Raw genomic sequence first — 144,179 nt, 5'->3', positions numbered from 1 at the left:
ACATAGGCCTTTGATGTTTGGTAATTTACTATTATATGTTTGCAACATTGTTCCTTGGTTGAAGCACATATACAGACATGTATAACTATGGAAAATGGAAGGGCAGTTTTAGTGTGTTAAAGCAATTCTTCCTCGTTTTATATGTACATTTGTCTTGAACAGTAGAATTCAATAAATTGTTTAAACCAAGTCTTACTTATTCATCCTTTATACACACAACCCTATTATCATTTCATAGAATCGTATCTTCATAACAAGCCTTCAAATAGAGTTATCAGACTGTCTTACTTTAAACCAGAAATTCTTAAATTCTTTTTTACATTTAGAGGGCGTCTACCTAATTCGCATTAATTGACATTGCTCTAGCCAATACGCAAGATTTTTAACAGAACTTTATTTGTACTGACTCGGTATCTTTGAGAAGTAGATCAAATTCACATGACAAGTAATTGATTAGAAACCGATCTTTTTGCTCTTAAAAGACTTTTTTGGAAGTGCTTTGGTAAAAATAAGAAAAATCTACTTTTCTAGAAATATGTCAATGAGCGGTAAATGATTGATTTTATTTAATATTTTTACAAAGAGAAAATTTGTGGAACCTATTACCAAGAGATTTGTATGAAAATATAATTTCTTTTAAAACTATTTTGATAAAACAAGTTCTTCCCATAGACTCTAGGTGAAAAAATTAAGGAGTAATCAAAAAATTTCGTAAATTCCTTTAGTGTATTATTTTTGTTTAATCCTCAAAATGATACCATGATTACAAAAATCCCACCCTCCATCTCTAGATATAAACTACGGTTAAGACGCCAATATAAAAGTGATAAATGTCATTCTCAATAACTGTATTTATCTTAGTGGGATAAATCTGATTACTGAAATTAAATAATTATCCAATATTGACAGGTACGTGTTGTCCTGTGGTTAGAAGCACATGATGAACATGTACTTTTAAAATGTACATGTATATAAATCTCAAAACGTCAGTACAGTTCTTCCTCTCTTGATATGTTAAGTAACAAATCAATTGAGCGGAAAATGCGACCTTGAGAGTGTCTACAAACTTAGGGTGCGCTTGATTTGTCCACACCGTTGTCTACCCAGTGTGGTCGGTTTGCACCTTAATTATGATCAAGTGCAATTCGATGTAGAGTAGTATATTCAATATGGCCGTTCAGCAGCTGAGAAGAGCCTCGTTGGATAATTAACTATTTTACTGCAAATAAAGTACAAAATAAATAAGTACTTTAGTTTAAAGGAAGTGAACATGAAAAAAATATTTGTTGCATAATAAACTTAAAAGACCTCCTGAAACTGAATAGTGTGGCCTAAATCTAATTTGCTTGTTTCTATTACGAGATTTGATCAATTGAACACTCTAAGTTAAAGGTTTATGGAGGTCATCCATTATTTCCCAGTATGCATCTGTGCTCTGACGTAGATGAGACACATTGCTGTTAACTGGGTCACTGTTATACAGCAGAAAATATTTATGGATTCATATTACAATTGATGGATAAGGTTTTGGAGCAAAAAGAATTGAAATCAAATCTAATTACAATGCATTAAGAAAAAGAAGAAAACACTCCCACAAAATATTTCCAGCTCCTCCAACTTCTGAACTTACTAAGTACACTGTATGTTTCAAGTTTCCATATCAATTAATTTTATTAGATTATAAATATTAAGGTGACTGCGTCATAAAAGTATTGCAACATAGGCATGTAACTTATATACTTTATAACAATTTATGTGCATGGACCACAGATAAATTCTGGAGATTCAATTTACAATTATATTCTTTAGTGACATTAAAAAATACTTACTAATATTTAAAATCTGTATCAGAGTCTGATGTTTTTAAAAGAAATCCTACATAATTGCAGTGCTCTTTAGGAAATGCTCCCTTAATTTATGTCACAACAATTAAATGAGGGTAAAACTACTCTGTACTCTGTAAAACTACTCTTTTCATTTATTCTTTACAAAAAAAAAATCTGCAAGTTTTCCGTCTCATCATTTTTCAGTCATTTTCGGTGCAATTATTAACACATACCCTGTACAGGGTGTTGAAGGCGTACATAAAAAATTGTAAACCTTTGCACTTGATTACGGAAATTAAAGGTGTACAGTTTGTGGTCGGTGTAAATAAATCAAGCGCGCCCTCAGCGTTCAACATTCGCACACACTCGCGGTCCTGTTACTATCATTGTCGCTAGCATGGTTACCGAGTCCGGAAGTACCTATCCTACTATTAATGGATCGAGACAATAGGCGTGGCTTGCGACGATATGTAATACTCTATCCCCTCTCGCAATGAATTTGGAGGAGGTAATGAGAGTGGGCGGGGAGAGGTAGACAGGAAGTAAAATGGCTCACATGAAATCCTTCTGTACGCATCCTAATTGAACCTAATCTAACAGCTGTTTAAAGCGGTTGCACTTATAGATAAGGGAAAAGTCACTCTGCAGTGTGAAATGTCACTATTTAATCTCGTGCGAAAAAGTAGAACTTCGTTATCATTGTCGCTCACGCAGTATTCGTAAAGTAAAAGTTTATAAATAGATTTAAATATTTTGAAAGTATATATCAAATACTTAAATAAAATTTTATCTCCGAGATCAAAAACACAGATAAACTTCTGTTACGCACCTAAAAGTACGATATTTGCGTCATGTTGTGTATATGCCATCAGAAGACGTGATCATACTAATTTGCAGTCATTTCGCTTTTTTTTCAATCAAAAGTTAAAATAAATGAAATTAGAAGAAAAAATTGCGTCTCGTGACCTTTGACATCATCAACAAAAACGTGTATTCTAAGACTCATCAAAATTGAAGGGTCATTTGTTCTCTGTCCAACAAGGTCACATGTTGGAGTGGTCCATGAATTCGAAAAGCTACCTTCCCTACGATTGTACACATCAAAAATAAAGCGAGTACCCTATGTAAAGAATATCTACAGAGAATTTACAAAAATTAATAATACTTTTTATAAAGCTGTTCTATTTGTTACTAAATCTCAACAAAATATATTGTAATTGATATACATGTATGATGTACAATATAACATGCATGGCTCGTCGATAGCAAATCGTAAAATTGCTACATAACTCAAAAAGATGTCTTAAAATGGAACATGTTCAAAATTTGGGAAAAAAATAAACAAAATGATACAAAAATTGATATATTTTAAGATTTTAAAAAATCCACTAAGGATTTTGGACTTTGTAGAAAATTTGATGAAAAAAATTGACACAATCAACAAATTACGTCATAACATTTGACCTTTAACCTTAAGCTATGACCTTGACCTTCATTATACTTGAAGACAAATGTGTCCAATATCAGATCTATACTAGCTTCACATAGACAGATAAATCTCACAAAGATTAAATAAATGCATTCAAGATTTAGACTCCCAAACTTTCATTGCATTATATCGGCACACTGATTTCGACGATAGATAACTCCGTTTACCTGATCAAGATATAGGACTCACGGCGGGTGTGACCAGTCGACAGGGGTGTCCAGGGGTCCGTGTTTGCCCAACTATCTATTTTGTATTGCTTACAGGAGTTATGAGATTGATCACTGTTCGTTATCTTCACCTTTCATGTCTCCCATACTTTTCAGAATATGCCAAACACATGTCATGGATTATATCAGTTTGTTAAGAATATCATGGAATATTAGTATCATGGAGATTTCATTATCAGATTAATGAATTTAATAAAATAAAAGTGAAAACTTATTTACTAGTGGTTGGTACTGTAACGGCACTCTATTGTCGTCAATCTAGTATGAGTTCGAAAAGAACTTCTTTGCTTAACTAAAGTATAATTTTCCTCAATCACTGATTGGATATATATATATTTATTTGAATGTCCCTACCTTGGGTTGAAATCAAGTAGTAAATCAATAATAAATGGAAGACTTGAAGAAAGTAAATAGTATGTTTTCTTAATTAAATAGACTAGTACCAGGAACAGGTCGGCTCTATTCGGGCCACTATCCCCAGCACTAGCTATTTTCCCTGACTTACTGTCAGTGCTATGGTCGGTCACAATGGACAACCACTCCAGAAAACAATAAGGCGAGTAAACAACCAAAACAGCTTCAGCTCTATTCGGGCCACTGCGTTGATTGTTTACTTACCTTTCCTTATTCTAAAACCTTTATTTAATCTTACTTCTTTAACCTCCCTCTCTCCTCGATCAGCTTGGAAGAATATGATACAGAATCACAGCATCCCGGGTTTATATACACACAGGCTGTTCTAATTATAAGGGGTGTCAGGTCATTCCATGTTATCATGACAAATGTAGTCATTAAAACGTTTGATTGAATAGAACAAAAACACTACAGTACTATTCGCTCGCTTCGCGGAATATATATATAAAAAGAAGAAGCGTAAACTGACCCAATCCAGGTTATATCGTATAATATGCCCCAAAATTAAATTCATTCCATATGATTTAATGCAAAAACGACAAAAGTGTCAATCTTCGTTTATCAAAATGAATATAAATACTAAAAAATACAATTCACTTGCATCCACGACGAACCGTCGAGCTGTGAAGGCAGCCATCTATTTCTATCAAAATTGTAAACTAGTTGGTTTGTTACCAACTTTATAACAGAAAACATAAAGGCTACGCATGCAATGTATATTTTATTAAGGTAGCTCGTTACATTAAATTTTATTTAATGGCTCGTTAAAACACCTCCTATAATTTTCCTTATGATTTCACCATCGAAAAAGTTATTAATATTTTTTCTTCTAAAAATTAGAATGTCTGAATCTTTTAGGCATGTTTTGTTAGATATTCAGATCATACACCAATCACAGCGAAATCTGGACTCTAGAATGTCTCATTTACAACAACAACAAAAAAAACAATAAAAAAAACAACAAAAAACCCAACCTTTTTTACCATTCCAGAAAAAAAATCGCAAAACAAAAATCACATGCATAAATGAGAGCTTGTATTACTTTTCGATGGTGAAATCATGTTTCCCATGGGGATCTGGTTTAGAATCGGTCCTCAGTACCCCTTTCTTGTCGTAAGAGGCGACTAAATTGGGCGGTTCTTCGGATGAGACCGCAAAAACCGAGGTCCCGTGTCACAGCAGGTGTGACACGATAAAGATCCCTCCCTGCTCAAAGGCCGTGAGCGCCGAGCATAGGCCTAAATTTTGCAGCCCTTCACCGGCAGTGGTGACGTCTCCATTTGAGTGAAAAATTCTCGATGGGACGTTAAACAATATACAACTAACCAACCATACAAGATTGAAAAAGTACGGGAAACTGACACCACACAAAACATGTCTTCAAATATCAGAAAATGCATATAGGCCTAATTTGCGGTTTTTGATTTACCATATTAAAACTTACCCTTGCATGCAACATTGTCGCCAATATTAAATCTGACACAGGAAAATCTATAAGCAAATGTCTAATCGATATTTGAGGTGATGTCATCTAATAAAATATGACGCTTTTTTGGCCTTGAGAGGTGTATCAAACAAAACCCCTCCCCAGTGAGAAATGTATTTCAAAACGAACAGGGCAAAATCTACAAATACTCGATATACCATTAGTTCGAATATGTTGTCTTTGTTTTAATGTATTATTCAAATGCCATACAGATAATATGACGTCATTGGCTTTTTACAACAGTGAGTATATTCTATACGTCTTGCCTTTTCTTGCTTGACATCGAGAAAATAATCTTTGTGAGCAGAAGAATCTTATTGCACACATTAACTTTCTATTTCATTGACGGCCTACAACAGCGCTGTGATGTAATATAAAAAGAAACAAAGAAAAATAGTTCTGGATGCTGGTTGTCAGAAGTGTCCCCCCATACCGAACAATATTATACAAAATAAATTGCATTGCATAGTTTGTATTTGACCAATCAGAGACGAAAATACTATAGCAATTATATTATTTGAACATGAATTAACAGTCCTCTAACTTTTAATTAAAAAGAAATACATGTACTGTGTTAATTAAAATATTTACAGTTCATTTCTTACAACTTCAGGAAAGTGAAACGATGCGCGATGATTGCGCAAAGCGCGATGGTTTACTCGAATTGTACCCGGTCTCGTTGAATAACACAACCCCAAACATAAAAAAAAAACCCTAAATGAATCCATGGAAAAAGAAAAGAAAAAGCTGTAAATATATTATCTTGAGTTCTCCGCTTTGGTTTATATAGATAACAATACAAATTGCTCAGTAGAGCAAGACTTGTAAGTTGAAATTTTGTACGGGCACAAAATATTCTAGAATGTCCTGAAAAAAAAGCCTGTTTTTGGCCCTCGCGAACCAAAGAACGGTGTTTCTAGTTTCGCGAACGTTGAGAACGATTGTGCTCACGAACGTGTTTGGGAGTTGAGGACGACGGCATGGACGGGCCAAATTCAAAATGTTGCGCTTCTGCGCATATATGTCATGAATTAAACAGTTAAACGTATGTACAACGAAATAAAAGAAAATCTACATTTTTTTGTTATTCAAAACACTTTATTTCTAAATGCAATTTATATTATGAATATCCTTGTCGATATTAATCATTACTCTTTTAAAAACAATTGACGATTTACGAATGCACCGGAAGTGCATGTCAAAACAAACGATAAGGTCTGTTCACAACCGACCGCGACAAAAAGATAAATTGATTCATTTAAAATATTTAACTAACGTTTCAAACATTCAGTAAAATCAAAAACACAAGAAAATATTACTAAAATCTTTATCAACAACAACCGAAGAACATTGATTTTGAGCACATTTATTGTAAATCCACTCTAATTCATAAAAATGTTCAAGGAATAAAATTCCAATTTGTTTCTAAGAGTTTTCATCAGACGATGCTATACATGAATAATAACAAAGTACATGTTATATCCTATCTTGAAACTGCCCCATAAGTACATGTACTTGGTCTCTTATAAATATAGAATATGCATGCATTTATTGAGATGTTCGAATTTTTAATTTGTTTAGAAATGGTAAACAATGTGAAAATGAAAAAAGTGCACTTTACATAAAACAAATCCGTCGTCTCAAGCTCCAAATATACTGAGCTCTATATCGGGATCTTTGGATTTGTGAAGTTTACATTATATATCTGGACACCACCCCTGGGTTATTATACAGTAATCCAATACTTATATATGATTAATTAAAGAATCCGCCTGATAGATAAAACCAAAAAAACTGGCTGTAACAACAGTCCATGACTCATTGCAGTGAATAACAGACACAAGTAACGTTTACCAATTTATTCATATAACAGCAATGACACATTCGGGATATACTGAAATGGACAATATCGGCCGCATGTGAAAATTTTGTGGGGTAACTGGGGAGTCACCCAGTGAGCCAGTTTAACTTAACTTGTAAGGGGTACAATGGGGGGGGGGGGGGGGCCGAGTAAAACATTCAGTGCCCAGACCTGAACGGACGCCAGCGTTCTAAGGAGGTAAGCGAGACCCGCCCTTCTCACCCTGTCTCCTGCAGTGCTACCTGGTATGTACATTATCATGTTGGACATAAGCCCCAAACATGCATCAGACTGTAGAATCCCCTCACTGAAGTGAGGTGGATGTGGGCCCAACCATCCCCGGTGGTGGCCCCACTATTAGTTTACTTGCTTTAACTTGTACGACTTTTAGTACTGTAAATTGCCCCCTGCTTTAGAAGCAGGTGGGGGAACAACCAGGTTTTGGAGCAGAAACAGTCATCACATACCATTACCGACTCCCCAGTTCGGCCACAGACATTGGAACAATGTCCCCCACAAAAAACTTGTAGGATTAAAAACTTAGTGAAACTCAAAATACAATAAAGAATTACATGGATAAGAATAAGTCATTTGACCAAACCACAGTACTTGAAATTGGAGTTGCACAAAAATTACAGTAAACGCACAATTGGCAAACAGCAACAAGCACGAAATGATAAATTACTTGTGTGGTGGGTAAGAAAAACCTTGACATTTGAAGGGAAAAAAAATAAATTCCAAGGCCGATTGAATATTGTTGAGAAATAATTGATTTCCCAGGACCGACATACAGATGAGTGCCATCTGTTCGGAACAACTCAATCTCAGTAGCCTTGATGACATGGTTGTGTCCAATGTACAAACCTCTAACCTGGTTAGCCATGAATTTTTATCATGCAACTATGGGCAACATGCCAATATCTTCTAGGTACTGAAAACGTGTCGTAGGAGTGCCATCCGCATGAAAAGAGCAATATATAAGTAATGGGAGGAGGGCTATAAATATGCCTTAATTGGTGGGGTTGGGCGGATAATTTGACAAACTAGGGGTTTGCCGGTTTGGTTGGTCTTGGACCTATGTGAAAATACCAACACTTGACCTAGCTGGTTTTGAGAAACTTGTGGAATCGACGATGACAAAAATTACTGACTGCACAAACCGTAAAAATGCCAATAAAAAGGCTGCTGAAAAAATAAGACATGATTAAAAAAAGGCGAGCGACATAATGGTGTTAAAGCACGAAAGATTTTAACAAATGATTGGTACGATATAGGAAGTCTTGATATATTGAGACACCTATAAACCGCTTGACACCTTCTAGGGATGAGAGAAATTTGATTGGTTGTTTACGTACATCAACCAGAATTCGCTGTGAATTTTGCCCCAAGACATAGCAGGGTTGGAGGCCTTACGGAGTTGGAATTGCTCGTCATACTTTGCCAATTTTGTGAACGATTAGCTGCAAGCCTTATATCTCGCATGTACTTAAGCATTTCTTGGGCCGTTTGACTATGTTGAAGTACAATGCTCATGTAAATCATGAAGGCTGATGTCCACTTTTCTATGCTCAAAAAGGAGTTAAGATGGCGCTTGACTACGCATAGCTTGCCATTGACAAGTTGTAAATCCCCGTGGGACTCAAATTGCTCCAATTCCGTAGTCGATTTGAGTAGGACAGACAGATCAATAAATCCCCCCTCCCATATTTTTTGCTTGAGTTTAAGCGGGACATGACTGCCGATATCATCGCATGTAGATGTAATTTGACAAGGGTAAATATGCCGCTTGGTCCAACAAAAAATTGCAAGACTCACCCGGGTTATCCGGTGTATTATCGATTGGGAATCGAGGGACCTCCTCAGGAGGCTGTGGCTGCCTCTGCAGGGGCTAATCGATCCGTCCAAGGTGTGGCCGTGTGATTTGGACTTCGTTCCCGGAGTTGAGCTGTTGTCCGACGATTACGTTTCATCCCGACCCCCGGCCGGGGATCTCTGCTCGTTTTTTAGGTGGCATTCCTAGTGCAGGAAAAAATTGTCAAAAAACTATGTGTAGGGAATAAATCAAAAAAAGGGGAGAAAAAACTTCGGCCACGTGCTTGGTTTCCGCCTCAAATACAAGAACCACGTTGCTGCTTCGGTTGGAAAAAGTGTAATGAATGGGTTCGATCACAGGGAGTACCGAGTGTGACGTAGTGCATACAAGTTAACTTGTACCATCTAGCCGCTAAAGTCACGTAGATCCGACCTACAGGGTGTATCAAAATTAATACGGACTATTTGATATAAACTCAAATAATCTCGATTAATGAACCTTTTCCAAATACATATGATCATTTAGTATAAAGGAAAGGTATGAAATCACAAGTAAAACAACTATTTCTTTTTTATTTCCTTGAAAATTGGTCAAAAATAGCCTTTTGGCATGCCCCCCCCCCCAAAAAAAATCTTGGTTAATGACCTGTATAATTTCTCTCAAAATTTGTAATTTTTTGTTTTCTTACTGTCATACTTCGTGTAGAATTATTTGAATTTTAACTTTTGTATTGTACGGGGAATTTCCCATTATTTCCTTTACAATTAAGAATTTTTTAAAGCTTACTTTTGAACCTCTACCCCAAAACCCATCCCAACGCAGCGGAAAATCAAAGTTGATGGCTATATGTTTTCCTCCTTGATTTTAACATACTAATGCATACTCTCCCTTACATTAAAATTTAAATAAAATCTCTATTGTAGAAATAGATTAGGTTCACCGTTCTTAATTCTCAAATGCAAAGTTAACACCAATATATATATATATATATAGATAGATAGATAGATAGATAGAATAACACTATATGCGTAAAATATATAGGCCTTAATAATAATTTATTTCATCTACCAGGCTATGTACGAAAGTGGAGTTCTTAATTACTAATAAATGATTAAGAAAAGGTAGAATGTTAATTATATCTTACTTTATACGTAAAACACGTTTGAAACCTTTGTAGCCATCTTGTTCTCTGCCTATTGAGGCGGTGTTGTGTTCTCGAGTCTCAAATATTTTCCTGTGCTGTATTTTCGTTCTATGTACCTGTGTGAAGATGGTGGGGTTCCGGAAGTATTTCACATGGTTTTAAGATATTCAATGTATAACGAAAGGATACTGAACAATTTTGAAGGATCTGAATCAAAATAAACGTTTATTGTTAAACAATGATGAAATTGAAGTAGATGAATTTCACATGACTGGTAAATGATTAGGATCTGACCTTTTTGCACTCGGGACTTTGTTGAAAAGTTATCTGCCCTTTGTAAAAATAAGAAAAATCTAATTTTCTAGAATTATGTGCGGTAAATGATTATTTTCATTTCATATTTTCATAATTGAAAGTGTATGCAACTTTCTACTAAGAGATTTGTATGAAAATAAAATTTCTTTTAAAAATATTTTATTAAAACATGCCCTTCCCAGATACTTCAATGTAAAATTCTAGGTGAAACAAATCAAGCAGTAAACAAAATTTTGAAAATTCCTATGGTTGATTTTTCTTAATTGATGAACCCTTCAAACTGATACCATGATTACAAAAAATCCGACTATCCATTTACTAGATATGAAATAAAGTCTTTATACACTAAATACCTAGCTAAAAAAAAAAAAGCTTTACAGAGATTTGCGTTTATACAGAATGACGAAAAAAGCATTCATATTCACTTTTCAAGTGCATAGACCGCCGGAAAAATCTGTTTGCACTTTTAGCTACTTAGAGCACGTCAACCCGAACCTATGTCGAAATTTACAGTGCAAAGAAGTTCACCTTTGCATTATCTAACCTACCTGACCCTTGACGCATGATTCTCTGGAGATAGAGAAACCTTGGTCAGAATATCTCGGGAACTCTGTGAACAAAGAAGCCGGTGCCATGATTCGCGTTTTCGGTCAACTTTTGCTGTATATTTCATACTGTTTTTGCCAATCAACGTATGCACCAGATCCTTACGGATACAGAATCCATCAATTTGACGGCCACTGTAATCCCGATGGTACTTGTACCTATACGCTGCAAATACCGGTCACAGATGCTCTTGTTAACCCCCACGTAATGGACAACAGCACTGCGGCTTCTATGATTGCACATCTTGCCAATCATGACCAACAAATTGATCAGATTCTCGGCTTATTTGGCCACAATACATCCAGTAATGTCAACCTCATAGAGGAGGTGACCAAACTGAAGAATCAGGAGGAGAATCTGAATAACTTGGTTAAAATATTAACAGATGAAGTTCACAATCTGTTGTCCGAGAACGGAGTTTTGAAAACCCAGCTGAGTTATGTTAACCAAACAATCCTCGGCAGACTTTCAGGTAGGATAAAAACTTTCGAAGTTTGGAATTTTGAATAATCCGTTTAGTAAGATAAGGGGAAAATTGCATCTAATGTCTAGAAACACTGACCAATGAAGAATTTGACTCGAACTCACTATGGATGACAGTGTTCGATAGGACATCCTTGGAACACCCATTTGAAATTGTTTCTCCTTGGTGTTTCCAAAATTTCAACATTTATTTAAGAGTTATTCGTATATACAGTTTACTAGTATTTTCATCAGGATATAATGTTAAACCAAAATAACGTGTAACAAGATATATCTACCGTTGAAATTCCTGATGTTAAATAATATTCTAACTCTTAAAACATTACTCGTTGAATCACTTGAAATAGGTTTTTTTTCTTCGATCCAGATCCTTGTTTGGTACGTCCATGTGCACATAGTGCCAAATGCACAGCCTTGCCAAACGGAAATTATACCTGCGACTGCCCAGTCGGATATACTGGCCATGACTGTGAAGACGGTATTTAAATGTTGTTTTCTGGAATATCTGTTCTGAGTTATAATAAAAATTGTATATTGTAATATACAATATAATGTACCATGTATGTAAATGTAATACACAATATAATTTACCAGTCCAGCCTAGATAATAAACAGATTAATAATTCGTGTATATCGGTTGCTCTTTGTCTGTGTTTGCTTGCTTCTAATCTAATCGCCTTTACTTGTGTAACTTCGTGGAATAATCATTACAATATCTCTTTCTTCTTAAACTCTTTCCCATACTTACAGACATCAACGAATGCCACACAACAAATATCTGTAACAATGGAAGCTGTACAAATACCTACGGAGACTACATATGTAACTGCCTACCAGGATACACCGGTCCCAGCTGCACAATCAGTGAGTCACAACTGTTGGATAAAAGTGAAAAGATCTCCTATAAAATCGTCCTGTCTAGACTTGTGTAACATACAGACTGTGCTTTTTAAATCTAATGGCGCAAGTTTAAGTGTTTAAAATAGAATATAGAATTCCACGCGGTTAACTTACGTAGCACATGTACTTCCAAGGACCCCCTTTTAGTAATTACAACTGTTAAATTTCATGAATTTGTTAAAATGAAGTTTCAGTAATTCAACAATTTGCGCCATATGGACAAGAATAACTAGCATTGTTAGCTTTTGCTCCAAAGGAAGAGTTTTACTTCTATAATGTCCTTTTTTCCTTTCCTGTCAATGAAATTCCTCAGGTAAATGTATAGACTCTGTACCACCGCTGTAAAATATCACAGATCCCGGTACTCTCAATCATAAGCTTCCTAGATCATGGAAATAGTATTTCATAGTAGACTACAAAAAAGATGAATGCATTTTGCAGTTGCTGGGTTTTTTGTGTTTATTTGTTTTGTTTGCATTTTGTTTTATGTCCCATTCTAAAAAAAACAAACATCACTCATAAAAAAGGCATCACCAGAATTGAATGAAGTACCACAAATTTTGATCCATGTATGGGGCTCAGTGCCGTAGCAATAAGATTTCTTTATCATGCCAACGTCCACAGCGATACGAGACAGTCGTTTTGAAGGTCATATCCGAAAGACCCGTGATTTTCATTTTTAATGCCGGATGCTTGGCGAAGGAACAGACACTACCCAAGTCAGAAGTCTTAAGTTTGACTTGGCGCTGGGATCGAGAAGAATTGTTTTAAATGTTAATTTTGATATATTTTGTAGACTGCTGATCTTAAGATTTTAAGACAGAAATGTGTTTTCAATACTTCTAAATACAATATTCCAGACATTGACGAATGCGCATCTAACCCGTGTACAAATGGTGGTAGCTGTGAAGACTTGATCAACATGTACCTCTGCCACTGTCCCCAGGGATTGTCAGGAAGCGAGTGTCAGATAAGTAGGTAGTATGTAGTGGACCTACGTCCTATCTAAGCGTCACATAAATAACATCGATTTCTCGTTCTATTTTCGATTTTTTTTTTTAATTAATTTCATAAACTATGATACTGTTGATTGTAATGCACAGCAAATGCTGATTATGATAGTCAATGCTGCAAATGATAGGGAGATCCTAGACAAAGAAAAAGTCTTATTGAGCAAGTGTTAACACACAGGATCTCCCGACAATTTAAGACAGGCGAGATTACATAAGAACGTGCATATGTAGTAAATCATATTATTGAAGATCTCAAAGATGGAATATCACTAGTAGGTAACATAATATACAGAATATTCTACATCAATGGCAAGGGGATCTCCTAGCCTAGGTCACGCAAGCCGTTTGACTTCCCACTTGTCTAGTAGAATACTGCATTCACAAACGTGTGGGTGACCTAGACTAGGGGATCTCCCTGTGATATGAAAACCAGAATCATGTAAAAAAAAATAAAATAATAAAAAAAAAAATTAATAAGGTGGCATATTCAAAATTCCGCCACAAATCAATTGGATTCTGCCACATGATTTATACATATATGTACATATGTGGCATTTTTAAAAAGAAAGACGAATTTAGCTTGGACAGTAATGAAGATTACTACATAGACAAGTTCTGTCAATCATATATTATTTCAGTACTTTGATCTTGGATATAAAATTTACTTGTACTATGTAGACAATGATGAATGTGAGAGCGACCCTTGCTTAAATGGCGGATTTTGTTTGGATGACATCAACGACTATTATTGTGTGTGCGCTCCTGGATGGAATGGAAAAGATTGTGAAAATGGTGAGTATATCAGCGCCAAGGTATCTCTGGTATCAACTGTGTTTAAAAAGAAAACCAGCAATCAAACTCATTCAAATTTTGGTTTGTGGCCATTGCCCTTAATGCAAAGATTAAAATTTGTCTATTAATTACAGACTTCGACGAATGCCAGAACAATCCATGTGTGCACGGTAAATGTGTGAATGAGAATGGTACCTTCCACTGTGAGTGCAACTCTCCTCTCATCACGGGAAAAATGTGCGAAAATGGTAAGACTTTACGGGATGCATATCGGGGGAAATTGAAAAAAAGAAGATATTTCAGAAGGATCAATACTGTTTTTTTAAATAAAACAATATAAAACTGTTGTATCAGAGCGTGCAAGTTTGCTGACTACCTTCAGGGTACTAGCATATGATAAAACCCCTTAGTTAAGCGAGGACATGGCTGCGTTCAATAACGTAGCGCTATGAAACTGAACGAACATCTACGCTAGCCGTACGTAGAGATAACAAACGTTAATTCATACCGTGCGTTTTGTTTGACATGAGAATGGAACTGTTGCCCTTGGCCTCGGGCAACAAATCCGTTCTTGGGTCAATCAAAACAGCTGTTGTCCAAGAACATAGTCTATAATTGTATTGTTATACACCTTCATTTTTTATGTTGCTTTTAGTAGGTGCCCATAGTTTGTTGACTTTTAACGTATATTTATCAACGTATCCACTAGTTTAGAAGAAACCATACCCAATATCCTAATTGATAATTAATAATTACATTTTTCCTGTCTATGCTGTGCGTTTTATCTAATAAATTCTGTATTTCATCATCAACCAAATCAATGAACCTCGCTAAGTTACGTCAACGAGAATCACGTAACTTGCATAGCCAATAGAAATAGGGCAGACTAGTGCCTGTATACAGTTGACCAGTCAACAGACCACGAGTGTGAGAGTTGGTTAACAGTCAAAACGTCGGTTCTAAATCGTATTGGTTTTATATAGGAAAAACTTAAGGTGTATAATTAAAAAACCCACTGTATTTCATACCCTCTTTCTAAAATGTTCTTTCTTTCTGAAATAAAAGATTTCGATTACCATTTTTAACGACAATGGCATATTCACGTTTTAAAAAACTCGGTGTTTTAAAAAAAAACAACTCGTGGATATTGGAAAAGTAAGGGCAAATGACTACTTACGACTTTGGTTTGTAGCCCCCAACAGAGACTGTGCCGACTTGAAAGCCTTCTGGAACATGAACAGAGACGCTGTGTATACCGTGAGAGAGCCCAACCGCATGCTGACTCTGGCTGTGTGCGACATGAAGACTGATGGCGGCGGATGGACTGTATTCCAGAGGTGTGTTGGATATCTTAATATGATTATATTTCCAATGTGTTTATCTTTAATATCGCTACAAATTGTAATGATAGCCCTTTCCTCAGGAATGTACGTGTTGCAGTTGTGAACAATGCGCGTATGAATTCGGATAAATATAGTACGTCTATTTTAACGACTGGGAATTCAGATAGAAATAGACGTAAGATTTAGAATGTCAATACAAATGTATCAGAAATAAACTTCATTTTTTAAAATGCATGAGGGTATGAACTGCAACGCTTCACACCAGCATATTTTTCATGAAACTCTACCACGTCCTGAGGTATGTCGGTGTTGTATAGTAGCCTAACCTCCTAGCCACCACCACCATCCCCATCCCCCGGAAAATGTCTATATAGTAGTCCCCCCCTGAAAAATGGCTATATAGTAAATCTCTCCCTGGAAATGTGGCTGTACAGTAGGATTACCCCCTTTTTATAGCCAGATGACCCCCTCGAAACCCTCTATATAGATCCTCCCTTTTCCTATTCCGGTTACGTTTACGGCAGACCATTCCCACACATTCTTTCCATTCTAAAATTAATCCTTTTCTGGCTAAGTACTAAGTTCTTTCATATCCTAAATGGAGAGTCAATTTCTGAATCCCTTTGATTGAACATTTTGGAAATAATTATTATTCAACAAAAATCTTTTCATTCAGTCGGATGTAATGTAAAACAATCATATATTTAGAATGTAAAATCAGATAATATTTTCTGCTTGTAAAACAACACCTATTTAGGCAACTCAGAATTTGCTTGTTAAACAGATACGATGAATCAAAATTGTCTCCTTCCATTTGATTAACACAATTTTTTTTATACAAATAGTGGAGTAAAACTTAAATTCTACAACTCTGTTGATTGCCTACCAAATTACCGCTACTAAGTTCGCTAATGATATAAATATATCATTAAAGGTCAGGATCCTGACCACAAATGCAACTTTATATCAGTAGTGAATATTGTATCATTAATGGTTGCTACATCGCTCTCTCGCTAGACATAACTCTTAACAGCTCATCAGGAGAAAGTGGGATTTTTCAATTGAATTAGCAGTTTTTGAGAGGAAACGTTCCCTCTAACTATTTTCGGGTCATCGGTGGATTAATAGATGTGAACATGTTATCGATATAATCGTAAATATTCCAGGCGGTACAACTCCGAGCTGTACTGTCAGTCTATAAAAGTGTTTTGTTCACAAATTATACAGTGTACATGTTAAAGGCAAGTACAGTTTGTCTCCTTCACTGCCAAGAATATGAATTAAGATCTCAAGGCCCTTGAAAATAGAGATTACCAAGTTAAAGACGGAATTTTTAGATGCCAAATTACGTTTTTAGTTGAATATTGATGTTTCCAATTCAAAACTATTATCTTTGATTTCCAGACGTGTCGGAAGTGTTGTAAATTTCAACCGAAATTGGAATGACTACAAGGAAGGGTTTGGAAACCTTGCAGCCAGCTACTGGTGGGGAACAGAGAGGCTGTACAATGTGACACAGAACAGAACCAACTTGGTGCTGAGAATCGACATGATGGATTGGGACAACAATACCGCTTATGCAGAATACGAAAATTTCAATATTGACTCTGAGGACGATGGGTTTAAGTTGCATGTTGGTGGGTATAGGGGAAACGCTGGAGACGCCCTCAACTTTTACTGGTAAGACCCTCTGGCATCAGTGTCCTTAAATCGCAAGTACAGAGAATTTGCCGCCAAATTCCCAGTGTGTAAAAGCTGGAGATTAGAAAGTGGCGGATCCTCCTAATACTGAGAAAATCGACATGCTAATAAAAGATATTTTAGAAACCAGTAAACCACTTAATGATATATCGTTACAATGCTTAGTTTAACCTCATCTGATTTTAGGAATGTATTCTCCCACAATGGAATGAAGTTTTCCACCAAGGACCGTGATAATGACAATTTCCGGACAAACTGCGCTCAGGTCTATCACGGAGGTTTCTGGTACAATGGCTGCTGGGCGGCAAATTTGAATGGAGTGTATTACCACACACCGGATTACAATAGCACTGTACGTAAATCATACATATGTTGTTGGGTAAAAATGACAAGGGGCGAAACTCCCGATGACTTTTAGCTTAACTTAGACAAAGGCAGAAGATAATTTTTCTTATATAATTTTTTCCATTCGTCTGTTTATTTGAGGGTTGCACCTTAAAAGTCTCTTTCCTCCACTGCTCTCCGTCTTTTGCCTTCTTTAATTCCCTACAAGTTAGGCCCATCTCCTTCATCTCGGCTTCCATGGTCCTTCTCCAAGTGGTCTTTGGACGGCCTTGCTTCCTCTTGCCTTCTGGTGTCCATCTTAAGGATACCCTGGTGATGTTGTCGATCTGTTTCTGAGGACATGTCCAATCCATCGCCACCGGTAGTTTTTAAGAATAGCATGCATGTCTGAGGTTTGTGCTCCCTCATGTAGATCTTTGTTGGAGATTTTGGTAGGCCATAATATCTTCCAGATTTTTCTCAAGCAACCATTGTGGAAACTTGAGAGTTAGTGGATATCCCTCTCTATCATCCTCCAACATTCCGCACCATACAACTGTATTGACAGGATACAACTGTTATACTGCCTCATCTTTGTGTTCCTGCTTACGCTGTTAGACTTTTAGATGTTCTTAAGATTTATGAAGGCGCCTCTTGCTTTAGATAGTTTTGCCTTGATGTCTTCTTCAGCTCCACCATCTGTTGTCGCAGTGCTCTTGCACTTGTCGGGGCTTTGCCATCTAGTTGTATCTTGTTTTGATGCTTTATGTTCAGTGACATTACCTAAACGTTCTTCACATTTATCTTTAAGCCGATTTTGCTTGCATTGGATTGTAACTTCGAAGTCTTGCTCTGCATATGGGTTTCAAGATACGACGGTAGCGCAAGTTCATCTGCATAGTCAGGATCTTCAACATTGAAAAAGAGAGTCCATCTGATGCATGTGTTGTTTCCACTCAAGGTTGATCTCATTACCCAATCCACGGCTATTGTAAATAATAGGGATGACATGATACAACCTTGTCTAACTCCATATTTCACAGGGAAGCTGGTATCTGACGTTTTGCCAACTGTGCATTTGAATTGGGAATAGAAAGCTTTAATCAGATCTACGATCTTGGCTGGTATTCTGTAGTGTCGTAAAATCTTCCATAAGCTTTCTCAAAATCTATGAAGTTAATGATTAACTGCCTCTGCCATTCTGTGCATTGCTCATAAGTGACAAAGTGTTAAAAAAGGGGTCAATTTCATTTCAAATATGCACGGAAAATGTACGTTACTGTCGCTGTGTCACCAAAATAAGTATTTTTTGACTCTTGAAATAATGGTAAATTATCGTCCAGATAAGAAGAAATATTTTTTCAATAATATGTATATACAGTATGACCGTTGGACCAAGCGAAGCATGAAATGGTCATTGGCATATCCCAAGTGATAACCATAATTCCGTTAAGCACGGTAAATTATAGTTCATTTTAAAATATATATTATTTATGAATTTCCCTTTGCGCTAAACGCAAATGGCCAGTAACATCTAAATATTAAAGGGGAATATATTAAAATAGCTTCAGGATTCATTTAACGCGGGGAGTATAACGTCAGGCGACGTAAAGCGTGTATTGTGACGTCATATTTAACCTCGACCCTTTTCTCTCTTTCAAAAACTGGGCTCCACCATATAACTGAAAAATTGTTGAGTGTGGCGGAAAACATCAATCAATCAAATCGAACAATTATGAACAACAATACATCCCGTTTGCAATTTAAAGACAGTTAAAACTAAACAAAACTATGCAACAAATTCAAAGTGGTGAAAAAGTAAGCGTAAATATATCGTATATTTTTATTTAAAGAAACTCATAAACTCGTTCATCTGTTTAGGCGTATTACTCGTATTATTGTAAATGATGATTGGTTAAAAACTTTAACAATAATAATCATATCATTCATTTTTAACAGACTGAGTGTTTAAATTCCAAAGTGCACGTCAGTCTTGTATTTTTGGCATTCAAAATTAACACACGAATAACTGTAGAAGCAACTAATAAACAAAACAAGATGGCGGCACCCATACCGCAATCTTAAACTGGTTCCCCGCTGATTGGTGCTACACCAATCGTAACTACTCGGCTATTTCCGTAACCGCAAATGAACCTGGTATGTGGATCGACGCCATCAGAGTTGGTTGCTACGTATACGTAAACGTAACTATGACGTCACAGTCGTACGTTGCACTTTCAAACGATATTATACACATCTAAGGTATTGTACCACTATCAATTTCCACTTACATGTTTATGTATTAGAGTGAATAAGACGTTAATGATACCAAATCTGAATCTGTGGTGAAAATATAAATAACACATTATTCAGGGATTCGGTTCTGGTCTATTAACCCCATCCACGGGCGCGTTTCCGGCGAAGAAATGCATCGATTTGATGCAATTCTTGCTCCGATCCACGTCCGAGTCTTCTTACCGGTTACGGAAAAGGACGAGCGCGTGATCCGATTGGTGCTACACATGAGAGGAGCGAGGTCAATAGGGTACCAGTTTAACCGCAATCTCTGCCCAGGGTTGTCGTTCCTTGCTCTCACTTACACCTCTATCAACGTCTCAAGGGTTTTACAAGATTTTTGTAAAATGGCACGTATGCTTAAATAAAGTATGGTTTTGACTTCAGTTACAAAAATATACGTAAATAAATAAATACTGAGCAGATAGCAAGTCTTTTTGTGACACAAGAAGCATTGATTTGGGTTGAAACGTGGATATTGGGTTGTTCTATTACACCAGGCCAAAACATAGGTACATGAAGAATATATACATGTAGTTATGCAAAAAATCTACAAATAGTTTCTTGTCCTACATTTTCCCAATATATGATAAAGTAGTTCTTAGTTTTATTAGCCGTAAAAAAAAAAAGTGGGTTTACATGTGGAATAACATTGCTTATTTTGAGACGTTAACAGAGGTAAATGTGAGTGTAAGGAACGATAACTCTGGGTAGAGATTGCCCATACCGATCACAAAATTTAGAGCCTTGCTTCGCGGACGGGCTCTCGGTCCATCCGAGCTTTGCTCGGTATAATACAATAAATGTACTTTTATCAATTCTTTTCATTGTGTTTGTATTGATCAGTTTGAAATGCATCAGTCTTTTTTTTTAAATGCTAGTACTTAACTTCTACATAATTAGCTTTTCTTTGGTGATCATTAACAACTTTTACAACATATATTTTGGTAATCTAGATATCTGATATAAATGTAACGTACAACATGTACATTTCATGATTTTTGCCAATAAGAAAAGCTCAAAACATCATTCATTTTTGTTTCAATATATTTGTAAGCACTATTTTAATGAAAGGAAAGGTTCAAATTTATAGCAAACACTAAAGAGTATTATTTAAAGGGTACCTGTAAAGTGCGAAACGAAATCGAAACGAAACGAAACGAAATCTACCGAAACGAAACGAAATCTACCGAAACGAAACAGATTGTATAACCGAACTTTTTAAATTAAAATAATTAAAAATGGTATCTTAGGCCCCTGTGAAATTTACCACAGATAAATAGAATTCGCCTCCCCTTTGATGTAGGCTTTGAGCTTGACTGATACAAAGTTTTAAAAGTTGAAAGGGGGATGAGTAAGGACAAAGTACATATCCGAAGTTGATTAAACACCATGTGAAATTAGTTTCGGATCAGTAAATTTCAGAACGGAGGGTTACAGTCACAGAGGTCTGGGGAAACACACTAAACGAGGGGTGGGGGACCCGGCGTTGGATCCGCCTTTGGGTATAGATACATTGTTTGAAGAAGCTGGTGTCTGAGAAAGTTGAAAGCAGGTAGAGCTCTTAACCTCTTATTTTATCTCTAACTGCTGAGGTGCGAGTACTTTCAATAATGAAATAAATTAAATAGTATACCATATTATATGAATGCAATTCGGTAAGATATATATACATGTATTATTAAAAGTTATTATTGATATGTAGGGAGTCTAAAGATAACTCTATACATTTGGGGTGTTGCTAAGACGTGAAATTGAAAACGGGACGGAAAACGGAAATTGTTTTATGCAATAATATCAGGAGGAGGTCAGCATTTTGTAAAATCAAAAGACTTATGAACAAGGGAAGCATAAATTACAAAGAGAACGGGAAGACATACTCAGAATCCACTGTTTGATATACTACATACAAATACACATTATCCACATGTATACATAGATTTGTCTTTAGAGCAAAAAACACTGAAACATGTATTTATGCCCAAACGCTGATCCAGCGCCGGCGACCCCACCCCTCGTTAAGACCTCTGACCTGTGAGACTGTAACCCTCCGTTCTGAAGTGTATGGATCTGAAACTAATTGCACATGTTATTTAATCAACTTCGGATATGTACGTTTTGCTTACTCACCCCCCTCCCCCCCCCCCCCCTTCCATTTTTTAAAACTTTGTATCAGTCAAACCCAAAGCCTACATCAAAAGGGAGGCGAATTTTATTTGTATGTGGTAACTTTCACAAGGGCCTAAAATACTATTTTTAATTACTATAATTAAAAGAGTTCGGTTGTACAATCTGTTTCGTTTCGTTTCAGTGGGTTTCGTTTCGTTGGGATTCGTTTCGTTTCGATTTCGTTTCGCACTTTACAGGTACCCTTATTTAAACGTGAAATGTGATTTGGTAACGTACATTTCCAACTTTCAATGTAGTGACGCAGATCCTCCGATTTTAAAACCATATGCGAAAGACCCATGACTTTCATTTCCAATACCGCGCGCTTGACAAAAGAACAGGTACTACCTACGTTAACATGTTAAGTAATAGGATCGGGAATTGAACCTAAGGCCCCCCCCCCCCCCCCCCCCCCCCGGTTGTGAAACAAACTCTTTACTCACTAGTAAGTTACCGCTATCTGTCACATATACGTTAATAGCTTTACCATGACGTTAGACTGAGTGAAATATGAAACTCCTATTTCCTACCATTTTATGGAGAATGGTGTCCAACAAAAAGTTTTTTAAAGACAATATAATATAACCTTTAACATCGAGGCCAAGGTAATAATATTTGGTTGGAATTTGAAAGTCCTAAGGTACATATGATGCTTATATGACATACAAATGTATAAAACCCTAATCATTTTCTACTTGCAGATTCACGATGGATTAGAATATTTCACGTGGAAAAGAACTAAATACTCTCTTAAGATGGTTGAGATGAAGTACCGAGCTGTTGATGTAGTCCCATCTAACAACACAGCTGCATTCACATAAAACATATCAATGTGTTGTACACGATGCTTGATATTAAATTGTTTCCACCCATATCGTTGACCAAATTTATAGTACATGTATATATTTATTGGCATAAAGTAATATTCTATCCCATGCGACGGTCCGTCTGCAAGTTCAAGGTTGTTAGGGTTTTTTGTGGAGGAGGGATTGCTTACTAACTAGTTTAAACACTATGTGGTCGATTGAAGTATATCAGAAACAGTATAATACCATAACTGTTCCAGTGCCTTCTACATAAATTACAAACAGAAACTTTAAAACTGGGATGAGCTCTGATTATCTTGGTCTCGCTTATACAATGAAATTTGAGATATAAAGCCGAGTTTAAATTATTCTAGATTTATGGCTGGATTAATGGATACAAAGTAATATATGCTATAAATTGAACCCAAAACAAACGCAGTACAAGTATAATGTTTATTACAGTTTTAGTCTATGGTGGCAGGGGACAGCTTCTTTATGAAAAAAAGTAGGGGGTATACATCAAAGTCAGATTATGACAGACTAATGAAAAATCATATTTTCCTTTTATGTCAATACTTGTATCTCTTATTGGTGTTATTAAATCATTACCCTAAATTACATGAAATCCGTACATACTGGTAATGGTGAACAAAACATGCTCTGAACAGGTACCCTTTCTCTTTTGATTTTCTCTCATTTGGACTAAATCCGCACCACCCAAACCCCATCAGAGTACCGTGTAAGGGGATTTAGACAATGTGTACAATCAAACACTTAAAAATCTACCTTTCATCTTAAGCTTGGGCAATCCACCTTCCCTCTCAGCTACAAACCTTTCGCTGGACCATGCAAGTTTTCATCTGAATTTCATTAGCAACTGACAATGTGTCTTAGTTTCGTATCTGAACCCATCTACATGTATATGCTAGTAACCATGGTGAAACCTACATGTACATACAGTGTATCAACGTTTTCATTAAGCACTCGGCTATGCTTGATATGTATCCTTAAATTATTTTTACACTTAAGGTAGCTCAATACTCGCACTATCATCTGATAAAAGTTTAAAATGTGAATTTATTTCAATTTATTAGAGTAAAAACTAATATACTATCAAATAAGATATATAGGTCATCACACTTTTTTAAGATGCGAGACGTATATATACAAAATCAGATATCAACGTCAGAAAATTGCAATTTTCCTTTAACAGCAACATGAAATTTTTACAAAAACTGGTTAAAACAATGCAATAGTATTCATAATCATTCCATGAAACTGTTTCTTTACAAAACTATTCAAAATTTCTGTAAAGAATAAAGAAAATCTATCGCATAATGAACTTGATAAAGGATTCAATGAAAACAGAGTTATTGCCCTTGGATTCAATATTTTGAAACATATTATTGATTATTTATATATAACTTAGACTTTTGAATTATTTTATGTTTAACAAGATTTTGTACAATAACCATTGGAAAGGACTTCAATAAAATGTATGGTAATATCAATCATACATTTTGTAAAATCTTATGATGTCACAGGAGGGTGGAATTACTTTAATATCACTTTAATTAAATTTGGGGTACTTCCATTATTTAAAGAAATTTTTCATAAAGAGATACTACAGCCCATTTTCCACATTTTAATGATTCAGAAGTGTTTTTAAAAACACACATTGATAAAATGATAAAAATCATATCGATACTGACAATTTTGAACAATTTGGATCCATCGATTTGCTCTCAACTGCACTTTGAAGATCATCCGGAATTCAAAAGTTTCTTAGTGCTGACTCGGACTTTTGAATGCTTATATACATTACATGATTTTAATGACAGCAAAGGTATTGTGTAGAAAATTATTAATGACCTTAGGGGTGCACACTCGCCTTTCAAGTATGAAATTACCCCCTGCTTCTTATAAATTAATAAGCATAAATAATTATTTTAACAGAATCCCTTCCATGTTCCTATTGACCTATGTTTTTACAACTAACACGCGTCGTCTTCAGATAAATATAACACTTGCTTTAAAGCACGTGTTCGCGGCTAGACCCAATGGCAGATTCAGAGGGGGCCAGGACCCCATAACTTTTTTCGCCACAAATTGTGAGTAAGAAAATCTGGATTTGGCGCCCAAACATGGCATTTTCTATGAAGCAATCTATATGTAAACAAAAACATGGCACGAGCGTTATTTATATAACAAAGAACTGCGAGTGCTGTAATTCACTTGTAACTCAATAATCGACTTTCAAATTTTTGCTATTAGAAATACCGTAGTTAATCATTGTGAACATTAAAAATATGGAAAATAAAATTTGAAAATTTTCTATGCAAATCGTGTCCATGCCCATTTAAATCAATTGTGCGAACATAAAGACATATTACTTATATTTCCAATATTTTTGTGTTTGATATCTGTACAAATTATGATGACAGCCATTTCCTCGTGTGAATACAGATATATACAGTACGTCTATTTTAACGCTTGCAATTCTGACAGAAATGACGCCTGAGGGGCTTCATGAAGTTTGCCGGAGTGAAGCGTCGCAGTTCATACCCTCGTGTAGTCTCGTTCAACCAGACATTCGGCTGTCTCCGTAAATCTCCGACGAGCAGCTCTTCAGATATTTACGGAAAAAGCAGAGCATCTGGTTGCACAAGACTAACCCTCATGAATCTTTAAACATGAAGTGAACAAATAATCCATGACGCATCGATAAGCTCCTCCTACCATAGTTACGTCTGAGCAACGCTTCCAGATCGGACATTAAGAAGTAAACATGGCGGGCAAAATCATTTTAGCTTCGATCCCGCCTGACACTTCTCTAGATGTATAGGTCAATGAGTCACTCAGATGACCTATTGCTATTGGTCTGTGTTCGTCATCGTGCATGAACAAATGAACATTTTGAAGTTCTTTTTGATAACTATCATTCCAATCTTTTAACATCTATGAGACAAGGGGTATGTAAATTGTAATTTTAGAACTCCTGCTTAAGGGCCTTAGAAGCAGGTAAAACTGCAACAAAAACATTTGACCAATTTCCAAAACTTTTCTTCTCTACAACTGCACATCTGTTAGGAAAACCAAATGCATAGTCATGTAAAGCAGGAAGGGTTCTACCAAAAGTGTAAATTCGGTATATAGTGTTATGTGTAAGACATTTAAATATAAACATATTCTTAATGCCATTGAAACTAAATGGATATTTACAAATACCAGGAAACCTTTATCAAAATTATAGATATTGTGATGCCAGGGGTATGGGGTTTGATACCAGGGTGGGGACAAAATGGTCATGCTTTTTTACGTGTTTCATACAATTGTTAAGCCGTTTTTTACACTCTAATTTTGACTACGGTTTACTCCGTTTACCTGATCAAGATATAGGGCTCACAGTGGGTGTGACCGGTCGACAGGGGATACTTACTCCTTCTGGGCACCTGATCCCACCTCTGGCATGTACAGGGATCCGTGTTTGCCCTACTCTTAATTTTGTATTCTTTATAGGAGATTTGAGATTGATCACTGTTCGTTATCTTCACCTTTTCATTGTGGCCTCATCCTACCCCCCGGGACTGTTGAATTCAACAAACTTAAGTTTGAACTACCTGAATATGTTTGCATATTAGTGTGACTAATCACAACCCTGCTGTTATTGAGAAGATGTTTTTCTATATAACCTGTTGTGGACCAACACTAGCCACGAAGGCCTCAATTAGACCAAAATTGAATTCGCACTACTTGTATTATAATATCACTCATAATCGCTCTGTTCTTGAGATTTTTAAAGATATATCCTATGTATCCCCATGTAAAACTTTAATCCACTATTGTGGCCCCATCCTACCCCCGTGGGCCATGTGATTTGAACAAACTTGAATCTATACTATGTCAAGAAGCTTTGATGTAAATTTTAACTTTTCTGGCCCAGTGGTTCTTGAGATTTTTGAATGACCCCCACCCTATTTTGTCTTTTCTATTATCTTCCCTTCTATGAAGGAATGACCCTTCATTTTAATAAACTTGAATGCCATTCACCCAAGGATGATTTGTGTCATGTTTGATTAAAATTGGCTCAATGTTTCTGGAGATGAAAATGTGAAAAACTAACAGCGCCGACGACAACAATGTCGACAGCAGACTCCGGACAAAGACTTCAGCTCAGGTGAGCTAAAAATAAATCAAAACAATTTATTTTTCCCATTGGATCAAATATTAAATATGTAGATAATTCAATTTATTTAAATAGCATCTTTTGATACTTATTAAATTTGGACTTTTCATGACACAGTATTATTTACTCTTTCGTGCATTGTAATGAATTGTTAATGGTGGTTGTTTAGTAATGACTATCGTTACATGGTGATAAATCTTGCTATTGGTCTTCTTTGATCTGTCCCACCTTTATGATAATTTGGATATGACACGTAGGCGTAATCAAATGCTGAATTTGTGCATTGTGTTTCTCGTAATCTCTTTCAAGGACATGTAGTGATATTTTAAGAACGATGGGCTTGTTATCTAACCGCCAATGTTTAGGCTAGAATACACTATCACATGGTCGTTATTCCACAGTGCTAACTATGGAGTTTTCCACTAAATGTCTCATACTCAACTTCAATTTTCACAGGGTACATGTACATTGTCCTTTGTAGTCATTCCCAATGCTTTAGCAATACTGTTTTAATTTGTCCCTTGATATACATTTTGCATCTGTTTGCAACACTTCCACTTTGATAACAAAATCCTTATGATTTTGATTCCGTTCGGTATGAGAAGCTTAGAGCCAATCATGCGACAACATATCTATCTATCTTAAAACATCGTATATCCTCAGTATCCGTGTATTTTGATTGCGTTAGAAATAAACTCTCTCCATCTGATGATGACATGTTCACTATGACAGTTTGCATGGGAAGTAGTCAGAAATCAAGTGAGCTACCATCTAAAGATAAATTTACCTGACACTGTCCATCAAGTTCAACAATACACTTTTGTTTTTACCCTTTTGTGGTTGTGCTTTGAAATGCCACTCAGTTTCCAGAAAATCAATTGAGCGTTACATAATAACCATCACCTGGAACAGTCTTTTGAGTTAACAATAGAGAAAATGTTTTCAGTAGGATAAAGTCATTCTGTGAGAGAAAAGAACTATTCTCGGCCCTTCGGGCCTCGAACAGTTCTTTCTCTCACAGAATGGACAGTTTGAGAACGTTCTCCTTAACTTAGAGCCAATCAAGCGGGAAAAAAAAGTCTATCAATGAAGACTGATGAAGCATCCACAGAAACTCCTGTATCATTGTCGACAACTTAGCTTCAATTCTTTATTCTCCTTACCAATAATACAAAGGTATTGAGAAAATACATACAAGTATTCATACAAGTATACAATATGATGTGTTCACAATATATACATATGTACAAACTGCAGCAATATAAACAAAGCCATTATAGAGGGGACAGAGTATGATGGATAGCTTTTAAGAATTTACTTAATTTTGTTGACGTGACAATATTATCAGGATTAAAAATAGAATTTGTTGTTAATACATTTGGTGGCGACCTTTTTCTCCATTTTTAAAATACATTGATTTCTAATTGTAGCAAGTCTACTACAATTAAACAAATAATGGTATTCCTCGCCAATTTCATTGTCATCACACAAGGTACATTTTCTTTGGGATCTTTCTATGCCATAGCGTCTGCCAACTTCAATAGGTAATCGATTATTATATGCAAACATTCTGGTCAACAAAGATTGATTTTTGGATTTGCTAAATGAGGAGAAAACTCGTATCATTCTGGATTCCGCCAAAATTCTGAAACATTATTTCACACCTATATATGACACTACCAATTACGTTCAAAACGATGATTAGGCTACTGTGTAAAGCGTAAGAGGAATTCTGTGAACCAGTGTTTTGTAGAAAAATGTCGTTTTTGATCCCCATTTGGCCTCTAGGGTGAAAATGAAAATTCTGATATTGCACATCTATAGGACACTACATGTATCTATCATCTTCCAAAAGATGATCTGACTAATGCGTAAAATGTAAAAATAGAACCACCAGAATGGACACCACCTATCATCTTCCAAAAGATGATCTGACTAATGCGTAAAATGTAAAAATAGAACCACCGGAATGAACACCACCTATCATCTTCCAAAAGATGATCTGACTAATGCGTAAAATGTAAAAATAGAACCACCAGAATGGACACCACCTATCATCTTCCAAAAGATGATCTGATCAATGCGTAAAATGTAAAAATAGAACCACCGGAATGGACACCACCCATTATATTCCAAAAGATCAATAGGTTACTGCTTAAAATGAAAGAGCAGTTTGAGGGGGCGGAAAGTGTGACAGACGGACGGATCAGGGTAACAACAATATACCTCAACTTTCTTTAGATTGGTGGATTGATTTTATATTGTTTAACGTCCCTTTTGAGAATTTTTCACTCATATGAAGACGTTACAATTTCCGGTGAAGGACTGCAAAATTTAGGCCTATGCTTGGCGCTTACGGCCTTTGAGCAGGGAGTGATCTTTATCGTGTCACACCTGCTGTGACACAGGACCTCGGTTTTTGCGGTCTTATCCGAAGGACCACCCCATTTAGTCGCCTTCTACGACAAGCAAGGGTACTGAGGACCTATTCTAACCCGGATCCCCACGTGAACGAACTTTCTTTAGAAAGTGAATATTGATAATCTATATTGTTAACAAGAATGATACACTGACGTACTGAATAGAGATATTCTCATCCCGACCAAACGATGGTACAAACTCTCTACACCATTGTCTGTAGACACGCTTGCAACGAAGACAACTATTTTTCTCAATTCAGTATTCAACTGAGTATTTTGTGGTATTTACAGTATTATTTTACTTTTATTAGCTAAAGTGTTCGCCGAACGCAGTTGTATAGATTTACATGTATGCATTATGCTTGAATATCATAGGTAATGCTATAGTATAATATAACTACGTTTAATTTCATTCATTCGTGTAGAGGTGAATTTATGTCTTGTTAATGTTATGTTTATTTTAGGGCTGAAACGATTCACCGAAATATCGATACTGTTTAATATAAACACTCAATTCAATGTTCAATTCATTGCCTTGATTTTCGATTCGTAGTAGTTATCCCATATGACATTGTTGGTTATGTACAGATAACCCACACTTTTAACAAAAGAAAGCACGCCAAACTATGGTACCAGATACGTTTATTACATACGGGTTCAGTAAAATGTATCAGGCTTAACCTGTCCTTTAATATTATCTAACATACCTGCATAAGAGACCAAATAGAGTCCAATAACGTTCAGATTATTGTTTGCCTTGATGCTGACGAAAACGATAATGAAAGGTTTAAATAAACTACAGAGTACAGAGCCAACAGGCATCTCGCTGTTAGGCAGTTTGTAAACATTTTGCTTTTAAAATTATTAGTGTGAGTGTTCGTAATAATTTTTTCTTCAATGTTATGATTGGTTTCTTCTGTACATTGTATCGTATTGAAAGTATTGAATCGCTGCATAAGCATTGCAATACGTATCGTATTGTGAAGGGGGCGTGTCGTTTCAGCCCTAGTGTATTTAGGCTTTATTTAAACACTATAGATACACACCTGTTACTTTGACGTCCGATAAGAGATACGTAGATATGTAAATTCACACTATGCCTATATTCACATACATGTATGATTGGTGACTGTGCATTGTACATGTATAACAAAATTTTCTGTTCTGGGGGAAACGTTTCAATGTTTTCAATTTTGTCCGATCTCAACAAGATGTGGTATGTAGCCGGTAGTTGAGGGTGATAAATAAAATGGCGAACTTTCCATTTTTTTTAATGGTGTACTCGCCACTTTCAAAGTGGCCGTCAAAAATGCGTCAAATACCCGAGAGCCGATTCCATTTTGCTGAATGTGCCGGTTGACCTTTGATAACCCGGAGAGACACTTCACTTGCTTGGTTTTGGCCCGACAGCGTACGAATTCAGTCTAATTAGCTTAGTGAGTGATTGATTGATTGTTTTATGTCCAGTCCAGAATTTTCACTCATATAGAGACGTCACCAGCTGTAGGTGAAGAACCTTGAATTTAGACCTATGCTTAGCGCTCAGGGCCGTAGCAGTAAGGGCTCTTTAACGTTCCAAAGCCGGCCACAAGACCGGACCTGTTTTCAAGGTCATATCAGAAAGACCAGGGCTGCGTTCAAGATCATAGCGGCTAGCCTAAGGACTAGGTATGGTGGCTGATTTGTTTCATTTCACACTTTATCGTCTTTTTGTTATTTCAAAGCGAAAAGACAACAAAACGATATTTAGCTACTTTTCGTCCCGAAAAGACGACAACATGATAATATCTGCTACTTTTCGCCACAAAGTAACGAAAAGACAACACATTGTAAACTGGCAGAAATCAGCCACCTTACATAGCCCCTAGTCTAGCCGCTACGATCTTGAATGCAGCCCTGTGATTCTCACTTCTAAATGCCGAGCGTTGAAAACGCTTTATAAAAATGGCGGATACCACAAGTAAATGCGATTTTCAGTATGCAGAGATGCAGTACCATTACCATGCAAATGTTTGATAACGTCAAACCATAATAATAACAATTGCATACCTGAATCACCCTGGCCCATAGATTTTCCTTATATATTCGCATATAAGATTTTGATCCCCTATTGTGGAACCACTTTACCCCTGGGGGCCATGATTTTAACAAACGTGAATTTGCACTATGTCAGAAAGCTTCCACGTGAATTTGAACTTGTCAGGACCTGTGGTTATTGAAAGGAAGGTTTTGGAAGATTCCCCCTATTTAAACGCATGTAAAACTTGGATCCCCTATTGTTGCCCACCCTACCCCTGGGGGCCATAATTTGAAGGGAAAAAAGAACTTGAATCTGCACTATGTCAAAATGCTGCCATGTAAATTTAAACTTGTCTAGTCCAGTTGATCCTGAGAAGAAGATTTTTAAATGACCCCATCCTATTTTTGCATTTTCGTGATTATCTCCCTTTTGAAGGAGGCATAACCCTTCATTTGAACAGACTTGAATCCCCATCATCCAAGGATGATTTGTAGCAAGTTTGATTGAAATTGTCCCTCTGGTTCTAGAGAAGAAGATTTTTAAGATTTGTCAGTGTATTTTCACTATTTCGTTATTATCTCCTCTTGGAGAGGGGCTTTGTTCCTCATTTGATCCAACCTGAATCCCCTTCACCCAAGAATAACTTGAATTAAGTTTGAATGAAATTGGCCCTCTGGTTCTAGAGAAGACGATTTTTAAAAATTTGTAAGTGTATTTTCACTATTTCGTTATTATCTCCCCTTGGAGAAGGGCTTCGTCCCTCATTTGTACAAACCTGAATCCCCTTTACCCAAGGATGAGTTATGCCTAGTTTAGTGGAAATTAGCTCAGCGGTTCTAAAGATAAAAATGAGAAAAGTTTAAGACAACGACGCCAACAACAGACAAAGGAGTTTTAATCAGAAAAGCTCACTTGAGCCTTCGGCTCAGGTGAGCTAAAAAGTGCGAATGATTGGATTTTTATTGTGTTGAAATAGAATCCACCTTTATTTTGTATACATCTATCGTATTCATGCTTTAGTGGGATTTTCGTGGTCAAGGATTTGGACGACTTGAATATATTTTAAAAAGTGGCAAGAACGACGATAACAATGGGTTCCGCCATATTCATTTTTTCACCGTTTTATTTCATTTGTCAGTGCACCGCTTTACGCCGGTCGCATGACCGTCGCAATGCGGCGTACGCCGATATTGGACCTGGAAAAAACCCCACATTGTATATGGGAACCCCTGCCCAATTTTGTTTAGGTTTTACATATCGTAGGGGGGGGATACAATAAACTTGCAGCAACAGCCACTGGCCCATGCATTCCAGAACCAAGACTGGAGGATGTTTAAGTCCAGTCTGTTCACAATCTAGGTATGCACATTAATCAATCCCTTCAACAAAAAGATATTGAAGGTAGTTTTGTTTTGAATTACATTTACTCCTTCCTCCAAAACAGAGTGGACATGCTAAAACCCTGACTATCAGTCCTACAGGGAAAATTGTTACAAAAGAAAATATTTCTGAAATAATGGACTGATGTTATGTTAATGTGTGCATCTATCTACACAACAGTTCATCCAGACAAAGCTGTTGAAATGTTTAAGTATATTTATACTGTCCATCTTGGGGTGTCAAGGAGAGCTACTGGGTGGCACGAACATGATACACAGTATCGTCCTCGCAAATCCATGATCCCTGGTAGGTCTTGGAATATGGTCTGTCCAGAGTTGTGGTTGTTATACATGGCTACAAATTCTCATCTGAACCTCCCTCAAGCTCAACAAACACAAGTTAAGAAATGTTGCTTTGATTTCCACTTAAGGGGCTCTGTATGCGAACTCCTTGTCAGTATATGCACACATGTACACGCTGTGCAGGCAAGCACCCAGCCATGCACTGCACTTGGCAACAATCAAAGCCAAGTCCTAGCACTGCATTTAGGAACCCCACAAGTTCCTTTCGTCTCCAGTCCAGGCCTCTTTCCTCTCAGTACTACAGAACACCAAACACTACACCCCAACAAAACTATCTCGGCTCCCCAACCCAGACCCCTAACTACAAGGGAAATGCACAAAAGCATTTGGACACTAGGAAAAACGACAATTAAAATCCCTGTATTGCGCAAATATCTTGTCAATTATCTCAACAAACCACTAGCTCATAAACTTATTCTGTTTTTCTGAAGGTTTCAATTTATGTTATTCTGGTCCACGCATAGACCTAGAAAATCACAACTTAGTTTCGGCATATGAACACCCATCAGAAATCCAAGAAAATGTAACAACGAGGTGGAATTGGGTAGGGTGGGGGACTTTACAAGAGTCTGTCTATTTCTAATCTTCGGATATCTCCTCTAGGAGTTGTTCCAAAATGTGACAACACTGGTTGTCGTCCAATAACCCACTTATCATACCCTGGAGATAACAGTGTTAATTCTTACATAGACCCCCTTGAGTTCACAATTCATTACACGTCATTTGATACAGTGATAACAATGTTAGTCAAGATTGAGAAGGGTGCTTTCATTGGAAAAATGGATACAAAGTCTGCATTTCATTTATTGCCAAGTTCTCCTGGGGAGAGGTTTCAAGGTCAATGGTCTGTACTACATTGACAAATGCCTAAAATGGACTGTTCATTGTCATGTAAAGTTTTTGAAGAATATGCCACATTCTTACATTGGGCATCTTCACTAACCAAGGGTTTACTATCCGCTCCACTTCTCTACAACCCTTGGCTGCGTTAGCACAATTTTCGTAGCTTTTAGCGGCGTCCTCTAGCGGATGGAGAAAACAAACTGTTTGGTTTACATCATGTTCAACCAATGAAAATGCGTTTTCCAACTACACCTTGTGTGTTGCTAATATGAAAATGACTGTAACCAGTGAGTTATACTGTTTAATATGTAAACATTTAAAATCAATTAACTTTTTTCATGGGCAAAGCCTCATTGCACAGTCTACACACCACCATGCTGTAAGGAGACTATAAAAATCTGATTAAATGGAAGCGTTTTAAGACAATAACTAACTGTTTACATCTTCCTTCGTCTTGCACGTGTTCTGACGTAGCACGCTCTCTGCAGGGGACTTGGCCTGCATCCAATCATATGCAGGAAATTGTTGTCACGTAAATAGTGCTAAGTGGTTTAATACCTTAGATCATTATTTGGATGATTTAATTTTCGCAGGAAAAGATCAAGTATCTTGTTACAAACTGATGCAAACATTTCAAACAGTGTGTAGTGAACTCGGGGTCCTACTTGCAAAGGAAAAACAGTTTTTACTACACATTGTCTTGTTTTCCTTGGTCTAGAAATTGACACTATGTTCGAATATCTCAATCAAATTGCGATGAGTTGTTGGCATTATTTCAGGAACATCTAAGTAAAAAAAACGGGGTAAATGCATTTATGTGTAAAACACTTCAAGTAATTCCACCCTCCTGTGATGTCATCAGATTTTACAAAACCAATGATTTATTTAGATTTATGCATGATCGGAACATAAATTTTGTTGGAGTCTTTTACGATAGTTATTGTAAAAAAAATCTTGTTAAAAATATACTTCTTTAAAAGTTTAAGTTATAGATGAATAATCAACGATAAGTTTCAAAATATTGAATCCAAGGGCAATATCTATGTTTTTATTGATTTCTATATCAAGTCTATTATGCGATAGATTTCCTTTATTTTTTTTTTACAGACATTTTGTATATTTTTGTGAAGAAACAGTTTTATGAAATGGTTATGAATGCTATTATATTGTCATAACCAGTTTTAAGGAAATTTTGGTAACACTGTTTAAGGAAAATTGCAATTTTCTGACGGTGATATATGATTCTGTATATGTATGTCTCACATCTTAAAAAGTGTGATGACCTATATATTTTACATGATTATTTGTTAGTTTTAACTCTAATGAATGGAAATAAATACACTTTTAAAACTTTTATCAGATAAAACTGCGAGTATGGAGTTACCATAAATAACATCTTCTTTAGTGCTATTGGTATTATATCAAAACCAAATAGATATTTAGAAAGAACAGGTAGTCCTTTATCAGAAATGTAAATTTTATGCATTTCCATATGGATGCAATGATAATGTGTATAATGTGGGAAATTTGACTAGTCCACAAGGAAATAACGTGAATGTGATGGGACTCTTTCGCAATCACCAAAGACGAAAACGCAGTCATGGCATCGTTCATATAAAAGACCAAGTATAATTGATGTCACGTTTGATTCACTTTTGCCTTACGTCAACAGACAATTAGGACCACATCATATTCGTACAAAACTTTACTCTGTTCCATTGAGAGTTTTACACACGTTATTTGAAGAAACTATGACTAGTCTATACTTTTTCAACACCTGAATATAGACTGAACTCTATGTTACCCACCACAGGGTCTTTAAACCAGCACGGACCATGGATGATATTCCTTCCAAATCATGCCGCCAGTTCCTTAAGCTCCAATTTACAAACAAAGGAATAGATGCCGTCAACATAAGCAACATTCTTCGCCATAAAAAAGTTCAGTCGTGTATTCCAACTTATTTCAAGTTCAAGTCTACACCCTGCTATACGTCTACTATTGCATCCAAACTTTTTAATTATAAACAAACTTTGCAGTGCCTACCGGTAGATATAGACCATCTTATACTTAATCCACCTACGTGTTCTTCTTCTTCATCTTCTTTCAACTATAGTCCAGCTGGACATGTCATTACTGGTAATGTTGATATAGTTGAAAATGAGGACTTCAAATCACTTATTCTAAAAGGTCCTAAATACAGAGAACCTCGGTCTTTTAATTGGCGAAAGAACTTCATCTCTATTATGAATTCTGTCAAAGATTACGCCAGACGATGGGCTAAATATGAAAAAGAACTTGATACATTGTCAGAATAGGTTAAAAGCATAAGAGGAATATTAGAATCCCGCATTCGACATATGAAAACAAAACTACGTACCATCTATCTTTCTGTGTTTAGAAAACCAGAAGTGATAAAAGAATTAGATGGGTTACATGAGGAATATGTTTTGGTTCCAGCTGACAAAGCTAGTAACAACATTGTCTTTGTTTGTAAGGCTCATTATTACAATTGTATTTTCAACGAACTTGGCATTAATTCCACTTTTGGTAATCGTACTTATACTCCAACTGCCCTTTCAAAAAATGAAATTCTTCAAAACCATGCTTCAGTTTTAGACACATTTAATATCCCAGTCAATGGGTCGATTGAATATGAGTTACCGAACCTATACTGGATTCCTAAACTACATAAAAACCCTTACAAATATACATTGCTGGATCCAGTAAGTGCTCTACCAAGCCCCTATCTTTGCTCCTCACGAAATTATTAACAGCTGTGAAGGAGAAACTTCAAACTTACTGTGCGACTACATATGCTAGAAGTGGTGTTAATCAAATATGGATTATAAAAAAATCTAAAGAACTTTTAGTAAACTTGAAATCGCAGAATTTTTCCCAAATAAATAACATTAAAACCTTTTGACTTTTCAACACTATACACGACCATTCCTCACGATAAATTAAAGACTAGACTTTTTGATATCATAGACAGTTGCTTCTTCAACAAAAATGTAAAACGGAAATATTCATATCTAGTGATCAGTCATTCAAAAACTTACTTTTTTAAACACCTCTCTGATTCCACGCACAAGTACTCTGAAGTTGAAATAAAAAATATGCTAGAGTTCCTCATTGACAATATCTTCGTGGTCTTTGGTGATCAGATCTTCCAACAGTCTGTTGGAATTCCCATGGGCACGAATTGCGCTCCTTTGTTAGCTGATCTGTTTCTATATTCATATGAAGCAGAATTTATTCAAAAACTTCTACGTGAGAATTCGACATTTCGATATATCGATGACGTTTTGTCTATTAACAATAACAACTTTCATTCATATGTCGATTTGATATATCCATGTGAGCTCGAAATAAAGGACACCACAGAGTCATCCACTTCTGCTTCATACTTAGACATTTTATTGAAAGTAGACATTAACGGCAAACTGACAACTCAACTGTACGACAAATAGGATGATTTCAGCTTCTCCATCGTCAACTTCCCATATTTATGTAGCAATATTCCATCATCACCTGCATATGGTGTTTAAATATCTCAACTGATTCGATATGCAAGAGCTTGTTCTGCGTGTAGTCAGTTTTTAAATCGAGGTAAGCTACTGACAAACAAGTTGATGGTACTGGGGTTTCGACAGTCTCGATTGAAGTCAGCATTTCGCAAATTCTATGGTCGTTATAGCGATCTAGTTCGTCAATACAACCTATCATTGGGTCAAATGCTGTCTGACGTGTTTCATACCGACTGTTAAGCCGTTCTTGGCACACTGATTTTGACTGCGGATAACTCCGTTTATGGGATCAGGACATAGGATTCACGGCGGGTGTGGCCGGTCAACAGGGGATGCATACTCCCAGGGCCGTAACTGCCGATGAGGCAGACGAGGCAACTGCCTCGTCTGATTTTTTGGCAAAAAAGAAAATAAAATTATATAAATGTTATATTATAGGATATATGTTTAAAATGAAGACAAGCACCTTTGTCTTTGACACCATATTACGATTCTTTACATAGTACAAATGAAACACAAACATGATAAATTGGGATTTAAAAAGTGTCATTTTCAGTCGTAAAGTCAATCGGCGGCCCCCAATCCCCTGCCTCCCCTGATTTAGAACCCTACTTACGGCCCTGACTCCTCCTAGGCACCTGATCCCACCTCTGGTGTGTCCAGGGGTCCGTGTTTGCCCAACTATCAATTTTGTATTGCTTGTAGGAGTTATGAGATTGATCACTGTTTTGTTATCTTGTAAATTTGAGGATCCCAGTGGTAGGGGTTTTGGTATTAAGGTGAAGCCAAAATGGTCAGTTATGAAATGTGTGAACAATAGACATTTTTAACTTTTTCTTGATAACTACTTTACAAATTCTTTTCAAATTTAGTATGAAGCGTCTTTGGAACAAGGAGGGCATAAATTGTAAATTTCAGGATTTCCGCATCTCTGGGACCTTAGAGGTGAGGCAAAAACTGCCCAAAATTGACAAATTTTCAAAATTTGTTTTCTCTAGAACCGCACATGTTTAAGAAAAACTAAATTCATTAAGATGTAAAGCATGAAGGCCTCTACCAAAATTGTAAATTTCATGATCCCCAGGATAGGGTTTCTGACCCCAAGGTGGGACCAAACTTAGTATATAGTGTTTATGTGTAATTTTGCTGATACTGTATAAAATCTAAATGTATTCTAAGGAATAACAGAAAAAGATGTACAAAAAATGGTGAATTTCACAACCCAGGAATTTGATTCTATAGGATGAGACCAAATTAGTCGTATCTATTGATGTTTCAATGTTAATACACCTATTATATTATGTGAAGCCTTTCATCAATGTATGCACTTATGAGGGCATTGAAGTTGTAAGAACACATCTTGTTTTATACTTTTGCTGAATGTTCAAATTTAGCTTAGATATTCGGAACAGGAATTTTTTTTCTAGATTTCATAGCCCTTGGGATTAATGATACTTTTCACTAGTACTCAGGTCACTTATAAGGCCTGTGGGCCTCTTGTTTCATGATTATGTTGTTAGAAATGCATCGGGTTCATTGTGCGAAATTCCTTTTTTCATTGCTACGCGCATGTCATAGTCCCCCCCCCTTCAATTTGTATTTCCCTTAGAATCTCTCATTTTTGTATTGCTGTGTGTTCTTCGGTTGTCGTTTCCGGTTTGTTAATTTCTCGATTCAGCGCCATGGCGTGGATCGATGCAGATTGAGGTTTATTGACTATGGATGTGCATTGAAGACTTCCAAATATTCCTGTCCTGAATAATTGTTGACTTATAGGCATAATTTGCGTAGAATGCTGTCTCGGGGGTGGGGGTGTTATTGTTTTTTCCAGGCTCTCTTCGATCAAGATGATATTTATATTTTAGTATCTATATTCATTTATCTTTTGCTGCCATATTATCATCATCGGTGCATACATTGTATTATATTTGTACTTTCTCCAACGTATTCTTAGATGGTCATGACAAGCACGCCAAATCGTATGAAAGACTTGTGTTTGATTGGATGGTTTTTAGAAATTTAAAAAAAAAACTTTTTAACGGACTTTCTGGTCAAGTTTGTATTTGTTGTCCATATCAAGACAGTCACAGAATAATGGATAAATGGTAATGTCTGAATAGATCATTTTACTTTGGAATTATAAAATAAAGACGAGATTCCTTCTCCCATACGACTCCTTCGAGAACAACAAGATTGTTACCTCTGCAACAACAGACAACCTACCAGATCTCATAGCCACTTACCTTTTTCTGTGACGGTACATTCTATGCACCAGCCTATTTTACTATATATTCAGAATACAAGATGCCACATTAAGAATGATGTGACTCTCGCTGTTTATGCCTAGTTACCCGTCAAGTCAACTGCAGATAGAATCAATGACCTAGACCTCCAATTTTCGCCTGTGAGTGTTTTAGCTGACTTCGAGGCCGCCATCCACAACTCAGTTCGAGAAATGTTCCCTGGCATCAACACCAAGGGTTGCTTCCTCCATTTCACCCAGGCAGTCTGGCGTAAAGCTCAACAGGCAGAACTACAGATTCCTAACAAAGATAACAACCTCAAGACACTGATAAGAAGAGCAGCGATCCTCCCCCTTGTCCGTTCGATTGCATAGAGGATGTGTGTTCAGAGCACGATGCGGCATATCTTGCAGACTTGACACAAACTTTCACAGACCAGTGGGTTAATGGAGACAAACTTTTGTTGAACCACTTCGGCGCGGATGGAAAACGAACCAAGAACATTCTGGGAAGATGACTCAGCAAACTGAAGAGGGTGGTACAACACGCCCATTAAAACACCTTCACCGTCATCAAGCTCTTAAAAGACACCCAGAATGTAAACGAAATCTAGAGATTCACAGATAAGTCAGCTGCACCATAAGATCACCAACGAAGAAAGAAGCAACGATCAACAGAGGCCTGCGAATTCTGAGAAATATTTCAGAACGGCATCAACGACCTGATTACATCCTCATCGGAGCTTCTTCACCTGGGATTGTGAAAAAAAACACCATGAAACAGATCCGTGTTTGCCCGACTATCTATTTTGTATTGCTTGTAGGAGTTATGAGATTGATCACTGTTCGTTATCTTCACCTTGCATAGGCCTAAAATTTTAGCCCTTCACCGGTATTAATGATGTCTCCATATGAGTGAAAGATTCTCTCGAGGGACGTTAAACAAGATACAATCAATCAATCTAATAAAATCGTGTTGATTTAACTGCTTCGTTAAATCACGATAGACACAGTAAACTATATCTGTGCCCTCTTAATAGACTTGAATAATTATATGTTGAATTTGACGAGTAGCTATTCCGGGAATAAACCGTACGTTTAACGTATTAATATTGTATTTGTTAAAAATGCATGCATCACTGAAGAGACATTATTTGTCGAAATGCGCATCTGGTACATCAAAATTGGTACCGTATAAGTTTTACATGTATTGGTATTTTAGACACATGCATTTTGAACAAAATACAATACTAGCGCTATAGAAGTACTATCGTGTATAGAAGTATAATAGCTTGTATAGAAGTACTATGTTGTATAGAAGTACTGTTTTGTATAGAAGTACAATCTTGTATAGAAGTACTATGTTGTATAGAAGTAATATCGTGTATAGAAGTACTATTTTGTATAGAAGTACTATCGTGTATAAAAGTACTATCGTGTATAGAAGTACTATTTTGTATCGAAGTACTATATTGTTTAGAAGTATATTACGAGCACGAGTTAATAACCAGCCTATCCCATTTTCGATTGATTGACCGAGACGGTCACAATTTCCATGCCTTGTTTTAATATTTGTCGTATACCTGGGTACAAAATTGCACGCGTATCGAGTCATTCTTTAATAAGATATTGAATGTCAAACATGGGTAGTGATGCAAAGGCATGCTTTTCATCTAAAGTTGAGTACCGTGCTATAATTCGGTACTTGTATTTAAAAAGTAAAACAGGCAGGGAAATACACGGCGATTTTGCCGATGTTTATGGGTCTTCTCCACCATTTTATACTCAGGTTAAATTCTGGGATGGGGAATTCAAACGCGGTAGAACGTCTTTAGAAGATGAAGCTAGGTCTGGATGCTACCGGCGAAAAAATGTGTAAAAACGTTCGGGATCTGGTATACTCTAATAGGCGAATTCAGGTGGAAGAAATAGTGCAGGCATTAGGCATTCCACATGGTAGCGTTTCAACAATCTCACATGATCGTTTAGGTATGCGCAAGCCAATAGCCCGTTGGGTCCAGGCATGGGGTAATCGTAATCGAGTAATCGTAATCGATTGTAATCATTACTTCTTTTTTTTTTTTCAAGCCATCGGCAGTAATCTGTAATGGAAGTTATTTTCAGTTATTTGTAATCGTAATTTAACCGATTACAACTAAATTTTGTGGTGTAATTCTAATTACTTTTTCAATTACTAAACACAAAAATAGTGTACCATAGTTTGGCGTGCTTTCTTTTGTTAAAAGTGTGGGTTATCTGTACATAACCAACAATATTATATGGGGTAACTACTACATGTCATTTTGTCAAGTTGGAAATATAGTTAAAGTTCCTTGCAAGGCTGTTTAAATTAGTGAATCAATGTTGATAACCCTTTAAGGATATGCACAGGTTCAAATAGTTGAATTCTGTTAACCATGTTTCCACTATATATAAATAGTTAATTACAACTGAAGGAGTTTTATATTCAGTATGAAACTATGTCTTGGACAAATCCCTTCATACTGCCTGATGATTGGCCACCATTGGGAAATGGTTATTAATCGATTACATCCTCCTAAGTAATTGATTACAGAAGAAAAATGACTGTAATCGATTAATAATCGATTACACAAAACCCCTCCAAGTAATCAATTATTAATCGATTACATTTTTGAGTAATCGTGCCATCCCTGATTGTGTCCCCAAATCCCTTAGCGATGAGCAAATGGCAATCAGAGCATCAGTATGCAGCGCCTTGTCGAAGCGTTTTAGGTCAAAAGATGATTTTCTTCTGCGTCTAGTGATTGTAGATGAGACTTGGGTTCATTATTATAAGCCAGAGAATAAAGCTCAGAGTCGTCAGTGGGTAGGGCCTGGGTCCCCGGGGCCAAAGAAGTTGAAGACGCAACCATCTGCTGGCAAGGTGGTGGCCACAGTATTTTGGGACGCAAAAGTGGACTTTTTACTCAAGAGGAGTACACTAACTGGAGTGTAGTATGCAAACTTGCTAGACCAGCTGAGAACCGCCATCCGTGAAAAACGCCGAGGTAAACTCTCTAAAAGTGTTTTGCTGCAACAGGACAACGCGAGAGTCCACACTTGCAAAGTATATATAGGATATGGATATAGGATATGAAGTAATACCACATCCTGCTTATTCGCCTCACGCTTGGCGACTTCTTCTTATTCCCAAACTTGAAAAAGGTTATCCGTGGACGTCATTTCCGGTCTGACGAAGAAGTCGTGACGGCAGTTTAGGAGTGGGTCAATGGAAAGGACTCTGACTTTTTTCAGTTCTGGGCTGATGGCACTTGAACACCGTTGGTCTAAGTGTATCACACTAGAGGGCAATTGCATCGAAAAAGAAAAGGTGGATCTCAACCAGAAATATATTAAGCTGGTTACTTATTCACTCGCCCTCGTATCTTGTATAGAAGTACAATCAATCTGTTCAATAGGGCTTTCCTGATCAGTCTGACATTCACCGTTTACAAAATCCTCAAGAATAGCAAAGCTACAATTTGTCAAAAGTGTTTAAGCATCCTGACACGTGCAGCTTCTTTTGTCATGCCTGTACGTCAATATAATATGAGAGCATCAATTGAGTCAAACCAGTGTTCCACCTTAAAGGGACTGGTTCACGTTTTTTGACTTTTTTCTTTCATTTGTTATGTTAAAAATTAAAAATATAAATATAACTCATTTAATGTTGACCACCAAAATTTGGACCTTCTGAATACAAGGATAAGAGCAATATTTTATCTTTAATTCTGTGTTATGTAAACAAAGACTCGAGTCTTTTTATGTATACAAACCAGTGAAATGTTAATTTTGTAATTTAAAGCATCTTAATTTTGGACAGTTACAAATTTTAACTTCTAAATGACATATTTTACCTCAAGTATACTTGAAATGTGATATATATATATATATATATATATATATATATAATAAACTTGGATCAATATCCATTTATTTTGAAAACGTCGTAAATAATAACACACATCAATCTTTGTTTTCAAAACAATAATAAACTTGATAATGAACTTCTGTCATGATGTATCACCGTGACTTTTTTGTAAAACCTTCTAAACACATTAGACATTTTGCTCATTTAAAACAAAATTGGGGGGGGGGGGGTCGTGAAGCTAGCTGTCCGTCCACCCGAGCCCGACAAATAATTGGGTGGGTAACTTAAAACATAGTTCTGTAACAAGAATCATAGGTTATGAAAAATGAGACCTTGAACCATGCCAACCTTGATTCCGAAAAAGTCCTGACACTCGTTCAGATGATCTTATCAAATCTGCGCGAACCTAAAAATACAAGCAATGCCAAAGGTGATATTTTGGGCAAACTGATTTACATTTTACTCATGAAAAAAAGGAAAATATATCAAATCAGATGGAATGACTTAAGCCCCCATTTTCCAGGTGCTGTGTACGGTGATACCATTTCTAAATTGTCAGTTCTTCTATTTCGGGAAGAATTTGACGGAAATGGCTTTGTATGATTGGTTGACCCATGTGATCCCACGACCCGACGTGGGCACTCCAACTCTTATCAGCTTACACAAAGAGACTTAGGCCGAGAAAAGAAATATTCGTTGCCAATGTCATTCTCAATAGTTATTGCCGTTCAAGTATTTGTAAACTAACTTTTTCTCGACACTGTTCATTGTGCCACTCTTTTACGTCCTCCAGTTATTTAGGGTTTTAAGCTTTTAAAAAGCGTTAAACTCTTATTTTTGTTTTACCTTATCCTAAAAAAACCCATTGGTCTGGCCTTACACACGGCGCCCATTCATGAGATAGTCGTATATATGCAAAGTTCTCTTTCAGATTCACTATTTCGTTTCGTACAACTAAAGGATGATAACCTTCATTCTTTGGTTAGTCGCCGTTTCTCCCGCGGCGGCGCTTTCGAGAGGTCAGTATTCCGCTTTTTTACGTTACGTAATATATTTTCTTCTTTTTATTTTTTAAAATTATAAATGTATTCCAAGGAACACAATTTTATCATTCTTCATCATGTTTGAATTTTATAAATATGTTGTTGGATATGGCGATATATGCAATGCATAAGCAAATAAAAAATCCAAATCATCACTTTGAAATACGCCATGTCGATGGTGACCATCAGATTTAAGTTCAAGAAATGGTACCGCGTAACTTGATGTTTAGTTTGGATCATCAAAACTTTATATATTTTATTCATTGTAACTGATCAAACCTAATTGGATAGGTTGATGAAGTGATATGAGGAATAAAACAGAATGTGCCTTTAATAAACACTTACTTTGAAAAGTTAAACGTATGATGAATTTCGTAACGCTGAGTCACATCAAAATATGGAGTAGATCATGCAAGTTATATTCCATTTAGAAGTCTATGAATATTCTGAGTTTCTAAAGCACCATTTATCCATCTAGATCAGTGAATTCTTATGTGGACAAAAATTATGAGACTATCATGACTTGTAAAAAGTATGTATATGTAATTATAAAGTATGACCTTTATTGACGTCAATTCATTTGATTAATGGAGTTATCGATAAAAATCATGTATTGTGAGATTCAGTTTTAAACTGCGCCAACATTAGAAATAATATGCGAGGACTTGCAATCAGAAAGTTTCATTTATCAGAACTACGCTATTGACTATAGACCAGATGCCACTTCCCAGACCTGCAGTGAACAATCCCAAACTTGAGTTTGATAAGAATTGTATTGTAATTGTGGTATAGACAATATGTCTTGTTATGTGGACATTTAGTCAATCGAATAGGTCATAGAATCACTTCAAATACCCGAATGCTACAATAACTATATGAAATTTGTTATGCACTTACACATGTACATGTAGTTATTTTGAAACATTTCATGTAAATTACATTTTGACCTGTTTGGTGGTCCAAAAATGTCAAGAAAGAAGTTCAAAACAAGATTTGTTCACAACTTGAACACATTCAAATGCATTTTATATTTTCAGGGTGCAACACGAGAGCTGATGTGACGTTCTTGGTAGACTCTTCGGATACCGTAGGACAAATAAACTTTAATAAACAATTAGATTTCCTTAAGGATGTGACAAACAAATTAAATGTAGGACGAGATCAGGTTCACGTTAGTGCCCTGACCTTCAGTTCCGGAGTTCACAACAAGTTCTACCTCAATGATTACGTGACTAAGAGTGACGTTTTGCATGCGATCACTGGTATTCAGTATTTCCCGGGTAACACCGATACTGCTGATGCCATTAAGTTTATGTCGCAGCAAAGCTTCAGTCCGGCACATGGAGCCCGGGGAGATGTACCACACATCGCCGTTCTTCTGACGGACGGGCCCTCTACCACGAAAGCTATCACCAAACTGCAGGCTCAAACTGCGAAGGACAACAATGCCGTCATTTATACGGTTGGTGTGGGAAGCGGCGTGGACGTTGACGAACTGACGTCCGTGTCCAGCAACCCAGACCTCAGATACTCCATGTTTGCCGATAACTATGGCACCTTGAACAGTTTGTCGGACATGCTCGCTACCAAAATCTGTAATGGTAGGTAGATCACACATCTTAATCAATTTTTCGCTTTCTTCTCTCCTTTCTTAAAAGTAAAAAAATCTGGGTCCAAGATAACAGACGTTCCCCTTGCGATAAAGTATGATGTTAAAACATTTACACACAAATGAAACACGATATTATTACGTACCGGATTTCTTCTATCTTGTAGAGTTGCCACCTGACACTTCCACCCTCCCAGCTCCAACAGGCAAGTGTGCCAATTCTCAACAAAGAAAATAAAACTCTGAATGTTTTTACACCTGATCATATCTTACCGATTGCATGTTTTGTTTTTCCTTCACAGGTTGTCTTCACAAGGCCGATGTTGTATTCATGGTGGATTCATCCACAAGTGTGGGAAGCGAAGACTTTCAGAAAACCCAAAATTTCCTGAAGAACGTCATTACAAACATGGATGTAGGCCACGACAAGGTGCAGGTCGGCGTGATGCAGTACAGCAGCTACCCAACCATGGGATTCCCTCTCAAACTTTATGGTAACCGTGGTGACGTCCTGCACGCCGTGGAGAATCTGCACATGACCAGTGGAGGAACAAACACAGCCGATGCGATCAAATTCACCACAGACGAAATGTTTTCTGCCACAAGTGGAGCCAGAAGCAACGTTCCTAGAATCGCCATTTTGCTTACCAACGGCGGAACTGTTGACAGCCAAGCCGCTATCAATGCTGCAAATGTGGCGAGACAAGCAGGGATTGGAATTAATGTTGTGGGCGTTGGAAACAGCATCAACCAACAAGAGATCCAGGGCATTGCCAACCAGCCAGCCGGAAGCCACGTGATCACTGTTAATAATTTCGACCAACTCGAACAACAAGCAACCCAGATCCTCAACCAAGCATGTGGCGGTAAGTTTTTTTGGGGGGGGGGGGGGGGGGGGTTATGTGGTGTTCGAAAAAAGTCATTGTGGACCGCCATAGAGAAGTAAAATTTCAAGAACTGGTCCTCGCAGTTTTATCAGTTTGTTGTCGAAATATCGCCAACTAGGCGTAAATTATAAATATAATCGATTTGCATAAAGTATTTATGAAACATAAATGTATGATGTTTTTAAACAGTCACAAACACCTACAACTTTGCCTCTTCTTCTACCGTAATCTGTGGTGACAAAATCACGAACTGCAGGGAATACGGAAGTAACGTGTGCAGAGACTATCCAAACTGGGCCGAAGCCAACTGTAAAAAGACTTGCGGACGTTGCTCATGTAAGTGCATGAATTCTTTGCTGCTCAGTCAGTGCTATATTTTAGGTGTTGTACATGTCCAATCTGATTATCACATACTCGCGCTATAATTACCTGTGAATTATGTGTCGGAAACAAGGACCTCTCATCAAAATGAGTAGTTAAATTAAAAAAAAAATAATTAAAAATTGAACGCCCTAGTCACGTAATCGCCTGGTGCTACTAATTATTTCGGATAATATCCATCTGTACAAACCGGAAGATTTTTAATTTTTATGTCGTATTTCCGGTGTGAGGAGATAGCGCCAAACTACGAAAATGATAATGATTATCATGATGGGGGTATTTTATAAAACAATGTAAAACTAACATAAATTGATATGGGTACTTCAAACCATGCAGCTTAAGATTTAGTAATTACAAGGAATTTGACAAATCAGTTGACAAAATATCGCGAATATTGTCAATGTGATCTGAGTCAGTGGATGAAGGCTCACTTTCCAAATCTGAGAACAGCCTGGTTTAGAAAATCACAACTTGTATTTATGTCCTTTTTGTGCTTTTAAATTTGTCTTAATTTTCTTATGGGTATTTTGCTGGAAAGGGAATGTCCTGGCCTCAATATTGCTTCTTAATCTTAAGCCTGTCACTATTTGTAGTGCTTAACATTTCTTGATGCTTTACAATTATGCCTATTTTTGTGTCGTCTATTACTCCACGGTACATAGAATTACCGAAATCCCCTCAGAAAACACTGAAATACCCCACCCCCAACCTACCGAAATACCTACTTTTTAGCTCACCTGAGATGAAAGCTCACCTGTCGTCCGTCGGTAAACTTTTTATATTTTTGACATCTTCTCCAGAACTACTGGGCCAATTATAACCAAACTTAGCCAAAAGCATCCTTGGGTGAAGGGCTTTCAAGCTTGTTCAAATGAAGGGCCATGCCCCCTTTAAAGGGGAGATAATCACAAAAATGCAAAAATAGGGTGGGGTTATTAACACTCTTTGAAGGTTGAAGCATAAGATAGTACATACATATACTTTGAAATTGTATTCTTTTACTTGAAAATATGATTTCAAACCAAATTTTAACATTTATAGTTGAAAATTTATCTTTGCTCTTTTTACATATAAAGAAAAATTCTCTTTGTTAAAAATGAAAACTTAAAGGTTAAAAACTAAAGAGACTTTCATATTTTCAAGCATATATTGTGATATTGTATTGCAGTGCAGTTTGAAATATCGCAGTATATCACAATACAAAAATTGGTGGCAATACCCAACACTATATCATGTATCATAACAAAAATGATTAAACTTTTAACAGTTACTGTTTGTGATTTAAGATATATTTCATTATTTTCTACCATAGACCAGTATATTATGAAATTCCCAACATGCACCAACAAACTTACAAACTGTGAAAGCTATGGTAGAGATGTATGTACCTCCCACGGAAGCTGGGCTACGGACAACTGCAGGCTGTTCTGTGGATTCTGTGGTTAGTAAATATATGAAAAATTGTTGACTTATGTGCAGTTAAAAACAGGAATTGTAAAGATGAAAAGTTTGAATGTAAACATGGCTTGATTTTGTTTAGTTTATTTTTTTCATTTTTGATTTCAGATGCTGCAGCCAGCTCCAATGGATTCTGTGAGTTTGAGGATTTTAAATATAATGATAACAGAATAAAAACAAAAATTATATTGAACTCAGAAATCAAATACAGACTTTACAGCAGATCGTGAAATTTTTTGCAAGACTTTTAAGCGTACATTTATGATTCACATCTGATGAAAATTTTGTGAGCTATTAATTCTATATATATAGATATACATGTATAGGCACACGAAAATGTTTCTAGAACTGAATCGCTTACAGAAGAACACGCTTACAGCAAAGTGCTGGGGACAAACAATTTTTATTTCTTATAAACACAATTCATTATATCCATTAAGTTTGTAATATGTTTTAAACCTACAGGAAATGAAAATCGTTTTGCTGTAAGCATGAATTCATTATAAGGTTGCTCTCTATAACCATGTTTTACTGTACTTGAATAGTACAAGCAGAATTACAGTGGTTGTCATGTTTTATTATGTGTACAGATGGAATGTGTAACTACAAGGGAAAGATGTACCAGACTGGTGAGAAATGGGTTGATGGATGTGATTACGAATGTGTGTGCAATGATGGAAACAAGGGAGACTACAAGTGTTACAACAGGTGTGACTCTCTACATATCAATCTTCCAAGAGTTGTTTTTGTGTACCGGGTATTTTAATTTTTGCAAGAATTTCATTAGTATTGTTTTATTTATAAATCTAGCAAGTTTTGAAACACGTAGATATTTATATAAAGTGCAAAGTTTATGTGAAAACAAAAGCAGGGAAGACTAGTACAGTTTTATTTCCCAGGTTGACTGAATTTACATCTAATGGAACATCTTGATCATGTTGATTAAGAATCGATAGTATATTTTAATGATGAAGAATAAAAAATGGTTTGACAGTTGAAAGACATCAGATATAATTATCTGATGCAATATTTCATTGTAGATGTCCTCTGTACTACAATCTACCATCCATGTGCACGTTGGTGAAGAAGGAGGGCGAGTGCTGTCTGCAGCCAGTATGCAACTTTAATCCATCAGTTAGCCAATTCAACAACACAGCCATGGCAACCACATCCACCGGAATACGTAAGTTAATCTTCAGCTCTATAAAATTTACACTGGTGGGAGAAATTTCAATATGAAGTGTTTCAAAAAAGAAGAGGAGCTCTTTACCACCTCCATCCTTAAACAGAGTACTTAAACTGTTTATTTAATATCATTGAAAGGTTCCATACTACAAATGATGTACTTATTGAAGTATAGGTACTTGTTGGATGTGAAAATTGGCTCACAAGTTCGCAAATTTTTCAAACCGAACTTGCCTAATATTCACCATTATAAGTTCAATAACCCTATACTATTGAATTCATTTGGCATTTAAGCAGTATTGCCAGATCATAGAACTTAGTATTTGATTGTAGAGGATTTCTATGGAATTCTAATACATGCACCATATTTTTTTCTCTACATTTTTCATCAATTTCATTCAGATGATAATGAAAGTTTCATTTTTTTGTAATGATTTCCTCCCATTTATTTCAGCTGTGTGCAGTTACAAATCCAAGATGTATTTCCAAGGGCAGACTTGGAAAGATGGCTGCCAGTACCAGTGCACTTGTACTGATGCCTCTAAGGGTTTCTATTCTTGTGAACAACTGTAAGTTGGAATGCCTTTATAAAAAGAAAAAGAAAAGAAAGAAATCTGCTTTAATACATGCATTTTATTTTAGTCTTTAGTTTTTGATCACACTTTCAAATACTCTATTTTCCCATAACTTCTCTAGATAAAATCAAATTCATTACTACATTATAAAGTCGCCAAGCATAACATTGGTTTTATTATTGTCAGCATTATTCTTTGTTCTCTAGACTTTTATGTCCCAATTGTTCAAAGAAACTACCAAGGGTATTAAGTATACAAATGTAAAAACCTTTTAGGGTGATAGTATACTATTTGTAGATGTGTGGAATATTTCTGATAATACTTATAAACATCGCTAGCTCTCCCATAAATGAAGGAAATAAAGTGAAATTGTTTAGATTTTTAAGTGCATCTTGAAAGGGATGCAGTATTACTGGACAATGGACAACTTCTTGATGTCAAGTAATGTATATTTGTAAACCATGAACATTGGCTTGGTAGCTCAATGCTTAGACCACAACAACTTTCTCTATTTGTGGATTTTGACTGACATTATTTAATAACCTTGACTTACAAATGTCCTTTGTAAATACAACTCTATAACCTTTGCCTTTGAGCAGCTGATTGGTAGAGCAGCCATAACTTCCTTTTTTGTGGATGGTGGGATTAGTAAATGTATTTGATTTCTAGTTTCAGTTTAATTCTTGGTGATTTCATTCTGCAGGTGCCCCACCTACTCAATTCTCCCTGCTGGCTGTCACTTACATACGACCCCTGGTTCATGTTGTCAAACTCCACAGTGTGAATTTGATCAACAGCAGGGTAGCTACACAGGCTATGGTTTTACCAGTGGTTCTGGAACAGGTTTGTAGTTTAATAAAATGAATTTAACAATTGAATTTGTTATCAGATATGATTGATTACTATAATAATCACTGAAATTCATGGACTTGAAATACTCGCATCCATCCCACTATAATCCTAGTTAGATCAAATTTTTGACCACTCCAAAACCGAGTGTGAACCTGCTTGACCATGTAGACAATTTGAAAATCTTGCTGTTGGTGCTGAATTGATTTTTCACAAACTGTTACTGATGCATGCTTTATGATATGGAATTTATTTCTATATGTGGAAAAGTTATAATGTGTATAACATTTACACAGCTCAAAATGTGGTGCCACCTCAACCCTGTGTAGACGTTGCCACCAACTGTAAAGTGTATGGAAAATCTGTGTGCACTACCTATACACAGTGGGCCTCAAACAACTGCCGAAAGTACTGTGGCATCTGTCGTAAGTTTACAACATTTTTACCATCTCTTAAGTACAGTTTGGTCTAATTGATATTTGTATGAAAGGAAAGCATTTGCCTTGGCCGGGTAGTTGTTAAAGTTGTAGTAAACGAATTTGGTCCTTTGAATATAATTCTGTTACACATTAATTTAACATTCTAATAATCTACTATGATAGCAATGTAACATGAAAAAGGAAATTTTGTGTGTACTTGCAATGTTGAAATGTACAAAAATGGTACACTACATGTCATATTGTATAATTTATTTCAGAGAACTCTGTCATCCAACCAGCTGCTGGAGGTAGGTGAAGAGAGATTTCCTGTAATATTTTTCTATAATTTCTCTGTTGCTACATACTACTAATATTTTCATTGATGGTAGTACTTACTTATAGTTGATATACTGTAAATATATATGTTGATTTTTTACTTGATTGTAGATGTGTGCATATACAAGGGTCAGACCTATCTACAGGGACAGTCCTGGGAACCAGACTGTAGCACTAAGTGTACTTGTGAAAATGCCCACTATGGCTACTACAGATGTAATGATGCGTGAGTAGATATTGTATTTTATAAAGCAACCCATCAAGAGCACAACTTGTAATAAGTTGTCACTGGAATACCTCTCTGTATAGTAAACCTGTCTCCCAAGATCTGAACCGTGTAATAAGTTGTCACCAGAATACCTCTGTAGTACATGTATAACTGTCTCCCAAGATCTGAACCGTGTAATAAGTTGTCACCGGAATACCTCTGTAGTTTAACTGTCTCCCAAGATCTGAACCGTGTAATAAGTTGTCACCAGAATACCTCTATAGTATAACTGTCTCACAAGATCTGAACTGTGTAATAAGTTGTCACCGGAATACCTCTGTAGTTTAACTGTCTCACAAGATCTGAACCGTGTAATAAGTTGTCACCAGAATACCTCTGTAGTACATGTATAACTGTCTCCCAAGATCTGAACCGTGTAATAAGTTGTCACCGGAATACCTCTGTAGTTTAACTGTCTCCCAAGATCTGAACCGTGTAATAAGTTGTCACCAGAATACCTCTATAGTATAACTGTCTCACAAGATCTGAACCGTGTAATAAGTTGTCACCGGAATACCTCTGTAGTTTAACTGTCTCCCAAGATCTGAACCGTGTAATAAGTTGTCACCGGAATACCTCTATAGTATAACTGTCTCACAAGATCTGAACCGTGTAATAAGTTGTCACCGGAATACCTCTGTAGTTTAACTGTCTCCCAAGATCTGAACCGTGTAATAAGTTGTCACCAGAATACCTCTATAGTATAACTGTCTCACAAGATCTGAACTGTGTAATAAGTTGTCACCGGAATACCTCTGTAGTTTAACTGTCTCACAAGATCTGAACCGTGTAATAAGTTGTCACCAGAATACCTCTGTAGTACATGTATAACTGTCTCCCAAGATCTGAACCGTGTAATAAGTTGTCACCGGAATACCTCTGTAGTTTAACTGTCTCCCAAGATCTGAACCGTGTAATAAGTTGTCACCAGAATACCTCTATAGTATAACTGTCTCACAAGATCTGAACCGTGTAATAAGTTGTCACCGGAATACCTCTGTAGTTTAACTGTCTCCCAAGATCTGAACCGTGTAATAAGTTGTCACCGGAATACCTCTATAGTATAACTGTCTCACAAGATCTGAACCGTGTAATAAGTTGTCACCGGAATACCTCTGTAGTTTAACTGTCTCCCAAGATCTGAACCGTGTAATAAGTTGTCACCGGAATACCTCTATAGTATAACTGTCTCACAAGATCTGAACCGTGTAATAAGTTGTCACCGGAATACCTCTGTAGTTTAACTGTCTCCCAAGATCTGAACCGTGTAATAAGTTGTCACCAGAATACCTCTATAGTATAACTGTCTCACAAGATCTGAACTGTGTAATAAGTTGTCACCGGAATACCTCTGTAGTTTAACTGTCTCACAAGATCTGAACCGTGTAATAAGTTGTCACCAGAATACCTCTGTAGTACATGTATAACTGTCTCCCAAGATCTGAACCGTGTAATAAGTTGTCACCGGAATACCTCTGTAGTTTAACTGTCTCCCAAGATCTGAACCGTGTAATAAGTTGTCACCAGAATACCTCTATAGTATAACTGTCTCACAAGATCTGAACCGTGTAATAAGTTGTCACCGGAATACCTCTGTAGTTTAACTGTCTCCCAAGATCTGAACCGTGTAATAAGTTGTCACCGGAATACCTCTATAGTATAACTGTCTCACAAGATCTGAACCGTGTAATAAGTTGTCACCGGAATACCTCTGTAGTTTAACTGTCTCCCAAGATCTGAACCGTGTAATAAGTTGTCACCGGAATACCTCTGTAGTTTAACTGTCTCACAAGATCTGAACCGTGTAATAAGTTGTCACCAGAATACCTCTATAGTATAACTGTCTCACAAGATCTGAACCGTGTAATAAGTTGTCACCGGAATACCTCTATAGTATAACTGTCTCACAAGATCTGAACCGTGTAATAAGTTGTCACCGGAATACCTCTATAGTTTAACTGTCTCACAAGATCTGAACCGTGTAATAAGTTGTCACCAGAATACCTCTATAGTATAACTGTCTCACAAGATCTGAACCGTGTCCTGGCTCACAAGTAGTTGTTTACTGCATCCCATTAATATTTTTTCGAAAATTTCTACAGTTTTGTGGTCCATGTACCATTATACGGTGTATTGAATAGGTATTGTTTGTTTTTTTCAGGTGCCCAAGGTATAACAACCTTCCAGCTGGATGCAATACGGTGAACAAGAGAGGTGAATGCTGCCCTGTTGTGAATTGCCAGGCTGGAGTTTTCTATACTTCCAGTCAAAACGTAAACTCCATTGGAAATGGAGGACTGATCACTGTACAACATCCTCCTACCAACCAAATCCAGAATCCACCCTATGGGCAAACCCAGATAGGATCCGGAGGAACTGGATTCTTGGCCCCTACACTGAGTATATTAAAATTGTTGTTTTTTAGTACAACAATACTGAAAATATGAATAATTTTGACAATTGATAAGATTTTTAAAAATATGTTAATGTGTACATTGTAATACATGTTCATTGATATCTGAATGAATGTTTGGTAGTAAATTCAAATCAAAAACTCTTTTGCAGGAGGCTGTTTGTACAATGGTCAGATCTATGGACAAGGACAAATGTGGGATGATGGTTGCAAGTACACTTGCACCTGTTTGAATGCTGCCACTGGTGACTACAGATGTCGTGAAAAGTATGTCTGTATATGTGTTAAACTTTGTTGAGTTTCACTGACACAAAAGGGATGGGAGAGGGTGTAGGTTGAAAGCTCTTAGTTTTTGACAAGATTTAGAATTAATTAGGCCATGGTATTCAAAAGTTTAGGACTATAAGGGAAATGATTATGATTAAATTTATGCTTTTGGAAGACACATCTTTCCAATCTTAAGTTCCAAGTGGGTTTTTCTTTTAAAGTACATACAAATGTAAATAACTGTAAGTTGAGGTTACTTCAAGTCACCCGTGATAATCTTTTTTGTAGATGCCCGTCCTACCAAAACATGGCCTCTACATGTGTTATGGTCACAGACACCAATGACCCATGCTGTATGGTCCCCAAATGTGGATTTGATGTTGCTACCGGCCAAATTCCCGTACCGGTACCCTCCTACAGCCAGGCCACTACTGGAGTGGGAATTGTAAAGCCTCCTGTACCTACCCTGTACCCAACTGTTTATCCTGATGGACCCTGGGTAATTTTGAACACAACTGGAGGGCAACCTCTTGCACCAACTGCCCCAACTAATGTCAAACAAGGTAAGTTTTCCCATTTTTATCAAAGCATCATTTGCAGTTTTTGAAACACTTTAAATTTTAAGATGTCTTATTTGGCATTCAACTTTTCCAAATTTTTTATTGACATAAGACTTTGTTTAATTGGAGATTACCAGATATGATTTTAGTTAAAGTTTCCTTCTGTTTCATTTTCACATGGTCTTCCAGGTTTCTGTATCTACAAGGGCCAGCGTTACAATGCGGGACAGACCTGGGAAGACGGATGTGACTACAACTGTGTCTGTGATGATGGTGTTCGGGGACACTACAAGTGTATTGACAAGTGAGTAACCACTGTTACATGGATGCCAAAATATTATGTTGTAATCTCTGAAAGTTAAAGTTGCATCAGTACTCTTCACAAACAATGGAAACACCATGTCTGACTATCTGTCTGTTGATTTATCTCTATGTTCAATTTTTTTTGACTGAATTAGAAAATATAGAAATTTGAGTATATGTTGCTATTGATAAGAGGATGGGTTATGGCCAAAACCAAGGTCAGATGGAAATGTCATGTCCCTGTGGAGTCTTGCCTGGTTGTGACTTTGTAATTGAGTTATGCAGGGTTTCAGAAGTTCTTATTTGATACAAGGATATGTTTGATATGAACAGAAGGTGTGACATGACCCAAACCAAGGTCATTTGGACAAGGTGAAGGACATGGGATTAGCAGTACAAAATGCATATCTGGGTCATAACATTTTAAAACAGAGACGTTAGAAAGTCATACTTGATTGAAAGGTTGCTTATAGGCTGAGATTGTGTTATAACTTAGAATAAAGGTCACATTATTAGACTAAAACCTTGTTACAATAACTTTTTCATGAAAGAATTTTTAAAAGTACATATATGATAAAGATTATTTTACAGAGGTTTGATATATTCGTATTTTTTTATGGGAAAATATGGCCATTTATATCCTTTTAAGTATTTTGTTTTAATGTACATGTAGATGCCGCACATTTGATTATGTACCACAGCCATACTGTCGACTTACACAGGATCCCAATAATCCATGCTGCAAAGTCCCAGAATGTAAATTTATCCCCCACAATCCAGAGATTGAGGGTCAGAGAACAACCCCAAGTGTGCAAGGAAGTAAGTGTACTATAATGACATCAAAGTAACTTATTTCTACTAACAAGGAAGTAAGTGTACTATAATGACATCAAAGTAACTTATTTCTACTAACAAGGAAGTAAGTGTACTATAATGACATCAAAGTAACTTATTTCTACTAACAAGGAAGTAAGTGTACTATAATGACATCAAAGTAACTTATTTCTACTAACAAGGAAGTAAGTGTACTATAATGACATCAAAGTAACTTATTTCTACTAACAAGGAAGTAAGTGTACTATAATGACATCAAAGTAACTTATTTCTACTAACAGAATTACGGCACGTACTTGTTTGTACATGACGTCTGTAGCATCTGAATGGCACATACTTGTTTGTACTTGACGTCTGTAGCCTCTGAATGACATGTACTTGTTTGTACTTGACGTCTGTAGCCTCTGAATGACACGTACTTGTTTGTACTTGACGTCTGTAGTCTCTGAATGACACATACTTGTTTGTACTTGACGTCTGTAGCCTCTGAATGACACGTACTTGTTTGTACTTGACGTCTGTAGTCTCTGAATGACACATACTTGTTTGTACTTGACGTCTGTAGCCTCTGAATGACACATACTTGTTTGTACTTGACGTCTGTATTGTCTGAATGAAATGCATGTCTATGGTATTATTATTATGAATAAAATTGATCAGTGCAAAGTGGTAAAATGAGAAACAGCTGTTAGATATTGCAGATGTGATACATTGTATATGTAAAATAAATATTTCATCACAACTAAAGCTATCAATGAAATTTATGACAGATTTTTGTGTGTACAATGGCAAACAGTATCAGCAAGGACAGTCTTGGTATGATGGTTGCAGCTATAAGTGTACCTGTGAGGATGCTGAAAAAGGAATTTACAGATGTCTCAGCAGGTCACAGACATTTCTATTGTTTGAAGAATTTTTTAAATTCATTTTCCTACTGAAATTTGTTTCCTTTGATAGGGGAAATTAGGTGTTATTAGGTAATATGTTTTGCTCTTCAGTTCTCTTCTTTTGCTAATCCAGATATAGATGAATTTATGCGAGGCCAAAAACTAATTAATTACTTGGTTCTCATGGCAATTTTGTCATAAATAGATGAGGAAGGTAGTTTTTTTTCTTTTTATCTAACAAAAAATAGAGGAGGGATTTTTTTTTTAAATTCAAAACTCGCCTTCTTTTAATAGAATGAAACAGTTCCAGCATAGAGAAAGCATTGGAAAAATCTCCCACAATGTGCCATGGGAGAATAACTGTTGTGACTCTTTGTATCTATACAGATAGATATTAATGACATCACAGTGAAATATTTGAAACTACATGTACATAACCTTGCTGGCCATTTGCAAAATTTTCGCTGTTTATGCAAACGTTGGGATGACCCAAACTTAGTCAAACATTTTACTGACTGGAGTATCTAAATTGCAGTCAGAGATTCAGATCTTTTTGTTTGCATTAGAAGAGAACATGTGAGAAATGTTGTTTTATTCATTAATTTTAGGATAAAAATGGTTAATGCACATTGTTTAAACAGATGCAGGCAGGCTTCAGAACCTAGTAATTAATTTTTTAGGTCCAACTTAATATTTGCTTCATTTAGTCCCTTAACACAGTCTTTTCATAGTAAGTATAATTAGGTTTGCAAAATGGTGCATACTATGATTTATGAATTATTTTTACTATATATTTCATTACAGATGTCCAGAAATCTTGAATGCCGAGCCTGGCTGTAACTACATCACAGATCCCCGTGACCCTACATGCTGCAGAATCCCTGACTGTACTCCTGTCAACATAACCAATCCTCAACCCCACCCTATTCCCCCAAAGACCTATCAAGGACAAATTGTAGGAACACCTGGTATGCAGAGCATTTGAGTGCATGTATTATCACGAAGGCCCAAATAAAAAATATGGGGGCTTTATAGGAATGACATTTTCTGTCTGACATATAATCATCACTAATCATCACGATATCTTGAATAGTGTTTTCAACTTGCCTAACACCTCTGCTTTTATATTTCAAAGCAACATTTTTCTACCTCGGAGGTTATCCTGCAACATCTGCTAAAACATGTACTTTATTTTTTAAATTATCTCAATCAGTTTGGAAAATAGACACTTTGTGTTGGTTTTCAACAAACAGAGCTTTCATATTTTACAGAGAGGTAGTTTATTGAAGGAGGACATATATATATCATGGGCATTTGTCTGTCTCTTGCATGTCTGTTAATTTATCATCACTTTCTAACTGACTCAATATCTTGAACAGTTTTTCAACAAAAAGTTATCATTTTTCATACAAAGTTACAGTAGATGATCAGTAATAGAAACTATTTATAGATTTTTTAGTCATAAGGTCAAAATCTTAGCTTAATTTTTCAAGATAAGCATTTGTCCTTTGGATCTCATAGTAGACCTGATAAAGATGGTTCAGCACATCCATAAAAGAGCAGTGGTTTCAAATGAGTTTGAAAACTTCGAATTAGCATCAAAGTTCTATTCATACATGTACTGTATAATTATATATGATATTCCTTGTGAAGGATTTTGAAAAGATGTAGTTTTAGATTAAAAAGCTTTTGTAAATTTAGCTGTACAAAAGATTTGATATTTCAGAATTGCAGATTAATCCATGTATTAAAAAAACTCTTTTGGGAGGAGGGGCTTAAATGCATAATTGATGGGCATGGTATCCAGCGCCTTAAACACTGAGTCATTCTATTGGACTTTCCAAGAAAATGTGTTTTTCAGGAAAATGTGTATACAAGGGAGTTGAGCATCAGGCAGGTGAGAGATGGGAAGATGGCTGTGACTTCACCTGCACCTGTACCGACGCCCTCAGGGGACACTACGAGTGTGTGGACAGGTGGGTATCTTCAAACCTCACTGGTTTCAAATTCAATAGGTTGGGTTTTCCTCTTACCAAAGGTGATTTTTTAGAATATATTTTTCAAAGAATTTTAGATAATGAAATAATAATTACTGAAACAGATGCCCAGTGTACACCAATTTGCCAGACACCTGTCGAATGGTCAATGATTTTGCTAACCCCTGCTGTAAGAAGCCTGAATGTAACATCCCAAGTCACCCGGGAGGAATTCAGGGCACGAAAACAACCACACCAAATCCCGCTCTCCCACAAACACTCCCACCAAAACAACGTAAGTATACCATTAACAAAAAAGTACAGGCAAACTTGCGGATAGGAAATTCATGAGGACATCTACATTTGATTCCTTATAAATGAGATTTTTTATATCCAAGTACTTTCTCAAAAGCATATTCTGTATTTGTTAATTCAAAGAATAAAGTGATATTCGCGGAGAAAAACAATTGACATGTATGTCAGCTGGACTTCTCTGAATGAATATGGGAAGGAACATCATTTAATTAATCGATTGCATTGATGATATTTTTAAGATATTAGTTTTCAAAGGAATCAACAAATCTTTAGATATTTCTTCATTTTCAATTGTCACAAAGAATATCAGTCAATTGAGTTGTTTTTATTTCTTTATGGTAATTTGTAGAGTACTGTGTGTACAAGAATGCACAGTACCTGCAGGGACAAACTTGGGAGGATGGATGCAACTACAAATGTCGCTGTGATGACTCCAGTCGTGGAATCTACACATGCAACCAGAGGTTAGCTGTGTGAAAAAAACTGGGAAAATTGAAAAAGTTCATTTGTGACATATTTTCATAAGATTATATGTACAAAGCTATAAATATGAATTTTTAAAAGGAATAGTAAAAGTAGTAGATATCACATTCCAAATGCTATTAAAAATAGATTTCCAAAATTTTGAGGCTAAATAACAACCAGTAACAAATTGCTATAACAATGTAATTTGAGGCTCATAATTCTCTTTGAGTGAAACATATGAGTATTAGAAGAAAAAAAACCCACTATAGCCTATTTATAAGTAGCAGGAATATTGACAAATAAACCGAATTAGGATCGGGACTATAGCAAGGAAAATTTCTTGGTTCCTGTAATAAAATTTTAAGTTCCTAAATTTAAATTTGTAGGAGAAGCGTTTACTTATTTTGATTTTGCCTTCAGATGTCCCACATTCTCAAGTCTGACCCCAGGATGCACAATGAAGACTGACCCAAGAGACTCGTGCTGTTTGATTGAAGTTTGCCCACAACCCACACCAGGCCCACACCAGACTAACCCTATACCGACTATTCCACCAAATCCCTTCACAGGAAAGGTGAACCTGCCCATGCCAAGCCAAGTTCCTGGACAACCCCAACCTTCACCAAAACCAATTGGTAAGTCTTGCACTTTCTTAACTCTTTCACCTGGACAAAAGCAAAATTGGATTTTTTGTTTGAAAATGGTTCATATTTTATTTGTTTGCCTGACAGACATACACGACAAATGTTTTACGTTTTCAAATTCATGTCATTAACAGAAAAAATCACATTGTTATATCAAGTTTCTTTAGTTATTTTCTGTTTCACATATATATCGATTTTTCATATTTTCATTTTGAACATAATTCATTAAATACAATGTTGAAATTAACCTTCAAAGTTGGCCTAAACAGCATCTTCCCCATTTAAGCACTGATTTTGGCTTGAATTTTGACTTCGAAGTTCTTGAATCAATGCGGGCCTGCTCCTAAAATTTTGATTTCGATAGGTTACCAATCTGAAGATTAATTTACAATAGTATTTTTTTCGGGGCACCCTTGCCTTAGATTGGAGTTGAAATTGATGATAAACGGACAAAAAGTTAGGGGGACTGTTTTTGAATACCTGGTTTATATCTACATGGGTATTACTTGTGCATAGAATAGCTCAGTCAGCTGCACTGCTCGCAGTATACACTGTGATTATCTCAGTAAGCTGCACCGCTCGCAGTATACGCTGTGATTATCTCAGTAAGCTGCACCGCTCGCAGTATACACTGTGATTATCTCAGTAAGCTGCACCACTCGCAGTATACGCTGTGATTATCTCAGTAAGCTGCACCGCTCGCTGTATACGCTGTGATTATCTCAGTAAGCTGCACCGCTCGCAGTATATGTTGTTATTATTTTTTTAACCATTGTTCGAATCCTCCTCATGTCATAGTTTTTTTTTTTATTATCATATATAATTATGCATACATTTTCCTTCAATAATCTAGTTTGAATGGATATCCATTCTTTGTATACAAGGCACTAAAAGAGAATGCTTGTAAATTCTGTTTACAAATGCAGTCAAGTGGAACTATCCTCACCTTAGTCGATTTTATTCCAAGGACAATATTCATTCATTTTGCGATGGAAGCACATGTGCGACCAAAAAAAAAAAGCATGCCTTACAAGAATTGTTGTATTTGTACATATATCAAATAGGGAGTTAGCCCGAAAGAATTAAGACCAGATATATACCATTACAAAAATATGAAATATCATATAAAGCTCAAAACGTGAAAACAATACATGCGTCATGCTAATACATCATTGTAAGAGGTCAGTTTCTATGTCCACTTACTACAGGCATTAAAAACAATCAATTACATTTACTCAGCCCTAGGTGACTGTCCAGAATGATTAGGCAAGCTTTTTGTAAAGACTAAAACCAGATCTGAACTTTCTAGGTTCTAGAGAGGCATATTGCCGGTATGTGAGCTGTAATATGTGAGTATCCATGATTTGTTTTAGGTTTCTGTGTGTACAAGAGTGTCACTTACATGCAAGGACAGAAATGGGATGATGGATGTGACTACACTTGTAATTGTTATGATGCTGAGCATGGAAAATACAGATGTACTCCCAAGTAAGCAACATAAAGCACAATATAGTTGCTTCTTAGGGACAATGCATGGCATATTTAAATGCAATACATGTATCAGATATCTTCAAATGTAGCATCAGATATCAGTAAATAGTGTCCTCCATTTAAACCACTATTACAGAGATTCTGTTTTGGCAAAGGACAGATCCAATGATTGTTACTTTTTTGTATTTTTAAAAAAAAAAAAGCTTTTTTTTTTATCTCGTGTGATTGTGGACAGCACACGACTGAAATGATTATACATTGCAGATGCCCTCGCTACATGGACTTGCCAGAAGGTTGCAGACTTCATAAAGACCCTGCTAACCCCTGTTGTGATATCGTGGAGTGTGCCGAGCCAACACCTGCCCCCACTCCTGCTCAGACCATACAGCCTGGTCCTAATCCAACAAACCAGACTCCAAATCCAAATCCAAATCCTCAGCCCACCACACCACAGCCAACCCCACAATCTAGATGTAAGTCAGCAGCTGACAATTTCATAGATTCTGTCAACAACAAAAATATGAGTTCTGTTCATCTAAACTAAAATGTCTTAACATTGAGCCATTTCCACCTTCTAAAGGCATTGGTATTTGCATTCATGTTCTATTTGCATTTTTAAGAACTTTGTCACACGTACACATATGCGCCCGTCACATTACCCACAGTTATTACAAGTATTTTTAATGTGTTGCTATGATACTAGGTACTTGTGAGTACAAGGGACAGCAGTACCTACAGGGTCAGCAGTGGTATGATGGCTGTGACTTCTCTTGTGTCTGTGAGGACTGTGTTACTGGTGTCTACAGGTGCAACCAAAGGTAAGTCTCTCCGTGATAAAACCAATAGGCTTGAAGCTTATGCTTTAACCATACATGATAGCAAAATAGCTCTTGTATTGAATACAGTTTGAAATATCTTGGGCATTTGATTTTGATAGGTGCCCAACATTTCAAGCTCCACCTGCAGAATGCACTCTGGTTGCTGATCCGAAAGATCCACTTTGTTGTAAGATTCCTGAGTGTCCCACCACTGGAAATTACAACACTGCTCCTCCTCTGGTCATTCAAGGAGGAAAAGCAACTCCAAGCCCCACTCTGAGACCCATTTACACACCTAATCCTACTCCACCCACACCTTTCTATGGAGGATTTACAGGTGGCCCTGTGTACACAACACCACGACCCACTCCAGCAATCCTGATCCCAGGACAAACTTATCCAACAGGTACACCATATCCAGGAGGTACTTATCCACCAGGAACTGTTCCCACACAGCCTCCTCGAACCTACACACCTTATCCCAGTGGAACATACCCACCAAACTACTCTCCAAATCCATCCAATATTCCAACATTCAGACCAGGACAACCCTACCCATCTAATATGACTCCATATCCCAGTGGCACCTATCCACCCAGAGAAACCTATCCCCTGCCAACTATTTATCCTGGAGGTGGAACTTATCCTCCAGGTTTTAGCCCAGTAACAACCCCTGTTCCTTATAGTCCTGTAGTGGTTTACTTCACTAATCCCCCACTGATCCCAGGAGGTACCTATCCTCCAGGACGTACCCCTTATGTTGGTGGAACCTATCCAACAGGTACTGTTCCTCCTAGAACCTATACTCCATACCCAAGTGGAACATATCCACCAAGATATACTTTTGGTCCCTATTTCACACAACCAACATTCAAACCATACCAAACTTACCCCACAAACAAAACACCATACCCCAGTGGAACATACCCAACTGGAACTGTGCCACCTCCCACTCCATTTATAGGTGGAACTTATCCTCCAGGTTACACACCACAACCAACACCAACTCCCAAGCCACAAGTCCCCATCCTGATCCCTGGAGCAACTTACCCACCCAGAGAGACTCCCTACCCATATGGAACATATCCAACAGGCACAGTACCACATCAGTACACTCCATATATTGGTGGAACATATCCTCCATCTTTCACCTTCAGACCAGGACAAACACCTCCAACATTTGTTCCAGGACAAACGTACCCCACCAATCAAACTCCTTATCCAGGTGAAACATTCCCAACACGTGTCACTGTGCCTCAATATACACCTTTTGTTGGTGGAACATACCCACCAAGCTACACTCCACCGCCATATTACAAACCATCCACATATAGACCAGGTGGCACCTATCCAACTAATCGAACACCATATCCCTATGGTACCTTCCCATCTGGAACTGTACCAATGGGAACACCCTATGTAGGTGGAACATATCCTCCTGGCTTCACATTCAAGCAACCCCAACCTACCACACAGAACCCATTCATTCCAGGCAAGACCTACCCTACCAACATTACACCATATCCAGGTGGAACATACCCACCTAAACAAACTGTACCACCGCTGACACCATATCCACAAGGAACATTCCCAACTGGATACACTCCATTTTACCTGGTCACCAACTATCCTCATTACAATGGTGGCACCATTTATCCACCAGGAGCTACACCATATCCAGGAGGCCCCACTTATCCACCAAATCTCACTTACCCTACCTACACCCCATATCCACAAGGTACATATCCACCAATTAAACCATCATCTGGTTACTTCACTGGTGCTGCACCAATCACATTCAAACCCTACCAAACCTATCCACCAAATCAAACTCCATACCCAGGTGGATCCTATCCGACTGGCACTGTGCCTCCACAGCAACCATACCCAAGTGGAACATACCCCCCAGGTTATACAGGTGGAAATCCAAATCAGCCATACCTTATCCCAGGACGAACCTATCCACCATACTTGACACCCTACCCATCTGCGACATACCCACCTGGTGTGACTGTTCCATACACACCTTACCCACAAGGAACATACCCACCAAACTACACATTGCCACCACAGTTCACTACCCGCCAGCCAACACCAACACCACCACCAATTTACGTTCGTAAGTCTCATATTTATGATTATCTCGAACTTTTATTCAAAACATCCCACTTAAAGTAATTGAGGAAAAAAAATCTTGAAATTTCTTCTCTGAAAAAAAAAAATACAAAGGGAAAACAAGGAACTTTTTCTAGTGATTGTAATAGTGTCTTAAATGATTTTGTAATTTTTGTAAGTCCAGCTTAATGCTTTGTGAATGCTTAAAATTCACGGGAAGGGCCAGAGTCATAACCCTGGGCTCCCAGTGAGTGACCGTCTTCAAGTTCCATCAGTCTCTAACTATAATGTAGTCACAAGCAAGATTAATCCCTGATCACAGCAAATGTTTTTTTTAAAAAAAATTTGGCACTTGCTTCATCTATTTTTTAAAAGGATTTTTGAAAGAAATGAAAATGGTTTTCTGTGTGGTATACATGTATGTTATGGACAACTTGTAAATCTTGTGTACCCTGAAACTTAAAGACTGCCATACAGAGAGCCAGTCAATAATATCATTATAGTATGTGACCAACATTAAATATGCTGCATTTTTTTCTGCAGCCAACACATGTATCTACAAGGGAAAATCATACACGCAAGGACAAAGATGGCAAGATGGCTGTGACTATGACTGTGTGTGTGAGGATCAAATGACCGGTGTCTACAAATGTACTGAAAAGTAAGACTGGATGTTTGGTTATTTTGAGCTTTCCTTGCAGACATCACCAAGTGATTGCTAATAAAATTTTAACAGATCGTTTTTGTTTATGTTCACGATAGTTAGGAAGATGTTTACAAAGGGAGAAGGAAGTATGACAAATTTATGTAGATATATCATAGTTAAAATTCATCAAACAGTTCGTACTATTACAAATGCCAGTAATACATATTTTCACATACAATGTTGATTTGTGCTTGTATAAATGATTTTACATCTTAATGATTTTTTGAAATCTTGAAATACTATTTTGTAACAAGTGATTCATTAAGTTTGCAACAGTTTGTCATATTTGGATTTCTTGTTATATACAGGTGCCCAAGAATCACAGATCTGAACCCTGGCTGTCAGTTAGTCCAAGACATTAATGATCCTTGTTGCAAGAAACCATATTGTCCCCCCAATGTATCACCAATTGTGATCAGGCCTCCAACACCCACAACCATTAATGGGCGACCAGGTGAGTTTCAGAGCCCAGCATCATCATTATAAAATAGTCACAGCTATCTTTTTGTGCTTCAGAGTATAAATTCAAATACTTTGACATAGTTTTGTGTAGTGGTCAAAGTTAAAGAAATAAAATATCGGAGTTTAATGTGATATTAAGCCTAAATGAATTTGAATAATTATATTTTGTGTGTTTAGGTAGCATTAAGTTTGATACAGTGTATATGTCCTGAAACTTTTTGAATAACCAAGTAAGTTTAGGCCTCTCACATGGTTAAGTGGCTATGCTTTATTCTCAAAACAAGAACTGAATGATGTTAATTTGTTTCTTGTCAGCTGTCTGCATGTACAAGGGCGTGGCCTTCAAACAAGGTGAAACTTGGAAAGATGGCTGTGACTTGGTTTGCATCTGTGAGAATGGAACAACAGGGTTCTACAGATGTGATGACAGGTAACCAGACAATTCTTCAGTCTGATTATTATTAGTTTTGACAGTGGACGACTTTAATTGAACAGTCAGGTAGTAAATGCTTACACACATAAGATTCCTTGCATTTGGTAATATTCACATACCCGTTACCATTCCTGATGCCAACTAGACAACAAGAGTATTATAGTTACGAGAGCGTCTGCTATGTTTCAGTGCTAATCTGCTCGTGTCTGGGACGGAAAAGGAAGTGCTATCTGCACATTAACTCGTACTATGATGGCTTTCGGTTTTGATTAATTCGTTCGATTTTTAGATCGGCCAACATTGGAAAACAGTTGTTCCGTCAATTAAATGAGATTAATCTGGCATGAAGGCAAATTAATCTGTAATAATGTCACCTAAATTATTTTCATGCATTGATCCCAGGTTTGAAAGTTTTGTTTACAAAATCATTTTGGAGTTATCATTCCTAAACAACTTTCTAATGTATTTCATAAATTTTACAATTTTTTGTCATTAGATATTCCTCCTGTTCATGTTCCATATTTCTTTTGCATTGATTTCTTTAAATAGTGTGACCCCTACCTTTGATATTTTGATTTATCTCTCAACAGATGTCCAGTATACCAGCTCACTGATGGATGTACCATGGAAGCAGACCCTGCTGATTCTTGCTGCAAGAAACCTGTCTGCCATCCAGAACAAATGACACCCCCAACAGTTGCCCCTACTCCCAAACCCAAACCAGGGGAGGTCCCTATCCCAACTCCATCCCCTACCCCTTACACGCTGCCAATGCCCACGGCTGTGAACTATGGATCAGGACCAAATGGAGGACGTGAGTAGAGAAATATCTTTTGAATTGTTTCTTCCTTGTGTGTCTCTAACTTTACATATTCTTTATTTTATACGGGGCTTGGGAAAAAATCTTTCTGACGAGAATATATGAATTAAGAATATAGAAAAAGCATTTATGCTTAAGTGCAAGTCAGCTTTGCAAGCCTTAGTTTTTAGAACTGCCTGAATAGGTGTTGCCATACCATGTGCAAGTGAAACACATGGATTCCTGGTATGAACAAAGGCAAAATCTGTTAACTATGACATCTGAATGAACAGGCATGTACTTGTAAATCTTCAACTTCCTAGTATGTTTTTTTTTACATGTAGCACCAAGTGCTTTTAAAATACAATTCAAATTACTTTGTGCCATTTCTTTATGACTGCTTTAAGTACATGTAACAGTTATGGTGTAATGATTTCTATGAGTGATAAGAAGGCTGGAATTAGAATGTGTAATGTGTCAATGAATTGATTTTTACTTGTATTTTCTAGGTGGGTGTCTGTACAAGGGAGTTTCCTACAATGCTGGGCAAACTTGGAAGGATGGATGCTTTTACACATGTGAATGCCTGGACATGCAGACTGGCAGATATAGATGCAAGGACAGGTCTGTCTAACATTTATTTTAGGACCATTAAAAACTGCTTTATCTTGAAATATTTAAAAGCATGTCTTATGTGTACTGTAAAAGAAAGCTAGGATTTGAAACCATATCCCTTGAGTAGTTGTTTGTTATCTTGCAAGGAGAAATTTACATGATACACACACACATATACATGTCTATACACTATCTGTCCTTTCAGTTTCGTTCAGTCTTGTAATGTAAGATTCAAATTTTACAATTTTTTTTTTACAATACATGTACATGAATATGTGTACCATATTTACTGTACCCTACAACATTATCTATATTCCTCAGATGTCCAGCTCTAGATGGAGTGGTACCACCCCCTAACTGCCAGATTGTCTCAGACCCATCTGATCCTTGCTGCAAGATGTTGCAATGCCAGCAACCCACACCAGCCCCAGTCCCAACATTCAACATTGGCACTGGAACTCGCCCACCTGTCACAGGCAGCAACAACTTCACACCTTTACCTGTTAACACCCCCGTACCAAACCCATTGCAGACCACTCCAGGATACACTAATAGGCCAACACCCAAAAGTGAGTACATGTAGACGCAAGAGGCAAAAACCTAAAGAGAATTCAGGAGCAGACTGTTCAGTAATTATTCAGGAGCAGACTGTTCAGTAATTATTCAGGAGCAGACTGTTCAGTGATTATTAGTTGGGAATTGAACACCTTTGAAATATAGATAACAAGATAATGATGGAGCATAGTGTTGGTAAATTGTTATTTGCATATGACATACCGAGTTGATTTTCACCAGTATGGAATCCGTCTCCTGCTTAGGGATGCGATTATTGTACCCCAAAAATCTTTTCATGAATGGAAAGTTAGGTGATCTAACTTTGGTATGATATAGGACATCATGGAAAATGATGAACTAAGAGATTCTGAAACCTTTAGAAATTATTGCTAGATTTATTCAAATGGAATTCCATGAAAAATATGCAATTTTTGCAAACAGTGAAAAGGAAAAAAAAAACCCAGTCATTTTGAACAAAAGCTTCAAGTAAAATGGTACACAAAACTATTAAAATCCTACCCCTACCAAATGTACATGTATACTGGTCACCAGGCAAAATCTGATATAATTTAATTATATTTTTCAGTTTAATGTAGGGTGGATTATTCTTTTAAAAAACAATCACTCAAATTTGAGTTGGTAGAACTGAAGTAGCATTATCTGATTTTATAATCAATATACATTGAAATGGTCTAAAACAAATAGAAAATATTGGCTATACACTGAATGCCATAAATATTCCATATATTTTCCATTTACTGCTTTAAAAATGACTTAACCTCGAGTATTTTATGCATTTTTTTAATTGTAGATATTTGTATCATGAATGGCAAGACTTATAGTCAGGGACAGACATGGTATGATGGCTGTGCCAGAGTGTGTGTGTGTGAAGATGGAGCAACAGGATACTACAGATGCAGTGAAAGGTCAGTGTTCACAAGTGGACATGGATATTGTTACAAATAGAAAAATTATAACACCCAGGTGTAGATTCACCCTTAAGTCAGTTATTGCTACTTGATGTAATGAACAAATTTACATTTTTCACCCAGTTTTAAATTCACCCATTTAAGAAAAGGACATTTTTGGGTGAAAATGAAATAAGAGAAGACATTTTCCCTGTTTACAGCTATTGTTTAGACACATTAGTTTGATAATTAGCACTATTCTTGGAATATGCACCCTTTTCTTATTTCTCAAATTAAAGGAATTTGTAAAATATGCCTGTAAATATGAACTTGAAGAAAACTGATAGTGCTGCTGCCTGTGTTGGTGTTTTTGTAACTACCACTTGCATGATGTTTAGAGACATTTTAAGTATATGAAAACATTTGATTAAATGATTTTCTTTGAAAAAATGGTTTAGTTTTACTTTTCAGGTGATCATTTTACTGATGTGACATAACACACAGGGATCTCTTCTTTATAATGAATGCAAAACATGGTAAATGTAGTATTTGTAAGTTAATGTAAGAAGTGCTGCTTTGTTTCAGATGTAATACATACGACAGCTTGCCGTCATCTTGCACATTAATTCCGGATCCTAAGGATCCCACTTGTTGCCAGATACCAAAGTGTGCCACCCCCACCCCTGGTCCTAACCAGCCTGTCACCATCAAAGGACAGCCTGGGTCCTTTACAGGATTTGGAATTACGGAAACACAACCTCCCACTCCCCCTACAACAATTAACCCCTTCTTACCTACTCAGCAGCCAACTCCATCCCCTCAACCAAGCACTGTTAGACCAAATGGTGAGCTTATTTTCGTGTTGTGGTTTACCAATACGACATCTATAATCTAGTAATCAAACCATTTAGCTGGCAATCTCCATTCATTTGTCTGTCTGGTGAAAAGTTTCTTTTTTATTAATCACTCACATCTTAAAAGTGAGATAAGACTTCAAAGCTGTTAAAATACAGCAAAACATGCTTACACGAGCACGCTTAAAATGATTTCATGCTCTTTGCGAAGTGATATTTATTCCCCTATGAAAGGAAAAGAACAAATTTTATTGGATATAACAAAGTTTGGTTATAATGAAATGCTTTTTGCTGGCGCTGGAGGTTCGCTATAACCATGTTTTACAGTATTTGTCCATCTAGTGGAAAATCTTTTTGTTTTGTTTTAAAATCACTTAAACTTCAACGTCTTTGAAGGAGATAAGACTTTAACTTTATGCAATGTATATGATGAAACTTTATAAGTTCTATATTGGGCATATTTATTTGGCTTATGGAGCAAGAAATAGTCAGGGGGGAAAAGCCCCAGTAAGATCTGTATTGTTTTAGAATTAGCTGAACTTCATATTTGAAAAAGTGAAGGATGGACTGAAATGAGATCAATTCAAGAAGTGTGATATAAAGTATGGGTATATGTGCACACTCGTGTCATTTTGCTATGACATTGTACACCTGTGAGAATAATTTTTTTATTATTATTTACAGTGTGCATTTACAATGGTTTGGCCTATAAGACCGGGGAAAGGTGGCAAGATGGATGCAAGTACAACTGTGTTTGTGAAGATGGAAACATGGGACGGTACAAGTGTACTGAAAGGTGTGCAAATGACTTAGAGTTGATTTGCTTTTGAAGGGGTTTATATGCTATGATGATTAGATGTTGTTATCTCTAACTTTGACATCTGTAGTAAAACATCGTTCAATGCTTTTGAAAATAATTTCTACATGTCTGACATTTCTGGGATTTTCTAGTAGTCAGCAATTGTACTTGTGTTTCTAACTTTACAATACACATGTAATGGGTGTAATTGTAATTGTTTTTTATTGACAGGTGCCCTGCTGTTCCTCGGCTGACACCTGGCTGTACCCTCCAGACAGATCCCAGTGACTACTGCTGTAAGGTTACAGTATGCCGTCAGGTCACAACTCCTGCCCCTGGACAGCCAACACCACCTCCCACCAAACCACCAAGTATGTTCGCCTGAGGTTCACACAATGCTCCAAGATTGGAATTAAGTTCCAGCTTCAAAAAATGTTAAATTAACTAGGATTCTAATGTAAATGATCAAATTAAGATTTTATGCAATCCAAAATGTTGCTCTGCACATATATTTTGGCACCAAATTTTAAATATGTCATGTTCTCCATATGTTGTCTGAATATACAAAATATTGTTTGATTTCAAATGAATTGTAAATTGTTTGGACATGCATGTACATGTACATGTGTTTTTGTATTGTAGCTTTCTGTGTGTACAAGGGAGTTGCCTACACCCAGGGACAGACTTGGCAGGATGGCTGTTCCACAACTTGTCGATGTGATGATGCTGACAACAATCTCTACAACTGCTTTGATAGGTAAAATACAACTCTCTACCAAATGTACAATTGTATTGGTGCATGTTCAGTGTTTAAGAATGCTTCTCGGGGAAAGCAATGAGCATTCTAAACTGTGAAGTACTTTACAAACCAAAGACTTAAATGGAAAGCAATGAGCATTCTAAACTGTGAAGTACTTTACAAACCAAAGAAATGAGCATTCTAAACTGTGACGTACTTTACAAACCAAAGAAATGAGCATTCTAAACTGTGACGTACTTTACAAACCAAAGAAATGAGCATTCTAAACTGTGAAGTACTTTACAAACCAAAGAAATGAGCATTCTAAACTGTGAAGTACTTTACAAACCAAAGAAATGAGCATTCTAAACTGTGAAGTACTTTACAAACCAAAGAAATGAGCATTCTAAACTGTGAAGTACTTTACAAACCAAAGAAATGAGCATTCTAAACTGTGAAGTACTTTACAAACCAAAGAAATGAGCATTCTAAACTGTGAAGTACTTTACAAACCAAAGAAATGAGCATTCTAAACTGTGAAGTACTTTACAAACCAAAGACTTGAATGCTACATATGCAGTGTGATTGGAAACATGTTTTTAAGTCTGAAAGTAAATTTCACACTTCTTGCTCCATTTTCCATATTATTTGAAATAGTTTCCAGCACTTAATTTCTTGACTTTTTCTAGATGTCCACAGTATCCTGACTTGCCAGCAGGCTGCACTAAGACCGCTGACCCCAATGACCCATGTTGTCTGGTTCCTGTGTGTAGTACACCCAGACCCACCCCTTACAACCCACTGTACCCAACAACAACACCCAATCCAAACCAGCCCACCACACCCTACAATCCGTATGTTACACCACTGCCTAAAGGAGAGATCGTGGGATACAATCCTACAACACAGAATCCTTACAATCCGTCGCCCAAACCAAGTGAGTAGTCACTGTGTATTCAAGATACCGTAATCTCACATTATCACCAGTGTGAGATCGACTTTACCCATGTGAGACAGCCATGTGAGATTTTTCTGTCTCACACTGCTGCGACGTCATTTGATTGTGACGTCATATATTTTCTATGATTTACGTTACACGGTGAAGATTTACGTTACACGGTGAAGCAAAAATATTTTGCATTGTTATCTTTAAATTTTAATGTATATAGCTTTCTGTTGGACAACCTGGGGTTTTTTAGTTTACACTTACAGTGTAAACCATTTTCGGATACGCTCTTTCTGCCTATCTAATTAGTTTTTGCATCGAGGTTCAAATGAGGATTTTGATAATTTAGAATTTTCTCAAAGCTCCTAAATTTATGCACTAAACTGTAGGTAAAATGTGAGAAAAATAATCCTTCATTATTAACTCGTGTGGGGTAGGGAAATTCCACCTCTGGAACAAGATTCGCTGTCTAGGACTCGGCAAAGCCTCGTCCTAGACTGCGAATCTTGTCCCCTCGGTGGAATTTCCCTATCCCACACTCGTACTAATGAAAGATTCTATTAATCTCACATTATCACCAGTGTGTGATCAACCTACCCATGTGAGACAGCTACATTGTAGATACCGTAATCTCTACCTGTTTCCAAACCAAGAGATTGTAACAATATTGATTTATAGTCAAATTAGATGAGTAAGACTGTTTTTAATTAGTGTTTAAAGTTTATCAATCTCTTAAAATCAGTTGCACATTATTGTGAATAGTGTCTCTGAGAGGACAGTAAAAATCTGTAGAAAGAAAACTCCAGGAAATGAACAAAATTAAAAAGTTAGAGAATCGAGATCTTACCATTTGACAGAACATTGGCAGGATTTTTATGGCAAAGAAATATTAACCAAGCTTCTGAGGTAAAACTTCCTATTTATGCAACCCTTTTGTAGCATACTGTGTATACAAGGGAAAACAATACACCAACGGACAAACTTGGCAAGATGGTTGTGACTACAACTGTGAATGTGTTGACCAAGCAACTGGACGCTACAAGTGTACTGAGAGGTAAAAGGATATTATCTTTGTTACTGTTAATGTCTCTCTGGAGATGCCCTTTATCTTGGAACAGACAGGATCATTTTTGAGATACTTGCTGAAAATTGAGGGAGAAGAAATATAGTTGACAGCTACAACTCACTTCTCAATGAATGTAGCTTAACATCTCTGTTCAATTTTATAAAGAGTATAAGCCACATGCTTTTCTACAGATTTTATCAAGTTAGAAAAATTAGGTTAATAGAAAAGCTGATGGGCATTTCATTACAAGAATGACTCCTTTAAAAAAATTTATGTCACAGAAGAGGATGTTTATACATTAATTTGTGTGTTCACTTGAATCTAATTTTTTTTTAAATACTATACATTGACCAATTTCTCTTTCACACACATTCCAATTGGATGTTGTTTATATGACAGATGTCCAACTTTCCCAGTACAACCCAACTGTTTCATGGTGCCAAGCCAGACAGACAACTGCTGTCGAGTGCAGTATTGTCCACCCCCAACACCTGGTACCACTCCAGTACCCCCACAACAAATTACCACCGCTAAGGGTGATACTCCTGGACCAAACATAGGAACTACCTTGGTACCACCACAGCAGTTCACCACAGCCCCACTTATTCCCATTCCTCAGCCTGGAGGTCAGACTTCAACACATAAACTACAATTTTTTCTGGTCCAAAGAAAATAAAACAACCAACAACACAAAAACAAAAACAAAAAAACTTATATTACTTGCCTTTTTCAGCTATTTTGATACATGTATTTTAAGAGGTTTTGGTTGTTGTTTTAAACTGTAGTTTTCAATGAAATAATTATAATTTTGATCAAAGCCATAAGAATTATTAATTTCATTGTTATTGTTAAACACGTAAAAATGGTCTTTGCAAAATAAGGAACATGTTTTGTTGATTATTGATGGTCTTGTATTTGGTTACAGAGGTCTGTATATACAATGGTAAAACATACACCCAAGGACAGGCTTGGTATGATGGCTGCGACCAGAAATGTATCTGTGATAATGGAAAAACAGGCCACTACACATGTTCCCCAAGGTAATGTATTTATTCTGATCCTGGTTTACATGTTTGGTGCTGAAGAACTCATTCGAAAAGGAGTGTGTTTGCCTTTAGGAAGATTTCAGGGAATCTGGATTCTAGATACAAACTCATTTCTGTTTTGCCCATTTTGAAAAAAATATATCTAGACCATTAAACAGTATTTCTATGACAACTGCTCTGAATTTTGACTAACCACTTCAATGGGTTTTTTCCGACTGCTATTGTTTCTACAGACAAAGTCAACATTTAAATTTAAATTGCTTTGCATGTATTTCTGTCTGAAATTTTAATTGCATTCACATTATTCTGTGTTAAAGATGTCCTCAATATCAAGCTGGCTCTCAGTGCATTATGGTGCCTGATCCCCAGGATCCTGCCTGTTGTAAGGTGCCTCAGTGCCCCCAGGGTAACACTGTGCCCCCAGTTATCATAGGAACACAGTCTCCAACCCCTGCCCAGACTACACCAATCAAGATAATTGTCAATCCTAATGGACCAATTATTTTTGGTACTCCTGCACCAACAACACCCATCCCTCGTAAGTTAATAATTGATAGTAATTGAAATTCATGCTCAATTTTATTGAAAACTAAGATATGAAATAAAGTTACTACACAGTACAATGTGAGTGTAAAGCAACTACATGTACTTTAATGTGAATTTGGGATTATACCATTAAATAAACTGTATTTATTAGTAACTTGTAACTATGTGATACTAGAAATCTATAAATAGGAAGTATGATTTTTATAAGAACATCCAGTGTGTTCAGGACAGGTTGTCCAGGGTAAAGTGCTACTGTGTACTTGGTTGACAGTGAGAAGATTTTATCTTTATTTGAAGATATGTGTGTATACAAGGGACAGATGTATCAACAAGGTCAGAAATGGCAGGATGGTTGTAATTATGTGTGTGAGTGTGTTGACTCCACCAGCGGACGGTACCGGTGTACAGAAAGGTAAGATGATCATGCAAACTAAGGTTCAGGTTGAAAGTATCGCCCCCCCAATTCTGTGTAGAGATGTATGTGCCTCATGTGGAAACTCCTGTAAAATTCATTTGAAATTTTAATATAATCAATAATAATAATGAAATATATTTATATAGCACCTTGTATAAAAAGTACTCTAAAGCGCTTTATATCTTAGGAACTTTTTTTTATGAAAGACACTTTGATCTGACGTGTAAGTGTGACCTGTTCAGGTTTTGAAATGAAATATTACTAAATGAAGCGCAATGGATGGTGGTGTATTCAGAGTATGATTTGTATTATTAGATGTCCCAACTCAAACCAGATACCACTGACCTGTAAACTCAAGTACAACCCAGATGACCCCTGCTGCCCTCTGCCTGACTGCCCATCCATTATCGCCCCTACCCCTGGACCTGGTTCCACTCTCGCCCCCACCGCTCAGCCTCCACCAACACCAGGTAAGAATAGTTTTTTTTTACTAACACCCCCCCTCCAAGGACTGATTTATTCAATATTCATGTAATGTACAATCCAATATTCATGTAGAATTACCCTGGTTATAACATTTAATTTTGAAAATTATTTCTATGACAGCATTCTGTGTATACAATGGGGTACCATACAAACAGGGAGAAAGCTGGAAGGTCGGCTGTGAGAAGATTTGCAGATGTGATGACGCTGTGAATGGTCAGATCAACTGTGATGAGAGGTTTGTATTTAACAGAATGTACAGGATGTAGTTTAAACTGTTACATATACACGTACAAAGTTATTTAGACTGTTACATATACATGTACAAAGTTATTTAGACTGTTACATATACACGTACAAAGTTATTTAGACTGTTACATATACACGTACACAGTTATTTAGACTGTTACATATACACGTACAAAGTTATTTAGACTGTTACATATACACGTACAAAGTTATTTAGACTGTTACATATACACATACAAAGTTATTTAGACTGTTACATATACACATACAAAGTTACAGTATCTAGACTGTTACATATACACGTACAAAGTTATTTAGACTGTTACATATACACATACAAAGTTACAGTATCTAGACTGTTACATATACACGTACAAAGTTATTTAGACTGTTACATATACACATACAAAGTTATGTAGACATGTTTAGATATTGATATGCTTCGAAGCCTTATATGTGCTCAAACACGCCTTTTGCTGATCATCATACAAACTGTGTTAAGAATTTCAAGACTCCGTAAGGAGTAGATATTTGGATGATTTTGTTGTGTTTATAATACATGTACAGTTTAAAGATCATAAGAAATTTGAACAGAATGAAGATTTTGATTGAATCTAATTTTCTTTACCAGTTTTTACAATGCAACTAGGTCATTGTATGGATCAGTGTTAAAACTTTAAAAAAGCATAAACTGCCTTAAACCAAATTATGTGTGCATGTATATCATATAAACTACCAATAGTGGGAAATTAGATTAAACCCATAAATAAACACGTTTCATTTTTGTCCCATCATTGTTCACAGATGTCCAAGCTACCCACCACCCAAGCCAGGATGTCGACTGGTGACTGATCCAAATGACCAGTGCTGTCAGGCTCCAATCTGCATTGATGTCAACTCCACCAACCCCTTCACTGTTGTCTCTGGAAACAAAGGAACCTTTACCGGAACACCACAGAAGCCAGCCTCTGGACAACCCAGCATTCCCCAGATTTATGGCACTAGTAAGTTTACCTTCTGAAAATTAGTTGTCTAGCAAAGCAGGTTTCTGAATAAAAGCCAGTGTTGGATTGTTTTGTTTGAGTTTTGTTGTTGTTGTTGTTGTTGAAATGTAAGAGCAAGTCAAATGAATTTTTTGAGATATCTGTAGTTTGAAATCTTTGGAATCATATTAATGTTGTGCAACTTAATGAATTTAAGTTTGTTTCATATGGATATAAAGAGTCATATGTACTGAAGCCAAACAGGTACAATGATAATGCATAAATAACACCCTGTAACAAAGTCTGTAGAACTTAAAGATAGAGATAGAACCAAATCTCTAGAAATGTAACCACTGTAAAAATGATTACAGAGTAAACATTGTAAACAAAGTGGTAGTTGTGACAGTTGTTTCACTTCTTGGAACTTACTTTAAAATCTTCTGTTTGTATTGCAGTGATGTGTGTATACCGGGGCAAGGCTTACTCCCAGGGACAGAAATGGGATGATGGATGCCAGTTCCAATGTGAATGTATTGACCAGCAGGCTGGAAGATACAAATGTACTGAGAGGTGTGTGTATTTTTATTCTGGAACCTGTAGTCTCATAAATGTGTTGATGTTCGTACTCCCTTATTGATTGGCATTTCATACACAATTATTGAGTTCTCAGCTTGTCTGTGATGGAGTGAAATTCAGTGATCTTTTGTATGAGACAGAGTAAACTTGTCACCAATGAAAAATTATGTGCAGTTTAAATCTAACAAGAGGAAACATTACCACCGAAATGAATTACAATTAATAAACAAGAAAATATTGTTTTACAATCCCCCCCCCCTCCCTTTAAAAATATTTCTAATTATTTGTGATACAAGGAAAGATTTAGCACCATAGAATGAAGTTGAAATTTATGTTTTCTGACTGTTGAATTTACTTAATTACTGGTTTGTGTTTCAATGAAATTCAGATGTTTAAACAGAGTATATCAGACTCATGAAAATACATACATTTACATATGTATTGAGAAACAAATGTCCCATTATATGGATAAATGATTTATTGAAGTAAATACTGTGTACTTTGACACTTGGATATTGGAGTGTACTGATGAAAATGTCTTTTCTTCCTTTAAGTTTTAATGATGGAAATATCCTTTAAATGATTTTAATTGTACATTACACATGTAGCTACATGTAAGCTATGATTATTGTTACATTCAAATATACTAATATTATATGGTCTTCAGTGCAGTTGTCTTATATTGTATATCAGGGTTATTCTTTCGCGATGTATACAATGTGGTATGATATCTGAGTTATAAAAGATTTTGATGTTGTATTCTGTTATCTTTACAGATGTGCTAGACACCCACAGGTTCCATCGTACTGTACCCTGACACAGGATCCAAATGATGCATGCTGTCAGTCCGTGTACTGCCCCATCCAACCAACTGCTGCCCCTACAAAGCCTGGACAGGTTACACCCGGCCCAGGCATGCCAAACCCTTACACACCACCTGCTCCTCTTGGTGAGTGTGTTAATCAAGTGATTCTAAATCAAAAATATATTGGGGGGGTGTTGGGTGTTTAAAATTATGCATGCATGTTCGTGACTACATAAAGTTTTGAATTTTGATATACCCCTCTACACATTGTGTGTGTATTGTCAGTGTCATTCTATCTATGTTCAGGGGCCCTGTATTTTTCATGCCTGATGCTAATTAATTGAACTCATCATTGAGTTTTACTGTTCTCCTTACAGAAGTTTGTGTGTACAATGGACAGGCCTACAGACAGGGCCAGGAATGGTTTGATGGTTGTGACAAGAAGTGTGTATGTGTGGATGCCAAATCTGGTTACTACAGTTGTCAGCAAAGGTAATCTTACCCCCACCCTCCTTCCCAGGTCCTTGAAGTACAGACTCCGAATTGCAATTCCAAATAATCTGGTGTGCATGTTGTTACTTGTATGTGATGAAAGTTAATGTATTCAAGAGAATGTGTTTACATGTACAATTTAATATGGAGTAGAAGACGCTCAGTTATACTTGTAGATACATGTACAAAAAGTTGTTAATGACTTTACTGAAGTATTAAAGCAATTGATGATTAAAAGACCAAACATAATTTTTCTTCACAACAGATGCAATGTTTACCCACGTGTACCATCTGGATGTACTCTGGTTCCCGACCCCAATGACCCAACTTGCTGTAAGGCCCCCAGCTGCCCTGTGGTTCAACCAGGTGCTTCCCCAACTCCTGGTGTAGTCAAACCACCCCAACCAGCCTATGGAACCATCACAGGAAATGGCACCCCACCACCTGAACCAGTGCCAACCATTATGGTCAATGGCAAACCTCAGCCAGCTACCAGTGGATCCAATGTCACCCCTACTCCAAGGAAAGGTGAGGACTCGAAAAGGCTAATATAAATCCAGAGATGTTTATTGAATTTTATTTTATTTTTTTGTATTGACCTTGTCCGTATGTACTGAAGATGTAATTTTAAAAATGCAATTCTTATAGCAGTAAATGTAATAAGCAGCAAAATTAACACAAGAAATAAATGATGTCAGTCTGTATTCTCTCAAAATTTGGTTTAATAGAATCAAAGCCTTTTGAATAAAATTTAATCGACTATGTAGCAATACAAAAATAGTTTTAATCGTTTTCGTAAGTCAGGATGATATACTTTTAAATTCACGTATCAAAAACAGGATCTGTTTTTCTGAAAAGGAATTAAATGACTGTATGTGATTATGACAGGATGCTACTACAAGGGCACAATTCACAGAAAAGGAGACAGGTGGCAAGATGGCTGCGAATACATCTGTGAATGTATGGATGACATGACTGGTCGCTACAAATGTACAGAAAGGTAAAAATGAGTCCTAACTGCCACTAGACCAGGGGCCCGTTATACAATACAACTTCCGACAAAGTCGCAAGTCTTAAATTGTATTGCACAGATATTAGTTTGAATGAAGGAATTATAACATTTCTTAAACTTAATTTTCAACATTATTTCCTCACTATTTTACATATCTTACAATAAGCCGAAGAATTCCAATATGCAAAGTTGGTCGTAAGTCGCAAGTTCTTTTGTAAAATGCACCCCAGTATCACGGGTACACGATTACTGTATATAAAATGCAGTGACAGACTGACAGAGAAATTCAGGAATCATACAAGTGCTGGGATACATTCTTCTTTATGAAATATGTCAATAACGATTCCCAGTGTTTGTATTTGTAAACAACATTTATGTAACGGTGTCTTTAGTAGAATTAGGTGTAGATATTCATAATGATTGTATTTGGTTTTGAAGTATTTTCCATGTGGATTGAGTGTAATGGGGATGGGAGGTTACTTGGTAAGCAATTGGTTTCCGTTGAGTTAAGATTTATTTTTGTTTTCTCAGATGCCAGAAATTCCCTAACCTGCCTAACTACTGTGTACTTGTACAAGACAAGAATGACCAGTGTTGTGGAGTTCCTTACTGCGGTAATCCAAACAACCCAACACCACTTGGTAATATTCCCACACAGTACCAGACCATGCCTCAAACCACCCCCACTTATATCAACCCCAACCAGCCCGGGCCCATCAGTGGCACTAATCCACCCACTCAAACCAATGGTGAGTATGGGATTCAGTACACAGAGTGATATGTTAACCTGAATGTCATAAATGGCAGACAAACTTTATTCTATCACCTGCTGGATCAACAACAAAAAAAAAGAAGAAGAAAAAAGAAAAAACATATGATGGGTGGATATTCAGCAATATTTATATCTCCATTGTTTTGCCTTCAATATCTATTTCAATTGTATTGAAAAACATTTCATTATGAATGTGAAGCAGTTGTGAACAATGTGCTTTTGTATCTTGTTTGATATAGTGCATCTATTTTAACGGCTGTGAATTCCAACAGAAATGAAAGTAGAATGTAAATTATATATAAAAAATCAGATTTCATTTAAAAAAAAAACAAAACATGAGGGTATGAACTGCAACTCTTCATGCCAGCATATGTTCTTTTAATGAAGTATGCTGGCTTGAGCATCACACTTCATGCCATCATGTTTCAATAATGAAATTTATTTCTGAAGTGTATTACAGTATCTTATTTAATAGGATATGTTCATTCAGGATTGGTGGAATTCAATTTTTGAGGTACACTGAAAACCAGGTGTTGCTTTATCCTGACCATGTGATCTGTTTTCAGGTTACTGTGTGTATAAGGGTGTGTACTACAGACAAGGACAAACTTGGCAGGATGGATGTGACAAGACCTGCACATGTGATGATGTCAACAACAATCTCTACAGCTGCAGAGCTAGGTCAGTTGGCATCAGACTGTTGGGTTTTTACATATTTAGTACTTTGAAGTGGAAATTTGTTTCCAAATTCAAAATGGCTTAGGTTTGATGAATTTTTTTGTGCTTCATCAACAGATGTCCACAGTTCAATCAGATCCCAGACACTTGCCGATTGGTTGCCGACCAGAATGATCCTTGCTGTGTGGTTCCAGATTGTAACACTGCTCCTTCTTACCCACCTGGATTCACTGGCTCCACTACACCTCGGCCTGAGTACTACGCCAAACCAGTCGTGAATCCAGGCTTCAGCGGTCAGAGCAATGTCGGACCCAACAATCCACTCAGCACTCTGATTAATGGCACAACTGGTAGTTGTTTTTGTCACTTTATTTTCCTTCCTGTTGTGCATGTGTTCTTTATTTTCCCCCCTAATATACAATGTATATCCTGGTTTCTGTATTGATACTAAGTATGGAATTTTTAAAATCTTAACACTGTATTTATCAAAAACTATTTTCCATTCAAAGGAGTTTGACAGGAATATATAAAAAAAAATATTAAATGTCCATTAAATTTGATCGATTCATGAATATGATAGTGTTTTAAAGAGCAAGTTCAAGTTTGTTATTAGTAATGTAATACAATGAATAAGTGAAGAGAACAACCAGTTATCAATCTCATAAATCCTATAAAGAATACAAAAAATGAGAATAGGGCAAACATTGACCCCCTGATAACGCCAGTGTCTGATAAGCATTTCCTGTTGACTGGTCACACTTGCTGTATGCTCTATACAGGAAAACATGGTTCAGGGCCAGCAAAAAAGTTCATATTAACCAAACTTCACTATATCCAATAAAAATCTTATTTTCCTTCAATAGAGGAATAAATATCAATTTTGCAATAAGCATGAATTTTTTTTAAGTGTGTTCATTGTAAGCATGTTTTACTGTATCTTAAACATGTAATTGGAGTAATCTGTAGTCAAAATCAGCATGTAAAGAACAGCCCAACAATTACTATGATCGACACACGCTGGACAGAATTTGATCTAATGGCAGTTTGTATTTGCAAATACAGAATATCATAACTATTCATCGGTTCAACCTTGCATTTCCACTGCTCTTTACCACTACTATAAAAAGTGATCAGTTGTTATATTGGCTCGAGAAAATCTAACAAACAGTGGAGGAAATATAAGATACTTGAATTATTCTTGTGTCGCCTTCCATTACCAAACATCAGAAATTCATGTTTTTGGAGCTTGCAATATTCTGAAAGTAATCTTCAAATCAGCAGATATATTCTACTCTTCTTTGTCATCTACAAGAATTGCCCAAGTGAAGCATAATTTTTGTAACTTCTTTTTCTGAAGAGTTCCAAAATTTTTTAGTTCCGATGTCCTGCATTAAATCCCTATAATGGCTTTAGAATTTACAAAATGCTGACTTTAAATAAGACTGTTGAAATCTCTGTAACATCAACTTATTTGTCGTTAGCTTGACTCATTTTAAAAATTTATCGTATGCAGAACATGTTCTCTTGTATCGAATCAGTTGAGAGACATAAACACAATTTGCAGGTGATTATGGAATATTGCTATATAACTATCATGTAGATCAATAGAAATTATGATCTTGTTCACAGGTGCTTGTGTATACAAGGGAAAAATATACCAGCAGAATCAGAAATGGCAAGATGGCTGCAAGCTCACATGTCAGTGCTTGGATGCTCTGAGAGGACAGTACAAGTGTACTTACACGTAAGCAATTATATCAACATTAATTTTATACATTTGGTATTTAATGCAATATTGCATTTCATGCAGCTCCACGGGAATAAGGGGTTGGGAAACCTTACATTTCAAGTTTTGAACTACCTTTCTTATCTATCCTCTTCCAAGTCCCTCCATTTTTCATCTTTCAGATGCCCACAATATTACAATCTGCCTTGGTACTGCACATATGAACAGGATCCAAATAACGCTTGCTGTCAGAGAGCACGATGTGATGAAAGCAAGACTACACCTAGACCACAACCAGTAACCACTCCCAAACCAGTGGTCATTACCTATCCCACAGTGCCACAGGGAACCACAAGACCTCCAGGTACAAATAGCAGAGGGGGGAAAAAAGCTTCTTTAGATAAGTCAAATTGAGTGTGCTTCACTGTGAAAGTCTGGTGACAATCACCGAAATCAGGTAAAGCACATTTCCTATGATGACTGAAGATATTTTACATTGAGCAAACAATTTACTTATTTGTGATAAATGTACATGCATATATTTTGCTATCCATTCAGTATGAGTATTGATAGCAACTAGTTTGTTACATTCAAATTCATTGCACCCGATTTATTGATTTTTGGTGATTGGTGCCTTAAATGGAAATTTTCATCTCACTATATGATGCTGATTAAATATTTGACAGTACATCTGCTACTGTGGTGAACTATATGATGCTGATTAAATATTTGACAGTACATCTGCTACTGTGGTGAACTATATGATGCTGATTAAATATTTGACAGTACATCTGCTACTGTGGTGAACTATATGATGCTGATTAAATATTTGACAGTACATCTGCTACTGTGGTGAACTATATGATGCTGATTAAATATTTGACAGTACATCTGCTACTGTGGTGAACTATATGATGCTGATTAAATATTTGACAGTACATCTGCTACTGTGGTGAACTATATGATGCTGATTAAATATTTGACAGTACATCTGCTACTGTGGTGAACTATATGATGCTGATTAAATATTTGACAGTACATCTGCTACTGTGGTGTCAGATTGGGAATCTGGTATATTACACATATGTATAATTATGTATTTTTCAGATATGTGCCGTTACACTGACAATACAGTACATGTACAGGGGGCTACCTGGGATGATGGATGCAACTACAGATGTATCTGTATTGATGCGAAGGTCAACAATTACAGATGTGATGCAAGGTAACTCAGTCTCAGTTCTTTGAATCTTCAATATTATCACTTTTCCAGAAAGAATAACTGTTTTTTATCCCCTTGAATAGATGCCGCGTGTATTCGGGTCTTCCATCTTACTGCACCCTCAAACAGGACCCATCTGATACCTGTTGCAAAGTTCCAGAGTGCCAGAGTGGACCCATCAACTACCAGCCAGTGTATAACAACATGGCGGGAGCCTCTACTCCACCCCCTAATGCATTCAATGTAGTCCCCATTGGATCCCATAACACTGTTTATGGATCGAATGAAGTCAAACCAGGTGCAGTCAATCCATTCACCTCTGCTGGAGGTAAGTCACACATTTCTCTGAACTGTTTGTTCCATTTAAGACATTGAAATAGAAGTCTGTGTATAAATTACAGTATTCATGAAAAAAGGGGAGAAAAATTCAATATTTCAAAAATATGATACAATAACATGCAAGTTTTTTGAGGAAGGGGGGGGGGGGGGGCAAAGAATTTAAAAGATGTATGTTCGAGTTTCAGTGATATCAAATGACAGTTTATTCCTGTATGTTAGAGTTTCAGTGATATCAAATGACAGCTTATTCCTGTATGTTAGAGTCTCAGTGATATCAAATGACAGCTTATTCCTGTACATGTATGTTAGAGTTTCAGTGATATCAAATGACAGCTTATTCCTGTATGTTAGAGTCTCAGTGATATCAAATGACAGCTTATTCCTGTATGTTAGAGTTTCAGTGATATCAAATGACAGCTTATTCCTGTATGTTAGAGTTTCAGTGATATCAAATGACAGCTTATTCCTGTATGTTAGAGTCTCAGTGATATCAAATGACAGCTTATTCCTGTATGTTAGAGTTTCAGTGATATCAAATGACAGCTTATTCCTGTATGTTAGAGTTTCAGTGATATCAAATGACAGCTTATTCCTGTATGTTAGAGTTTCAGTGATATCAAATGACTGTTTATTCCCTCTCTATAAACCCCTGTACCTGTTATGAACATTACAAAATATGAAATAGGCTTGACATAGTACTAAAACAGAATGGTGTTCTCTCCTGTAAGGTTACCATGCTTGCATCTACAAGGGGTCTGTGTACAAACAAGGAGATTCATGGCAGGATGGCTGTGACTATGTGTGCACTTGTGAGAATGCCCAGAAGGGAGAATACAAATGTGTATCCAAGTAAGGGTTTATTTTGCCATTCATTTTTTGGACATCAGTATGAATATAATTGATTGTTCATATCAATTCATGTCTTTTCTGTTTATCATTGCTAACATACATCATGTCAGTAACCAGCTGTATATCCTAATGAAATTCCTGTTTGTAGATGTCCAATTTATCCACCCACCCTCCCAACATACTGTAGAAAGGTAACAATCCCAGGACAATGCTGTCCTAAACTTAGTTGTGACATCCCTGGAACCAATGGCTCCTATGTACCACCATCTGAAGTACAGGTATATTGCTTCCTCTATTGTACAAGGCATTTTTACTCATTATTTGATTATGATATAAATGGTAATAAAGGCAGTTTTGTGAAAAAAAAAAAAAAAAAAAATTGCAAGGAAATTTTGCAGCTACATATGTGAATAATATGATCAGAGCAGATGAACACACATAAGACATAACAAATTTGCCTTTAAGATTATTCAGCTCACACTTCTTTTGATGTAGTATTTCTTTATCATATATCCATCGTGTTCCCGTGTTTAGATACTGTTAATTTTACAGCCGTGTCAATGCTGTTGGTTTTACAGCAGTGTGTTTATACTAATGATTTCACAGCCATGTGCCGATACTGTCGATTTTACTGGTTGTGATTCAACTTTTGGATCACTGCACTGTTTTCTAAATCCATATCACCAACCCCTGAAATTGATGACATAACAGCACAAGTGCACATTTTTTAAGAAATTGATCAACTGTGTCATAAATGAGACTATTTGCACGAAATATGATTTAGCTATAATTTTCACTAATTAGGAATTTAAAATTTGTTACCATCTGATACAGGCATTATGGTAGATAGTAGATTTATCATTGCAACAGTAACTTGATTCATAATTGGATAACATCTCATTGACAACCACAGATCATGGGATCAAACTTGACATTCGCATCTTTGATTTGATGATCCATGTCTGTCAACTCGACAAGATCCAACTTTGGATAAGTTCCTATAGTAAAGATATTATGTATTTTCAAAATAGATCACCCCAGCTCCCACTTATGCTGGAGGACTGGTAGTCACTCCTGCACCAGGAGGCCTCTCCGGACAGGGGTCATACACAATGCCAACCAATCCCCCCCAGACCACCGTGGCAGCCTTCCCTGGGCAGGGCTTCCCCATCTCTCAGAGTCAGATCACAAGTGTCAGAGGTAAACTCACAGGTCCCACTAAACCTACCATCAGCTGATCCGGTCTCAGTTAGGGTTGTTAGCTTATTACATTTTCAGTTTGTTATCCAGAACCACTAGCTTTATGCAGAATCTTGCCCCTTATGAAGGAAGACGATTGGAAAACATAATCAAAACAGGGTTTGGTTGATAATGATTCTGTAGAAATTCATATGAATTGAGAAAACCTTGGTGAAAAAATCATTTATAGGGTAGAATTAAACTCTAGAGTCATATTTTATCGTTTAAGGCCAAAGTATATTTATTATCTGTTGAAGTCTAAAGTTTTACTTAGAAAGAATATTTTGCTGTATACAGGGAAAAGTTTTGCTCAACTTGCCCTCGTCCCAAAGAAATGAATTTAAAACAGGGTGAATATATATGTGTAATCATTCAATTAGATTTGTAGAGTAGGGAAATTTTTAGTATGGGGTAAAAAAAAATTCCCCTTCACACCAGTATTCATATCGTTAGTTTTAAACCATTTGTTAATAAACTAAATGAATAAAACTTAAAATATGCAAACATCAATTAGCGGCTCTTAGGACTTGACAGGCCATAGACATTGTCAGTGACGGTAAGCATGCTGTGGCACATTCATTTGATAAATTTTTGTAGGTTTATTTTTGACTAATTACAGTACACTTCAACATTTGCTTTAATAACACTGCTAACTATACCTGTATATCTGTGTGTGTAATAATGTGTCTATTTATATCTGTGTGTGTAATCGTGCGTCTATTTATATCTGCGTGTGTAATCATGTGTCTATATCTGCGTGTGTAATCATGTGTCTATTTATATTCAATAGCTCAGTGTATTTTCCCAACCAAAAATGGCCAGCAGTATCTGATATACAATGAAGGGGAAAAGTGGAATGATGGCTGTGACTATACCTGTACCTGTAAGGACGGTGCCTCTGGATACTATGAGTGTATCTCATCGTAAGTTCTATGACCAGTGCATTGGATAGCAATCTTGGAAAAACAGTTGTTGAAAGTTTTGCAAAGTAGAAAAATTGATGATAAGATCTGGTATGTTTAAGTCCATGATGATGTTCATTGAATATTGTGCAGTATTGCTCATATTTTTAATATCAATGTGTTATATTCAATGTACCTAATTATCAGATGCCCCACCTACAATAACTTGGAATCTAGCCGATGTTATATGGTACGTGTAGATGGTAAATGCTGCTCTGAACCACGATGTACCCTTGCTAATGGACAGGTTGTAGATCCCACGAAAGTACAGACCTCCTTCCCCATTGTTCCTTCCCTCAGCGGAGGATACGTCAACTTCAGACCCGATACGGATTATTCTGCAATAGGATCTGGAGGTTACGCTAACACAAGTGGAAGCAGAAATGGTATCAAGCTTTTATTTCCTGGCAATGTTTACATACTGAATACTTGGTGCAAGTCTCATTGTGTGTTACTTCAAATATCTTACTAGCATTTTAAGTAAATTTTTGTTCCTGCTGTATATTACGCATCCTGGATATCTAGTCATATTAGTAGAAAAGTAAAGTTAGCCAACACTACCTACCTAGCTTCATTTACATGTAGTTCTAGGGATGTTTTATCATTTACATGTAGTTCTAGGGATGTTTTATCATTTACATGTAGTTCTAGGGATGTTTTATCATTTTTAACATACTCCAAGAAATCTCACTAGTATTGACAAACCCATGAATACAGATCTCCATGAAATCTCACTAGTATTGACAAACCCATGGATACAGATCTCCATGTCTGTTACACTGTTAGAGTAACAGACATGGAGATCTGTATTCATGGGTTTGTCAATACTAGTGAGATTTCATGGAGATCTGTATTCATGGGTTTGTCAATACTAGTGAGATTTCTTGAGGGATGACATGTACTTATGTTAGATAAGTTTTTTGGTTGTATTGTATCCATGAAATTTAATCATCATTGAATAATAGTCATCCACATTGCAATGAAATTTAAGATGTTAAGATTGCGTATTGGTACTTGCTTCTTCTCTGTTTAATTCTGTAATGTTCATGTACTTATCACTACTTGTCATTGTCCTTGCATAGTCTGCATCTACAAGGGACGCCAGTACCAACAAGGTCAGTCTTGGAGCGATGGATGCGACTTTGACTGCAGATGCGATGATGCATCCACTGGACAATTCTCCTGCACACCTCGGTAAATCTTTATGTTAATCATGACTTTCCACATGCACATGTAGATATTCTGCTTCAAAGATTAACATCTGAACACTTGGTTTGCCAGATGCCCTGTATACACGGAGCTTCCCTCTTTCTGCACACTGGACACTGTACCTGGAGACTGCTGCAAGAAACTGAACTGTCCTCATGTAGTACCAGCTGGCACCACCACAACTCCCAAACCCACAAAGCCATCATGTGACTGGTGTAAAGACACCCTGTCAACCTGCGAGTCGTATGGACAGCAGGCCTGTGTTGCTCCATATGATGCATGGGCCAGGAGAAACTGTGCCAACTATTGCAACCTCTGCCGTATGTTTCTTTCAGGGATCCTTTTTAGAGTCATGTTTGCAGCTACGTTGCAAGTTTAGCTATTAACAAACATGTTTTCCTTAGCAAGGACATTTCCCGAAAATGGGTTTGTTGGGCCAATGTCCCATAAAGACCAAATATTATAGCCTGGTAAAATGGAGGCTGTCTTAGGCTTTGATGGTTGAATTTAGGGAGTGGCGGGGCAAAGTGCTAACAACATCCCTAACCCCCACACTGCTCAAAAAAATATTATTTTTAGATATTTTAAGGAGAATTTTATGACCATTTTTTGAGGGTTACGATAAACAAATTACATTCGAAATAATAATTGAAAATTCCAACGCATCCCCCAAAGTACAATGTATATCAACTTAGAATGAAAGTCAAGTTTCAAACTTGTTTATTTCATTCATCTAATGAAATTAAAATCCTGATATCCATGACTTTCTGAAGTACGAAGTGGATTGATGATGATGATGATGTGTTAGGGTAATTTAAAGGTATAAATGGAATTTGTAAAAAAAGAATATTATGAATAAAGAATTTATATCTAAATAAAACATCGATATGAATTAAAATTCCCTTTCAATGTTTGAACTTTAAAAAATGCAGTCTTAAACACACCAACTGTCAATCAAATCTATCGGCTTTTCCTGGTCAATGTATGCCTTCAGATGTAAAGTGATTTTCTGTTTTGCATTGGAGAAACAACTAACTGGTTTGAAATATTTATGACTTTATGCAAGCATGGATTCATCACAAGTGATAGTGCTGTGTCAAAAATTAGTTGTTCATACTGGACCATTTGTGTGAGCATGTTCTGAGATTTAAAGAACAATCAGAAATCAGTATGTGTGTTACAGATTCATTTTTCAGTGAACAGTGAATTATATCTCTGTCAGGCGTTAAATGGTTATGACCAATCTAGACTTCTTAGATCCGCGCTATATACTCTGCGTAAGTAGATCTGACATAACCCAATTAGGGGTCATGTTCAGATGAACTTTATGTCAGCCAATCAGGGCGTCGGCTTTGAAATCGCCGATGTTTACAATTCAAGGAAAATGGCTGTGATTGTTTGGTTTGAAAGAAAACATATCGCAGCTAGATGCGACGTCACAATGCACCGTTTACATCGACTGGCGTTATATTCTTCGCGTTATTTAAGTAAACCATCTTGAAAATTATTTAAATCGTACCCATCCCTATTCATACATAAATCGGAATTCACAATTGATTTAATTTGGGTTTATTTCATATTGTACGTTTTGTTGTTTGTATGAACGGAATAGATTAGGCATTATTGCGAAAGTTTAAAATTCGTTATGCGGAATAAACTGAGTGGGAGAGAGATTACAGCAATTTGTTTACGAATTGCCAGGAACTGCCTAAATAGCCATCATTGTCTGTATGGCGCAATCTGACAGGCTGATAGTTCTCATGAATATTCCAAGCGAAAGGTCATACGGACATGACCCCCTATGGGGTTATGTTAGATCCTATTGTAGCGATTGTGAGCGTATTCTAGGATCTGATTTTAATTGAATTGGGTTATGACCAGATGATAGGGTAGGTTGAGCAGCAAAATTCATTCAGCCAAGGCACTTATTTTCTTGCATCTTTTAATTAAAACGTGTGCCAAAATCGCTATGGTGCAGCTCAGATCAATCCTGCTTATTAGATAAAAATTGTATGCAATTTACATGACAGCAGTAGGTAAATTTGTTGGTCTTTATATCTTGAACTGCAGTCATTGATAATTTTGCGTATTGTAGAGTATGATTGTTCCCACCCACCACCTACCACCACACCACTGCCAGATGGCTGCAGCAACAAATTGAACAATTGTGAGGATTATGGCAAGGACTCCTGCACAGGAATCTTTGAACCATGGGCAAGAGAAAACTGCCAAGGCTTCTGTGGCTACTGTAAGTTGCAATATATAGGCATGAATCTGTCACCAAGAAGTTGTACTAATAAGAAACCGTGTAATGAGTAGTTTAGTAACTCTTATGAATGATTTACTTACTTGTATCGTCTAGTAATGAGTAGTTTAGTAACTCTTATGAATGATTTACTTACTTGTATCGTCTAGTAATGAGTAGTTTAGTAACTCTTATGAATGATTTACTTACTTGTATTGTCTAGTAACTGTGCCCTTATGTCTGTTTTGCCTCATCGCTCTGTACTGTTTGATTTTTTAAAAAAACAACACAATTACAAGAAAATCTTTGAAGAAAAGGATGTTAAACTTATGTAATTTGTGAGTAAGAGGGATTTGGTTTTCCTGATTGGTTCAAGGGAAGTGGAGAGTCCTGGACCAGACGTCATTATTATGAAAATGTATAGTTTCCTTAATTAAATTAATGCTGTGTTTGATCATGGTCAACAATGTTTTTTGTCTTAAATCTTCAAAGTTGCAGTACATCTTTTCTAAAGACACCATCAAATTTTTTTTTTTGAACAGATTTGTAGTTGAGATTGTTTCTTTGAGATGTAGAGGAATCATGATTTCATTATAAAAACAAATTCTGGAGTAAACAAAGCATCACATTTCATATGAAGTTTAATTTGGTTGTTAAGATACATGACAAGGTAACTGATTCACCATCTTTGTTATATGTAGGTTCCAGTGGAAGTACACAGTCTCTCTGTCATGATGAATCCTCAGTGTGTGTTCAAATGGATATAAGTATCTGCACATCGATTGCATACAAATCATGGGCCCAAGCAAACTGCAAAAAGACCTGTAACCTGTGTTCGGGTGGATCAGGATTAACAACACCTGCACGTAAGTTTCCCTTGACTGGTTCTTATATCTGGTTAATGTTGGGTTTGTCATATAACGCAGTAATCTACAGTGGGGTGGAACAGGCTAGAATTATCCCCTACAACTATTTGAGGAAAGAACTAATTACTGTTTTGTTAGTTGTGTAAAGGTAAAAATAATTAAGAATTCATGTGGCCGATGCCAATATTGGGTTGGATAAAAGCTGCTGAAATTTGACAATTAAAGGCAGTGTATGGGTTTTTAAGTTTTGGGTATGCCAGCAGTTACAAAAATGACATTTCATTTTATGTAATGTTTGTTGAGATTTTCTAATTTTGCTGAAAGTAGGGAACAATTTATCATTTAAAATTTTTCACCACAAGCTAGTCTTTTACCAAGTTAAAGATTATGTGATTTTAAACTTCATTTTTTTTATAGCAAAGGGTTGTCGTTACACGGATGGTGTTAATCATGCACATGGCTCATGGTGGCAGGATGGCTGCAGTGCTGATGCTAAGAACTGTACCTGTAACGATGGTATTGTCAAGTGCTTAAGACTGTAAGTTAATTTCTTGTTCAAATTCCGTTTGAAGGCTTATAAATACTGTTTAAGCTTATTTACTACTTTCATAGATAAAAATTAAAAATCCAATATAGTAAAAAGCAAAATTCATTTATAGATTTTACATTTTATTTTTCTTAAATGTTTGGAATTAAATGAAAACAATACTGAAAAGTATAAAAAGTAAAACATCTAGCCCATCTATCCAGCAGTGTGTCCTACTTGCTTCTCATGTCCCCATGATCACATGTCACAAAGTGCTGCCCCTTTCTTTTCTTTCCTACTTCAGTTTCCAGACTTTTTCGGATATTGAAGCTTGCCCTGTAGCTTTCTTAAGAAGAACTATAGATCAATTTTTGTGACAAAGACCCATATTGCAAGGACTATTATTACAACCCTTAGCATAAAATTTGTTTTCTGCATATGGATGGGGGGTGGAGGGGCTGTAGGAGGACATTTATGGCTTTTGCAGTATTTAGAATGCTTAATTTTTAATTCGGGTGTGGCTGATATATATTTAAACATTCATTTGAATGATATTTTTTTTTAGATCTATTGTGCTAGTAATATATGTAACAGTCTGTAGCAAATTTGTTTACGTCAATTTTAACAAGTCAGAAGACATTATTAGTGTTCTCTATTGATAAGAAACTTCATGGTGAAATAGTGAACCAATCACTTCATCAAAACAAAAAATTCCTAATCTAATTGATTTCCTTGAAAATCACTTTTCTTTCAAAGATTTATGAAAAATATAACATATGGTTTTACAAAGAAGTACATGCATTAAACGAGATTCATTTATGTAAAACCATTTTCTAAAGTTTGTGTCTTTTGCTAGACTGTCTTTGGATCTTGAACTGAAGAAGTGATGTAATGGAAATTATGTCACAGAATAGCTCAGAAATTCATCAGGGTGCCCCCCCCCCCCCCCCCCCCCCCCTGTAAAACAGACACCATTCTAATTAATGTATTTTTAATTTTGCTTAATGCCTGCTTTAATGCTATAGCATTGTACACTGAATACTTTTTCAATTGTCTTGATTGCATTTTGATGAATGTAGCAATTTTCGGTTATTTGCTGCGAGTCAATTTTGAATGAGGATGCTTTTACTGCTTGACTGCTGTGAATGCTTGGTGCAGAAGATTGTGCTTCAAAGATAAGTACTTTGGCTTACTTCAAAGTTTTCTTTTATTCTTTATACACTGTACATGCATACATACAAGGGATAATCAGAAAAGTTTGAGACTAGTGCTGAAAATCATTTGAGATCCATAACATGATAAAAGCATCAGTTCCTTCAAATATTGTCCACTGAAATCAATTCTGGTAACAATGAACCAATAAAAGCCCAGTCTAACAAGGACATTTTCAATTCGTTATGAACCTGTGGAAAATATATAATATGGTGCAGTACTAGTAATATGCATTGGCCAAATCTGAGGACAGTATTTTTGCTGTCGGTCATACTGACCTCCGAGGCTGACGTATCTAAAACACAAATGATCATAGCATGTTTATCACAACCATACTGATTTTTTACCATGAATAAACATTCAATGCATAACTTTTGTATTTCTCCTGCATTCTCACACATATTTTACATCTTTCTTGGCATTTTCTGATTTACTTTAACTACAACTCTGTTTAACATTTACTTCAAAATATTGTGAACATTCTTGATACATATACTATGAAGAACTTCTAGAATTGACAACTTGAAAATGACCTGCTGTTTTTCAGAACTTTTGGAACAATCATAGGATGTTGTAAGAATAAAGATTTGTGAAATGTTTTTAAAAAATTTTGTTTTTTAACATCCAACATGGTGAAATTTCTTAGATTCTGCATCAGATATTCACAAGATGTATTGATTCATTGTTTGATATTTTATCAAATATTTGGAATTTAGTTTCCATAATTTTCTGTGCATTCATTGAAAGTCATGAATAGTTTGACATATGTAGTAAAAATGGTGTTTTTGTGATGGCGCTAGTCCCTGACCTTTTTGATCACCCTTCATACATTCATAACATTTAAGGAATAAATGTCTTGGTTTTTTTGTATCATTGGGTATGGAAGTATAGGTAATGTGTATAACCAGCTAAGTCAATATTACCCCATGCCTCTATCATTTTCATATCCTCCATAGTACAATATGAGTGGTTATTCTAGCAAGATGCAAAATTAGCAGTTTTGTTTTAAAATGGGGTATTCATTTATAAAGAGGGGATATTTTAGCAAAGCTCTGATTCTGAACCTTACAATTTCATATTTATTATTGATTGTCATAAGTACAATTGGTAGGAGTGAAGGAAATGGTAATTACAACATTAAACACACCGTTTGTTGGAGGTCCAGTACTTACACCTGAAGAGCAATGGTCCCAACGTTTAACATATAATTCTTTTGTGCTGATGCATAATTCTCAGTACCTGCCTTTGTGTACCTGTAATTCACTATAATGCATGTAAAGTAAGTTGGGGGCAGTTTATGCATATAGTGTTAATTGTCCCAACTTACTTTATATTGTATGAAATGAGGAAAAATTTTCTTTAAATTCTTATAATTTAATTTAGTAAATTGCATTTTGATAGTATTTGATGAAAAATTAAAAATTGAATTTTATATGACGTGGACCAATATTGCAATGGAAAAAGAACAGCCAAACATATTGTGACATCATTCCTAGAACATCAAATAGTCAGACAAAATGGCAACTTTCTTAAATGCAATATAAAGAATGGTGATAAAGTCAAATGAACCAATCAAATTGCCTGTTACACATGTACCAGTAAAATTCAATTATTCAGAAATGAACCTGTTCAGTCCTCAGATTTGTCATACCTAAATTATTCTGTGGTTTTCCAATCTAATTAAAATTAGATGTTGGATCCACTCACATACTCGCTACACAAACATCTAAAAACATCCCATAGAGGGTCACGTCAGAGGTCAAATTCGGTATCACTCTAGACTTATCGGCTTCAACAAACATTCAATGATTTTGCCAGCGGTGATTTCATTGGTCAATCGAATTTGACCTCTGACGTGACCCTCTACGGAATGTTGTTAGATGTTTGTGTAGCGAATATGCAAGCGGATCTAACATCTAATTTCAATTAGATTGTGGTTTTTCAAAACTCTGATCAAATTATAATGTAATAAACACAAGGTCTAAATTTTGATGATATTAATACTAGTCAGTAAATATCAGTCACCCAAGCTAAATATAGAGGGACCATCAGGTTATGACAGCTAAGGAAGATAAATCTAATTTTACAGTATCCATTTTAAGCAATTTCAACATCCTTATAGTGATGCCAAAATTGAACCCTCACTTCAGAATTCAGATATGCATGGTGCTAGTTGCAGAACTGTATTTCTCCAGGGGGAAAATGACACATACATGTACCAGAGACTAAAAAAAAAATTTAACCCAGAGAGCTGCAGCTTTTATGATACAAACAAATGGACATTTATTCTTTAATATGTGTATGTTTTGTGATACAACTTACTTTGTAGATTAAGTACATGTATAGGCTTATATGTCAAGTTGATGTGTCACATCACCTATATTGAAAAATGAAAACAATGAACCTGCAAAATATTATTTCAGACAAAACATTGGTGTAAAATATGAATATCTTGAAATGATGTGAATCACTTTAGTGCATTGAATGTTGTTTCAGGTGTCCACAGTATGATGCACTCCCAGCTGGCTCTGTATTAAGTGAAAAACCAGGCCAGTGCTGTCCCATTGTGGATCTCAATGTGTCAAGTATAGGTATATGCATAACCATTATGTTAATCTCAGTGGAAACTTGTGCTATACAAATTGAGGAAATTCTGTGCTAATAACCCAAAGTTTCTTGGGTTTGCACAATAATTTCTCGACAGGGATATTCAATTGGCTATAAGATGCAAAAGTTGCAGATTTGAAGCATTGATCTATATTATATTTATAAACAGTACAATCTCCAATTATTAGCTCCACCTTTACATGTATGTGACTAAAACTATTAATTTCCACTTAATATTTAATTTAATAAATAACCCAAGGAAATGTATATATTGCCACCTTTTTTAAAGATGCCAGAAATGCATAAACATAATTATGTCAACTTCTGAAAATCACATATTTTCTCTATACAGCATAATAAATATACCTAAAATCTAGTAAAAATGACTAGATTTTAATTTCAACAGTTTCAAAACTTATTTATATATATAGACATTTATAATTATGTATAGATAAATTCTGGGTATCTGGGAAATCATTGTATGATATACACAATAGAAAACAAAGAGTTATTGCCCTTCACAGCATTTTAAAAATTGATAATACATGTAAATCCTAATAAGAATAATAGCATGATAAAGACACATAAAAACTGGTATTAAAAAATGACTAAATTTTTATTTCATCAGTTTTAAAAAAAACCTAGTAGCAAGTACTTTATAAACATATGTAAATTGATAGTAATTATCAGGGAAATCATAATTTCATTTCCAATGTCTTTATCTCAAATTGATATCTCTACTAATTGTGATGATAGTCATTTCTTCATGCAGTTGTGAACAATGCTTGCATGAATCTTGATACATATACTGCGTCTATTCCAATGGTTGGGAATTTCAACAGAAATGAAAGTAAAATGTGTAAATATATATGATATAAATTTCATTTTTGAAATATATGAAGAAATGAACTGCAATTCTTCATGCCCTCACCTATTTCAAAAAATGAAATTTATTTATTAAATATACTTAACAATAGAGAAAATACCAGCATAGGAGTTATTGCCCTTGAAAGCATTTTTTTTACTTTTTAAATATAGATAATTGATTATTTATAGAAAATGCAAACTTTTTCAAATAGTTTCTCAATTTTTTTTCATACCCAGTGAATAAAATTCCCCCAAAAGATATATTTCTATAATGCACAAAGTTTTTTGCAAAAATCTGTGACATGACATAAGGGTGAAGCTACCTTAATTCTTTATCTTTCAGATGTTTGTCACTATAAGGGTGAAGCTACCTTAATTCTCTATCTTTCAGATGTTTGTCACTATAAGGGTGAAGCTACCTTAATTCTCTATCTTTCAGATCTTTGTCACTATAAGGGTTTTTTATACAAACAAGATGCCACCTGGAATGATGGATGTAAACTATCATGTGTTTGTACAGATGCAAAACAAGGATTTTATCAGTGTCGGGAAAAGTAAGTGAAACCTGGGATTCAAAATTCTTTTCAGAGTAAGGGCTATCCCAGCAAACAATATATGGGAGCCAGAGGGAATGTTGTTATTTTGAGGGACCAGTCTCACTTTTCATGCTATTGAATCTTCACCTTCCATAAAAATGAAATCTAAACAATCTAATACTATTTATGTTTTTTACTGAGCATGTTGTAGTTGAGGATTGTTTTTATCGAAAAATGAAACTTTTTCCTAACATCAGATTAATCATTTATGCATAAAAAACGTTTTTTATGCATCAAATTTGGTGTGAATTTTGTAGATTTTAGGGTTTTTTTAGCAATAGAGTGTGTGAAACCATCAATTTTTCTTTTTCAGATGCCCTGCGCTAGTGTTCCCTCCAGGATACGATTGTTACTGGGAAGATCCTTTACCCGGCAAATGCTGCCGCCAGCCCAAATGTCCACCTCCGGTTGTCATAACTGGATACCCTAATGATTGAGTTGACTGATTGTTTTGTTGTCCTCTCTGTGTGTGCACTTCTAAAGAGAATAAAATCTTACTGATATCATTGTTTGTTCTCATGATGTTTTCTTTATGTGTACTGTTAAGTATTCTTATCCAGGGTTATTCTTGTACATAGCATTTTAATGTGTATATTTTCTCATTTTCATCTTATGTTTATCAGATTTCTGCTCTGTGGGGAAAATTAAAGCTGAACATTTCAATGAAATATATTTCTCAGTGACCGATTGATAACTAAACCTTTTACACTTAATCAGTAAAAATTTGCTACTTTTGGCATTTCTAATTTGGTGTGATTTTATGCAGCATCAAGAATCTCGTGTGAAATACATTTGTTAGTTGGGGGTTTTTTTTCCTGTGCTTTTGTGCTATTGATTACTGGTATAATCATAGATATTTCAGAACTATAATTTTTTAAAGTTTGATAAGTATAGGTGGTGTAATTTAAAATTTAATCATTATTTGGATTGCTTTGTGAATTTTCATTTGAACAATTGCATTTATGAACTAGGAAAATCAAATTTCATGTGATATTTGAATATTCATGATTGAACTCTTCAGAAATCATTTTTTTAAAATGACAAATAATATAGAATGAGACGTGGTGAGTATCTTATACTGTGGAATTATAGCATGTATGAATGATATTCCCAGTATTGTAAAGATATTCTTCTGCTTTAGTATAAAAGTGGGTTTTTTAGAATATGAATTAACTCTTGTGTACTTTGTTTTCAGTTGTCCCTCAATTGAAAATCTACCGAGCGGTTGGCAGGTTGAACATGTTGATGGCCAGTGCTGTCCTAGAGTCGTAGTGGTATCACGTAGTAAGTGTATAATTATAATACCATATTTATATAGCATCCTTTTCATTCACTATGTACGTTCAAAGGTGCCTTATAATGCATATATACCTTACTACAAAATGTAATAAACATAAAACATAGATAAAACATTAAAAAGCAATGATATAAAAGGTGTTATCACATGTAAACAGTATGGATTGGGCAGTTTTGAAGTTAAAACAGCTGTATTTATGTCTCCCATCTTTCAAGGGGAGAAATCGTTTTTGTACTTTCCCTCCGTCTGTCTGCCGCAAAATCTTGTGAACGCTTCTCCTATATGGCTGATTGGATAGACTTGAAACTTTGCACAGTGCTTCATTGCCATTTGTAGATGTGCATATTGTTGGGACAGGAGGATCCAATTATTTTCCTAAAAATTATAGTGGATCTAAGAGGTGTGGAGGATGTAAAATAGCTTGTGAACACTTCTCCTGTATGGCTTATTGGATAGACTTGAAACTGTACAATGCTTCATTGCCATTTGTAGATTTGCATATTGTCGGGACAAGAGGATCCAATTATTTCCTAAAAGTTATAGTGGATCTTAGAGGGATGGAGGATGTAAAATAGTTTGTGAACACTTCTCCGATATGGCTTATTGGATAGATTTTAAACTTGTACAGTGCTTCATTGCCATTTGTAGATGTGCATATTGTCAGGATAGGAGGATCCAATTATTTTCCTAAAAGTTATAGTTGATCTAAAAGGGTTGGAGGATGTTAAAATAGCTTGTGAATGCTTCTCCTATGGCTAATCCGATATACTTCAAATTTTGTACAATACTTCAATGCCAAATGGGCATTTTCGCAGGGACAGGAGGATCCGATTGTTGTCCTTAAAGTTATAGTGATTCTGAGGGGTGGAGGGTGTAAAATAGTTTGTGAACACTTCTCCTATGTGGCTTATCGGAGTTCATATTGTTCATGTTCCTGCTCATGCTTTCTCCTCCATACCATGCAGTATATTAATGGGAGGTTTCTTTTGGAGCACTTCCATTTGGGGTGCTGGAGAGACAATTGTTTTTTCATAAAAACAATATCTAGTCCTTATTGTTATGCACCAAATCTTTGCAACAAAAAGTAATTTACATTTGAAATCTTTCAGGTTCTTGTTACTACAATGGAAATACTTATGGACAAGATGAAACATGGAGTGAGGGCTGCAAACTGAATTGTAAATGTACAGATGCACAACGAGGGTTCTACCAGTGCAACGAATTGTAAGTTAATCTTCTATATCAATGTGTCAATAGAAAGAGATACATGTAGGTGGTGAACCTTAATACGGTTTCTGTATTGTGCACTACAATGCATCATAACTGTTAAATTATGCACTACAATATACCATATGTTAGATTACATATACAACAGCATCTGAACAGTATGGGAGGGTTTTTTCTGACTGCTTATCTTTTCATAAAATAGGTGTCCACAACTAAATCTGCCCAGTGTTTGTCACTGGGAAGATGCACCTGCTGGCAAGTGTTGCAGAAGACCAATTTGTCCATCCTACATAGTGATCCAAGGATATCCTGATATATAGGCACCAAAGCAGTCTTTAATATCTGTTTATTTAAAATTCTGTTTTGTACAAATAAATATTGATTGTGGTTTTTGAAAGAGACTTTTGTTTCAATTATTTTCCAATTATCACTAGAAGTTGGAAGCAATACATTTGTGTTAAAAAATGAAATACCTTTTGATAATTTTACAAAACCATGAATGGTATCACAGATCCCCCTGAAAATCTTACTGAAGAGTTTGATTTCCCCCTGAAAGAAATTGCATCCCTATATACTCTGTAGCCAAATTTCCCCATGTTAAGATTTCCTTTTATGTGAAAAACTTCATACAGTCAAACCTCATTATCTCAAACTCGATGGGACCGAGAAAAAACTTCGAAATATCGAAGGATTCGAGATATCGAGAATAAATTATTTAAATAATAAGTGATTGGGACTTCCAAATCACTTCGACATATCCATGGTATTCAAGATATCGGTGTTAGAGATACTGAAGTTCAATTGTATTTACATTTATGTAGCAATTAATATTCCGATATCACCTTCATATGATGTAATTTAAAATGTGAAAGCATGTTTTGCCTTTGATCAATTTTAGCTCACATGAGTTGAAAGCTCAAGTGAGCTATTCTGATCACCTGTTGTTCACTGTCAGTCTGTAAACTTTTTACATTTTCATCTTCTCCAGAACCACTGGACCAATTTCATTTCAACTTTGTACACATCATCTATAGGTAAAAGGGATTCAAGTTGGACCATGCCCCCTTCAAGGGGGAGATAATCACGAAAGGGCAAAAATAGGATTGGGTCATTTAAAACTCTTCTCAAGAACCACTTGGCCAGAAAAGTTGACATTTACGTGAAAGCTTCCCGACATAGAGCAGATTCAAGTTTTTCATAATATGACCCCCGTGGCTAGGGTGGGGCCACAATAGGAGATTAAAGTTTCAAATACAATTAAATCAGAAAAAGAGGTCCACAGGCCTTATCAATCACCTGAGTCAGGGGCGGATCCAGGAATTGCAGTTACGGGGGGCGCCACTTTATGAGGCAGTGGGTCCAGGGTGAAGCCCCCAGAAGCTCCTGGATTTTACAGATTTTATGGGGCTTGAAATATTTCTCCTATTTAGTCATTTGTACTATTTTCTATCATTTTTATTAAATTAATAAAATGATCCAAATTTTAAGGGTTTTTTGGGGGGAAAATTAAGTTCTTCCATTAAAGTAATTCAAGAAATCAAAAGATTTTGTAATTTATTTCTCCGGGAGTGGAAGAAATTATAGCTTCTTTTATCATTTAGTACATTTTCCGAAACAAGATAGCACGATTTACCTTAAATTTGACAATTTTAGGGGGGGGAGCGCCGGCTGCGCCCCCCTCTAAATCCACCACTGTGAGTATTAGTTATAAGTATCATTCGGCCTATGAAATCTAGAAAAAATATCCTGTTTTGAAAAATAATATTCATTATAAGTACAATTATAAGTTTTAAGAATACATCTTATAAATGCCTCGAAAGTGCCTTGGTTGGATGAAGGGCTTTACATGACATATGTAACATTAACACAATATGACTAATTTGGACCCATCCTAGAATTGTTTTTAGGTCACCTGAGTAAACTCGAGTGACCTATTGCAATTGGTTGTCGTCCGTTAACAATTGAACATTTTTAACTTCTTAATAACTACCAGTCCGATTCTTTTCTTTGATATGAAGCATCATTGGGACAAGGGGGACATAAATTGTAATATTCAGGACTCCAGCACCCAAGGGGCGGGGCAAAAACTGCCCAAAATTGACCAATTTTCAAAAATCTTCTTGAGAACCACACACATGTAAGAAAAACTAAATGCATAGTGGTGTAGAACAGGAAGGCCTCTACCAAAATTGTAAATTTCATGATCCCTGGGGTAGGACTCTGACCCCAGGGTGGGCCCAAACTTGTTATATAGTGTTTGTGTGTAAAACAATTAAATTACATCTCCTTTAATGCTGTTGATACTAAATTGAAAGTAAATAAATATTTATGAAGAACAGGTAGTCCTTTACCAAAATTGTAAATTTGATTATTCCAGGGGTAGGGGTTTTGGTATCAGGATGGGGGCAAAAGGTCAGTTATTAAATGTGTGAACAATAGACATTTTTAACTTCTTCTTGATAACTATCATTCCAATTCTTTTCAAATTTGGTATGAAACATATTTGGAACAAAGGGAACATAAATTGTAAATTTCAGGATTCCTGAGGCCTTAGGGGTAGGGCAAAAATTACAAATTTTCAAAAATCTTTATCTCAAGAACCACACACATGTAAGAAAAACTAAATGCATAGTGATGTAGAGCAGGAAGGGCTCTACCAAAATTTTAATTTCATGATCACCGGGGTAAGGGTTCTGACCCCAGGGTGGGGCCAAACTTGTTATATAGTGTTTATGTGTAAAACACTTAAATAATATTTTCTTTAGTGCTTTTGATACTAAATGCATAGAGCAGGTAGTCTTTTACCAAACTTGTAAATTTGATTTTCCCCAGAGTAAGGGTTTTGACCCTAGGGTGGGGCCAAACTTTATATATAGTATTTATGCGCAAGATTGCTGATACTGTATAAAATCTAAATGCACACTTAGGATTAGCATAAAAGGATGTACAAAAAATGGTGAATTTCACAACCCAAGGTTATGACTTTAGGAAGAGTCCAAATTAGTCATATATTTTGATGTTTTAATGTTAATACACCTGTTATTTAAAATCTTTCATCAGTGTATGCACTTTTTTAGGGCAGTGAAGTTTTAAGAACACATATTTTTTTATACTGTTGCTGAACATTACAATTTAGCATAGATATTCAGAACAGGAAATTTTTTCTAGATTTCATAGCCCATGGAAGTAGTGATACTTTAATTTTCACTAGTATTCAGGTGACCGATAAGGCCTGTGGAAGTAGTGATACTTTAATTTTCACTAGTATTCAGGTGACCGATAAGGCCTGTGGAAGTAGTGATACTTTAATTTTCACTAGTATTCAGGTAACCGATAAGGCCTGTGGAAGTAGTGATACTTTAATTTTCACTAGTATTCAGGTGACCGATAAGGCCTGTGGAAGTAGTGTTACTTTAATTTTCACTAGTATTCAGGTGACCGATAAGGCCTGTGGAAGTAGTGATACTTTAATTTTCACTAGTATTCAGGTAACCGATAAGGCCTGTGGAAGTAGTGATACTTTAATTTTCACTAGTATTCAGGTAACCGATAAGGCCTGTGGAAGTAGTGATACTTTAATTTTCACTAGTATTCAGGTAACCGATAAGGCCTGTGGAAGTAGTGATACTTTAATTTTCACTAGTATTCAGGTAACCGATAAGGCCTGTGGAAGTAGTGATACTTTAATTTTCACTAGTATTCAGGTAACCGATAAGGCCTGTGGAAGTAGTGATACTTTAATTTTCACTAGTATTCAGGTAACCGATAAGGCCTGTGGAAACCAAACTGTTTTCTCATTCACTACATTATGGAATCCTAAAACAATCAGTTTCCGAGACACTTTGAATTTGAAGATTTCACCAACAATATTCCATACCCTTTGAACATTTTGACATTCATGTAGTGTTTGTTTGTTTGAATACATTCCTTACAGTGAGGATACAAATCAGATACGTCCTTCCTCTACTAAGATAATTTCTATTCTTTTGAGTAAATTGTTCAGTATTCCATAGTTAAAATCTGAAAGTTTTTTTTTATCGTAAGCCTTGATAATTTTTGAGAAATATATTTTTGAAAAACATGGTTCTTGAATATTGAGTTCTTGTTTCAACCTATGAATGTAGCATGGCTTCACAATTTGTTTGTTCTTAAAAATTTCATAGTAGAATTTGCATTTTTATATCTTGAATGCAGTAATAATGGTTGCCATGTAAAAGAAAATGTAGACCATATATAATATTTGTATGTTTGGATAAACTAAAATCAAACTTTTTTTTATATTTACTGAACTCGTTTTTTAATATGAAGTATTCACAAATTATGTTGTTGTTTTTTAAGTAAGCATATTTGAAAAATATTCTATTGGTTTAATACCATTTTCATCCACATGTACATATAGAATCCCAGCATCATACCAGTTTGCTTTGTTTTTAAACTGAAAAGTCTTGTTTCCCCATAAAGATTGTTTCAAGAAGTCAGGTGTAGTCATTGTTAACCTTTATTCCGTGTAAATTATGGGTTGTATCTTTCAGATTGCCTAATACATGTATGCATTCAGTTTTGTTAACGTTAAGAATTAATCCAGATATATCTCCAAAGTTCTTTATTCAGGTGACTGCTCGTTCTAATGATTTTTAGCGTGAAGTGCTAGCGTAATATCATCAAAGTGTTGTATCAATTTTATGTCATTTGACATTTTAGTAGTTTTAAATCCCATGATGTCACGGTCAGACATTATTTTAATTGATAAGATTTCTGCAGCAAACATGAAAATCATGGAAGATAAAGGGCAGCCTTGTCTTATGCCCCGTTGCATATTACACGTTTTAGAAATCCACCTATTGTTTTTTAGTTTAAAAATGGGTTCTTGATAGAGAATTGAAATTCACTGCAGAAAGTTTTCCCCAAAGTTGAATCGTTTTAGGGTTTCAAAGACCAAATTCCATTCAACTGAATCAAATGCTTTTTGAAAAGCCGTCGTAATTTTTATTTTCGCAATATTCAATTATATCGAGAATAGTTCTTGTATTTGTTCCTATATATATTCACTTTATGTATGCTGCTAATCAGCATACATAAAGTGAATATATAAGTGCTTACTTATTAATTGATCTATTATCTTTTGAAATCTGTTAGCTAATACAATGGCTATTATTTTATAATCAGTGTTTGTGAGACTTATAGGGCGATTGTTTACTAGGTTTGATTTATCTCCCTTTTTATGGATAAGCGTGATTAAAGCTAAACGCTGAGAAAATGTCATGCGTTTATGATTAAAAATTTGTGTTAAACTATTGTAAAATTTAATAGTAATCATTACATTTAATGTAATTCATACCAGAAAGTTTAATAGAACTCGCCTGGTAAACCATCCAAGCCTGGCGATTTATTATGTTTTAAAGCTGTATGGTCCGAATTACAATATTTTTTTCCATCTCGTAAAAACGCTATTAAATCATCGCACGTGTGTAGTTATGAGGCTGTACGACATATCATAAATTATTTCACCTGTTTTAAAATTATTTGATTTTAAATCGATGTTTATAAATAACCGCGTCACTCTGCCATTTCAAGTGACAGTCACGTGATCAGTTCAAACTTTCAGATCATCGGTGGTCTTATCTGTGTAAAGTTGTGTATTTTGTTATAACAGTACCGTGCCATAAGTTTAAAAGAAATAAAAATATCAAATACCTCTTAGTAATTCGTTGTTTTACGCTCTTTCAGCCTTAAAACTAGACAGTTACGTATGAGTTAATTCATCATGTTGGGATTCCCCTGACGCGCGTGGGTCTATTTTTAGACGTCTGTTATGATTTATATATGTACCACACTATATTTACTTTCTAAATAATATTCGCATTGTTTTCTTTTACATGCAGATGTTTTCAAGCATGTAATTAAGGGAAAGTTAATAATTTTATAAAGTGATTAATCTGCTTTAAAGTAATTATGTACACAAATAATACATGAACATCGGGTCATACAGCTTTAACATTTTGACAGCTTCATCACATTCCTTCATTGACGGAAATTCATCTAATTTTTGTTTGTCGTTAACTATATTTGATATAGTGGTACTATCTAAGTAGGATTTAATGTTATTGTCGTCAATGTTTGATTATTTATATAGTTTTGTGTAGAAATCACACATTTTACCTAAAATATCATTACAATTGGTGGCAAAATTATCTTCATATTTGATACGTTTAATAATATTTTCTTGGTGAGAAGATTCAAGTTCGAGAAAAAAGGAAGAAATCGTTTCTCCTTCATCTATCCATTTCGTGCGGGATCTAATCTGTGCACCTTTGGCTTTTTTATTTATCAATTCTTTTAATTCTCTTTTTATTCATATCAATGTTATTTGAATTTGATTTTTCCATTGTAGTTATTTAATTTTCTAGATAAATGATTCGCCGTTTACATGATTTACTTACACTTTTACTGTATTGTTGAGAGTAGTTTTTAAAAGTGATTCCCATAATAATTGTGCATTTTCATTTGAATCAAATTCTTTAATAATTTGTTTCATTTCCGTGACAAAAACATTATCTTCTAAAATTGAGATTTCCAATATCCTGGTCCCCGTAAATGGATTAATATCAAAAATAACTTTAATGCATTTGTGATCGGACATTCTTGTCCCCCCTGAATGTAACCCAGGTATTTCTCCGAGAAGAATATTTTGAGATTGATAGATAAAATATTTAGATACAAGAATGTAGTCGATTCTACTTGTCGGTATGTTTGCACCATGTATATCCCAAATCCTGTGGTCTTAAGTCAAGCCACAAGTCTGTTAAATTACTACTTTTTAAAAGTTTTTGAAAATCTTTTAACACTGGGATCATCAGTCTTTTCGAGATCACAATTGAAGTCTCCTGCTAAAATGATATTGTCAGGGTCTTGAGAATATTTTGTTATCCATGTATTGATTTTCATGAAAAAAAGATTTTCGCTAACCACTCCATTTCTGTTGTGAATATCGCTGAGTGTGAACATTATATACTTGTCACAAATCGGCGTTTTTAAAAAATATTTGACCTGGTTCTTGGTATAGATATTATGATACTTGCAGTCAATAAAGCTGTTGGCCCAGATTGCATCTTCGCCGCTAGCCAAGGGTGACGATCCACGATGTTTCTAGAGAAACACCGTGGATCGTCACCCTTGGCTAGCGATGATGAGACTATTAGTCATAAAATGTTGAAATCAACTAAATCCACCATTGCTAAACCACTTATATTGTTATTTAAAGGTCATTGTCAGAAAATATGTTTCCATCTTTTTGGAAAATTGCTCACGTCATTCCTCTTTTTAAAAAGGAAGACCCGTCAATAGTATCTAACTATAGGCCTGCCTCGCTATATTATCATGTGGTAGTAAAATTTAGGAAAGAATCATTTTCAAACATGTATATAATTATTTTCATGGTAATGATTTATTTTATAGATATCAACCTGGATTTTTACCGGGACATTCCGCAGTTTATCAATTATTAGAAAGATATAGTATCGTCCAAAGTATTGACGAAGAGAAATCATGTTACATTTTGTGACCTTTCAAAAGCTTTCGATAGAGTATCGGCTTAATGGTCTCATTTTAAACTTCAAACTTATAGTACATGTATATCTGGCAATCTTTTACAATGGTTTAGAAGTTATTTATGTCATAGATTACAAACGGTAATATATAAGAACCTTTTATTGTCAAAACTTGATATATGTATTTGCTGGTGCACCCCAAGATTCTGTTTCAGGAGCTCTATTTTTAATTTATGTTGATGATGTTGCTGTAAATATGCTATCGATGTGTAGACTATTTGCTGATGACAATTCACTCCAGAAATCTTCATTTAATATGCTAGATATTAAATTTAATTCTTAATCATGATTAACATATATTAGAAACATGGGCAAATAAGTGGTTATTCAAATTCAATCCATCCAAGAGGCCTCCGTGGCCGAGTGGTTAGAGCATCGCGCTCCAAATCACACGGCCTCCCATCTCTGGTCGGCGCGGGTTCGAATCCCGTTAAGTGAGAGAGTTTTCCCAGTTTACTTTCGGAAGGTCGGTGGTCTCTTCCCAGGTACATTGTATCTGGGTTCTCTCTCCCACCAATAAAAAACTGGGCGATTGTTGAGTGTGGCGGAAAACATCAATCAATCCATCCAAGAATAAAGTGGTCAGGTGTGAATGACACGGGTCTTCGGAGATGACCTTAAAAACAGATTTCCCGTGTCACAGTAGGTGTGGCATAAAGTACCCTCACTGCTCAATGACCAAAAGCACCGAGGAAAGGCCTTAATTTGAAACCCTTCACCGGTCTTAGTGACGTCTCCATATGAGTGAAACAATTCTCGAGAGAGGTGTTAAACAAAATACAATCAATCAAAGAAAGACAATCCTGTTCTACCAAAACTATTTAGGCTTATATTGTCACACAACCTCAGTTGGTCTGTGTATATTGATTCCATAGTAGACAAATGCTTCAACTGTTTGGGATGGCTGTTCTGTTCACGATACTGACAAACTTGAAAAAGTACAATTATCTGCAGCTAGAATTGTCACTGGTCTTCCTATCGTTGCATCTAGAGAATCTCTTTATTCAGAAACAGGCTGGCAAACCTTACTAAGTAGACGTTATACCGCAAAAATGACTCCATGTTCAAAATTGCAATTGTAGCGCCTCACATTACATGTACTTAACACATAGTCATTAAAACCGTGCAATTGAGGGTTTCAAAATCATGGTTTATCGACCATTCAAAAATATATATGGTAACATGCGTTTATTAATGGTAAATATCTGTTGAACACTCACCTCAAATTGTTTGAAGTTAAGTATGACAGATTGTTTATACAGAAGGTCAAAGTATAATATATTTTTCGAGATTTTTCTCACATGTATCCTTCGTTACTGATTCCTTGACATGATAATATGTAAGATAAACATTAATTATACCCCCCGCAACAAGTTGGGGGGGGGGGGTATACTGGAATCGGGTTGTCCGTCTGTCTGTCCGTCCGTCCGTCTGTAGACGCAATGGTTTCCGGGCTCTAAAGCATTATCCTTTCCACCTACCGTCACCATATCATATATATGGACTACCATGGGATGAAGATGTTCCCTATCGATTTTGGGGTCCAAAGGTCACGCGCACTGGACATCGAAGTAGCAGTATGGTTCGGTTTGTCATGCCATTTGTTTTTTACACTCAGAAAAGAGGTAGTTTATACCTATTACCAACACCCTTTGGGAGATTGGGGTAAGCGGGGGGTATTCTTAGTGAGCATTGCTCACAGTACCTCTTGTTTTCCATGTATTATTCCATAACTTGTATTGGAATTGACTGAGCATATATTTTTCTAATTTGCGAAAGACAATACATACAGGTTTTCAAAGAAAATATTTAATCAACACAACAAGAAATTATCCGCTGTAAATGTCAGCAATAAGATTTTCAGAGCGCAAAATAAACGACTAGATATCACTTTCAATATCTTTGAAATGGAAGAAAATAAAATTGATTAACAAATATTCTCGAACAGTTCAATATGTATGAAACATGAAAACTAATAATTATGTAACGTATGTTAATTCTCAAAGTTTAACACGTATTGACTTTCAAACTCAAATGTTCATAGTAGACGTTCATGTCGTATACCACATCATGCAGACAGAGAGCAAAAATACGCGGGAAATTGTTATATCATTCCCTTTAATTAATATTTCGGTAACGAATGTTACATCTTGACACGTTTGTCAAATTTCAGACCAGCCAATGACTTCTGCAAAAGAAATGTTTATATTTTCATTCTCTGTACACTACGAGATTTTCATAAACGGGATAACATTTGCTCTGCAAATACGTTTTGATAAAAAAGTTTATTGTATCGTATGTTACATTTCTTAAATCGAAATGCAAAATTTTGAGAATAATGATAACTTCTTCTCAATGCCACATCCAAATATCGCTTGATGAATATTTTCCCAAAGTTTTTGAATATTTTAGCGCCAAAATAGATCAAAAACATAAAGATAATACGAAATCATTGTCCATACATTGGGTTTAATTGACCCTATGATCACAGAATATAATCTGGCGACATGGAGTAATATATACACCACTGCTTAAAAGCATACGCAAAAGGTGTTCAACTTTTATTGAATGAAAATTTAGGTAATATAAATGATATTAACGCAAAGAAAATTAATAAAAAAAACACGCTCTCAGATTTTTATATTTGCTTGTTCAATTTTTAAAAATTGTGTCGGCGACAGTCACGATGTTACAAAATTAGGGTATCTACGCTTCCTACCAAGTTTATAAGTAAAGGGAAAATAAAAAGTATACCACGCCTAGGGAGGCTATGGGTCCATGAATGTATAGCATGCACACAATATATATGATTTGATATAGCTTATTTTCTAATATAGTGCCGGCGACATCGATTGCACGCTTTTATTGACTTTGAGTGTTAAATGATATTTATCCAAATAAACATGAAAATTTGTCCCGTTACAAAGGTGAATATAACGAACAATGATCAATCTCATAACTCCTACAAAGGTGAATATAACGAACAGTGATCAATCTCATAACTCCTATAAACGTGAAGATAACGAACAATGATCAATCTCATAACTCCTACAAAGGTGAATATAACGAACAGTGATCAATCTCATAACTCCTATAAAGGTGAATATAACGAACAGTGATCAATCTCATAACTCCTATAAAGGTGAATTAGATAACGAACAGTGATCAATCTCATAACTCCTATAAAGGTGAATATAACGAACAGTGATCAATCTCATAACTCCTACAAAGGTGAATATAATGAACAATGATCAATCTCATAACTCATATAAAGGTGAATATAACGAACAGTGATCAATCTCATAACTCCTATAAAGGTGAATTAGATAACGAACAGTGATCAATCTCATAACTCCTATAAAGGTGAATATAACGAACAGTGATCAATCTCATAACTCCTATAAAGGTGAATATAACGAACAGTGATTAATCTCATAACTCCTATAAAGGTGAATATAACGAACAGTGATTAATCTCATAACTCCTACAAAGGTGAATATAATGAACAATGATCAATCTCATAACTCATATAAAGGTGAATATAACGAACAGTGATCAATCTCATAACTCCTATAAAGGTGAATTAGATAACGAACAGTGATCAATCTCATAACTCCTATAAAGGTGAATATAACGAACAGTGATTAATCTCATAACTCCTATAAAGGTGAATTAGATAACGAACAGTGATCAATCTCATAACTCCTATAAAGGTGAATATAACGAACAGTGATCAATCTCATAACTCCTATAAAGGTGAATATAACGAACAGTGATCAATCTCATAACTCCTATAAAGGTGAATATAACGAACAGTGATCAATCTTACAACTCCTAAAAGCAATACAAAATAGATAGTTGGGCAAACACGGACCCCTGGATATACCAGATGTGGGATCAGATGCCAAGGAGTAATAAGCATCCCCTTTCGATCGGTTACACCCGCCCCATATCTTGATCAGGTAACCGGAGTTATCTGTAGTCAAAATCAGTGTGCCAAGAACGGCCTAACAATTGATACATGAATCAAGTCAGACAGCATTTGACCCAATGATAGGTTGTGTTGGGAAACTTAGATTGTTATAACAACCATAGAATTTGCGAAATGCAAACAAAAATCAGTTCTTTCTTCCAAGATGCAGATTAGAGTTATTCAAAAAATCAGTTGTACCTGATTCAATAAAACATTGGAATTTATTAAATGTCGAAGCCAGAGAAGCCATCTCTATCAACTCATTACGCAAAAATATAATAACAGAAATCACAAACCCACCATATTTTTCTTTTGGGAAACCATTCATCAACGTTATTCATACAAAGCGTATTAGTGTGCATGTGATATTACAAATTCTCGAGTTTGCTCATGTGAACATTACGGAAGCGTATTGCTGCCAATTGATATAATTTTTTGCTACGTCGTACGTACGAGATACTAAGTCCTACGTACGAGATAAGTCGTTATTACGAGATAATATGTCTTACGTACGAGATACTAAGTCGTACGAACGACATACTAAGTCGTAATTACGAGATAATAAGTCGTATAAACGACACATACAAAGTCGTACGAACGACATAATAAGTCGTCATAACGAGATAAGTTGTATATACGAGATGATAAGTCATACGAACGACATAATAAGTCGTCATAACGAGATAATAAGTTGTATTTACGACATAATAAGTCATACGAACGACATAATAAGACGTTATAACGAGATAAGTTGTATATACGAGATGATAAGTCATACGAACGACATAATAAGTCGTCATAACGAGATGATAAGTTGTATTTACGACATAATAAGTCATACGAACGACATAATAAGTCGTTATAATGAGATAATAAGTTGTATTTACGAGATAATAAGTCACACGAACGACATAATAAGTCGTTATAACGAGATAATAAGTTGTATTTACGACATAATAAGTCATACGAACGACATAATAAGTCGTTATAACGAGATAATAAGTTGTATTTACGACATAATAAGTCATACGAACGACATAATAAGTCGTAATAACGAGATACTAAGGTGTGATAACGAGATAATAACTCGCACGAACGAGATAATTTCTCGTACGTACGAGAAACACTAAGTCGTACGAACGACATAACAAGTCGTTATTACGAGATACTAAGTCGTACGAACGACATAACAAGTCGTAATAACGAGATACTAAGTTGTACGTACGACATAACAAGTCGTAATAACGAGATACTAAGTCGTAATTACAGGATGATAAGTCGTACGAACGAGATACTAAGTCGTAATTTACGAGATAATAAGTCGTTATTATGACATAATTAAGCCGTATGAATGACATAATTTCAACAAACAACAAATATGGACCGCGTAGAAACAGTTGATGTGCTTGTGAAGTTTTATTTCAAGTTAGAATTAGCCACAAAGAAATTTTGCAGTCGCTAGCTTTTTATAATGGGATCGTGATAAGTATTAGAAGCTTGAGACGTCTTTTGACAAAAATGGGTTTGTTTCGCCGCAAGTGTTATTCAAATATTCTTGCCGTGGCTATGTTTAGAACGGAACAAGTTGACAAATCAGGTCAGTTACAAGGATATAAACTGTTACACTGAAAGTGTATCAAGAATGGTTTTGTTGTGAATCATGAAAGTGTTCGACTGTTGCTTCAAGTTATTGATCCAGAGGGCGTTGGAACAAGACAGCGAACCAGACTTCAGAGGCGAAAATGGACCAGATTTTGTATAGCACGTAGACTCGTATGATAAATTGAAGCCATACGGATTTTGCATAAACGGGTGATATTGATAATTTTAGTTGAAAATCACCGGAAGTTTACATGAATTAACATAAACCTTCAAGTTATCTGTAACCTGCATGTACTCATTTATCTTTTGCGGCATTGGGCACAAATATGCAGAGAAATTTGACAGTTCATTGCCTGAAATTGAACAATTAATGCCTAGGGGGTCTTTTAGCATTCCAAATATTTCTATTAATTTTGTCAGAAATGAAATAAATGCTATGTCAAATTCGAAGGCTACGGGGTTAGATGCTATTTCTGTAAAGCTGTTGAAAATTAGCTCGGGTGTGATTGGTGAAATTTTAACATATCTGTTAAGGTAGTACTCTACATCGTCATAATGGCTGACTTCCTTTAAAAACATGGATGAAAAAATCTATATCAGCAATATTTGACTTTTCCTTTTCCATTTAAATACCTAGTCGAGTAGCGCAGTAGGTTAGGATACCGACTGCTGAACTGTAGGTCGCAGGTTCGAGTCCAGTAGGGGTTTTATTTTTTTTCAGATTACCTTCTACTAAAACTGTATTTTTTGACAAAATAAAGTAAATTTGAAAATTTTCAACTTCAAAATATTGTTGTACATATCCTCCACTTTTCATCTACATCAAATTTCTCTGGTGTAGCATACCTCCTTAAACATGTCTATAAAAAGTGGTGTGGTTGCATCCGAATGGAAAAAAGCTAGAGTTACCCCTCTTTTTAAATCTGGTGACAATTTTATGGTGAACAATTATCGACCCGTGTCAGTTTTAGCAATCGTGAACAAAATTATAGAAAGGCATGTTTTTAACTCATTTTACGAGTATTTGGATAAAAACAATCTTTTAACGGAACATCAATCCGGTTTTAGACCAGAGAATTCTTGCGGAACAGTACTTTATAACATTATTGATAAATGGTTAAGTAATATAGATAGTGGCAAATTAACAGGTGTTCTTTTAATTAATCTTAGTAAAGCCTTTGACACTGTAAACCACCAGGTATTGTTACACAAGCTTTCATCATTTGGTATTTGTCAAAATTCTTTTAAATGGTTTCAGTCTTATCTTAGCGGGATATCACAATGTGTTAGATGGAAAGGTGTTTTGTCAGATGAAAAAGATGTTACAATAGGAGTGCCTCAGGGGTCCATATTGGGTCCATTGTTCTTCATTTTATTTGTTAACGATTATCCTAAATGCCTAAAGCACTCAAATGTCTCTATATATGCAGATGATACATCTCAGGATGTTTCACATCAATCTATTGATGTTATTGAGCAAAGGTTGCATGATGATCTTTTAAACTCTATGAAATGGATGGAAAGTAATAGACTTACGATGAATTTAGCGAAAACACAATGTATGTTGATTGGCACTGCACAAAAACTCTCAAAGTGTAGAAAAATGTGTGTCAAAGTAGGAGATATTGTTTTAGATACTGTTAAACGGCCAAACTTCTTGGTGTACAAATAGATGAATGTCTAACCTGGTCTGTACACATTGATTCTTTATGCAAGAAACTTTCACAGAAAATAGGCATTTTACGTCGTCTGCAAACTTTTATGTCAAATGCAGCATTATTGAAAATTTATAACACTGTTATATTTCCTCATTTTAACTATTGTTGCACAGTTTGGTGCTCAGCCAAAAACAGGGTTTTTATTGACAGACTTTTTAAGTTACAGAAAAGGGCAGCCAGAATTATATTGAAGGTGAAAGTAACTCAGACTTCTACAGCTGATATTTTTAGTGTTCTTAAATGGATGCCTGTTCATGATTATTTTGTATATAGAAAACTAGTGCTTGCTTTTAAGGTTCTTAATAACATGACACCAGAATATATGAACGTTTTTAATTTTGTCAGCCAAGTTAGCTCCAGAACAACAAGAAGTAGAGATAGTGGCATTTTATATTTACCAAAAGTTCGAACTGAATATTATAAACGGTCTTTTAAGGTATCCTCCACAATTTTATGGAATCAGTTGCCCGAGTCTGTCAGAAGCTGTGGTTCTATTACATCTTTTAAATCAGCATATTTGCAGCATTAATTCTCAAATAAGTGATATATAAATATGATGTATATATCGTGTGTGTATTTTATGTATATATTTTATATTATGTTATCTATTTTTCTATTCTCTCATTTATCTGTCTGTGAATATGTTTTATACAGGACCACAATGTAAACTAGTCATTTGTACTAATTGTGCTATCCTGTCTAAATAAAAGAATTTTTTATTATTATTATTATCTCTCGTCCAGGTTTTTTCACATTGTAAACAATGAAACAATGTAACAAAAGTGTTTACTAGTACTAGTACATGTATATGTAATGAAGAATGTGTGTCTTCTGGTTCGGTTGCATGCATACATTATAGCAGATCGGTAAAGCTGGCTACTAGTAACCAGCTACTAGTAACTGGCTACTTAAAAAGAGAAAAGTTGGCTACTAGTAGCCAGCTACTTGAACCAGGAAAAGTTAGTTACTAGTAGCCAGCTACTAAAAGTAAGAAAAGTTAGCTACTCGTAGCCAGCTACTACAAAATATAAAAGTTATAATTACTGATAGCTCGCTACCAGATAAAGGTTAATGAGTTTGAAAATTATTATCAATCAGATTTATTTCTAAAGAGGACGAGGAGTCCTATGAAATTTCATGCTCAATTATCCACAATTACATAACGTTGCAATGAAAAATACGAATAAACTTTTTCAACTGAGTGTTCACTTTAAAAGTGATACGGATTGAATTCAGACCTTCAATCATCTGATATACCATCCATTTTGAGATATTTGCTACTTTTACAATTTGATTCGAGTTACCCTGAAATTTCAACATAAGTGTGAATACCGTAAGAAACTTTATGTTTAACTTTATGTTTGTATTAGATATCTGACGAATTTACGACTATACATATGGCAAGAAGTGATAGATGGTGTTTTGGTACGCCATGAATTTTCTGATATCGCTCTTTAGGAAATCAGTTACTTATACATTTTGATTATCGGTATAATGAAATTTCAAGATCCGTGTGAATACCTTAAGGAACTCCGTGTTTATATCAAATATTTAATTCATTTTCAAACTCATTAACCTTTATCTGGTAGCGAGCTATCAGTAATTATAACTTTTATATTTTGTAGTAGCTGGCTACGAGTAGCTAACTTTTCTTACTTTTAGTAGCTGGCTACTAGTAGCTAACTTTTCCTGGTTCAAGTAGCTGGATACTAGTAGCCAACTTTTCTCTTTTTATGTAGCCAGTTACTAGTAGCTGGTTACTAGTAGCCAACTTTTCTCTTTTTATGTAGCCAGTTACTAGTAGCTGGTTACTAGTAGCCAACTTTTCTCTTTTTATGTAGCCAGTTACTAGTAGCTGGTTACTAGTAGCCAACTTTTCTCTTTTTATGTAGCCAGTTACTAGTAGCTGGTTACTAGTAGCCAACTTTTCTCTTTTTATGTAGCCAGTTACTAGTAGCTGGTTACTAGTAGCCAACTTTTCTCTTTTTATGTAGCCAGTTACTAGTAGCTGGTTACTAGTAGCCAACTTTACCGATCTCATTACAGCTCCTAATCCTATAAAGTATACATGAAATATTTTGGGAACTGTATATAGCGAATTCACTTCTTGCACACTACGATGCCTCAGCAGCCATGTTTATAAAAATTCCTAAAAGTTCCTAGGATATACCTGAAATCTATGGAAATATTAAGGTCATTTTTAGACAAACTTTGGATGTAAATCAAAGCTGTCTTAGGAATATCCTACACTACTTTAAGACGTCTTAAGTAATTAAGACATAATATACGCAATGTTTTAAAACGAGGCGTAAAATGATAGTGCGTGTCATAATTATACACTGAAGTTATGATAATTAAAAGAAAAATGATTTCTATGCGCAAAAAAAAAAAAAAAAATCAAAGTACTGAAAGTACTGAAAAGCGCTAAGCTGACTTCAAGAATTCTGTCTGTAATATTAATAAGCAGGAACAACAGTAAAAAAAAAAAAAAAAAAAAAACCAGTTCATGCGTTATTCTTTATTTTCGCACAACTAAATAATACATTTCTTGTAAGGAAATAAGAAATATGGATTGGAAACAATGCCCTGAAACTTTTCAACATGTTCAAATATAAACTTTATATGATGTTGTAAAAATTAATGGTCACCATAATAATTTTGATCCCACCCGGAACTAAAACCCTGTCCTAGGATCATGAAATTGCAATTTTGGTAAAGGACACCTGCTCTTTTTTTTAAATATCCATAATCAGAATTTAGTATCAAAAGCATTACCACCGCTGTGGTGGTCTAGAGGTAGAGTGTTCGCCCTGTATGCGGACGGTCGGGGTTCGAATCCCGGCCGCGACAGACCTAGGTCGTTAAAACAGGTAGTGACAATTCCATCGCCAAAACCTCGGCATCAGGTGTGAATGTCAAGGGTCCTCGGAGATGGCCTTAAAAACAGATGTCCTGTGTCACAGTAGGTGTGACACACTAAAGAACCCTCACTGCTCAATGGCCGTATGCGTCGAACAAAGACCTAAATTGTGCAACCCTTCACCGGTCTTGGTTACGTCTCCATATGAAATAAAAATGATCGAGAGGGACGTTAAACGAGATACAATCAATCAATAGCATTAAGGGCTATGCTATTCAAATATTTTACACATAAACACTTTATACCCAGTTTGGCCCCCACCCATCTTCCCAAGTCAAGGGTTTCTGATCCGCTACGCTCCGGCCACCACCCTAGATCATGAAATGCTCTACATGACTATGCAATTGTTGTTCTTACAGATGTGATATTGTAGAGAAGAATGTTTTTGGAAATGTCAAGTTTTGGTAGAAAATGTGAAAACAGTTGTAATGGTAGTTTTCGGTAAAAAGTGTTCAATTGTTATTACGCAACTAACTTACTGTTGTGTTCCAGTTTATAAGTGTATGAAATATTTTTAGAATACAACTAAAATGAAACAAATCAATAGTTTGATACATACATGTATGTCAAATAATAATAGAAAGGGACAAACAACTGGACAGAAAAGAAAAATACACATAACCACATACACTAACGTACAAGTGTCACAGATATTCATGTCAAAACACACCAATAATGCAGGTCTATGAAACACTTTACATCCATTTCATCACCTCACCAGAAATCATTTAAATACATACATAAACATGCATCTGTATGACTTGTACTACAGAATCAAGTATATGATTATCTGTATATAGCAATCAAACCATGAAAATGGAATTAGTTTTTGTAATCAATAATGAAGTTGATTTCAATTCAAAATCAGGTTGGAGAGAATGTGAATCCAAATAAGTCGGATAAATACACGTATAACTGAAAACAAAATTTAGGAAGTTATTCAAAAAAGATGTTCATCATACATGTGCAATATTACATGTAATAACTTTGAAACTGAATGCTGTGTTATCAACAAGAGTGGAAAGAGCTCATTTTTAACATGAAAGTTAATACAAGAGGATATACTAAATCGAATATGATAAATTAGACTAACATATATGCATGGATTTACATTTAAGCATTGTAGTGATTGTTATATGTATATTTAAAAAAAAAACCTCCAAGAGTTTGTACACAGGTACATTAAACACTGTAGTCATTAACATGTCTGTATTACACTCCTTGTGTAAAAGCTCATATTCATATTGCTATTGTTTGAATTTTATAAAACAGTTCCTTTTATGAAAATGCAAATAACCTTAGCAAACAAGAGGCCCATGAGCCACATCGCTTACCTGAGTCACCTTGGCACATATTTGAAGATTTTCCCTATATATTCGCATGTAAAACTTTTATCCCTATTGTGGCCCCAACCTACTCTCGAGGGCCATGATTTTTACAAAATTCAATCTGCACTATGTCACGAAGCTTTCATATAAATATAAACTTTTCTGGCCAGTGATTTTTTAGAAGAAGATTTTTAATGATTTTCCCTATATATATGTATGTAAAATTTTGATCCCCCACTGTGACCTCATCCCCCCCCCCCCGGACCATGATTTTTACAAACTTCAATCTGCACTATGTCAGGAAGCTTTTGTGCAAATGTAAACTTCTTTAGCCAAATGGTTCGTAAGGAGAATTTTAAAAAAAAAATCCTATTTATGAGTTATGTAAAACTTTGATCCCCTATTATGACTGTAATATTCAGTTAAAGCAATTCAATAACTAAAATCCAGTTGCCTTGCTTTATACATTTATTTACGGAACATGTGTTTACAACATAAAAATGCAGAACATGGAATACATAATTACGGGTTGCACTAATTGACGATATGACACGTATGAAGCATTAAGAGTATAGGATATTACATCCCTCCCTTTCTTAGATTTGAAATCCTATTTGAACAAACATAAGTATTCAATTTAAAATGTCCGACTACAGTTGTTTTCACAGTTCGTTAATACTTGACTAGAGTTAGTGACTAGAGCTTCTATTCGTTGATACACGACCAATAATAAAACATTATACACAAAGAACATACACATAAACAAACAAAGGATAATTCAGGTGATCATTATGCCCCTCACTGATTATTCACACGCGTAACATAATCTTGTAAGTAAGTGGGTTGCTTCCTCTGTCTTGTAGGGCGCGAAGTGTGTGCTTCACCATCTCGAACCTCAGGGATTTTTAGGTGGTTCTTCTGTGTTGGGACATTTGGTACCTCTTCTTCATCAGCTGTATCTGCAGTTTGGAGTTGATATTTTGTTTTCTTGAAGAATGATGAGTTGCGTGTCACGTTTCTCTCGTTCTGTTTAGTGATTACCATATTTCCTTTTCTGTTAGTTACGACGTGTGGTACAGGATCATACGATGGTGTGGTCTTCTTTTCTTTGACTTCATTCCTTAGTAGCACGTGGTCTCCAATCTGGATATCGCTCCGTCTTGTTTTCATCCTTTCGTCTGCACCAGCTTTCATTAGTATTTTTGAGATTTCATCATTTTGACGCAAGAGTTCATCATTTTTGGTTTGTTTCCTTGGGACCGATGGTAGCTTAGTCTTTGCTTCTCTGTTGAACATTAGCTTGAAGTGACTTATTCCTGTAGAACTATATGGAGTTGTTCTGTATTGTCTGAGGAATTGGAACATGGACTGTTTCCAGTTTCTTCGCTCTATTTCAGCTGCTTTGATGTTTTTCATCAGTGGCTTGTTGAATGCTTCAGCTTGAGCATTTGCTCGAGGCCATCTTAGAGTAATTTTTCTGTGGGTGAATTCTGTGTTGTTGGCATATTTACTAAATTGGTAGGAATTGAACGGACTTCCGTTGTCTGTCTTGATGACTCTAGGGATTCCAAAAGTGGATAATACCTTGTCTAACACCGGTATAACACTTTGGGCTGATACATATTTGACGATTTCTACAACAGGGTATCTCGAGTATTCATCAATGATGACAAAGAGATAATCGCCCGATGGTAGTGGGCCGCAGAAATCAGCACTGAGGTCATTCCAGGGTTCCTGAGGCAATTCTGACATTTTGAGTGGTTATACATGTATTTGTTTTGACTGGGTTATTGCTTGACAAGCCAAGCAGTCCTTTACCAAGTTATCTACTCTGTCATTTATCCCTGGAAACCAGACTTTGGATCTGAGAAATGCCTTGGTTTTTGCAAGACCTTGGTGTCCTTCGTGCGCAATTTTTATAGTTTGGTCCCTCAAGGCTTTTGGCAAAATTATTCTCTTCCCTCGAAGCAAAACAGTATCACAGTGAACTGCAAGTTCATCTTGAATACTTCTATATGTCTGAAGCTCCTCCATGTCTATCGTATGGTCTAGCTTCTTCATTTCGTACCATCGCCCATTGCGTGCATATTCAATGGCTTTCTGTATTGTTCTGTCTCGTTCGCTTGCGTCCTTCACTTGGCTAAGTGACATCGCGTTCGGCAACGATTCTATGGCTATGAAGCTTACATACTGTTCGGCCACTTTCTCTTCGTGTGAGCGTCCGTGTATTTCTTGAATTGGATGCTGTGACATATAGTCAGCAGGGTTGTTACATCCTGGGTCATACTTTATGGTAAGTTTGTATGGTTGGAGACGTAGACTCCATCTTCCTATTCTCAGTGGTAGATTTGGTTTCTGTCATATCTTTTCGAGTGGTTTATGGTCTGTGATTATGTTTACATTGTTGGCGCCACGGATGTATATGTCAAAGTGTTCACAAGCCCATACTATTGCCAATGCCTCACGCTCGGTCTGGCTGTATCTCGATTCCGTATCGGTTAAGGCTCGACTTGCATAAGCAATGGATTTCTGTTTCTGGGACATGATCGCTCCTAGTCCAATAGGGCTGGCATCAACTAGTATTTTGACTTCACTTGTCGGGTCGAAATAAGTCATTATGGTTTCGCTCGACAGTTCTCCTTTAATTTGTCGAAAGCACTTTGCTGTTTGCAGTCCCGTTTCCAGTCTGTTGATTGACGAGTAAGATTACGGAGCGGTTCTTTGATAGAAGCATAGTGTGGTATGAAACGAGACGAGTAGTTTGTTATCCCCAAGAAGCTGCGTAGTTCTGCTACGTTTGCCGGGGGTGCTGTATCCTTTACGGCTTGGACCTTTTTTGGATCTGGTGAGATTCCATCTTTGGAAAATACAACGCCAAAGAATGTTAGCTTGTCTTTGTTGAGCTCACATTTGCCTCTGTTCACTGTTAGTCCACTTTTCTGCAATGCCTGTAGAGTTGCTTCAAGTGCGCTGTCGTGTTTTTGTTGGGTTTTCCCGTACACTATATCATCGGATATGTTCTTCGCATTTTTGACATTTTGTATGATGCATCTTATTGTCTCTTGAAGGATCTCTGAGGCTGACGAGATTCCAAAATTTAGTCTCTTGTATCGGAACAGGTGTGTGCTAAACGTAGTAATGTATCTACACTGTTCCTCCAGTTCCAACTGATGGTATCCGGATTTGAGATCTAATTTACTAAATATTGTTGCACCATTTAAGTCGTGGATAAGTTCTTCAACTGTTGGTAACACGTGTCTTTCCCTCACTATTGCTTTGTTTGCCTCACGCATATCGATACAGAGTCGGATTTCATTTGGGTTTTTCTTGGGTGGTGTCACTATTGGGGAAACCCAGGGCGTAGGAGTGTTTCCAACTTTCTCTATGATATCTTGATCAAGTAATGTCTGAATTCCCTTCTCTACTTTGGGTCTTAGGTGAAAAGGGGTCCTTCTGTTTCTTTGAGCGACAGGCTTTACGTCCAGGTCAATGTGAAGTTTGACTGGTTTTCCAGTGTATTTTCCTATTTTATCCTTGAATACTTCTGGATATTTTACCTCGGCTGTGTGATGTGACTAACAACATGGACTAGTTCTAGTTGAGATGCTGTCGTGTATCCTAGCAAAGCACCATGACTTCCTTTGACAACATGGAACCGGAATATTCCATACTTGTTTTTTGTTTCCACATCCAGCTCACAATTTCCAAGAACTTGAAGTTGATTTCCTCCACCGTATGGCAGCAGTTTTGTTTTATCTTTCTTCAACTTTGGGCTTCCTAAATATATGTGAGTCTTCTCTTCCAATATATTTACTGTGGTACCTGTGTCGATCATCAGTCTGCAGTTTTTCTGATTTACCATGAGTGATGTCATTGGAGTTTCCCCCACTGATCTGACTTGTTCCTGTATGCTGTATGTGTACTCTCCGGGGAGCTGTCAGTGTTTTTGTTGAGTTGCTCTGCATACTTTTCATGTTCCTGGACTTCATACACACGGCTTTCTGCATGTGAATGCTTGTTTTGACGACTACGACATACCTATGGTTTAGTTTGTGACACGAGTTACACTTCTTGCCTTTGGCAGGGCAAGATTTCTCTTTATGAGGGAAATCCCCTCCACAATGTCCTGCACGTGGACTGGTGGTGTGTTTTCTGTTGCCTCTCGGATTTTAAAGCTGGTGTCGCGACTTCTCGTTGGGAATTTTTCTGTATTTGTTTTAACTTTGTTCACACTTTCCCTTTCCATTTCAGTGGCTTGGTAGTCCGCAAGTTCTAATGTTCTGCCAAGTGTAAGTATGTCATCCAATGACTTGTCCGGCTCTCTCAGTGCTCTTCGGCGGAGGCGATTCGAGCGGCAATTTTGGATCACTTGCGATAAGATTTCTTTGTCTACGTTTGGAAATTCACAAGATTTTGCGAGTTTTCTTAATTCCGTCGCGAATTCATCTAGTGACTGACCTTCATTCTGTTTGCATGTCCTGAACTTGTATATTCCATCTGAGTGTTTTTCTTTGGATCGAAATATTTCTTCAGAACGTCCTTTGTCGCTTCGTATGTAGCGTCCGTGTCTCTTTTTTCCGCTTCATATATGTTTCCTATAGTACTCATCGCGTTTCACAAGGGCTTCAAATTTAAGCCTATGCTCGGCGCTTACGGCCATTGAGCAGTGAGGGTTCTTTAGCGTGCCACACTTACTGTGACACGGGACATCCCAAGCTAGGCACTTAAAAGTTAGAAATAATGAAGAGGTATCACGCCGAAAAACTAAATGCATTTTTCATATGAAAAGATCGTTCAACGAAAACAAAATGTGGGGACAGGCAACGACAGAAAAAAAACATGCCCCCCTCTCCCCACCCCCCCATCCTTTGTACGTTCGGAAATAGATGTAACATATAGCTGTCATTGTCAATTGTTTGTTTGAAGTACAAACAAATTGAAAACACGATTACTTTTCATTGTGTGCAACGTGTTGTGGACCGCAAACCATTTCACATTCATGCTTGACACATGGCAATGTTTATCTAACACTTGTTCTAATCATATGTATTTCAGTAAACAGCCCTCGTAAAATTCCAGGCGGTGTTTTGAAGACTTGAAACCGGGGCATTGTCTTCCGTAAACGCAGACCTATAATTTTGTTACTTTTGTCTTTTCCTCCCCCCAAGACCATTATTTTCAGTCTCATTTTTGAAACTATATAACGAAATCAAATTTGATTGTGTTGACGATGATTCTGAAGAATATCTTGGTCGTTTAGAAATGGTAAGATAAGCCTAAGATACATCCTCTAAGTTCCTGCATGACCTACGTACATATATGATAGGGGGATGGGTAATCAGTTACGCAATATCGTCCCTCTGAGACACCGATCTCTGTCCTTCGCTGTCAAAACTTAATCGTGCACAAGTTCAGTTAATTTTTTTTTTTACTGTGTTGCACACATTTCTACGAAAGCCGGCTAGGCTCATTTTGAAAGAGTAAAAAAATATTTTAACTCGTTATAACGAGTTATTTATCTCGTTATAACGAATTGATTATCTCGTTATAACGAGTTAGTATCTCGTTATAACAAGCTAATTATCTCGTTATAACGAGTTAGTACCTATGGAAATGTTATGGACCTGTTCTTTCCAAAATTTAATTATAACGATTATGAATTAACAAAATCCGCAAAATTGAATATATCATTTTATGAAAAGTACATGTATTACATAACAATTTTATTCGTCGTGAAGATGACAAGAAACTGTTTATTTTTAGCTGCAAACAAATGAATAGGTGACGATATATTTTCTTCTATTCAACAAAAATACTTAATTTCCATTGTCATGAATAAATTTAGATTTTATTGTTTTAATATACCACAATGGTCTGACAACATGTTCGAGCTAACTCGATATTTGAGCAACAAATCAACCAGCCTAGATGTAGATTATTTCATTGAGAATAAAGATATATTTATACTACTAATGCAAACACGTAGAACTAGAGAGCTTCTCCCTTTTTAGCTCAGCTGAGCTGAAAACTCAAGTGAGGTTTTCTGATCACTTTTTGTCCGGCGTCCGTCTCTCCGTCTGTCTGTCAGTAAACTTTTTTACATTTTCAACTTCCTCTCCAGAACTGCTAGTCCAATTTCAACCAAACATGGCACAAAGCATCCTTGGGTAAAGAGATTTCAAGTTTGTTCTGATGAAGGGACAGGTCCCTTAAAGGGGGAGTAATCACGATAATAAAAATTGAATGAATCTAAAAATCTCTCAAGAACCAGTTGGCCTGAAACTTTAAATCTAAATGAAAGCTTTCTGACATAGTGCAGATTTACGTTTGCTAAAATTATGGCCCCCAGAAGTAAGATGAGGGTCACAATAGAGAATCAAAGATTTACATGCGAATATATAGGGATAATCTTTTAAAATATTCTTTCCAAGAACCACTGCGTCAGAAAAGTTGAAACTTGAAAGTTCCCTGATATAGAGAAGATTCTAACTTGTTCAAATCATGGTCCCCGGGTTTAGGATGAGGCCACAATACGGGATCAAAGTTTACATTTAGATGTAATAGGAAACTTTTGAATAATCTTCTCAAGAACCACTGGGTCAAAAAAGTGGTAATTTACATGAAAGCTTCCTTACATATGGAATAGATTCCAGATTGTTCAAACCATCGTCCCCGGGGTTTAGGGTGGGGGTCACAATAGGGCGATCAAAGTTCTGTATGCTGATATATTTAGGAAAAATCATTACAACTCTCTTGAACTAGATGTATTTAAGCTAGGTCTTTTATATTTTGTATATACATGTACATTCTTTACGAAAAGACCTTTCATGTGATGCCATGGTGTGTGATCTTATGACATTGACCTGCAAGCCTGACTTACTATTAATAAAATTCTGACCTATACAATATGTCCTGAACTATTCAAGATTGATCTTTCATATCTTATATACACATTTCTTATGGCAAGACCTTTCATTTCATATCATGTCCTTTGATCTTGTGACATTGAACTCTTAGTTTAACCTACTTTTTAGAAAACATAACCTATTAAGTAAATCCGGAACTATTTACGTAGGACTTTCATATTTTGTGTATAGATTCTTTGGCAAGACCTTGTGACACAATGGTGTTTGATCTTTTGACCTTGGAGTTTGACCTATGCTTGAAAAAAAACCTATTTAATATCTCCTGAAGTATTTAAGATGGGGCTTTCATATTTTGTATGGATACCTTGTTATACTTTGTTGTTTGACCTAATGACTTGGAACAACGGCAGGGCTAAGATGGCTTCTAGGTGAGCGATGTGGCCCATTGTCCTCGTGTTTGACAGCGTACATTTCCCGTTAATTTTTACATTAAAAAAACTATCTTTACAATCCAACGTAAAATATATTGGGTTATAATCCCCCTCTTTTCAAAGTAGTATCGACTGTTAAGGATGTAAGCTTGAACAAGTAAAGGTGGCGTGAGTTGACAGTCGCAACCTGCGGTAAGCCCATGTCTTGATCAGGCAATCGTAGTAACCCGTAGTCAAAAGTAGTATATAAAGAACGGCATGCACTGTAACTCGTCAGACAGCGTTTGACCCTATGAATTGAACCCCTGTAGAGGAGGACGAACACTTGCTAACCCCCCCCCCCCCCCCCGACCCTTTACGATTTAAGATTGTGAAGTTTAAGTTTTGAGTAAAAATCGTTGCTTACTTTGTGTGTGTGTGCGGACTTTTCCTACCCCCCCCCCCCCCTCCAGGATTTTGAAGGTTGGGTTTAAATAGATTTATTTTTTGCTTGTAAAGAATTATAGACAATTGTGAAGTCAAACAACTTCTCATAACACTGTTCTCTCCCTTACTTTGAAAAACAGGGTTACGAACCTGTAATGCCAATCCACCAATAAAGTAAACAATCACTGAAAAATATCATTCAATGTACTTTATTTCTTTTATATAATAAATGCACACACAGGCTGATCAAGTTAACAGCATCTTGAATTTATTTCTGTTGCTAAATATCACTTAAAAATATTCAAATATTACGGGTAAGACATATATAAACTTACAAACATCTACAAATTTGATATACTTTGATGAAATTTATAAGATATGCATTTTTACAAACACTTACGAAGGTGACGTGGGTTTTTTTTTATCTTGGAAAATTCTAGATTAAGAAAACATTTTGTTTATTTGTTTAGTACATGGAAATGTATCAATGCTACTACTTAGGCCTAAATTGTTTTCAAACTAATCTTAGATTTCGGGAATAAGAGAAGGTCTTACAACGTTTCCTTAAGATATATCATTTTAACGATTTAGCTATCTCTTATCGCTTATCTTCATCATTTTAACGATTTAGCTATCTCTTATCTTCATCATTTTAACGATTTAGCTATCTCTTATCGCTTATCTTCATCATTTTAACGATTTAGCTATCTCTTATCGCTTATCTTCGTTTTGTTGTCTTTTCGTCTTTCCGCCTCGAAATAACGAAAATATGACCAAATGTAAAATGGCACGAATCAGCCACCATAAAAAGATTGAATGTACGTTACATTAAGTAACATCTTCATATATTTCCAGCAGTAAACAGCATAATCTTATGAACCTCGTCCGTTGGTAAGCATTGAAAACGAATATACTCTTTCATCAATGATGAATGAGCCTTGCCAGTTACAATGGCTATCTCTTGCAGCAGCTCGCTACTGACCTATTTAAAAAGTCGCTCTTAAGTGTCCTGGGGCAAGACGTGCCAAGGATAAAATGTAATACATTTCCTGTGAATATATGTAAATTTCACAGGAAAGGAAATCACTTTCTCTCTGAATAATTCCTTTCCGATTGGTAGTATTATCACCATACCTCATTCACAACTTCAATTTTTTTCTCTACTAGTGTTACGTATAATTTTCAATTTACCCGAATGTGCTTAAAGGTGAGAATTTTTTCACACCCACCCCCTCCCCCTACACCGATGCAATTTCAACCAAACATGACACAAACCATCCCTATAATTGTTATTCAGATACGGTACTAACAACAACATCAAATATTTTGCAGTATAAATACTGTGCGTCTCCAGATTGGGGTATCATATTTTCAAACTAGGTGATTAACAGGGCCAAACCGTAGTAAACGAAATTGTGTATATAGTGGGGTGTTTAATGTCCCTCTGAAAGGAGAATGGAGTTTAAAATTAATTGATTTTTCCACAGAAGGGTTTAACCGTTTGCAAGGTAGAAATTTCCACAATATCAAAGTTCCGCTAGGGTATTTTTCAAGTTATTAAACTCCGAAATTTTCAATTAGAATTATATAGAAGCATTCTCATATATATAGTGTGAATTCAAAGTTGAAATAAAAACCATGGCCCTGTCTTGAGAAGACGATTTCCCCCTATTACCATGAAAAACTTCGATTCAATAAACAAGTAACAACAATGTTTTACAGGTCAATTCTTTCAACGACAAATTACACAATGGAAACCAATTTTTCAAAACATTCTAAAACTACAGACACACCCCGTATACAGCTATATTTTGGCAATAATGGTCTCAGCACACAAAAAATCCTTTCAAATATAATTTAACTAATGGATGTGAACCAATAGATTCTTTTAACAATGAAGAAATCACCGATCTAGCAGTATTGATTGTACTGTATAACAGATTCTGATCATACCAGCTTTGTAGCCCCCCCCCCCCCCCAAAAAAAAACCCAACAAAGTACATTATTTACAGTGGGTTCAAATGAATCAATTTGTTTAGCACGACAAAATTGCATTTATGTCTTGATATGTGTCCAGCACTGCTTTTCTGGAGATTTTCTCCTAGAATTGAAGATGACTGAGGTCTTCCGAAATTCCTTTGGTTTCCAGTATGTAATCCGGACAATGGAGAACAGCCCATTTTTAAACTGGAGATTCAGCGTCTTTTGTGTGGATCTGTCGGTATCACTAGAATGTTCTTGTTGCTTTGTAATAAGAGAGGTGGTTTATGAATAATTTTCAACAGTACCGGAAACCACGGTTGTGTTGGCCACAGTGGTGCTATCAATAGCTTCCGCTTCGTCTTGTATCTTTTGCAATACACACTCCATCATACTGAAAGGTGGAAATAATATATTTTAAAAAATATATTTTTCAATGAAAAAGAAAAATCGTCAACACAGATCGCATCAGGGTCAGGAAAATAGGAGACATATCGTTCAAGTTGATGATTTATTCTCGACGCAAACAAATCAACACTATTGCTCAATTTGAAAAATTTGGATATTTTCTTAAAGGTGGTCTCTTCTAATTTCCATTCTAGGTCAGCATTGATAGTCCGTAAAAGTCTATCTGCTTCAGTGGTTTCTACACCTGGGATATGACAAGCACTTAACCAAATGTTTCGTGCAATGCACCAAAACCATATTCCCTGGGCTAATTGATTCAAGTTTAAAATTCTGCCTCCCGTCTTATTAATGTAGTGCATTGCTATCATGTTGTCAACTCTAATTTGGGTATGTGTGTTCGATGTTGTACTGCAAAAAGTTTTGAGAGTAAGAAAAACGGCTTTAAATTCCAAGTAATTGATGTGATTATTCTTCTCGGCATATGACCAATCCCCCCCGTTTTCTTTTCTGAACCTACAACTTTTCCACCCTAGGCTATCCATTTTCAGAACTATCCGTTTCCAATACAGTATGTACTGTTATTTCACCAATGTCTTTGTAAGGCCAAGTAAAATTAATTAGTAGATTATCATTCCCGCCCGCCCCTCGAAAATCGCCTCGCCCGATTTTTTTTATTTTTCAAAATTACGATTTCCGGATATTTTTATGTCCGATCCGGTATCGTAAACGTACTTTGTTTCACTCTGCCTTTTAGAAACCCAAATACACATGTAATTATGATTTATAAAGCCTTTTCTCAATGAGAGAAGGCATTTTCGAGGTCAAGAATACCATTGCGAAAAATAAAAAATAAAATCCTCCCACCCGCCCCATTTTTTTGTGAAGTTTGAATGATAATCTACTAATTAATTTTACTTGGCCTAACAACTGTTAATATTTTCACACCACCATGTAATTTCTCCAATAGATCGTACTGTCAACAAAATCTTTTGATCATAATTTCCCTTATTCTTAAACAGCCGGCTCTGAAGCAACCATTTTACCGATAAGCTGTTCTAATTCTTCGATTGTGATTTCACATTTGTTAATCACCTTTCTTCCTAAACTTTGAATTTCTTTAGCATTCTCAGGTGTGTTTAAAATAATAATTTTTGTTGAATTTAACTGAAACCCCAATAAAGTTATCTGTTGTACAGGACTCAACGCAGATTTTGTGGGATGGACAGTATTCTCTTTTGAGAAGTCGAGAGGCATAGCCTTCTTCGACTTCTCTTCGCAAGCATTCATAATTTGATTCTGGAAAACGTGTAAATGCCGGAGTCGGTGACGGTTTATGCTTCGACCGACGTTTCGACTCAGATGTGCCTGGATTTACGCAATAGACAACTTGTTTTCAAACATTTAGCAGTAATGCACAAAACCGTCACAAGGAAATCAACACTTACTTGCTTTTAATCCATTTTCAACATGTCCCCTGCCCCGGGTTTACGTTAACTGGTCTTGGGAGTTGTCAAAATAGGGGACCAGTTAAGAGAAAGTATTTAAACCCGGGACAGGGGACATGTTGAAAATGGATTAAAAGCCTACATGTATATAAAAAGTTGCATAGCACCGGAGTAAACTTCCACATTGAGGACGGAAAGTTGTGGTGGTGGAGGGTTGAACAAAATGAAAAAACTTTGATCCATTTTACAATTTTATATTTTAGATACCGACGATATTTAAAGGGACTGATTCATGATTTTCCTCAAAATTTTCTTTTTCACTTTTAATGATCAAAATGTATTGTCTGTGTTTAAAAGATTTCACATAAAAATTAAGTTTATACATTTATCACAGAAGCTCATTTACAGAGTTTATTATTTGTTTTGTAAACAAAGATTGTGGTATGCTATTGTTTACGAAATTTTCGAAGGAAATGGATTTCTATCTAAATTTATTATATCTTTCACATTTCAAGCATTTTTGGGGTAAAACGTGTTATTTAAAAGTCAAAATTTGTGATTGTGCAAAATTCAGATGCTTTATATTACAAAATCAATATTTCACTTGTTTGTTTGTAAAAATAAAATGACTCGAGTCTTTGTTTACATAACACAGATTTAAGGCTAAAATATTGCTTTTATCGTTCCATTCAGAAGGTCAAAATTTTGGCTGTCAACATTAAATGAGTTATATTTTCAATGTTTAACATCAAAAATGAAAAATATTTTTATCAAAAATCGTGAACCAGTCCCTTTAACACCAGTGCCATCTTTTAACTTAACTAGGTACAATAGTTGAGTTCTGCTAGATTCCAAGTCATATTGGTATCCATGGCAACACCAAAGCGGAAAAAATGCACTTCAACTTTGAACAAGATAATATTGTACTTTTTAAAATTCCCTATACTGATTTAAGATATGTCATAAAACTATATGTAAATTATCTTTTACAAATCTATTGGGATTTCTGTGACACAAGTAAACTTTATTCTATTCAAGACAAAGTAAACAAACCGTGTAACATCGTAATGAAACGCCAGGACGAAGTGATCATTTCAAGGATACACATCGGACATTAAAAATGGACCCATTCTTACTTACTAAAGAGAGAACTTCAGCCTGACTGTATATCTTGTGACCATTAACACACATTCTGTTAGAATGCAGTGATTTTACGCACATACGAAATAGACTTTTTAATAATGTGCAATGAATGCAAGAACTTTTACAAATACATGTATTGACAATCATATTATATAATATTATACGATATCTACAAGAATGTGATTTTTACAGAAATATTGAATACTTTTACAATACAACTGTTTATATACACGAAATGATCTGTATTTTCACCTGTTTATGTAATTTTAACTTTTATGTCCGTCGGATGGGACGTTAAAGGGCGCCCCGTGTCAAGGATCACAACCCTCTTGGCACGCAAAAGATCGTTTTCCCGATTTTCCAGGGGGGGGGGGCATCAGGGAAACTCCAACACTTACAACCAAACATATTTCAGTTAGTGAACCGCCGTAAAATGGCTGAAATATTGCCAAAACGGAGTGAAACCGTAATCAATCAATCCTCTATCACATTTCATGTCATCAACCTGTCTCTGTGACCGACAGGCGATAATGTATGCCAGGGGAGATCATGATTGCTTTCGGACACGAAAACATTAGTAATGGTGAGGAATGTAAAGCGGTCAAATAGGGTGAATAGACTTGATCAGATTTAATCCATGATCTATTTCTAATTGTCACACAAAGCTATTAACTTTCGATACACTGTCAGACAATAATGCTCAATGGAATACGACTCGCTAAAATGTGATTAGAAATACATAGGAGAATTGGGTTCACAATTTACAACGTTTATAACGACTTTTACAAACTTATCTCTTTCCTACATAAAACTCGATATATTTTGTGTTGATTTTTTGTACTTACCTGATCAAGATATAGGGCTCACGGCGGGTGTGACCGGTCGACAAGAGGATGCTTACTTCTCCTAGGTACTTGATCCCACTTCTAGTATATTAGAATTATTGATAGTAGTAGCCAGATACTAGAAACAGGTCAATATTCGGTTTATATAGATGGCAAAGATCAGCTGCTTTGAAATTCCGAACATCTTGCTTGATTTTGCCATCTACTTAGTCTTTGCAGTGCAAAATACGAATGAATCTTTAAGCTGAATGTAAACCTTTATAAGTAGGTGGGTATTTACTATATAGAATATTTAACTCAGGGTTCAAGACATGAAATGGAGTGAATTTTAAATCTGAAAAGGAACTTATATGATGTCACTGATAAAACCATTAACTTATGATCTCAGTTGGGAATCAAGAGGGTGAATGCAGGGATTTGAACCCCATCCCTCCCCCCGCCTTGATTAAACATTTTGAACAAAAACAGTCTTTTTTTTGTTATTTAGGGGGCTTCAACCCATTTTTTGAGGCAGAAAAGGTAAAAATTTTGGTCAGCCCCCCCCTCCCCCCCTCCCCCCCCCCCGCCTTGAAAATTTTCTGGATCTGCTTATGCATCTACTTATAGTTTTCAGCTACTCCTACTCTTTGAAGGAAATTCTCCTTAAATCTCGCGCTTCCCTTGAATAACTGAAGGACATGGGTGTTTGTATTGAATATAGGATTTTAAATTCCGGTCTATACACGTGCAATGGAGTGATTCTAATATTTCAGTATGCCATCAAACCTCATATATCAGCTTCTTTTATAGATACATTTCCTTTTGAAAATCATTCATAGCTGGGCGTTTGCATTATATACATGTTTAATTCAGACCATTATATATCTGACACAGGTACGAAAGCCGACTAGGATCAAACGATGGGAAAAATTAAGTAGAAAAACATTATAACGTGAAAAAGGCATTGTTACGCCTTTTTTGGGGTGTGTGTGTGTGTGTGTGTTATAACACCTTTCAATCTGTGTTATTACGCCTTTTTGAAAAGCATGATAACGCCTTTTTTTCGCGTTATTTCGCCTTTTTCGCGTTATAACCCCTTTTCACTTTGCGTTATTACTTATTTTTTCGCGTTATAACGTCTCTCTACACGTATTTAATTTTTTTCATAGTTTGATCCTAATATAGGCTTTCATACACAAGCACCCGGTGTTTTAAAGATCTATAGCAAAGAAATTGCCTATCTACAATTTTCATTTGCATAATCATTTTAATACCCCCCCCCCCCCCTTCACCAATTTTTTGCAATTAAGAAGCAGTAGACGATGTTTGACAGTTACTTATAGCCGATAAATGGGCTTTATTTCCAGTTCACCATGACGATGCGAGAGGTAAGACCTTGACAGAGTTGCTTCTAGACGGTAGGGGTCTAATTATCAAACTTTTCGCCGAAAATTGCAAGCGATACAGCTGGGGGGAAAGAAAACCAAGATGGCGGTGTAATATACCTTGTAAATAGTTTGTTAATAGGAAGACAGTTTTTTTTAAATTATAGTTATTACGGATATTTAAAACGTCGAGTGCCTGTGTAAATAGTTTGTTTATAGGAAGACAGTTTTTATTAATTATAGATATCTAAAACTTCGAGTACCTGTGATACATGTATCTGAATATGCCATCATATTTCAGATATCAAGCTTAAGGAAATCAGATACCTATATATATACTTTTAAGGGAAAGTACCCCAAAATTTCATTTTTTTTTTAAAGAAAAGATAAAAATCATAGTTAATTCGGGGCTATACACATGACAAGAATCTCAATATGCCATCAATACGGAAATCATCTATTTACACATTTTGATTGGCGGATTTAAAGTGCAATATAGGATTCATTCTGATATACAGTATTTACATTGGTTGACTTTGATTTTAAGTTTTTCGTGAAAACCTTGTTGAGCTGGGTGTTTCAAAGTCCCGGCTATACATATGACAAGGAGTGGATTCGGAATCACAATATTCAGCAATCTTCAAATATCATGCTTAATGTATAAGTAGCTGATTTAATTATGTGCAAAAAATTAAAAAGATAAAAATTGGATAAAGTTAATGCTTTCAACCTAGCGTAAATATCTGTCGTCATTGATTTTTGTGTATCTCCATTTAGTCTTACTGAAATTAGACAAAATATGTGGTAGGAGTAGCAGTTTGATATGATCTTGCTGGTTACCCCACGCTGATCACAGCAGCTGCCATATTGTGTGTGGAAATAAACCACTGATACTGTATACAAAATCATACAATAAAAGTTTATGTAACTGGCCATGATATGCATCAAATAAAAAGAATCGATACAAAAAATGTTAATGTATTTGTTCTATGTCTCAATGAAATTGGATTTTAAACATAGAGCAGAATTTAACTCCTCCCCCCCCCCCCCCCCCCAAAGAGTTTCCCGGCGTGAGACTGGTAGTTGTACACTTACCAGAGGAAATAACTCCCGTTTCGCATCTACGTCCCATAAAAGTAAAAATCGGTAGAAGTTTCGTTGGTAAAGTTTGAATAAGTACGCATATAATTTTGATTGTCAAGTAATAATGAAGTAAAGGGTTTGTTGTGGACTTGGGCTCAACCAATGTAAATACTGAATTATTGCGACTTATTGTTGCTCACATCTCGGTGTAAATACATTAATAAAAATATTTTCCTGGTCCGGAACTTATCGATCAATTTGATTGATCAGTAATCATTAATTTAGTTTCTTGAGCGTGGTAGCACGACTGTAATACCCGTGTATTTATAAATGCATTATGTTACACTTCGAGTCATTCATGAAAACGAAACCCCTTTTTAAAAAGGTCTGACCGAATAATTAATCTATCGCAAAAAACTTTGAACAAAAAAAGTCCAAATTTTATTTAAGAAAAATCATGTTTATTCAAAAATGAAAACAATTAAAGACAGCATAGTCAAAGAGAATTACAACACATTGAAATATCACAATATGAAATTCATAGAAGAATACAGCATATGGAACAGCATATTTAGGCTCTTTGCTGAAGAATAGTAGACACTTTACCACTTCTCTCAAGAATACAATACATACTTGACAATTTTTCTTCAAGCTTATCTGTCTTTTTCAGTTTAGACTTGATACAAGTTTTCAAGGTTTTCTTAATGTTTCTGTTGCCTAGATTGTAAAGAAAAGGGTTGACCACCGTGTTTATCAATGATAAATTCTGTAGAAGTGCTAGAATTCCACAAGGCACAGGGTAAGAAAACACGTCGAACAATAAGGTGATAATGTATGGCGAGCGGAACAAAATGGCGACAATGGTGAGAATACCAACCGAACACACTGCTCTCATACCTTGTCGTGAAAGAAAATCTCTTACCAAATTATCACTCTCCTTCCGTGAAAAACTGTACTGACTAGAAATAGCTAGAGTAGTTCCTGCATCTAGAGATTTGCTTCTAGTATGTGAATTGGCACTGTTTGATGGCGATGTTACGTGGAGTTCGGATGAACTGTGGCTTTTGACACTTTGTAACACCCTTGTCGACTGAGTTCTGATTGATTTCGATGGACAATTGCAGTTTGGAAGACAACAATAATGGTAAGTGTCTTGACGACTACGCACCGCTTTTTCATTTGTACTCAGTGACCTTCTTAGTTTCGTGACGTCACGACACCTTACCAATAAAACATATATCGAGGCGTTTAGAACTAAGAGGAAGAACACTGGCAAAATGAATTCAAGCATCGTCAAGGAAACTGCGTAAATTTGATCAAATCGATATGGATACAAACAATATGTCATTCTGTATTCATTGTTGATGTACTGAGAGTTCCATACAAAAATTGCAGGGATGTGGACAATCCCCGAAAAAATCCATACTATTATCAGCACTATGACTGCTTTATGTCGACTCTGGCGTGTTCGATACGACAGAGGGAAACTTATGCTCCACCACCTATCAAAAGTAAATAGCAAAACACTTAAAAGAGAAACTAACATCATAGAATGCCTTGTCACTAAGAAAACAGGACACAGATAAGGGTCCAATGTCCAGTGGGAATTCATAGATTCAGAGATAGAAAAAGGTATTGTCAATCCAGTGCAAAAGTCGGAAAGAGCTACGCTGACGATATAAAAATGTCGGCTTTGACGGAAAGAACGAGACTTCACTAATATGGACGCGATCACAAAATGAGCCAGTATATTTACTATGACCGCTACAATAAGAAGTGACGAACTTCCAGTTAACAATATTGTTTCTGAATATTCAGAAGACACTGAAAGCGACACAGCTGAAACGTTGTGTTTTTCATCCTCCATTATGACAGTATCCTTGAAGAATCACCGGTCTCTCCACAATGACTAATATCGACAATAATCGACTAACTCAACGCAGTTTCTTATAAGGGATAGGCACATTCAATTGCACGTCTTACGCAAGATGTTGCGAAGTACTGTGAGATTTTAGACACAGACACTCGCGTGCATTAACGAACGTCGTTTTAGACCAGTGTTCTTGAAACTTCTGACGGCATTTCATCAGTCTCCAGAGAATGCACTCTATGTCGCATTGCCAATTGTTTTCTCAGATTTAACAGTTGAATCATGACTGAGTGGGAAAGTTTTATTGATCTTCAGAGAAGGCGGACCTACATTTAAAAAAAAAAAAAAAAAAAGCAGACTGAGACAAAAGCATTTCGCCTAATCGATCTTCAAGAGGGCGAAAAAATTAGACTACAACAGACGATTAATGTTGAGCCCGTCCGGAATGAGGCGAGAGAATTAGCATTGCGGGGGAGTATATTAGACAATATATAATACGTTTCCCATAAACAACTCTCTCTCTCTCTCTCTCTCTCTCTCTCTCTCTCTCTCTCTCTCTCTCAATACATACATAATTATGTTTTCTTTTTAAAGGCAAAAAATGTAGGTACATGTAGTTATAATGACACCTATAAAAATTATCAAATACCCTTTATCGAATTGTAAAACATGTTTTTGAGAGAGAATATCAGTAGAGACATTTTCTCATACCACTTTTCCGCACTAATCTAGATCTTTCACATTTTTGAGGACGTAACTGTAAGGACAGAATTTTTGTCCTCACAGTGCACTTCTGTCGTCAAAAAGCGTGAAATGATGAAATATTGTCCCCACTTTGCACGTTTTATCAGCTCTCTTTCTCTTTGGAAAGTAACGAGAGAGGAAGATAAAATCAATTATCGTACATAAAATATCATGCAGATTATCTGTACTGATTAACCTGTGAGCCTTGCTTTGATGCTTTATAAAAGAATGGCTATGTATAGAGGAGAGTAATTCTATATTAATTTAGAGAGTGTAATCATCAGTATATTGACTTGTACCTCCTGAACCTCCCAGTACACAATCAGTCCACATTTGTGTCCAGTCTATGGAAAATTCACCTCAAGTAATGTTTCACAAAACTCTCCGATATCTATTTCCTCAAAGTTCAAACTTTCCATCGAATAGTGACTTCATTTAAGCATGTCAATGTGATCAATTTATAACCAGAATAATTGAATCAATTTTATCAATGCCTCATGTATAGAAAATATCATAGAAAATTACATTATTTTACAAATGTTTTGTCCGCAATAATTACAAATACGTGTGAGTATGTGGAATAATGTATAGGTTGTTTGTAATAAAAGTAGTATACGAATGTACGAAAGCTCACTTGGATGATTTCAAACAGAACATATTTTCAAAGACGTAAAACACACACGCATGCACGCTTTTTTTGGTGCACTAGCACCACTATGTATAGACAAACGCACGCACACACACGCTCAGAGCATGTAATTTAGGGTCATAATTTATTAACTACACCAATATGAAATACAAGCATTGACATAAGAGGAAAATGTGATTTTTCATTAGTCTGTCATAATCTGACTTTGATGTATATCCCCTGTCCACGTTTCAGATCCCCCCCCCCCCCAAAAAAAAACTTCCCTGCAACCTAAAGTTACATGTATTTATAGATTATGGGACGATAATGGTCAGCACCGTGTAAATATATTTATAGAATGTATATAGAACTCTCCAATTTCATTGGTTGTTTAATTCCCCCTCTTTACTATTGTCCATATTTGAATTGGTCATTCAAGAACATAGAAGTGTTTCTATAGAAGATTTTCAAAGTACATCTTGACAATTAGTACCAGCATATATTCTGGAGCTCTGTGTCACACATAGAGCTAATTTCTTTTTTTTCTTTTCTTTTTTTTTAATAAAACTCGTATTTTGAACTCTACCATGTGTTGTTGTTTACACCTTTCGTGATCTTCACCTTTTTACTTCTAATGATGTTCTTTGAATCTTTATTGTACGATACTCAGATTGAGGCCATGAAGGTCCATGGATCTCGTTTTGATCCCGTACGGGACTCGCAATAACTAGAGTCAACAAGGCATGTCGAAATTCGTGAAAAATTGATGCACGTTTCCATTTATATAGTTTAATGTATGAATGTCTTGAAAAAGTAAATTAGAACACAGTAATTTCTCTCATTTGAAATTAAATAAAAAAAGTTTTTAGAAACATGCCTCCGTTTGGCAATATTGGAAAAGGATCGATTGTTGGTAATGATAGTGAAAGAGACTTTGTTACTGAGAATCTACTAGTTAGGGGCAACAACAATACTATGTTTGATCTCTATCTAGGAAAGACTTCTAAAGATAATCAGAGATTTATTTTTACATGCAGAGTGAATAGATTTATGACCTTGTGAAATTCGAAATGAAAAGGAGTCATGCTATACAAAACATTTAGACAAGCCACCATAATATGTAGTGCGTTGTAAATATATATCATCGCATAGTCTCTCTCTACGTATTTATACCTATACATTCTGGCTATTAATAGTCTTTGCAATTATGATAAGGGTTCTCAATATACTGAGTACATTTCCAAATACCCAGTCATTTGAGTCGTGACCTTTGATCTTGTGACTTGAAAACCAGTAGGGGTCATCTATACTCTTTAGGGGGTACCAGTAGGGGTCATCTACTCTTTAGGAGGTACCAGTAGGGGTCCTCTACTCTTTAGGGGGTACCAGTAGAGGTCATCTACTCTTTAGTACTAGTGTACCCAGTTTGATGTCTGTCATGCAAAAAGTTAACAAAATATTGAGCAGAAGATACTTTCTCATATCATAGAGTAGTATGACATTTGACTCGGTGGCCTCAAAATCGATTGAGTTCATCTTCTCCTTAAGGATGAACCAGTGTAGTTAAGGTTTCTCAAACTATTCAGTGGACAATATTTTCCTATGTACAGAATAATTTGACCATTGATACTGTGACCTGAAAATCAACAGGGATTGGTTGATTGATTTATGTCCCATCAAGAATTTTTCACTCATATTGAGACGTCACTAGATGTAGGTGAAGTTCCACAAATTTAGACCTATACTTTGCGCTTACAGCCGTAGCAGTGAGGGTTACTTAACGTGCCGATGCCTGGCGCGACACGGGACCTCCGTTTTAAGGTCCTATCCGAAAGATTCTCACTTCTAAAATGCGACCGTGAGGATCGGGGTTAAAATAGGTCCTCAGTACCCCTTGCTTGTCGTAAGAGGCAACGAAATGAGGAGGTCCTTCGGATGAGACCACAAAAAGCGAATTCCCGTGTCACAGCAGGTGTGGCACGATAAAGATCCCTCCCTGCTCAAAGGCCGTAAGCGCCGAGCACATGCCTAAATTTTGCAGCCCTTCACCGGCAGTGGTCACCATTTGAATGAAAGATTCTCGAGAGGGACGTTAAACAATACGCAATCAATCATGAAAACCGAAAGGATGTGCAGTGTATTGTGAATTCAAAACAAATTTTGCGGATTTACAGAGCTAGTAATATTTTCAGATTATTTTTACGATTAGAATGGGTTAAACTGAATTTCTCGCCGGCTTCAACTTTTCACCTTAACATCCTATGAATTCCTTATCACAATGTAACTTGCATTTCTTACCTCTGCATAGTATAAATCCCACGATAAACCAAGTTTGTCATTTTCGAAGCAGTTGCAAATGGTCACTATTGAATTCTATACCTTCTCAACACTGAAGAGTTTCGATAGTCTATTTCATGATAGTTTGTAGTATCATTTTTTAAATAACGTGAATATATTGAAACTTTTCCCAAATACACAACGACGTAAACGCAGTTGTGGACATCGTTCGTATAAAGACCAAGTATACATGATGTCACTTTGATTCACCTTTACCTTACGTCAACAGACAGTTAGATCCACATCATAGTCGCACAAAACTTTACTCTGTTCCATTGAGAGTTTTGAATACGTTATTTGAAGAAGCCAAAAGTAGTCCATACTTGGATTTTTCAAATCCAGAGTAAAGACTAAATTCTGTGATTATGGATGTTGTCCATCATAGGCTCTTTTTCCCCAACAGCATAATTCTGTTATTGCATCCAAACTTTTTAATTACAAACAAACTTTACGACCGTAAAGTGGCTGAAATATTACCGAAACGGCATAATATCAATCAAGATAAACACACTTTACTACAGTGCCTAGATATAGACCATCTTATACATAATCCACCTACGTGTTCTTGTTCTTCATCTTCTTTCAACTATACAGTCCAGCTGGACGATGGTGATATACCGGGTAATTGAAAATAAGGACCTGAAATCACTTATTTCAAAAAGTCCTAAACTTCAGCTGGACACAACAAGTTGAACATTAATTTCACATTTGGTAATCTTACTTGTACTCCACCTGCCCTTTCAATCCAACTGCCCTTTCAAAAGATGAAATTCTTCAAAACCATGCTTCATTTTTAAACACATTTAATATCCCAGTTACTAGGATGAATGGATACGAGTTACAGTTCCTATACAAGATTTCTTATCTTACAAAGATGCATTGTACATTTACATTGCTGGAACCAGTAAATGTTCTATCAAGCCCTTATCTGTGCTCCTCACGAAAATATTAACAGCTGTGATGGAGAAGCTTCAAACGTATTGTGCCACAACATAGGCCAGAAATGGTGTAAAACAAATGTAGATTCTAAAAAAATCTAGAGATCTTTTAGTAAATTTCTCAAATCAACAACATTAAAATGTATGACTTTTCAACGCTTTACAGGACCCTTTCTTATAATGAATTAAAGACTAAACTTTTTGACATCATAGACAGTTGCTTCTTCAGCCATTACTTTGTTAAACATCCCTCTGAATCTATGCGCAAGAACCACGAAGTTTGTATTTTAAAAAAAAGATCTGGAGATCGTCATTGACAATAACTTCGTAGTCTTCAGTGATCAGGTCTTTCAACAGTCTGATTGAATTTTCATGGGCACGAATTTTGCTCCTTTATTAGCTGACCTATTTTTATCATCTTACGAGGTAGAATTTATTCAAAAGCTTCTACATGAGAAGAAAAAGCTCTTGCTGCGGTCTTCAACTCGACATTTAAATATATCGACGTCGTTTCGTCTATTAACAATAATTACGAGTTTTTTCATTGATATGCCGATTCGATACATCCCAGTAGACACCGCAGAGTCCTCCACATCGGCTTCGTACTTAAATATT

General features: G+C 36.0%; 4 protein-coding genes across 5 annotated transcripts; 2 read left to right on the top strand and 2 right to left on the bottom strand.

The window, feature by feature from the left end:
- Positions 1-11,066: 11,066 nt before the first annotated feature.
- Positions 11,067-23,075, top strand: LOC125651669 (uncharacterized). The gene is made up of 10 exons (XM_048880378.2): positions 11,067-11,653; positions 12,032-12,142; positions 12,415-12,528; positions 13,425-13,538; positions 14,256-14,369; positions 14,504-14,617; positions 15,562-15,706; positions 17,117-17,392; positions 17,600-17,765; positions 22,903-23,075. Exons 1-10 carry the CDS (start codon positions 11,209-11,211, stop codon positions 23,020-23,022), a joined length of 1,719 nt encoding a protein of 572 aa, XP_048736335.1. The 5' UTR covers positions 11,067-11,208; the 3' UTR covers positions 23,023-23,075.
- Positions 23,076-44,770: 21,695 nt separating this feature from the next.
- Positions 44,771-102,305, top strand: LOC125651678 (uncharacterized). 2 transcript variants are annotated; one of them, XM_056153003.1, is made up of 74 exons: positions 44,771-44,901; positions 45,963-46,526; positions 46,702-46,740; positions 46,837-47,400; positions 47,611-47,757; positions 49,115-49,243; positions 49,369-49,395; positions 49,851-49,968; positions 50,301-50,443; positions 50,900-51,014; positions 51,724-51,863; positions 52,166-52,294; positions 52,567-52,596; positions 52,736-52,850; positions 55,054-55,292; positions 55,458-55,572; positions 55,861-56,135; positions 56,322-56,436; positions 57,109-57,254; positions 58,040-58,154; positions 58,961-59,124; positions 60,018-60,132; positions 60,258-60,427; positions 60,797-60,911; positions 61,333-61,547; positions 62,930-63,044; positions 63,312-63,520; positions 63,751-63,865; positions 63,985-65,984; positions 66,524-66,641; positions 66,995-67,140; positions 67,464-67,578; positions 68,172-68,395; positions 68,890-69,004; positions 69,317-69,564; positions 70,362-70,476; positions 71,044-71,303; positions 71,997-72,108; positions 72,343-72,482; positions 72,754-72,868; positions 73,540-73,787; positions 74,736-74,850; positions 75,262-75,488; positions 75,788-75,902; positions 76,226-76,446; positions 76,752-76,866; positions 77,185-77,339; positions 77,476-77,590; positions 78,406-78,605; positions 79,040-79,154; positions 79,937-80,109; positions 80,343-80,457; positions 80,723-80,985; positions 81,346-81,457; positions 82,001-82,218; positions 82,808-82,922; positions 83,037-83,269; positions 84,549-84,663; positions 84,828-85,009; positions 85,753-85,870; positions 85,951-86,195; positions 86,935-87,055; positions 87,204-87,333; positions 88,087-88,255; positions 89,085-89,217; positions 89,404-89,642; positions 90,339-90,450; positions 90,538-90,785; positions 92,561-92,713; positions 93,412-93,576; positions 93,994-94,114; positions 97,811-97,905; positions 99,228-99,342; positions 99,698-99,890. In XM_056153003.1, the coding sequence occupies exons 1-74, from the start codon at positions 44,844-44,846 to the stop codon at positions 99,819-99,821; spliced, it is 13,689 nt and encodes a 4,562-aa protein (XP_056008978.1). In that variant the 5' UTR covers positions 44,771-44,843; the 3' UTR covers positions 99,822-99,890. The 2 variants fall into 2 exon arrangements, with proteins under 2 accessions (XP_056008978.1, XP_056008980.1); XM_056153005.1 differs by lacking the exons at positions 97,811-97,905; positions 99,228-99,342; positions 99,698-99,890 and adding exons at positions 100,580-100,668; positions 101,791-101,905; positions 102,111-102,305 and having other exon boundaries at positions 44,783-44,901.
- Positions 102,306-121,854: 19,549 nt separating this feature from the next.
- LOC130047855 (uncharacterized protein K02A2.6-like) lies at positions 121,855-122,808 on the bottom strand. Its single transcript, XM_056143499.1, has one exon. It carries the CDS (start codon positions 122,806-122,808, stop codon positions 121,855-121,857), a length of 954 nt encoding a protein of 317 aa, XP_055999474.1.
- A 14,678-nt stretch (positions 122,809-137,486) lies between these two features.
- LOC125664908 (5-hydroxytryptamine receptor 1D-like) lies at positions 137,487-139,017 on the bottom strand. The gene has a single exon (XM_048897705.2). It carries the CDS (start codon positions 138,912-138,914, stop codon positions 137,619-137,621), a length of 1,296 nt encoding a protein of 431 aa, XP_048753662.1. The 5' UTR covers positions 138,915-139,017; the 3' UTR covers positions 137,487-137,618.
- Between the last annotated feature and the right edge of the window lie 5,162 nt (positions 139,018-144,179).

Source organism: Ostrea edulis, chromosome 1, assembly GCF_947568905.1.
Source record: "Ostrea edulis chromosome 1, xbOstEdul1.1, whole genome shotgun sequence".
Classification (NCBI taxonomy): Eukaryota; Metazoa; Mollusca; class Bivalvia; order Ostreida; family Ostreidae; genus Ostrea; species Ostrea edulis.
Note: the sequence above shows the minus strand (reverse complement) of the source record. Positions and strands in the feature narration are given on the sequence as shown.

Excerpts from the sequence above, each read along its gene's own strand:
- LOC130047855 (XM_056143499.1), bottom strand. The coding sequence starts at position 122,808 with ATGTCAGAATTGCCTCAGGAACCCTGGAATGACCTCAGTGCTGATTTC.
- LOC125651669 (XM_048880378.2), top strand. The coding sequence starts at position 11,209 with ATGATTCGCGTTTTCGGTCAACTTTTGCTGTATATTTCATACTGTTTT. Across the intron at positions 12,529-13,424 it reads CGGTCCCAGCTGCACAATCA|ACATTGACGAATGCGCATCT; the intron begins GTGAGTCACAAC and ends ACAATATTCCAG. Across the intron at positions 15,707-17,116 it reads GGATGGACTGTATTCCAGAG|ACGTGTCGGAAGTGTTGTAA; the intron begins GTGTGTTGGATA and ends TTTGATTTCCAG.
- LOC125651678 (XM_056153003.1), top strand. The coding sequence starts at position 44,844 with ATGATAACCTTCATTCTTTGGTTAGTCGCCGTTTCTCCCGCGGCGGCG. Across the intron at positions 85,010-85,752 it reads GGGAACCACAAGACCTCCAG|ATATGTGCCGTTACACTGAC; the intron begins GTACAAATAGCA and ends TGTATTTTTCAG. Across the intron at positions 88,256-89,084 it reads TCAGATCACAAGTGTCAGAG|CTCAGTGTATTTTCCCAACC; the intron begins GTAAACTCACAG and ends TATATTCAATAG.
- LOC125664908 (XM_048897705.2), bottom strand. The coding sequence starts at position 138,914 with ATGGAGGATGAAAAACACAACGTTTCAGCTGTGTCGCTTTCAGTGTCT.